At 31.0% G+C, this 135,986-nt stretch overlaps 12 protein-coding genes and 1 pseudogene across 12 annotated transcripts; 8 read left to right on the top strand and 5 right to left on the bottom strand.

Annotated features, from left to right (window-relative positions):
* Positions 1-13,551: 13,551 nt before the first annotated feature.
* On the bottom strand, positions 13,552-14,980 carry LOC112795936 (uncharacterized). The gene is made up of 3 exons (XM_025838154.3): positions 14,037-14,980; positions 13,911-13,955; positions 13,552-13,820 (listed from the first exon to the last, which is right to left on the bottom strand). Exons 1-3 carry the CDS (start codon positions 14,824-14,826, stop codon positions 13,693-13,695), a joined length of 963 nt encoding a protein of 320 aa, XP_025693939.1. The 5' UTR covers positions 14,827-14,980; the 3' UTR covers positions 13,552-13,692.
* A 3,354-nt stretch (positions 14,981-18,334) lies between these two features.
* LOC112794532 (uncharacterized) lies at positions 18,335-21,976 on the bottom strand. The gene is made up of 5 exons (XM_025836527.1): positions 21,938-21,976; positions 19,575-19,698; positions 19,219-19,412; positions 19,077-19,137; positions 18,335-18,966 (listed from the first exon to the last, which is right to left on the bottom strand). The coding sequence occupies exons 1-5, from the start codon at positions 21,974-21,976 to the stop codon at positions 18,335-18,337; spliced, it is 1,050 nt and encodes a 349-aa protein (XP_025692312.1).
* A 1,998-nt stretch (positions 21,977-23,974) lies between these two features.
* Positions 23,975-24,720, top strand: LOC140184019 (secreted RxLR effector protein 161-like). The gene is made up of 2 exons (XM_072234299.1): positions 23,975-24,077; positions 24,221-24,720. Exons 1-2 carry the CDS (start codon positions 23,975-23,977, stop codon positions 24,718-24,720), a joined length of 603 nt encoding a protein of 200 aa, XP_072090400.1.
* A 29,914-nt stretch (positions 24,721-54,634) lies between these two features.
* Positions 54,635-57,377, top strand: LOC112795935 (probable WRKY transcription factor 31). Its single transcript, XM_025838153.3, has 5 exons — positions 54,635-55,296; positions 55,395-55,502; positions 55,590-56,048; positions 56,151-56,264; positions 56,360-57,377. The coding sequence occupies exons 1-5, from the start codon at positions 54,982-54,984 to the stop codon at positions 57,092-57,094; spliced, it is 1,731 nt and encodes a 576-aa protein (XP_025693938.1). The 5' UTR covers positions 54,635-54,981; the 3' UTR covers positions 57,095-57,377.
* A 4,977-nt stretch (positions 57,378-62,354) lies between these two features.
* On the top strand, positions 62,355-66,183 carry LOC112795934 (aspartic proteinase A1). Its single transcript, XM_025838152.3, has 14 exons — positions 62,355-62,493; positions 62,832-63,216; positions 63,306-63,366; positions 63,588-63,682; positions 63,816-63,928; positions 64,018-64,186; positions 64,289-64,328; positions 64,454-64,518; positions 64,629-64,742; positions 64,854-64,918; positions 65,008-65,164; positions 65,254-65,373; positions 65,465-65,553; positions 65,643-66,183. Exons 2-14 carry the CDS (start codon positions 62,839-62,841, stop codon positions 65,725-65,727), a joined length of 1,551 nt encoding a protein of 516 aa, XP_025693937.1. The 5' UTR covers positions 62,355-62,493; positions 62,832-62,838; the 3' UTR covers positions 65,728-66,183.
* Positions 66,184-84,548: 18,365 nt separating this feature from the next.
* Positions 84,549-86,665, top strand: LOC112794530 (mitogen-activated protein kinase kinase kinase 18-like). Its single transcript, XM_025836526.3, has one exon. It carries the CDS (start codon positions 85,229-85,231, stop codon positions 86,663-86,665), a length of 1,437 nt encoding a protein of 478 aa, XP_025692311.1. The 5' UTR covers positions 84,549-85,228.
* Positions 86,666-88,093: 1,428 nt separating this feature from the next.
* Positions 88,094-90,526, bottom strand: LOC112795933 (uncharacterized). Its single transcript, XM_025838151.2, has 2 exons — positions 89,756-90,526; positions 88,094-88,844 (listed from the first exon to the last, which is right to left on the bottom strand). Exons 1-2 carry the CDS (start codon positions 90,045-90,047, stop codon positions 88,486-88,488), a joined length of 651 nt encoding a protein of 216 aa, XP_025693936.1. The 5' UTR covers positions 90,048-90,526; the 3' UTR covers positions 88,094-88,485.
* An 823-nt stretch (positions 90,527-91,349) lies between these two features.
* Positions 91,350-92,369, bottom strand: LOC112795932 (probable F-box protein At4g22030). The gene has a single exon (XM_025838150.2). The coding sequence runs from the start codon at positions 92,367-92,369 to the stop codon at positions 91,350-91,352; it is 1,020 nt and encodes a 339-aa protein (XP_025693935.1).
* Positions 92,370-94,564: 2,195 nt separating this feature from the next.
* LOC112795931 (peroxisomal membrane protein PMP22) lies at positions 94,565-97,263 on the bottom strand. The gene is made up of 7 exons (XM_025838148.3): positions 97,004-97,263; positions 96,690-96,788; positions 95,933-96,034; positions 95,586-95,661; positions 95,220-95,290; positions 94,946-95,031; positions 94,565-94,861 (listed from the first exon to the last, which is right to left on the bottom strand). The coding sequence occupies exons 1-7, from the start codon at positions 97,073-97,075 to the stop codon at positions 94,810-94,812; spliced, it is 558 nt and encodes a 185-aa protein (XP_025693933.1). The 5' UTR covers positions 97,076-97,263; the 3' UTR covers positions 94,565-94,809.
* Positions 97,264-108,366: 11,103 nt separating this feature from the next.
* Positions 108,367-109,929, top strand: LOC112795930 (probable F-box protein At4g22030). The gene has a single exon (XM_025838147.2). The coding sequence runs from the start codon at positions 108,470-108,472 to the stop codon at positions 109,718-109,720; it is 1,251 nt and encodes a 416-aa protein (XP_025693932.1). The 5' UTR covers positions 108,367-108,469; the 3' UTR covers positions 109,721-109,929.
* A 2,848-nt stretch (positions 109,930-112,777) lies between these two features.
* Positions 112,778-114,285, top strand: LOC112794167 (probable F-box protein At4g22030; annotated as a pseudogene).
* Positions 114,286-116,990: 2,705 nt separating this feature from the next.
* LOC112795929 (probable F-box protein At4g22030) lies at positions 116,991-118,643 on the top strand. The gene has a single exon (XM_025838146.3). It carries the CDS (start codon positions 117,052-117,054, stop codon positions 118,390-118,392), a length of 1,341 nt encoding a protein of 446 aa, XP_025693931.1. The 5' UTR covers positions 116,991-117,051; the 3' UTR covers positions 118,393-118,643.
* Positions 118,644-120,062: 1,419 nt separating this feature from the next.
* On the top strand, positions 120,063-121,579 carry LOC112795928 (probable F-box protein At4g22030). The gene has a single exon (XM_025838145.3). It carries the CDS (start codon positions 120,316-120,318, stop codon positions 121,552-121,554), a length of 1,239 nt encoding a protein of 412 aa, XP_025693930.1. The 5' UTR covers positions 120,063-120,315; the 3' UTR covers positions 121,555-121,579.
* Positions 121,580-135,986: the final 14,407 nt, after the last annotated feature.

Below are 135,986 nucleotides of genomic sequence, written 5' to 3'. Positions count from 1 at the left end.
TCGGGCTGCACCACATCATCGTGCCTCCCACTTGTCGCACGCAACACGCCCCTGCGTTTTGAGCTTGCATCCACCATATTGAAATTCTTGAGCCAACAACCTTATATATATATATATATATATATATATATATATGAATGCAAACAATATATTAGTAATTATAAGAGCTTGAAAATTTCCTTATAAACAACATTTAAAATGTGATTTTCAGGTAAATAATTTGTTTCTCAGAGTAACATCTAATACAATAACTACTCATTACTCTTGATAAAATAACATATAGTTGTCTATAAATAAATATAGTTATACATCATATTTTATATTTTAATATTTGTATACAAATTTTTAAGATAATTTAAATCAAAATTAAATTTTTATAATGATCAATTAAATAAACTTAAACCACAATCCAATTATAGTTACTACTTATTTTAGGATATGATGTTTTTAAATAAAATTATAGGTACTATAATAATTGCTATTGCTAACCAGAATTTTATTATTCAAAAGGTTCAAACGCTTTTCATATGGTATAATTTTATTGTAAAATTATTAATTGAATATCTCTTAAATTAACAAAAATCATCTAGTTAAAACTAAAATTGTACTGTAATAATATTTTTAAAGAATATTTTTTAGTATATTAAATTATATATCTAATAAATAAAAAAACTTATTATCTTCAGCTATATCTTAAGTTATTATAAAAAATAATAAAAGAATAATACAAAAATTTATTCTCATATGATGAATCCTTAAATTTCTATCGTTAAACTATATTAATTATATTTAATATTTTAATATATTTTATAGATATAATTTATAAATAATAGTTATATTATAGTATTTTTTATACAAATAATTTTAGTTATGTTTTAATATTTTTATACAAATTATATAAACTTAAAAAGGTGTGGAGTACGAGAAGTATGTCATCTTTTAAATTGTTTTTTTAGGATTTTTTCTAAAACAGAATTTTTCTGTTGTTTAACTCAATGTTTGATTTTTGTTAATTTCTTTTTTATTCTTTTTCTTTAATTCGTCATGAGAGTTCTTTCATGAAACTATCGGAATTTGGGGAGATTCTGATCATTCATAACTTTAAAGGAATGTATCAATCCCAAGATTGTGTTTATATGTGAAACAAAAAATCAATTTCGTGGAAAGTAAGTTGAGATAGATATTGTCATTTTGCGGATTAGAGGATTGTTAGTCCAAGAGGCACAACTGGTGGATTGACTTTAGCATGGAAGGAGGGCACAACAATTGAGATTCTTGCTGAAAAAAAAAAATTCATAGTTGTCAACGTAACTGATCCTGCTTTGAACTGTTCTTGGGAGCTGATTGGGGTACATTTAAATAGCTTGGATGAAATTCGGTCTACCAAATACACAGAACTTTTCTTTTTTGTACAACATTTTCTTGAAAAGATTTTCATTATGGGTAATTTTAATGCTATAGTAAGCCTCGATAAGAAGGAAGGAGGGGGTTAAAATTAGTTTCATCTATTTCTGAATTTGTGAATTTTATTGATGACGGTGGACTGAAGGACTTGGGTATGATCGAGAGAATGTTCACCTGGGAGAAGGACTTGGGCTTGACCGTGCACTTACAAACGGTGAGTGGATGGCTCAAGAGAGGTGGGTAATTATTGCAGAAAATGGTTCAGATCATGCGTCTATCCTCTTTGATACAAATCCGACCATGAAATTTCAGGAGAGGTGGGTAATTATCATTGAATCTTGGAAGGAATGGGTGAATGGCTTAACAATATTTGTTTTGGTTAAAAAATTGAAGCATTGTAGGCACCGTAATGTTCAATGACAGCAATAGAACAAATTTAATTCGAAAAAAGATATTGATAAACTTACATCTTAGCTTGAAATCCTCAAGAAAGGAGGATATTATAGGAGAAGAACGGATTGAAGTCTTGAAAAATAAACTTGAGGATGCTTATTTTAGGGAGAAAAGCTATTGGAAAGAGAAATCTCGTGTAAAATGGCTAAAAAAAAGAATAGAAATATAAGTTTTTTTCACCAATCATTCCAATCCAAAATTCGGAGAAATAAAATTTGGAAACTGAAAAATAATGATGGAAAGTATACTATCACCTATGAGAAAATTGCACAAGTAGCTGAAACATATTTCAAGGATATCTTCACATTGATTGACCAAGCTAATCTGGCATATGCATTCGAAGATTTTGAAACCGAAATTTCAGTAACCATGAACAGAAAATTAATTAGACCGGTCTTTTTTTATAAGGTAAAACGTGCGGTCTTTAGTATTCACCTCCAGAGCGTTCCTGGTAATGATGGATTTACGGCTAAATTCTTTTAATTCTATTGGAGTTTAGTAGGGGAGGATATGTTTCTAAGGTTGTTCGCAGTTTCTTTGTCAGTGGTAGACTACTCAAAAGCTTCAACCATATACAAATCTGTCTCATTCTAAGATTCCTAATGCAAAAGATATGACACAGGTTAGACCCATCTACCTTTCCTCAGTTGTGTATGAGATTATTTCTAAAGTACTAGTTCATCGGCTACAGAAATTTATGACTTTGTTGATCAACCCTAATCAGAGTGCCTTCATTAAGAGTAGATTAATTTCAGATAATGTCCTAATCACTCATGAATGTATGCACTATCTAAAGACAAAAAAAAGGGGTCTATCGACTGAAGTAGCTGTTAAATTGGATATGAGCAAAATCTATAATAAATGCAGAGATCAAAGTAGGACATTCGTGAGTGTGGTATAGCATATTGGAAAAGCGTAAAGTTATTGAAAAGGGACTAGTTTAACGAGTTGGTGACGAATCCAGTATTCAAATCTTCAACAATTCTTTGGATTGCTCTTCTACATCCTTAGCTTGTATTGTCCTTTTATTTGAAATTTTCAATCTGGTATCCATAAATTAAGAATGAATAGGATTAGGACTGAGATATTCTCAATCCGCACGTAAAATAAAATTAAATATATATAAAATCTCAACTCACAAATAAGATTAAGATTAAATTCAAACTCTATCTTATTTTTTTTATTATCACTCCTAAGCAAGAGAAAATGCGGTTTTAAATTACAGCTATACAGAATAGAATCAAATTTCTGCACAAAAATGGATCAAAGTCTCAAAAAAAAAAAATTAAAAAATTAAGAAAAAATCAATAGCATGCCACGCGAGTTTTGTGAAAACTGGATTGTATAATATTAGTATAGATTAGTATAGATAGTATAGATAATGTTGTCTTATATATATAACACACAATAAACATAAACTTATTATAGTCTAGTGGTTAAATTAAAAAAGTGTAGGTAGTACACTAATTATGAAAATATTAGGTTTGACTTCTCCCAGTATCTCTTAGACTTTGAAACATGCAATAGTATAATATATACACAACAATTTCATTTAAAAAAAAAATATTTCGAAAGAAGGTAAGGATAGAAGAGACCTTTTCAGATATATTTTATATATGTGTATATTATAATTATTATTTGTCAATTTTTAATGGCTAATTAACATTTTTCTATTATATATAGAGTTTAAATATTATCCAATTATATATGAAGACTGTTAGAGGGGATAAAAAAGACTATTAAAATTTATTATTTTTGGTCATTAATTAATTATTAATGTTTACAAATATGAAAAAATATATTGTTGTATTATTAAACTAAAAAAATTAAAATAAATTAATTGAATTGATAATTAAATAATGACAAAAAATAATAAATTTTGATAATTTTTAATATTTTTTATTATATATTTATACATTTTGATAATTTTTAAGTATCAAATGTGACAATACATAATTAATTATTTATAAAAAAAAAAATTTACACAAGACAACATAAAAATTAAATTTATATATATTTAATTGACAAAGTGGTATCCTTACTTGTTGCTGGTATCATATATTTGACTCGTTCATGCCTAACACAACTTAATCCAAAACAAATTTGTTACTTGCAGAACATTCTTCAAATTAAATTAAATGGATCCGTAACAAACTATAAAGTCCGATTAGTATACTCTCTTGTTCGTATAACTTCAATTGGCGGCCTACTATAACTGCTTTATTTCACCGAATTAGTTTCCGAAGAAATCAGGCACACGATGAATACGACTTGATCGATTTCTCACTAAGAATTAACACAGTACGTAATTCGATCGACTAAGCTTCAAATTAATGTGTATCATATTCCTTTATAACGTAACTGATAACAAGTTTGTATCAAGTTTGAATTTCTGATGATATTGCCACCAAGCCTAACATTCGAGCTTTGGCGCTGTAAAATTTAGACTCCACCTAGCTAAGTACCTAACTATAGAATTAATTAGCTGGTAATGGCTTCATGCGTGTAATCTTATATATAATAATAAAATAATTATGTAAGAGTAAGACCGAAATTGATGAACCCCGGTTTCCTATAAATACTTCAAATTACACATCCATTCTTCATCACAATCAGATCAAACAAATACAATCACTTCAACAAGCTTTCCTGTCTCAAGAGCAGAAAATGAATAAGTTGTTGAAGACCCTTTTTCTTGTGTCCATGCTAATAATGGCATTGGCAATTACTATGCCAACAAGAGTAGAATCTAATGAGAATGATGAGGAACCAAATTCTCTGAGAGGAACAAGCCGGTTCCTGTCTCAGAGAAGCAGCAAGGCAACTCTGACATGTGACAGAAACCCAAAGGTTTGCTATACCATAAGAGGGAGTGGAGGTCCTAATTGCTGCAACAACAAGTGTGTCAACTTCAACACAGATGAATTGAACTGCGGAAAGTGTGGGAAGAAATGTGGATATTCCAAGATATGCTGTGAAGGTAAGTGCATCAATCCAAAGACTAATGAGAAGCACTGTGGCAAATGCGGCAACAAGTGCAATTCCAAAGGCTCTTGTGTTTATGGCTTGTGCAGCTATGCTTAGAAGTTTACAACAGACTCGGAATAATTAATGGGTGGAAACTCAAGTGCAGTCGATTTCACGTGAAGTTGATACCTGAGAGTCGTTAGATAATTTGATTGATTTGACTAAATTTTCATCAAACGGTTCTCAGATATCAACTTTACGTCGACTTCACCTGAATTTTCTCCTAATTAATGTGTGTGGCGGCAACTTGATCAGTGCTATTGGTGTTGTATAACATTTTATTATTTGCATTATTTGTTATTTCTCTGCTGAATTGGTGTAATTTGAATTGTGTAACATTATTGCAATTCTTTAATTGTACGAAAAATGTAATATCTCCTTTAATTTAATGTTTGTTTGTTGTTAATAAGTACAGCTTGTAATTTGTTTATCAAATAAATGAATGCATCTACTCCATTATTGTTTTTTAATGTAGTTTATTTTGAAATCGTGCATGGAAGTGCATGAGTTTGTGTCTTGGGGACAGAAAGATACATATCAGAGACATGATGGTGGATTTACTTTAAAAAAATTTGTTATTGAGAGCTTTACTTCCTCAATAAACTTTATCTCTTATTAGATGAATTAGAATTACAAATACCTACATTTAAAAAAAAAATAAGTAACAGATAATGATAAAAGAGTAACAAATGAAATTATCCAAAGGATTATTCAATTGTCAATTCAGGAAAATAAGTTAAATAATTGTGGTATTCTCTAAAATAAAATCAACATGTTTCATGTAATTAGTCATATAAAAATATTAATTACGTCAGTATAAATAAAACTTATGTGTTAAAACTCGAACTCATGTACAGATTGAAAATGCGCATAGCATATAGAATAAATATAAAAAAATTAAAAAAGATTTTTTATATAAAATATAATATTTATTCTCTTTATATTTTTATGCATTTTCAATATGCATTAGAATAAGCATCAACAAGTGTTATACGTAGCCTTTCATAAAAGGATCTATCTACACATTTCATCATCATAATATTGTTGGTTGAACATTAAAATATGTAGTACTTTATCTTGTTTCACTTCCATAGAATTTTTTGGTAAAAGTTCTTGGTACACTTTTTGTATAATTCTTGTAACTATCTAGCTATTCTATATAAATAAAAGGGATAAAAGAAATTGAAAGAAATTTAGTGTATAACTTTTTACTTCTAAACTATTTTCTTTTATAATTTTATTATTTTTAAGATTTAAATTTATTATCATTTATTAAAAATACAATACATATATATTATTTTGACTAGTTTTACATATATTTATTATTATTGTTCACATTCAATAATTAAAATAGTAAATTTCGTGTCTATCAATCTATTAGTCTACATAAAGATTATAAGAGAATTCGGCATCCAAATAGTTATACCAAAATGATCCCTCTTCTAATCTTCCCTTAATTGTAAGTTTGTAACCTCCATATACAGATTAAAAAACACTACTTCTTAAATAATATTCCATTATATTATATAATTAATTAGTTTTCACAAATAAAAAAATGCATTAGATAATGCATAAATCAAAGTCCAAAAACTAATCACTACTTAATTAATCCACTAATTCTTATTTATCATTAACAAATGTGATGGAAAAAGTAGATGAGGGACAAATAATTACGTAAGTTTCTATTTGCAATTCATCACTTTTTCATTCTGGTAAATTTCAATTTCATTTTCTTCTATCACTTTCTCTGTTAATTACTTTTTCTTATGTTGAAGAAATAAATAATGGTCCCAGACTTGGATTTAATTGTTGTCAAGAGAGAAAGAAGAAAATTGGAAAAGAATTAATTATTATACTATAATGTGACTAGTGTTAATTCACTTTTTAATTAAGAAATTTGTATAATAATATATAATAATAAATATGAAAATAATATATAATTAAGACGATAAATACTATTATCTTAATGTATAATTAGTCTTGAATTTAAATAAAAAATTTCAAGAATATATTTATATAAATATAAATTAAAAAATAATATTTAACAAACAAAAATTATACAACAAACCCCTTTCAAAAATAATAACATGGTCTAAACTCCAAAATCCAAAGTCCAAAGTCCAAGGTCCAAACTATACTTATTTAATTAGTTATTTGAAGAAACGAAAAACGCACGGTTAAATGGCCCAGTAACAGACTCTGAAGTCAAAATCGTATACCGGTATACTATGCTAGCTGTCTTCAAACAAGTTGGCCAATTTATAACTAACTTTTCTTGAACCAACAATGGTATGTGCGACTGTGCGTCTGTAACGGCTTTTCTGAATTTCATAGAAATCATACCTATCTGAGCTTGAGTTTTTCTTGTGATTAGCATTCGATCTATAGATTTATTAGTTTGTTAAATAATTACCACAACTTGTAATCAATATATTTAATTTGAAGTGTATATTATGTATTCATTTCCTATATATATAGAGTTGTTTCATCACAAATATCTATCTATTTTGGATATATACGTTTCCTCCTCCAATATAATTTCAACGTAACTAACAAGTATGTACGAGATTTGAAGTTCTTATATTGTCAACGAACAAGCCTAATTCGGGTTTTGGCCGTAAATTAAATGCAGACCACCTAAGTATGTACCTAACTAATAAACCGGTATGTAGGATTAAGTAATCAGTTAAGGTCTTCATCCATGTAATCTTATCCTAATTAACAATAATTAAGACCAAACATGCATGATGAATCCCCAAATGACTAATGAGAAGCACTGTGGCAAATGTGGCAACAAGTGCGATTCCAAAAGCTCCTGTGTCTATGGCATGTGCAGCTATGCTTAGTTATTATTCATTTTTATTCTTTGCATTGACTAGTATGATTTAATTTGGTGAAATTATAGTAATAATATTGTAATTTTTTTTTAAAATTTCATTGTACCATAAATAATTAAATACCGATCTCCTCTGTTTGTTGTTAAGTGCAACAGGTAATTGATTGTTTTTCAGATAATATGTACTTCATTATAAATTATTGTTCCAAATTGTAGGAATAAGTTAAAGAGTGTTAAGTTTCACTAATAAAAGAACCATTTATGTATGAGCCCAATAATCCAATTTATGTATGTGAAACAGTTAAGATTCACCAAAAGAAGAGAAGTTAAGAGGGATGGAAAATGGAGAACGAGAAGAGAGAGAAACTGAGCTTGCATTAGAGCCACTAAGAAGAAAGCAACAGAGTTAGAATTCGTGAAATGAGCAAACCAACTGTTTCAGTTAGAATGGATAAATATCTCCAAACTAACTAACCAAACTGATCTCTCAACCGTCCGTAACTAAATACTAACTACCTAACTTGTACATCAAGCTAACAGAAACACCGCAAGATATAACATTATAACTCCAACAATTATGTCAATAAAAAGAAAAATTTTTGTTATACCATCCAAAAGACCAAAACTAACTAACTAGCTAATAACTTATACATCAAGCTACCAGAAACACGGAAAGATAACATTATAAGTCCAACAATTATGTCGATGAAAACAAAAATCTTTATTATACCATCAGGATATAAGTGAAAATTAGAGAAAAAAATTTTGAAATTTAAGTCACTTTTTATTTAGAGGCTACGAAATTCATTCTTTTAAAAACTCGACGAAATAGGTTAATTAGAGATCGACTATTAAATTGGTCTAGATTAGGATAAAAGTTTGTTGACAGTTAACTATTGAAAAACTAAAAAACTAAATGGTTAAGCGATCAGATCAGTATAATTTTTTAGTGATTAACTAATTTAAAATAATAAAATAAAAAAATTATTTTTCATAATAAATTATATATTTTATATATAAATATATTTTTTTATCATTCCAGTTTAATCTCCGATTAATCTTAGTTAAACTTTTAAATATTTGAATCTTTTAACTCTATGGATTCAATTAGTGGTTTGGTTTTTCAAACCTTAGCAAAAATGTACTAGATATTCTTTCATGTTTTTGTTTGTGTAGATTGCATAAGTTAACCACATCTTTTCTCCCATTTTCGTATCTTGAAGTCACAAGAATGAACCTATTTTACCTTTTTTTTGGCTATGAAAATGTGCCAAAATAGATAATCAAAATTTTATTTTGACTCACATAACTACTAAAAACTTTATAAATTTTGTTTTATTTAAATGCACACATATTTTTTTTGTTTAACACTACAAAAATACAACTAAATATAAAAATTGGTAAACTAGTAAATAAATAATTTTTTCAATTGGATAAAAAAAATCACCATACATATGTTTTATTTTTTATTTTTTAATATATATTTTATATTTTAATATGTATTTTATACAAATAATTAATTAATTATTAATTTTTGTATTCATTTGGTACGGGTTGAAAGGAGAATTAGAAACTCGCCGGATCTTTGATAATGACGAAATCGGATCTTTTTAGAGCAGTAAAGACACTTCATGTCTAAATTAAAATAGATCTAACTTCTAAGAAGTGTAATTGAGAGTCAGAAGTATGTAACATACCTAAAAGAGTCCTTAACCTCTTTTATATAATTTATGCTATTATCTTATTTTATTTTTTTGATTAAAATAAAAAATATCTGAGTTTAAATATTGATTAAGAGATTCGGGATTGGCCGGTTTGACCGCAGAAAGACCAAAAAATCGGGTCGCAATTTGGCTGCTTAAGGGACCTAAGGATTAGGTTCGGAACAAAATTTATTTTAGTATAGCAAAACTTGTTCTATCTGATTTTTGGGTTGAGTTCATATACAATGGAGTAGAAAATAAATTTGTGACTTATACATTAGATACAAGTACTAATGGAGTTTGTACTTTGTAGTCGATATTTTATTTATTTTTTCAAAGTCTATAATATTTAATTATATTTATTATAATTTATATCCTAATGTAACTCACATTTATTTTACCTGTTGACCAATATGCATTGAATGGTATTTTCATGTGATGTCTTAGCTATAAGTTATGTACATTGAATGTAACTTTTTCTTAGCATTTGAGGCTCGTGTATTATAATTCGTTAATTTTAAGTTTGCACCATATTTAATGGCCGTTTCATGTGATGTCTTTAAGTTATGTACATTTCCTTTAATCCATCACAGTGTTTTATACTATTTTTTTTATATTTTCTTTCTATAGTATAAATAACATCTTTTTTATTTTCGTTTAATCATTTTTAATACTAAAAATAAAAAATATACATAAACATAATATATATAACATTCTTAATTCTTAGCATACAACCAATTAAAAACATAGAAATACTTTGTTAATTCTTATGCTTTTATTAAATTTTTTACTTCAAAGTTTATAATTGTATTCTTATATTAATGTTTTTAATTAAGTTCTTATTGAAGGATTTTTAAAACAAATTAAAATATTTACTTCAGAATATTTCAAAATACATTATATATATCTTAAATATAAAAATAAATATTTTAATGATATTTCATATTTCATATTTTAAATAAAAGATAATTAGCAAGAATATAGTTAAAACATATTTAGTACAAAACGTTAATTGCAAAATTTTAATTATAAAAATTTAATTAAAAGTTTAATAAAATTATATGAATTAATATAATAATTAATTTGTTGTTTTCTCTTGTCTAGTTTTTAATTTAATTTATTATTTTAAAAAATACCATGCCTTCCTTTACACTATGGATTCATTTGATTCGTAATTAATATTTAGTCTGAAGCTAATGTATGTTTCCTTGTCCAATTTCAACAGATCAATAGATATTTATTGATTTTCCAAAAACAAAAACTTAAATAACTTCCACTACCCTATTGATTTAATCCGTAATTAATAAAAAAAACGGCAGTTTTATATTTATGATAATTAATTAGAGGCCATGACTACTCCATGAAATAAAATTTCTTATAGTAGGTTCAATCTACTATAAATATTTCTAACATCTTTGCTCTTCTCATTAGTTCATTACTCGATTTTCATTTCTCTTCTATATCTATCTATATCGATCTCCTATAACACAAACAAACATAGAGAATAATATGAAGTTATTCAAGATCCTCTTCCTTGTGTCCATTTTAATAATGGCCATGGTCATTAATGTGTCACTAACAGCAGCACATTCTGAAGCACCAATTGAGGCACCAAACCACTCTGAGGAAGCACCAGCCGAAGCACCAGCCGAGGCACCAAACCACTCTGAGAAAGCACCAGCCGAAGCACCAGCCGAGGCACCAAACAGGGAAAAATGTGATGAGAAAAACAAAAACATAGACTTTACAAGTGACAGAAATAATTGTGGGAGGTGTGGACACAAATGCAATCATAAAAAGACATGTTGCGGAGGCAAGTGTGTCAATCTCAAAACTAACGAGAAACACTTTGGAAAATGTTGCACCAAGTGCACCAACAAACAAACATGTCTCAAAGGGACATGCACTAATAGTAAATTCTACTTATAAATTAAGTAGAGATTAGAGAGGTGTTTATCGAAGTAGAGAATAATAGATCAAATAAGAGGTCCTTTAGTTTTGTTTAGAAGGAAAAAGTACTTAGACTTTTTCGTTTTTTTAGTTGTGTTATTTATGTTTACATATTAGAAAAGAGTGTATTATCAACTTTTTGTCGTTCTCCATGAAATAAAAACAATGGAAGAGAACAAAAATTATATAGTTTCTATTATTCTTAGTTGTTGAATCAATATTATTTGACTATTTACCTTCATATTTTGTTAGAAATAATAAATAAAGTTACAAATTTACAATGGAAAAAACTATGTATAAGTTTAAAGTAAAAAAAAAATAATTAACTCTTATCTTATATGTTTATCTAGATATTAAATATTCTCAAACAAAAAATATTTAAAAGATAATAAAAATTAGTGCAACATAGCCAATTTTTTTTATTTTGTGTATTTATTATTGTTGAAATAAATAAATAATTTTAGATATAATAAATATTAAATTAAATAAGATAATTTTATATTATTTTCTTTTTAATATTATTGGTGAAATAAAATAATAAGGATATTCTCCATTCTTGATTTGATAATGTTAAGAATTTAAATTTAGCTTGAATAAAACTTAATAATCAACAAACATGTACAAACAAGAATCTTTCCAAAAAAAACTAGCAACAGATCCAACTAAAACTCAATAATCCAACCTTTGAAACTTAATTATAATACATGGCCAATATTCATCATTTTCAACAAAGAACAAAGAATTTAGCAAAAAGATGTTATAAGACTATTAGTTGAGAGAGTCAAAATAAAAGATTCAACGGCAGACAAAATTCATTATTTTTAGCAAGTATTTTTGAATTCTATAACAATGGTCTCTTAGAAGGATTTATTAGTCATTTATTCGGTAAAAAATATTCTATATAATAAAAACGATCTAAAATACTATAAAGTAGTTGAACAAATATTAAAAGTAAAATGTTACATCTTTGGTTATTGTTGACCTTAATTAATTATATTCCTTTTCCACCCAAAGGTCAGACCGTGAGATAGAATGAAAAGGAGCAGTGGCGTTGTAACGAATTTTTGGTTTATTCCAATAAAACAACATATTTAATTAATTTCCTTGATTAATTATACTAAAAAAAGGAGCAGCCACCTTAATTAATTATGCTTCACTGCATGCAACTAAATATTTTGAGTTTATATTCATTAGAAACTAAAAAACTACATCCTCAACTTGACTTATTAGAGCACATATATAGAATATAATATTATTCCGTTCAATATTTCCTGTTCGATATCTATCAACAAAACACACATTAAAATACGGTTCTCAGTTTACATTATATTATATTATTTTTCCAACTTACTTTATTAACTTGTATTACAAGTAATTAAGAAAGCCTAATTTCGTTACTAACCCATAGAGCATTGAAGTTCATGCCGTGCAGGTCAAATTAGACCATTTTTATCTGAACTTCTCCCTATAAATTGTAGTTGATTTCTCCCTTTTACTTCAGTTAACTAAGAATTGAATTGAACATCAATTATTTCGCATATACAATACGTTATTATGAAGGCCATTCAGATGGTACTCTTCTTGTTATTCATTTTGGCCATGCTAACGGCTTTGGTCATGGCTGAATTAGAACCACAATTTGAATTAGCCTCGTCACTTCGCAGCACCAAAGGGTTCCATCACGGGCACCACGGTGTTGGTGGGGCGATGACTTGCAATAAGTACCCACGAGTTTGTCGTGTGGCCGGGAGCCAAGGGCCGGACTGTTGCCATAAAAAATGTGTGAATGTGTCAACGGACAGAAACAACTGTGGTAGGTGTGGGAAGAAGTGCAAGTACTCCCAGCTTTGTTGCAAAGGAAAGTGTGTGAATCATATGGTGGATAAACACCATTGTGGAATCTGCGGTAACAAGTGCAGCAAAGGGGATTCCTGCGTCTACGGTATCTGCAGCTATGCCTGAATATACTAATACTAACAATGTCATTAATTAGTTTGTTAATTTGTAGGTGATTATTATTTATTATTACTTAAGAAGCAAGTAACTAATAAATTAATGACAATGTCATTAGATCTTGTACTTTATAATTATTATAAGACTCTTACTAGAGATATATTACTGAACAGATATGCTAGTGCTCTGTTTCACAAAATATTTGGAGATATGTAGTATCACAGATTCGCAGCTAATAAAAATAATTTATTCTTTTATACTATAAACTTGACATAATTAAATCACATAGAGATGCCAATACAAAACTAGGAAAATTGGGGAAGCAAACTCTATACCAATAAAAACTATAGATGTGTCGTATGTTTTTTAGAATAGTCGGTTCTCATTTGTTTGAACTCCACATGTTACTGGTGCTGTAGCTCTCAGTTTCTTCAAGTACCAAATACCAGCTCCAATTCCAATTGCTCCTGCCGCAGAAACACCTGTAACTGTCCCTGCATGTCACCCACATTTCAAACATAACCTAATTAATTAACACTAATCTAATGTTTATATATAGTTTATTCTTAACTTATTTCTATTACCTGCAATCACTTGGACCCTCTTATTGTGCTGTGCAATGTTATAATCTGCCACACCCAATTAATAAACTTGTTATTCAAGCAAACTACAAAATTAATAATTACAAACATAACCTTAAAAGAAGCTACCTTTGCAATGGGTTGTGGAGTTTCCCTGCTTGCATAGGCACGTGAAACTCTGAGTGTGAGTATCAAATCCACAAGTTCCACCACCTTTCAATGGATCCTGGCATTGAAGGCAACGCATAGTTACCGGTATATCGAAATCAACCCTGATCCCATACTCAGGAACTTGATCATAAGGTTGAGGAGCACCAACATTCCTCCAATAAATGCTAGCATAACTAGAACAATACTTGAGCATCAACCTCAACGATTCAGTGGCTTTTGGATAGTAAGAACAGCAAGAAGTATGAGTGAGAGCGAAAGAGCACCGTGGTAAGTGCCTGCAGAGGTAGCTGGCACTATCACAAGATGAATCACAGTGTTCAGGAAAGTGCTCACAGAACATAGGCTTTGGTTGAATGATTACATTGTCGTCGCTACAGTTCAAGAATATGTACTCATTCTGTGTTGAAAGCTTCAAGTGTGTGCTTGTGTCCAAACTGAATGGCCTTGTGGCTCGAAAACTCTCACCGTCCTGACAAGTCCACATGAATGGATCAGTGACAACCATGTGTGGATCTGCGTAAGAGAGGTTCCTAACGGGATATGTCCCGGATGGGGTTCTGAGTTGAAGCTTGCCTGAGTCAGAACAGAGAAGGATGTGTCTGTAGTAAGGACTTCCACATCCATCATCAATTCCAAAAGGGTATTGAATTGGAATGTCGCCACAAGAATTTCTGCAGGTACTAGATTGTGATCTTGTGAGGGTGACAAGTGATGAAAGAATAATGACTTGAGTTACCAGTGATATCATTTTAGCCAATAATGGTTTGAAACAACAAAATCGTGATGACGATGAATTTAGAGAAAATAATAATGAAAATGGTACAGATGATTATTATTGGCCAAGTAACTAAGGAGAAGTGTAGAAGAAAGAAGGAATAATAGTTGAAGTGTTACTTGTGTCTGCTTTTGCTTTTGCTATTGTTTATTTATTTATTATTTCCTTTTTGTTTCTTTAATGTGTGCGTTGTTGCGCTTTTGCTTTTCTGCCTTGTGAAGATGGGGACAGAAGAGAGAACCAGTGGAGGAAGTAATCATCACTGTAAGATTCCATTAGCGTTAGACGCAGCGTATAAACATAAAGAATCATGCTGTATTTCGGGCTTCAAGCATAATACAACTATCCCGCTACTAAACGGCTGTTCTAACCAACTGAGCTACGAAAACAAATATTAATATTACCATAACTTACCTATTAATGGACAAAAACTAATTGATCCAAAGCTTAAATTTTATATTTGGTCATGAGGCCGCAATTAAGGAAAGGCTTAATATTACCATAACTTATCTATTAATGGACAAAAACTAATTGATCCAAAGCTTAAATTTTATATTTGGCCATGAGGCCGCAATTAAGGAAAAGCCTAGTGTATGAGAGTGAATGGATCAAACAATTTTGGATTATCACAAGCCCGACTCAGTCTATTAACAAAGATAAGATTCATCAAAGATCAAGGAATGAACTTCATCTTCACCGTGCCAAAAACAAAATTAAACATAGATAGAACACAATTTTTTAGTATTAACAAATAATTTTTATCAGAAATAATTTTGATAGAAGAAAAAAAAATGAAAGAACCAAATAATACTGAGCGAATATTATCATATATTTGTGAAAGAGGAGGTTGAGTATCCTATTCACCACACCTGAAAAACAAAAAAAACACACACACAAACACATTTAAATTGTGAAATTTTTCTTATTGTTTCATTTGTCCTCGTATATAAGTTGCATCTCAAAATATTGTTGGATATAAATTACTGGGTTGAATTTACTTTATGGTTATGGAAATCTATGTCTATACTTTTTTTGTGAGATTTATGTGATAGGAGACTTAATGTTTTTCTGTGTTTTAGTAACATATACAAGACAATGACATTTTCAGTAAACACAAATAATATGACACAAAAAAATAAAAATAATATATATAGTATGACATATATCTCAGAATTATTGGTGTAACTGTTATCTAGATTAATTTTTTTATTAATTTAATGTTGATGATAATTAATTATAGTATGAGTACATAAAGAGTACATAAAATTAATTACTAAATATTTTTTTAATATTTTATTTTCATTCATTTAAAAATTCTAAAATGAGAAAAATTTATTTTTCTTCTTCTCTCAATTTTCACTCTTTTTCTCTCTCTTTTAATTCATCCAACTATTAATATTTTAGTACATTAGATTTTCTTCGGTCATAACTAAATTATTGAATTATTAAATGTTTAAATTAAAATCATTCAAACTTAATTGAGGTAATGATCTAATTGGCAATGCAAACAATGTTAAAACTCTAAGAAAAGACAAAATATTTGGGCGCTGGGGTCTTCTTAATAAGCCACATTCTAAAATGGGTTTGAAAATATACCTTCACAAAGTAAAATTAAAGTCATAAAAGAATTTTATTTATGTTGTCGTGATTTTTTACTTTGTCTGGAAAGATCCTCTCAATTTTAGAAAATATGCTGAAATCTGGGGAGTAGACTTTAAAATTAATGAAAATCTAGCTAGAATAAAGCATAATAGAGATTTTGAATTAATATTATGGGGTCTTAGTATTTTGTTCTGATTGTCCTCTTTTATTAATCTTACCACCGTGTTCTTCCACGCGTTCTATAAATTTATTTCTTCTTCATCAAGTGAAGCTTAGTTCACCAAATATAACAAATATAAGATTTATATATAGTAACTAAGATTCGTGGATATGAACACGTTTTTTGCAAGAGTTAATACGGGACAAATTTAAAGGCATACAATTTACATTAGAGGAGCATGTGGCTTTAAATTGGATATAATAACAATATGCAAAAATAAAAAATATTCTAGATATATATTGATGTGAGATCAAGTTAGATGCAGATACATATTCGTGCACTCCATAATACAAAATCATCAAAACAAGTAACATAAGGTAATACTTGTCCATTAATTATTATTTCACCCTTTATATATGGGAAAAATTTTAACTCGAGAACCAATTTTTTCCAACTAATTATGTCAGATAATTTTTTAAAGTATTTTTTATTTTAAATTTTAAATTCTGAACCTTTCAAAAAATATTAAAAACGATTCTGTAATAAAAAAAAATTATTAATTAATTGATTGTCTTCATATATACTTATTGATATCGATAGCGACCAACAAACATTTCATCATCAAGTTAAATATAAATATAGCAGCCGATATATAAGAATAATATGCCATAGCTGTCTCGCCACTCGAAATTGATGAAATATATTCACATAAATGTGCATGCATGCATCTACCCACTGTAACTACAATCCGAAGGAAACCACCATGTGAATCAATGGAAAATAAATTAAAGCTGTTAACAATTGAAAGCTCCGATCCCTAGGAGGGAAAAATACTACTACTACATACTAAACAAACTACTATACCTAATTTAAAGCCTGAACCTACTTCCTCATAACTAGAAAACCAATGTGAAATTGGTTGGTCATGGACTGATGGACAGCATCATATCATCGGCAAACCTCAAATATCGTCTGATGTCCAAGTCAAATTAGAATATGATACTTAGTATATGTATAGTGTGAAAATTAGTAAAGTTAATTTTAATAAATAAATAAATAAATAAATAATAGTTAAATAAAATAAAAGATAAAAAATAATTTTTATTTATAATTATAGAATTTTAATAATATAACAAAAAAAATGATATATTTTTATTGACAGATGATTCATACTAAAGATATTTATCTATAAATTGAATTTTTTTAATATATTTTAATCAATTGATCTAACAAGAATAATAGTAATATTGACTTACATAGAATAGGGAGGGATCCAAAAATGTTATCATGGGAGGCCAATAATATATAAAATATAAAAAAATATATGCAAATAAATTATAATGTAAGATGTATTATAAAAATATACTGATAGAGAATATATATTTAAAGTACAAAAAAATGTGTACTTTTTACTGACGAAGTGATACACGCGTCGATTCTTCATATCATAAAATTCATCGATAATAAAATATGTGTCAAATTTTTCAGCAATCTTTTTCTCAATATAAATCAAAAGACAATTAGCAAGCAATTCATCTTCCATTTTATTTCTGAGTCTATTTTTCACAAAATTCATAGCTGAAAAAGATCTCTCAGTTGTAGCAGTTGAAACAGAAAGAATTAATACCAAGCGAATCAAACGATCAATCAAATGATATGTTAAAGACTTTCCTGTCTTTGTTAATCCTTGACATAACTCCGAAATTGTGCACAAGTTAGTTAATTCAACATGATTAGGAACATCAAGTTCATAATGTTGAACTTGCATTCTAATGTGAAATTTCTTTTGGTCACTGAAGCTAAGTCACTTGGATAAAACCGTTCTACTAATTCACATACTTTGTTGACATTGAAGAACTTATAATTATTTCTGGGATCTAAAGTTGAACTTAAAATAAGCAATTCCACCATATTATCATTGAATCTTCCATTAAGCTCTTGCAATTGTGTATCAATTACAGCCATAAATAAATTAACACGGTAATGATGCTCCACTAAAATTGGATCAATAATTTTGCGAGTTCGGCCTCTTCTAGGAATATGCAATGCATTCATATCAGGAACTTGAACTTCATGTTTCTCACAAAATAATATAACTTCTTTTATGAAATCCTTCCAACTTGATTCTCTCATTCTTTGGATTAAAGTCTTGGTAGTAGAAACCAAAGTAAAAGCATTCAATATGTCTTGATTTTTTTGTTGCAAAGCATGACAAAGATCATGACTAACTTCCAAAATATTTATCATCAAATGCAAAACAAAGACAAATTCAAATGATGTGATAGCATCATAAGCAGTACTAACATCACCATGAGTGGAGAAATTACCTTTTTCAGTACTTTTTTCAAAAACTTCACAAGTAGCATCAAACATTCATAACAAGCTACGTACATAATTCAAATGAGACCCCATCTAGTATCTTCAACTTTTTGTAAAGTACCAATTTAATTAAGTCCACTACCTGTCACAATTTGACCATTGGCAATTAAGTTTGCAACATTATTTGCTTGAGCAACCTTTAACTGATCATGACGTTTAGGAAAAATAGTCACAACATTCACAATTAGTGTAAGTTTTGAAAAGAATTAATGAACATAACAAACTTCTTTGGCTGCAGAAACAAGTGCTAATTGTAATCGATGAGCAAGACAATGAATGTAATAAGCAAAAGGGCAATCTTTCAAAAATAGAGCTTGCAATCTATTCCATTCACCACGCATATTACTAGCTCTATCGTACCCTTGTCCCCTAAGATTTTGGACATTAAGATTATGACGAGAAAGAATTGATGAAATTTCTGTTTTCAATGTCAAAGAACATGTATCAGAAACATGTATAAGATCAAAAAATCTTTCTTGAACACAACCGTACTTGTCTACAAATCTCAAAATCACAGACATTTTTTCTCGCTTTGACTCATCTCTTGCTTCATAAAAAATTATACAAAATTTAGAATCACCAATTTCTTCTTGAATTGTTGCACGCACTTTTCTAGCAAAGATATGCAATATATCTTTCTGAATATCGGAAAATATATATTGAGCATTTCCAGGAGCATTTTCAAGAGCAACATTGTTAATATTCTGATTACAGGAAGTTAAAAGCTTAATTAACTCAATAAAATTTTCCCTATTCAAAGATCTAGAACTTTCATCATCGCCTTTAAATGCACATGCTTGAAATGCAAGCCATCAAATAGCGTTAATAGATGTCTTTAACCTTAAATGGTTATTTGCAATAGTTTTATCACTATGCCTATCAAGAACTTTGTCTATATGCTTAGATTGAGCCATTAAATCATCACAAGATTTCACACATAAATTATGGGGAGAATTAGGAGTAGAACCCTCGTGAGATACAAATGCACAATTTACCCCATTATTTACTTTCTTCCAATTACTAAATCATGACTCTGAAAATGCATTTTTTCCATCATGGCGACACCATAATGTTTACCAAACAAGTAGCAAGGCAAATAATAAGCAGCATCTTTTTCTGGTGAATATTCTAACTAACTTGAAAATTTCTTAAACCAAGAAGATTGAAAATATCAAAGATGATTGTTATTACCAGAAGCTGAATAGCTAATATTTGTTGGTTGGTATGGCCCAGCTATTATGTATGCTCTACGAATCTTATTACGTTCATTGACATTATACTGTCAAATTGGACGTCGCTTTCGTAGACCCCTTTCTAGTAAAGATATATCAACACCTCTTTCTAATCTTGGTACTTTGGTTTCATATTGATGTGTATTTTGAGTAAGATTAGAGAACTCACTTACTTGAACTTCTTCTGAAATAAGATTAGAGGGTTGACTTGTTTGAACTCCAACATTATCAGTAACTTTTCTCTTAAAAATTGCATCAATTTTACTTTACTTTTTCATCATAAAATGTTCTAGTTTCTTTTTACCTGAAAAAAAAAACTCAAATAATTATATGCTTATATGAATAAATAAAATCTAAGTATTTTTTATTAATTAAATATCAATAATAATAATTTTTCACTAAATCACTATCAATTTTATTAAAAAATAAAATAAAAAAATAAGAGAAGAGAATAAATCTTAAAAATAAAATGAATACCTTGTGTTCTTGCTTTAATTGATATGAATATATGATTGCAAATTTTACTAGACACTTACCATGGGAATGGCAATGACACTATGATAGTGACTTAGTGAGGGCGCCGCGTGACTCGTGAGGAAACAAGAGGATTAGGAAACGTGAAGAAAGAGAATTAGTTTTAGCGATTTAAAAAATTTTAAAAATTTTAAAAATTATTATATTTTATTTAGGTTGGGTTGAGCTTTTGACTACTATTTTTTTTTCAAGCTGGGGGCCAGGCCTCAACTTGCCCCCCATATATCCGTTCCTGACATAGAAAGTATTTTTTTTGGGAGGTTTTCTCCTAGATTACAGAGAGGGGCGTATTCTCCTTTTGTCAAAAGAGAGCGTTATTGTAATCTCCTTGTAATCGAGAAAAGTTATAATTCTCAAAGAATGAATAATGGAAGAAAATATGTCGATAGCAATTTTCTAACATTTTGCAAGCAAGTAGGTATTCAACGACAATTCTTAGTTGCATATACGCCTCAGCAAAATGATATAGCAGAACGAATGAATATGAATCTCCTAGAAAGAGCACAAGCTATGTTGCAAATTATAATTTTAGCCAAGTCTTTTTTGAAAGAAGTCGTTAAAACTACCTGTTATGTGATAAATCAGTATAGTCACCATCAACTGCAATTGGATTGAAGACACCAATGAAAATGTGGTAAGGTAAACCACATAATTATTCTTCTTTATATATATTTGGTTGTCTTGTGTACCTAATGTACAATTCTCAAGAAAGAATAAAATTGGGCCCAAAGTCTAGAAAATATATATATTCTTGGGTTATGCTGATGGAGTTAAGGGAATCGCCTATGAGATCCCACTTTCCACAAGATAGTTGTCAGCAGAGATGTAATATTTGCAGAAGATGGATTCAAAAGAGAACAAGAAAATGACATCACTATTAAAGAAATAACCACCATTCAAATAGATGAGAAATGTAGATAAGGTGATCTTTCTGAAGCAGAACCAGAGCATAAAAAATAAGAAGCAGAGGCCCATGACATAAAAATTCGTCGATCCACTCGACAAAGAAAACACCATCATGACACTCAAATTATATTTTGACAAGCCATGATTCATGTTATCTTTTGACAGAAGATGGAGAGCCAATAACTTTTATGGAAACTATGCATAATCCAGACATTTCTATGTGGATAACAACAATGCAAGAAGAAATTAAGGTATTATATAGAAATCATACCTGGAAACTTGCTGCACTTTCAACAGGTTGAAAATTCATTGGTAACAAATGGGTTTACAAGATCAAACGAGATAGTAATTGAAGCTTCTTGATGGCATAGAGAAGGAAAGTTGAATCTATGGCCTTCTTTAAAACTTGATTAATAAAGCCTCAAACCAAAACTTTTAACATAGCTTCTGTTTGGTCTGCATATATGATTATGCAGGAGATAATTTTGTTTTGTCTCATAAATCGTAAAAATTAAAACAGGATCTGAGCAAAGAAGAAGAAGATGACACAGGCATGTATCCTGATTCAGTTGTCAAATGCAATACAACCTACATGCAGTCTCCACCATAACGTTGGTAGAATTTTCACTATCTTTTCAAGTATTACATACATCAATTTTTGAGGACTCAACATAATCCTATCTGGGATACACAAAGTTCAACATAAACTTGAATTAGCTATGTAACTACCTAGACTTTAGACACTAAGTGCTTACCCAACTTAGCAAGAGATACATCTCAGGTACATGACACAAAATAGAAATACAACAAAAAAAAATTTGAAATCACTCTTGATTTTTCTCTCCAAGTATTTCTGTCAACCTTTTCTCTCAATGGTTTTTTTTTCAATGTCTCTCTTTCTTACCTTTTACCATGGATTGAATCCAAAAAAAAGGTACAACATTGAAATAAAAATACAAACATTAAACCATGAAGAAGATGATGATTCACAGTCTTTACGCTATAAGTTGAACCGAATTCAATTCCCTTTGATGAAGCTCCCTATCTTGGCAGAATGTCTTTTTGATATAGAAACACTGTCCAAAACATTGAACTCTCACGTGAAAGCTCTCAATGAAACTCAGATTCTGATTCTCTCTCGTTATCTTCAAATGAAAAGCATTTTCCCTTTTTTATCTTCCTTGAGCCCATGGCTATAGAATTTCCTTTAGAAAGTCAACTTCTTGATTCTTGAGCTAGCTAAAATCTCTTCTTCTCTTTCTTCAATCAATTCAAAAAGTTAGGGATTTGGAATTAGGGCTCAGCACCATAGCAGACATAGCAGCAACAAGATTTATCGTTTTTAAAGAGCTTAGCAAAATCTAAATCCTTAGATTTATGCTTTACCTCCAAGAAACACTTCCAACCATTGATTCACAGCAGAGAGACTTTGCCACCACTTTCTTTATTTTGCCCGAAATGGTGGTGCAAGGGGAAGGAAAAAATGTGAAGCAAGTTTCATATTAAAGGAAACTAATTACCTTTAACTTCTCTAAACTCTGCTTGGCTTGCTTTTAATTCACTTGATTTAACATTAGCTTCCTTGATTAGATTTTCCTTTCTTCTACTTTGATGTTTGAATTGAAAAGTGAATTTCTCATTCATATCTAACCAACACCCGAAATGAACACACGTTGGACTTAATTTAGCTTTGTTTTACTTTTGCTTGAAGACTAATGGACTGGATTTCTGATTCATTTTCCATTCAGCTGCTTTGGATTATTTGGTTTTATAAGTTTGGGCTGCAACAAACAATTTGGGCCTGCACACTAAATTAACATCATCACACTCACTTGAGTTATTAACCCAAATTCAATATGTTCGCCATCATCAATTTTGTTATTTATTTTTCTAAACTCAAGTGCATAATTGGTTCTTAAAAAATATACTAAAAAAATAAGGTGTTGACTTCAATGAAATATTTTTTTCAGTGGTGAGACTAATTACTTTCAGAATAGTTTTGACTATGTGTGCTGCATTTGATTTACATCTAGAGTAATTAGATGTAAAGATTATTTTTCTTCATGAAGAACTTGAAGAAGAGTTATATATGCTCCAATCAGAAAATTTTTAAGAAAAAGGAAAAAAACTTGGTTTACATGTTAACTAAATCTCTGTACGGTCTAAAGCAGGCGCCAATATGTTGGTACAAGAGATTTGATTCTTTCATTATTAGCCTTAGATCCTACAGACTTACTTCAGATCATTGTACCTACTACAAGAGGTCTAATGATAATAATTTTATTATTCTGCTGTTGTATGTGGATGCATGTTAGTGGTAAGTCCTAACAAAGATCAAATCCAAAAATTGAAGGCACAGTTGGTTAAGGAGTTTGATATGAAAGACGTGGGACCAGTAAATAAGATTTTAGGTATGCAAATCATTCGAGACAAAGGGATAGGAAGATTTAGCTATCACAAAAGAATTATTTGAAGAAGATCTTGCAACGCTTCAACATACAAGAATGTAAGCCAATTTCAATCTCACTTCCTATGAATTTTAAATTATCCTCAGGTATATGCCCTAGTAGTGAAGCAGAGAGGATGAAAATGTCTCAAGTACTGTATGCATCAGTGGTGGAAAGCCTTATGTATGCCATGATCTGTACAAGCACAGATATTGCTCAAACAGTTACGGTAGTGAGTCAATTTATGGTAGATCCAAATAAAGAGCATTGGATTGATATTAAGAGGTTCATGAGATACATCAAAGGGAGCTCGACTATTGCATTATGTTTTGGAGGATCAAAATCCATTGTCAATAGATATGTCGATTCTGACTTTGCAGGTGATATTGATAAACGAAAATCTACTATAAGATATGTGTTCATACTTGTAGGAGGAGCTGTGAGCTGGCTATCAAAGTTACAGACTGTTGTATCTATATCTACTATAGAAGCTGAATATATGGCAGCTACACAAGCATGCAAGGAAGCTATTTGGATCCAAAGGTTAATGGAGAACTCGACCACAAACAACAGAAGATTCTTGTGTATTGTGAAAGTCATAGCGTAACACCCTAACTTTTAGCACCTCATGATCGCACTAAAAGTCTAGGCATTACCTACCTCTAACCCTTTTTAGTTAGTACTATATTTATTTAATACTGAACCTTTGTGAAATACAAATAGATTTTTAATTATAAAAGCGAAAAGTCTTTACTTTAAACCACTTAATCACATAAGTATATTCACATAGCATTATACACATAAACTTATTCAAAAACTTTCAAATACAAGTCCTACACCTTTTAAACCAAAATGACAAATGAAGAGGGAAAATTTTCAACTAAACCAAAAACAGAAAATACAAATACATATAGCTCTGTAGTTTGGTCGCGGCTTCGTGCCAAAACTTCTTGAACCTGACACTGAAAAAGAAAATCTGTAGGGGGTGAGAACATCGTCTTCGCAGGTTTTCAGTAGAAAAGGGAATACCATCAAAGCAAAGAAATACTTTCAAATAGAAAAAATCCCATTATAAAAATAATTTATTTTTAAAATACATTTTGGAAAAGATTTATAAGAAATCTTACTTTAGAAAGGTCGTAAAAAATCTTCTTTAGTTTACAAATCCATAAATTAAATCGTTTAAAAAGAAAAGAGACTAAGGGCATACCTAAGGGGTTCCTACCCAACCAACATACATTGCTCATTTCTATCCATCCAGTATATAAATCTAGAGTATTAGGACAATACCAAGTCCAATCTACCTCAACCTCCATCACCACATCAGGAATAACTCTCAGCATCACCACTGCTAGCATGAGGGATCTCTCAGTTTTCAAACATAGACAATACAATACAAAGCATACAGAAATAAAGAGTACAGATAGAACAATTAGATCAAATAGCAGATAGATACAATAATTCAATTAAGCAAACCAAATGCAAGATGCACACCCAAACAATACACACAAATACAAATGATGCGTGTCTGTCCTATGGCTAACGAGCTCATCTGTTGATTATATAGCCAAACCCGACATGTCTGGTAGCTAACCCTGGCCAGTCCCTGCATGTGCGCATCTCTCAATAGGGATTAATATCTCTTGGAGGAATAATATCTTAAAAGGCCTAAGTGTCTGGCCACATCTTGCGACGGAAAGTTAACATTTGAGAGCAAGCGGGATAAAACCACCATCTTCGCATCTATCCCAGAAGATTAAATACAAACTGGGAGCAAGTGGGATACTGAGCGCCTTGTACATTGTAAGGAATCCTATCTTTTATTCGAGAACAAAACACATTGGAGTAAAATATCACTTTGTTTAGAAAGTAGTAGAAGAAGGGAGTATTGATATCTATGAAGCACTGACACTTTATTGAGTTGCCGTGTCCGCGTGTTGGGCACATTTCGGACACGACACTCACCAACACTTGTCTGACACGCGTGTCTGTTGTGTCCAACTCTGTCTTATAAAAAATAAAAAATTTTTCTCTGGACACACTTGGACACACCTAAATATGATCACGTGTCAACATGTCCAATCTTATTCTTAACATGTATTCTTAAGATAAATTTAGAAATAGCATATATTATTATTTATTAAAAAAATTTAATACTTTATATAATTAAAATAAGACATTAAAAATAATTAAAAAAATTAATTTATGTTTTAAGATCAATAAATTATCATTATGATTTATTTAAAAAATACTTTATATTTTATATGTATGCGTGTTTCCCTATCTTATAAAATTTTATAATTCATATGTCGGCGTGTCCCGGGTCGTGTCAAAGTCCGTGCATCATAGGTTGATATGTATAAGATTCACACTAAAGATAATCTAGCAGATACCATGACAAAATCAATCAACACTTAAAAATTTAAATGGTGTAGATTCTCATATGGCATATTGAATGCATGAGCAACATGAATTTTTTAAAATTTACCAAAATTAGCTTTAAGTAGAAGATTGTGAAAATTAGTAAATCTAATTTTAGAAAATAAATAAATAGTAGTTAAATAAAATGAAAGTTAATAAACAATCATAGTTTATAACCATAAAATTTTAATGGTTGTAAAAGAGAAGAATTATATACCCCTAATTGACGGATGATTCATTTAGAAGTGACTTACCTATAAATTGAGTTTTTCCTTATTTCATTTCAATCAATTCATCCAATAATATATAAATAATAATGATAACATTTTCCCCTTCTTATATCTTGCTACTCCTAGCTCCGATCGTCGCACCATTTGCGGCCATGCGAATGCAGCGTCAAGCTTTACAAATCCCAATACTCAATTTGATAAGGAGGTCACAATTTCATTTTCAATATTCTCCTCCCCAATTTCAAAAATTCAATATTGTGAGGTGTTGAGATCTTTGATTTTGATGTTATAGGATTCGATTAGCTTGAGAAATTAGCGACTTTTTGTTGACTTCATGCACGGTTAAGAAAAGGACCCGTAAACCCTACTAACCTTGTTTATATGTGTTGGGGTATTGAAATTTGGTATATAAATGTGAAATATGTATTAGGTAGTGTATATATGAATTTTTAGAGCATAATTGAGGAGATGCAAGCTTGATTGGGAGCATTGGATGCTGAATTTTGGTGGTGAAGCTTGTGAACTTGCTTAGTTGAGTTGTCTTTGGGCTATACAAGAAAATCAGCCAAGGTATGGTTTTGGTTTCTCGTATGTAATATATAATGTCTTGTAAAAATTTAGGTTAGACGACCACAAAATAAGATGAATCATATGTTGGTGTACCACTGGTAGTTTTGATTATTGAATTATGTGTTGTTTGATCTGGGTATTAGGTACGTTGTTGTTAAGTGGATGTGGTGGATGGTTGATGAAATAATGATTATTATGAATAACAATGATATATTAATGCTTGAGTATAAATGTGGTGTCGAATATGAATGGTGGGAGTTGAAATTTGGTGAAATTGTGTATGGGAGTGTATGATGTAAATATAAAATAATAATATGTGGTTTGGTATGTTTTGGTGTTGATTGAAACTTGGAGTGTTGGTTTGAGTTGGAAAATGTGGTAGAAATAGAGGTTGGTATTTTAGATGAAAAACTTGATTTTAACAAAATTTGACGGTCCATAACTGGAGTCTCAAATTTTGCATTAGAATGAAATTTGTTTCAAGTTAAAGATAGTTTCAAAAGCTTTAAAACGGTATAAATTTTGTGAAAAACAAAATTTTGTAGAGAAAATTATGGACATCAGAAGTCGGAGATGTAAAATATGAAATATGCACTTTACCAGTTTTTAAGAAAAATGAAGGTGGCACATACGCAGGCTTACGGCTGCATACGCGGCCATTCGCTTTTGTTTGGTACCCTTGCGCATGCGAGCAAGTTTTGTGTACGTGACATGGGCCAAATAAGGCACTCGCGTATGCGTGAACACGGCCGCTTACGCGGTCATACGCCTCTATCCAGTGTACTCACGTACGCGGACAAGGGGTGCGTATTCGAGTTGGGAAAAATTCACTCCTACGTACACGGAACATGGTTTGCATACGCGGGACCCTATTTTCATCAAATTAAATTTTTGTATTTTACACATTATTTTAAACCTCTAAACCTCTATTTTTACTCTTTTAAATCCTAATTATTAGTCCTAAATATAGTGAATAGATTAAGCTATGAAAAAGGGTAATTTAGAAAAGAAGTAAGCCTGAAATATGGTGAATTATGTACGAGAAGTGCAGAGATATGATGTATATGTGATGTTTATGGCCATAAAGAATGATTATGAATGAATATGAATGATAATGTGGCATATGCACTTCTTTTATCTGAGCTACGAGTTTTTCTGGGTAAGAGCAGTGGCCTGCCACCACGTGTTCCAAGTTGAGACTCAATACTCTGTTGACACTACATCGCAAGAGGTGACCGGGCACTTTAACACCCCAGGAAGGTCCCCCAATGACATGTCGGGTTGGCTTTATAACCGACAGATGAGACTCATCAGCCATAGGACAGGCACACATCATATACATATGTTTGATTTGCTTGTTTGTGCATTAATTGGGAGTACCTTTGTGAATTAGTATGCCTAATTGCTATACTTGCTACCTGCATTACTTGTACTCTAATTATGTTTGCCATTGTCTGCTTGTTTGTCTGTGTGGTTCCACCGGAGTTGAAGGATTGGAGGAAGGCGGAGGATGGAGGGTTTTAGTTAGGGTTTGCTTAAGTTTAAGAACCTTATAGGATCACCCCGTTTATGGTTTCCATTTTAAATCTTTAAGTTTTATAATCTGAGTGTCGGAGTTCTAGGATTGCCTCTGGTTTTCTCGGGACCTTATATCTTACGTATGCGACACCATTACCATGCTGAGAACCTCTAGTTCTCATTTTATAAAGATATTTGTGTTTTTAGATGCAGGTCGAGAGGCACCCCACTAGGCGACTGGAGTTCTCTGCAGCGAAGTGGGACTTTTGGATATTATATTTTGTTCTATTTAGATATATTCATATGTATAGACTCTCCTTATAAATTTGTTTTACTTTTGCACCTCATAGAGGTTTTATGGAGAAATAAGGTTCGTTTTTGTGTATTTTGGGACTCGGATTTTATATGTATGTATGAAAATATTCTCTGACCAGCCTTAGCTTCGCAGCCTGAGGTCGGGGCTTGAATATTTTGTATCCTTAACTCTTTACTCTTATTATATATATATATATATATATATATATATATATATATATATATATATATATATATATATATATATACTTTCTTCATACGCAAGTAAATGTTGTTTCCGAACGTTGCGCTTTTAATTTCACGATCTTGCTTCAACTATCCTTCAAGACTCCTTGAATATTATATTCTTTCAATTATTACACACACACACACACACACACACACACACACACACACACACACACACACACACACACACACACACACACACACACATATAACTTTAGAGGTCATAATACACCATCTCTGTTTTACGACTTAAGCGTAAAGCTCTGTGTGGTAGGGTGTTACATAAGATACATCAAAGGAACCTCGACTGTTGCATTATGTTTTAGAGGATTAAAATTCATTGTCAATGGATATGTCGATTCAGACATTGCAGGTGATATTGATAAACGAAAATCTACTATAGAATATGTGTTCATACTTGCAGGAGGAGTTGTGAGTTGGCTATCTAAGTTATAGACTGTTGTAGCTCTATCTACTACAGAAGCTGAATATATGGAAGCTACACAAGCACGCAAGGAAGCTATTTGGAGCCAAAGATTAATAGAGGATTCGGCCACAAACAATAGAAGACTCTTGTGTATTGTGACAGTCAGAGTGTAGCACCCTAATTTTTAGCACCTCATGATCGCACTAAAAGTCAAGGTGTTACCTACCTCTGATCTTTTTTATTTAGTACTATATTTATTTAATATTGAGTATTTGTGAAATACAGTCGGATTTTTTAATTATAAAAGCGAAAAGCATTTACTTTAAACCACTTAATCACATAAGTATATTCACATAGTATTATATATATAGACTTATTCAAAAATTCTCAAATACAAGTCCTACCCCTCTGTAAACCAAAATGACAAATGATGAGAAAAAAATCTCAACTAATTCAAAAAAATAGAAAATACAAATACAATACATATAGCTCTGTAGTTCGGTTGTGGTTTCGCGCCAAAGCTTTCTGAACCTAACACTAAAAAAGAAAATCTGTAGGAGGGTGAAAACATCATCCTCGCAGGTTCTCAGTAAGGAAGGAAATACCATCAAAGCAAAGAATATACTTGCAAATAGAAAAAATCTCATTACAAAAATAGTTTCTTTTTAAAATACACTTTGAAAAAGCTTTATAAAAAATCTTACTTCAAAAAGGTCGTAAAGAATCTTTTTTAGTTTACAAATCTATAAAATAAGTCGTTTAAAAAGAGAAGAGACCAAGGGCATGTCTAAGGGCTTCCTACCCAACCAACTTACATCGCTCATTCCTAGCCATCCAATACATAAATCTAGAGTATCAGGGTAATACCAAATCCAATCTACCTCATCATCCATCACCATATCAGGAACAACCCTCAGCATCACCACTGTCAACATGAGAGATCTCTCAGTTTTCAAACATAGACAAAACAATACAAAGCATACACAAATAGAGAGTACAGATAGAGCAATTAGATCAAATAACAGATAGATACAATTATTCAATTAGACAAACCAAATACAAGATACACACCCAAATAATACACACAAATACAAATGATGCATGTCTACCATATGGCTAATAAGCTTATCCGTCGGTTATATAGCCAAACTCGACATGTCTAGTAACTAACCCTGGATAGTCCCTGTGTGCGCGCATCTCTCAAGAGGGATTCATATTTATTGGAGGAATAATATCCAGAAAGGTCTAAGTGTTCGGCCACATCTTGCGATGGAGAGTCAGCATCTGGGAGCAAACGGGATAAAACCACCATCCTTGCATCTACCACTGAAGATCAAATACAAAATGGGAGCAAGTGGGACACAGAGCGCCTTGCACATTACAAGGAATCCTGTCTTTTATTTGAGAACAAAACACATTAGAGTACAATATCACTTTGTTTGAAAAGTAGTAGAAGAAGAGAGTAGTGTTGATATGTAGAAGATTCACACTAAAGATAATCTAGCAGATATCATGACAAAATCGATCAACACTAAAAAAATTTGAATGGTATAAATTTTCATATGGCCTATCGAATACATGAGCATCATGAATTTTTAAAAATTTTACTAAAATTAGCTTTAAGCGAGAGATTGTGAAAATTAGTAAAGTTAATTTTAGAAAATAAATAAATAAATAAATAGTAGCTAAATAAAATGAAAGTTAATAAACAATCCTAGTTTATAACTATAAAATTTTAATGGTTGAAAAAGAGAAGAATTATATACCTCTAATTGATGGATGATTTATATTAAAGAGACTCACTTATAAATTGAATTTTTTCTTGATTCATTTCAATCAATTCATCCAATAATATAAGAATAATAATAATAACACTGAGTTACATAAAGAGTATTTTCTTTGAGAGATTTTCTTCTAGATTACAAAAAGATGTGTATCCTCTTTTTGTTAAAAGAAAGTGTTATTGTAATCTCCTTATAACAAAAAGTAGTTGTAATTTTCAAAAAAAATTAATTATACACATTTTTTATTTTTTATTTATATATTTTGTTGCATCATTTGTCTGGTATTGAACATATAATAATAAAATAAATTTAAATATTAAGAACTATACATAGTTGGTTAATAGCAATAATTTTTAATAATTTCATAGTAAATATTCGATCTTATTTACTAATTTTATGTTTTTTTTTTCCCATGTTACTCTTCCACTCATTCAGAACAGGATAGTGAATTAAATGAAATAAAAACATATGGAAGACATATAGGCCCATATGCATGTTACTAAACACTGACGACAGTATATGATAAACCAAAAAGGGCGTTAACTTAATAATTATGTAAGAAAATTGGACAACATACATTAGTATATATACGTACTTTACTTTATTTATCACCAGTAGGAAAAGTACATATTTACACGTTACTTATATTGCTTGATCAAATAAGAGAAATGGAAATACTTAAATTCAATAATTAGGTGCACCATGAATTGATATAGATTTGAAATATATAAAATATTTGCGGAATTTAAATATAATGACGTCACTTTTCTTATATTCTTCCCCCGCTACTTATTATAAAGAAGAAAACTAGAAAATGGATGACAATGGCACGTAACAGAGTAGAAATGGAACCACAATAAAAGGAGGACAAAACACGCAAAAGAGGACTCAAAACCCTAATTTTTATATCCTTAATTAATATAGACGCTGGTGAGTGGTGAACATCACTGATTTGTCGGTCTTAACTGGGTTTGAAACAAGAGAGAAAAAGGGTTTGAATAAGTTTGAAGTTTGAACCGCTAAAAATTAAACAAGTTAAGGAAAATAGCAAGCAAACAAACTTGAAATAACCTAAGAATATGTGTGAATATTATATATCTTGCAAATTAGCACATAATTAATTAAATAAAAACTTTGGATTAATTAAGTTATTAATTGTGATGATTCCAATGTGAAAAGTATCGGTGAGTTTGCTTAGAAGCGCACGCAACGGGACCTATCAATAATGCCGTTCACCGTATGGCTCTCTAATTTTTCTCTCTTCAATGGCCAAAGGCTTTTAATTTGTGCTTATTTTTTCTACATGCCCTTGCTGGCACAACCTAACCTTACACCATATTTTTCTACGTCATGCAACTAAGCCACGTGGATCGGGATCCAATCGTCAAACATAAATCCCAGTCAACTCTACTCTTTTTCTCCTTTGTTGATTTTTTCTGTCTTTCTTTGAAAGTCTTGGAATGATGGCTTGTAAGTTATATACTATTATTATACTTTTATTCTTTTTATAATCGTATTAGTATTTTATTCTTCTTGTTCTTTATAGTTTATGCCTCCTCATAGTGTCGTCCGTTTATGCAATCTTTTTCAGGGTCTTCATCAATAATTCAACTAAAATGTTAAAAATATCTCCAGTCATTGATCCCGATGATTCTGAAATACGTCCACATCCTCTATCTTCTACTATGTATTCAAGCATGATATAATGCTGATTTAGCGAAGGTGGAATTACTAAATAAATTTAATTTGTGGGTCAGTTTATTTTAGTCAATATAAATTAAAATTTTTAATTTTTAATTTTAATTTTATATTTTAAAATAACAAATATTACTAATTAAAAATGAATTTGTTTATATTTATTCTTTATTAAACACGCAGTTCATTGACTTTTTTCAATGGGTGTCCATAATTCTTGAAAATAAATCTATATATTACCTGCATTTGCTGACCAACGACCAAGAATATATGTATGTCTGACTAATCAGAGAGTAATAAATTTTCTCAATTTTTTTTTCTCCTTCTTCGTTGAAACTATAAAAATTGTCTTCAAGCTTAGTCATCAGCGATGCAATGGTATCTTCCCTTGTGAATATAGATTTAGTCTCTACCAAGTAGGATGTGGTTGATGAGGTCCCTGATCATCAAATTGAAATGCTTTATGTTTCTGAACTTTTGGCCTAACTAGCTAGTGGCTCGTACAATGGTTTAATTTGAGTGTGCACTATATTATTAATTAACGAGCCTCCCAATTAATGTATACCGTTTAGAAAAACGTTTGTTAATAACTAGAAATCAATTCTTATATGCTTCTAGAATATATGAATAGAGAAAAAAAATAGTTTCTGAATCAAATAAAGCATTTTGCTTCACAAATACGAAAGAATAGTATACTTTTAAGTATATTCTAGAGAAGAATAGTACTTTAGTATACTAATTAGAACGGTGTAAAGAATATTTTTATTAACTTTTGTCGTGATATAATTTCTTAAAAAAATTATACTAATAAGAAGAGATAATATAAATAGTTATATTTTTAAGATAATTTTAAATAATATTTTTTTGGATTTATTTAATTTTTTTATAATTTTTTATTCTTTTATTTATCTTATGTATGTTATTTCTTTTTTTCTTTTTGAAATTTAACAAAGATTAAATTATATATTTTTCAGTCATAGAAATTTTGATACGTCATGATATAATCTTTCTCAAAAATTTAAGTTGATAAAAAAAATAATATAAATAATTATATTTCTAACTAGCTTTTTATATGACAATTTTGTTATATCTATTAATAAAGGAGAGAAAAAATATATTTTTTATTTTTAATATTTGTAATTTTTAAATATTTCTAACATTTAATTTTATTTAACTTTTTTTAACATTTTTTATTTATTTAATTTTGTCAATAATATTTTTAATTTATGCAAAACTATTCTTAAAAATTTTTAATTTTGTCCCTAAAATTTTACATAAAATTAATGTTTAAGATAATTTTAATACAAATAAAAAATATTAAAAAAAAAATTAAACAAAATTAAATATTAAAAATATTTTTAAACATCATAAATAATAAGATAAAAATCATACTTTTTTTTCGTAAAGGATAATTGTCAAAAGAAAAAGGTACGTATAGTTGTCCAATATTTTTTTTTCAAATAAAGTTTTATCTTCTCAGAATATTAAATTAAATAGCAAGCATCTTAAAAGCTTAAGATACAAAATATACATAAATTACGTTTAGAAGAGTAAATTTCAATATATTGTTTCCGTATTTTCAAGGTAAAACTACAAAGTGCATAGTAAATTAGTAATATACAGTAGAGTAATACTATATAGCTAAAATATTATTATAGACAATAAATAAAAATATATAATTAATAATATTTATATTGATAAGAGAGTATAAATTATTTTATTAATTTAATTGATATAATTAATTTTTTTATAATTATATTTTTTCATTTAATTATATCAAAAATCAATTTTAAATTTAATGTGAATCCAATCTCAAAAAATTATTTTTTACTATATATTTATAATTCTATATTTTTTTAAATAAAAATTTTAAATTTTGATATTTTTAATCCTAAAAAAACTCAAATCACCTCAATATATTTAACAAAAAATAAAAATATGTCAAATTTGATTGGTCTCTATTTATTAAAATTCAGATACTTTTAAAATTATTAGTTTTTGACTCAAAATAAAATAATAAGTAATAATTTAACACTAATTCATTGATTATAAATATTATGTATTTAAAATTATATATAGATATTATACATATAAAATTATGGATATATATTAAACTAAAAAATTTTAACCATTTTTACTTTACAACTCATATTTTACATATAGACTATTAAAAAATAAAAAATATAATATAAACAAAAATTAAAAAATAAAATTTTAAAAGTAATTATTAACTCATCATATTAAAATTAACAAAAAAACATATATATAAATATTAAATAAAAATATTAAAATAATTAAAATCATGATCTATTAGTGCACATATAAGATAATTTGAAGAATACAATAAGACACATAATTTAAAATTTGGTAATATTAATTATAAAAATTTATTAATTATAGACATTATATGTATGAAATTATATCAAAAATTATGAGTATGAAATTCTTAATGTTATTAATATAAAATTATAGATATTAGGTATATGAATTTATGAATGTTATGAATAAATTTATCAATTGAATAAATTAATTTAAAATTTTAACTATTTTTTCAAATTCAATCATAAAAAAATTTAAAAATATTTATGTTAACTTGATAATTACATATATAATAACTAAAAAATAATATATATATAGATATAATAATTAATAAACATTAATTTAATTTTTAAATATTAGTTATATATAATTATAAATATTATGTGTATAAATTTATGACTGATATAATTACAAACCTACAAATAATATTTCATATCTCATAAGAACTAGTATAATTTTCTTTATCGACGCTTGCTCCTGATTGTGCTTCAATTACACTAAAGTGATTTTTGTTTCTAAATCTATGCGCCCTTTATGTTTCTTCTAGCAATGATAATGAAATGAAGCAAGGCCTTTACGTTTCTTCTACCCCTGCAACGATGATGAAATGAAAATATTATTATTATAGTTTTTTATTATTATTAGTCTTTATTATATTTTTAAATATAAAATTCAAATTGTAAAAACAAACATTAAATAGTAATTCAAAAGATGTTTAATAGTTTAAAATATAATATTATAATTAATATAATTAATATATGAAGCATAGTATATCCACGTTTTAAACATGTAAATTTATTTTAAAATATAATTTTAATACACAGTTAATATAAATAAATTTTATGTACATTTAATTATGTATTATTACATCATTAAATATCTATTATTTACCGTTATGAAATAGAATTAAATTTTACATATAAGTCTAATCAAGTTATTTACACTTATAAGCACACATTTTTTTTCGCTCCCTTCTTCTTTTTCGTTATTTTTCTCTTTTGTTATAGTTCGTCACCAACACCATCTCCTCCTCCTCCTCCTCCTCCTCCTCTTCCTCTTTTTTTTCTTATTGAATTTTTTTCTCCTCCTTCTTTTTCCTCATTTTCCTCCTTCTTTTCCATCGTCTTCATCATCATGATCATCATCGTTATAGTTATCGTCATATTCTTCTTATTCATATCATCGTTATCGTTATCGTTACTATTATTATCGTTATCGTTATCATAGAATTTTTACCATATTGATGATGTTGTTTGATCCAAAATTGATTTGGATGTGTTTTGTTGATAATATCGGTCATTTGTGTGTTATTTTCAAACTGAGTTTGTGTGTCACAATCATTAAATAATTTTAGTACATTTCTGAGTTAACTGAGGTTTGTAGCAAAATTTCAGTGTAAAAACTAAAAAATTTATGTGTTATTGTTAAGAAATTTTGGTGTATTTTTATTCTAATAGGTTCTGCATAATTCAAAACTCTTTCTCTTTCTCCTTCTCATCTTTGTTGCTTCTTTTTCTTCTTCATCATCATCATCTTCTTTTTTTATTCATCTTTTCCTTCTTGTTTTATTCTCTTAATAAGAATAAAAATAAAAAAATCAAACAAAAGAGAAGAAGAAACACATAATGCTGCAAAATTACTAGAAAGAGGAACCTGAGGATGAACTTATATTCATTCAACTAAAAATAAAAAAGAAATAAAAAAGAAGAAAAAATGCATTAAAAAATTTTTTTGTGCATTTGTAGCAAAATTTTGGTGTAAAAACTAAGAAATTTATGTGTTATTATTAAAAAATTTCGGTGTATTTTTATTCTGATAAATTTTGCATAATTCAAAACTCTTCCTCTTCCTTCTCTTCATCTTCTACTGCTTCTTTTTCTTCTTTTTTATTATCATCATCTTTTTTTTCTTATTCATTTTTCCCTTATTGTTTTACTTTCTCAAATTTCTTCTTGTTTTACTCTCTTAACAAGAATAAAAATAAAAAAAAATCAAACAAAGAAAAATAAGAAACACATAATGCTGCAAATTAAAATTACTTGAAAAAGGATTAATCTACATTCATTCAACTAAAAAAAGAAAAAAAAGGAAAAATACATTAAAAAAATATTTTTTTTTGTATTTATAGCAAAATTTTGGTGTAAAAATCAAGAAATTTATGTTATTATTAAGAAATTTCAGTGTATTTTTATTCTGATAAGTTTTGCATAATTTAAAAATCTTCCTCTTTTTTCTTTTCACCTTTTGTTGCTTCTTCTTCTTCATCTTCTTATTTTATTTTTTTTATAATTTTTTTAGAAAAAAATCAAACAAAGAAAAAAAAATATCATGTTACAAAATTAATTGAAAAAGAGGAGAAAACAAATATAGCAATAACAGTAACAGTAAAAAGAACGACGAAGAGGACGAAATATGGGAAGAAAAAGAAAGAACATGAAGAAAAAGAAGGAGAAACGAAAAGAAGGAGGAGGAGGAAAAATGTGGGATACAAATGTTGGAGAAGAAACACGAAAAAGAAGAAGAAAAAACACAAAAAAGAATGACCTAATTTCACGTGTGTTATGTAAGTAGATTTTATTGGGTTAGAATTGATTTATTTAAATTTATTTGTTAAAAAAATTATATGTATAGTAGAAGTGTAGAATTGTATTTAATAACTATATAAAAAAGGTTTATATATATTATCACTACATTTAAAATTAGGTGGCTATTACGATAAAGTTGTCATTTTTATCTTTTTGTAAAGACGTTTTTTATTTTGAGGTTGTTATTGATTTAAAAGCGTATCACTAAAAGTGTTACTTAAAGAGAAAATGTTACCCTTAATCGTTAACTTGGTTATGATACCAATTTTTCAATTTCGACTTTTCTTTTAATTCTTCTTTCGAAATTATTCCTACTAACTCTTCATATTTTGTTTCGAATAAATTTACAATTTGTATAGATTCAATTGGTGGTGCTCTATTCAAGGAATTTTAATAAAAATAATTTGCAACTTCATAATCTGAAGTATTAACTATTTCTACAATTTCTCTTGTATTTGTTATATAATTATTTATTACTAGTCCTTGATGTATATTTATAATTCTGATTTCATATTTATAATTTTTTAATTTTGTTCTAATTTCTATCATAATTATAATATTCTTTTTTACATGGATTATTATATATAAAATCTTTGATCTGTTTGTCTTTTTCTTTAATATAATTTTTTAAATCCTCAATAACTTCTTTTATTTCTACATTTTCTCTTGTTTTTAAATATCTTTTTAATTTTTCAATTTCATTCTCCATCTTTTCTTTCGACAGCTTTAATTCTTTTAAATCGTAATATGATTTTCCATGCATTTATAAATTTCTTAAATTTAATTCCAACTTGTTCATAATTATTCTTATTTCTATCTTTTTTATTATAAGATCATCAATTTCATCCTAAAGATTATTTAGTTCTTTTTTATACTCCTCTATTTTATTTTTTATTTTTTTCGCTCTTTTCTTTTTTTTTATTTTTTGATTTTTCAATCTTTTAATACTTCATAAATTAGGTAATCTTATTATAATTTCCAAAAATAATTTTGTTTAACATTATTTATTTTAGAATTTCTGCAAACTCTATCATCGATTCATGACTATTTTCTAGGGATTCTATTAATTTTTCTAGCTCTTCAACTTCGTTTTTCAGCTTGTTATAGATTATTTTTAGAGCTTCAAATGCTCTTTGATTTATTTCAGAAAATTGCAAATAATTCAAACAACTCTCTCTTTCAAAGAGCTCTTGTTTCTTATCTTGATAAGTTACATATATTTCTTTCTTATCTATTGTCATAATTTATTATTTAGGGTTTCATTTAATTTTTTGACATTTTTTGTCAATTCTTTTATTTCAGAGTTTTTTTCTTTAATTTTTAATTTAGATAAACTTAAAGAACTATTGACTTTGGATTCTCTTATTTGGAAATTTGATAAAAACGATCTTCTTGATTGTTCTTTTAATAATAGAATTGGGTTTTCAATAGCTTTATATTTTGGTATTTCTGTTTTTACAGTTTTCTGAAATAATTCATCGACATAAATTCTTTCTCTATTTTTAAATATTATACTATGATGGCTATTTGTTAAAGTATAATTTATTGCATATGTAATTGAAAATAGTTCATCATCTTGTTCCATTAAACTTTTTCTATAAAATTTATAAGCTAAACTTATAGATCTTTCAAGATTTTCAGTTGATAAAGGTATAGCATATCCAAGATGGGCATTAAATTTAACATTTATATTTGCTAAATTTCCATGAACAATTCCAATTATTTGATTTATTGGGTCATCACTAATTCTTTTGTCACAGATTGCTAAATTTATTGGTGAATTAATTCCTTTCATATATGTAGATTTGATTAAGACTTGTATGGTACTAATATGAATCCATCCAATTTTAGATCTTTTTTGTTGATCCTTAATTTTCTCAATCTGTTTACTCATTTCTTCATCATTTATCAAAGCAATTTCAAGTTTTCCATTAACAGATTTTATTTTTATAGGGTCTTCAAGTTGAATTTTTTCATAGTATATTATATTTTTTCTATTAAAAACTTCTTTTAAAAGACTTTATTTATTAAAATTTTTATTTGATTTGAGATTTAGTTCTATTTTTAGAACAGCCTGTTTTTCATTATCTAATAAAATAGTTAATCTATAATAATCAGATTCTTTCGTTAAATCTATACTTTCTAAATAATTCATAACTAAGAGATTAGGACAAAGTCGTACCTTTCTGGAGAAAAACTTCCTTTATTTCGTATATTTTACATAAGGTGTTTTTATCTCCAAAGGGGAGATTGTAGATATTAACTCCAGATGGGAGTTTAAAACTATTTTTTTCTAAGAGAATTCTTTGTCAGACTACAGAATCGCCTCGGCAGCTTCCTCATTGCTTTCCTAAAATATGAGTACTCTTAGCCTTCTGCCTTCTGTTTTTTTATGCCTTCTACAATTGCCTAAGCAATCTATTTATAATGGTTGGGTCTGATGGACAATTTCCATCCTTATCCTTCTTATGACGTCATTGCTTACGTCATTTTTTACTAACTTGCACCAACTATATTATTGGTGCTTTATGACCTAAGCGCTTACGTCATTATGCAATGATGTTGAGGGATGCTTCAGATGTACTATCCGCCTCTTTTATCATGTGGGTGGATCCTATTTCATTATTGCTTTCTTCAGATATTTTCGAGACGCATAGCTTGCATATGTGGTCTTCTCTATCTTTTATCAAATAGCAGAGATTTCTTCTTATCCCTTTAGGGAGCTTTTCTAGAAGTTCAGATAAATTGTAGAATGCTGATTCAAATTCCACCAAGAGTCTCATTTTTCTTTCTTCAATTTCATTTCTTTTACTGGACACAAGTAGAGTATTTCTACTTTTATAATTAATTCTTGTGCAAAATTCCTTCGTTATTTTTTGAGTTCTTTCAAAAACCCTTGCTAATGTGCTGGCTAGTCTTCCTTCATGACTGTAACTTGTTAAATCTTGAATTTGATCAATTGGTTGAAAATTTCCTAGAAAAATGGACATGAATATTACTTGGTATGCTGGAACCAAGCATTCTTCTTCTTCATTAAAAATAGGTTGACTATTTGTAAATTTTAGGGATACATCCCTTGGATTTACATTGTCAATCATATTTTTAAATCTCTTTACTGCATCAACGAATCCTACAGGAAACTCACTAATAATTTTTAGATCATTAAAAATTAAAATTGTATTAATTAATCTATACTGAAAAAACTGATAAGTGTCAGATGGGAAAGCATCTGGAAAGATAACCAGCTTTGTTAGTTGTTCTTTGGCAATAGGATAATATTCTAAAATTGTCCTTTTTTCTTCAGTCCAATTTAGGATTCTATTAAGGGTTTCTTTGAGACAGACCCTTTTCTTTTCATTGATTTCAACCCTTGTAGGAATGTTTCTTATTATTCTTATTCTCTGGGCTTGAATTGGAGCTTTATCTGCTCTTCTTAGAGTTTGCTCTGGGTGAAGAGCTTCATATTTCTTGAATGATTCATTTGCCTCTTCCAGCGTTAAAAATCCTCCTTTATGAATTATCTTTGATTGGTGTGTGAATGGTGCTGCTTTTTCCCAGGCATCATATACTCCTTTCATGGAGCCATTATAAATTACATAATATTTTTTATCTTGGGTGGATTTTTTAATAATTTCAGCAATTATTTTATTTTCTGAAATTTTTTCTCCTCCTAGTTTGTCCACCATGCTTAACTGGCTGAACTCTGATGGTTTTGCTTGTTGTATTGATTTCATTGCTTCAATGGCCTTTTTGAGGGATTGGATCTATGTCCTTATTTGCTGACAATGCTTGCATTTTTCGAGTTCTTGCCCATATTTTTGAATTTCTTGATCTAATGCGTTGTAGATGAACTCCATTCTCTTGTTAATGTATTTGCAATAATATTTTTGTCACCTTTGATATATTCAATTTTTATTGGATATTGTAACAAAAATAATTGCTATCTTACCAATCGTCCATGATTATAATCAACTTTTAAATTATATCGTATGAAACTTGTTAGGTAACTTGAATCTGTCCTTAATATAAATTTTTTGGGTAGTAAATTAATTTTCTATTTTTTAAGAGTTTTAATTGCTACTAGAGTCTCCTTCTCATGAGTAGTATATCTCTATTCTGTTGGTGTAAATGTCCCTGAAATATACCTGCAAAGTAATTTCTTTGGGGAATATTTAGAATCTAGTGATTCTTTTTCTTGTTCGAAGCTTTTTATAGCTTTCTTAACCTTTAGACATCCTGACCAGGTTATGTTTGAAGCATCTGTTTCTACTATTAAGTAGTCGTTTTCTTCTGGAATATAAAGTTCTGGAAGCTTTTTACATAATTCTTTGACTTTTTGAATTTGCATACTATCTTCTTCTTCCCATTTCCATTCTTTTTTAGTACTTATTTTTGGAAATAAGTTTTTATTGTATTCTGTTATATTCTTTAAAAATTCTTGATCAGAAATATAATTTATGCACCCTAAATATCTTTCTAATTGTTTTCTATCTTCTATTTTATTAGGGAATAAATTTACCTTTTCTAAAACATTTGGTTGAAGTTTTAACTTTTCTTGAGTGGATAGAATTAATCAAAGAAATTATATTTCTTGTTTTGCTATTCTTACTTTCTTTTTGCTAAGAACTAATCATTTTTCTTTACATCTTTCTAATACTATTAATAATTTTTGAAAATGATCTTCTTTATCCTGTTTTGTAAAAATTAATATATCATCAATGTAAGCTAAAACAAATTCATTTAACTCTTTTAGATTTTCTTCTATAAATCTTTGATAGATACCTGGGGCTTATTTTAATCCGAATGATAAAACATTCCATTCATAGAGCAACACACTTGTTGATTCTTTTGTTGGGCAAGTAAAAGCAATTAATTTCTTTGTTTCTTCGTCTAAACGAAGTTGCCAATATCCTAATTTTGCATCGAGAGATAAAAACCAAGTTGCTCCTTTGATTTTTTTTAAAATATAATCTTTTCTTGGAAGTTTATGAGCATCACCAACAGTTGCTTCATTCATCTTCTTATAATTAATTACCATTTTTCGTTTTCCCCTTTTAATTTCATTATTGTTTTCGACATAAAAGGCTGGAGTCGCATGAGGACTTTTACTTAATCTTATAATTCTTTTTTCCAAAAAATCTTTACATTCTAATGAGAACTCCTCTCTATCTCTTACGGAATAAGGAATTTTATTTGGAACATTTATTTTCTTTGTAGGATCTTTTAATTCAATGCTTACTAATTCTTTGTTTGTATTTTTAATATCTAAAGGATTATCAGCGCAAATTTTACCCAAAAGTTATTCTATTTTTTATTTCAAGATTATTTTTTGGAATATTTATCTGAAAATATAAATTTAAATAACATTTTTCTAATATAGAAAATATTTTAAATTTTAAAATCTTATCTATAGTAGTAGTTGGTATTTTTATACATTTTGATTTTTGATTTATTGAAGAATTGTGTGGAGCTTTTAAAACTATATATGTTAGTTCTTGAATAAATGGATGATATAGCTTTAAGAAATTATTTCCTATGATAAAATCCATTCCAGAATCTAACATATATATGGATGGAACAATGAACCTATAATTTTGAATAAATATTTCAACCATTTCTGCTTTTTGGTCAATTTTATGTATTGATTTGTCAGCTATTCTAACTCTTAACGGTTTCTTTAATTTTTTCAATCAAGTTTTATATTTGTACTAGCAAAGCATTGTGTTGCTCCAGTATCTATGAAAGCATTTATAAACTTTTCTGTTATTTTTATAGTAATAAATGTAGCATTATTGCTCAGTCTCTGAATCTGTTTTTGAGACATATTCAAAAATATAGTCTAAATTATCATCTGATTCTTCTGATGGTTCCATGAAACAAGACTTAGCAATTTTTAATTGTTTGGTAAGGTCCTTTTTATCCTTCTATTTTGGACATTCATTTGCATAGTGTCCTTCTTCTTGGCAATACCAACACTTACAATTTTTTTTTTATTAGGGCAATAGTTATTTTTTTGTCTTTTATTTTTATTGTTATTTCTTTTTCTAAAATACCTCTTTTTTTCAGTTTGGATAATATTTTTTTTTATAAATTGATATTTTCTTTTTCTTTGAAAATTTTTATTAAGACTATATTTTTGAGGAATTTTTTTATTATCTTAACAGCAAATTCTAATTATATTTTCAAATCTTTTTTGAGTTGTTTCTTACATACAACGTTTTTTTATTTTCTCTCTTATTGCAGAAGTTACTCCGCCAAAATTATTTTCAATTGTTTCTCTATTTATTTCTCTTATAAATCTTCCCATTATAATAATGTATTCTATATTCACATATATAAGATTCCACATTACATAAATCATATATTTGAATATTAGCTAAATGATTTTTTGCTTCTTGATAGTCTTTATTATAAACTTCTTGTCTATGATCTATAATATTTTTTTCAAAAAATTCTCTATACAGAATCATCATTATATGTAATATCTTATCATAAACTGTTGTTTTTGTTGCTAATTCTTCTATTATTTGGTTTCTATTGATATCATATAATCTCTTACAGTTCTTTTAGTATGAAACCCTATATAATTCCAAATATCTCTTCCAGACAATTCACTAAGTTTTGGATTAGTAAATGCTTCTAATAAGAAGGAACTCAACCAGTTCTCGAAAATTTCTTTTTCATTCTTTTTACAGTCTAAATCAAACATTCTTTCTCTTTCCAGTTTATGGATTTTAGGAACGTATTTTGATGGTATTTTTGTATACTTTGAATTTTTATTCATAAATCTCTTTTTAAAAGCATAATTTTCAAAACTTATTTCCCATTTAAATTGAGATTGATTATCCTTAGATGTTCCAGCTTCATTTTTTACTTGTATTGGAATTGCTGGTTCTTCATCACTTGAATAATCTAGGATGTGTTCTTCATTTTTTATATTTTCAGAATTTACTAGTTCTTCTTCTATTTGAAATTCTTGTTCCATAATATTATTTTCTTGAGCCATTTTTAATTGTTTAAAGAGCATTGTAACTTCTTCTAATTTTTCTTCAATATTCATAATTCTAATGGTGGTTTTACTTTTAGTTCTGTTATGTTGGCTATATTTTGAAATTTTTTTTTGGAATTATTTTTTTAAAAATATTTATTTAATATCTGTTCAATTTTGTTTATAGTATGTTCCTCTTTTTCCTTATTTCTTTGAAATTTTATAGATACTAATATTTCTTCAAACATATCTACTATAGAATTTAATTAGGGGTTAAAAGTATGATAAAGATGTGAGAAATCATTTCTATGATAACATTTTTTAGAAATTCCGTGGAAAATATAAGTTTTTTCAGGTTTTTGAAGTCCTTCAATAAAACTTATAGTAAAATAAAAATTTTGAGAAAAATCATTTTGTATTGATTTTAAGAATTCGGTGTCATTACAATTAACATTAGTTAAAATTATTAGTTTTTGATCTATTAATTTTAACTATTTCTTCTTTTAAATTTTTAAATTTTTTTTTTTATTAAGTGATGCTTTTTTTATAAAACGCTATAATTTTAAGTGTTTTGTAATAAAAAATGTGACTTAAAATGTATGATTTAGATTTTGTCACGTAGACATCTTTAACAAAAATTATTTTTGAGATCTTTATTTTAGTGGTGGCCTTAAAATTAAACTTGTTATCTCAATCTAATTAACCTTTTCTTGTGCATTTGAAAAACGAATTCCTGTACAAGACTGATTCTAGTTTCTACTATTTGCATTGGCAGCCACATGGATCCAATATTCGTGTCCTAATCTTTGGGCGCCGCAGTAATTTCGACGCAGACATTTCTCCTCTCAATTAACCAATCTAAACATATTGATGCACACCCACAGGCTACAGAGAAGAAATTATCCACTGTTTGAATGCCCTAAGATATTTATTCCGAGTCCATGACATGTATGCTTGGCTAATATAATGTGCAAGGAACTTAATCAAATTAAAATCAAACACGTATGAGTTATCACGCTTCGTACTACTTATATTTGTTTTTTATTTTTAAAACCATGTATCATAATATTCTTGCGCACGTACTAAATATAGTCAACGTTCAGCGGAGCGCTTTTAGTAGGGTTACATTCAATGCTGATTAAGTTTTTATTTAGAAAAATATCTAGACAGGGTTGGATTGCGAATTCGATCTACAGATAATAAGATAAAGTGTGGGTAGAATTTTGTATAAATTGGATAGGATATAAATTGAATCTCAATCATATTTAATCAATCTGTATTCTTTATATATATATATATATATATAAATATTTTAAATAGATGTTGAACTAAATTTTTTTTATTAAATATAAAAAATTTAGTAATTAATAATTTAATATATTTTTTTATATAAAAATCAGTTCTATTTTAAATTATTATCAAATTATATAATAATATTATATCTTTTTTTATAACCTGTGGGTAAGATCGAATATTCGCAGATTAATAATAAATAAGGTTAGGGTTTAGATATTCTTAATTCGCCGATAGAATATGATTGAGTTTATATAAAAATCTCACCGCATAGATAGAATTAGGATTGGATCTATATTCTACCATATTTTATCCATTGTATTCCTAATTTGGATGTATTGATTGTTTTTAATTATTAATTTAATTTTTTATCTAATAATTTAATAATATATTTTATTTTATATTTTTAAATATTAATAATTAACTAATGACCAAAATAATAAATTCTGGTGATATTTTAATTTATTTATTTATTTATTACTTAGGCTATTATTGTAATATTAGTTGCATGTGAACGTTTTTGTTTCAAAGAAGAACTCTTCCTAGTCAAGGTAAAAAATGGAAGCTACGGCGGTTCGTGTGGGTTTTTTTCCCCTTTTGTTTGGTAAGGGGCAAGGTGAAACCCTTTTTCCCTCAAACTTAGCATAATTTTCAAAAGGAAGCCATTAAAGGCCTTTTGAAAGAGACTAAAGTTAAAGAAGAACGTCGCACGAATTTGAAATATGGGGTACCACAATGGTTGGAGAGAGAAAAAATAGTGTGGAAAGAACATTATCAATTTATCATTAACAATTGTTTTCTTCTTATATTTACCAACCAGTATGTTCCAATTAATTACTGTTTGCACATGGTTTGGGACACTCAAACCAGTTTGGTAGCTCCGTTTTCTCGTCTTAATAGCTTCCTTTTTGACAATGGTTGGACCGTAATTTCCAATATATATATATATAGGTGAATGCTACCTAACCCCCTCTAAAATAACATGTAAGTTACTCTTCATTATGTGTCACATTGTAATTATATATATATATATATATATATATATATAAGTAGAAAAAATAATTAAATTAATTTTTGAAAGACATTTATTTTTTAAATTGGTCATCGAAATTTTTTTTAATTAAATTTGTCTTTTAAAAATTTTAAATTAGTTATGTTAATTCTTTCGTCACTTTTTTTATTGATAATGTCAAAATTTGCTAACGTGACAGGCCGTTAAGTGACACTCTAACATACATCTAAAGTCTTAATTGATTATTAACATAATAAGTTGATGAAATTAAATCAAATTAAAGTCTACTTGAAGGGAGAACTTGAAGCATTAAAATCTCTTAATTTGGGATTGAGTTTATCTAATTTTATAAACTAATCATGTTAATAGTCAATTAGAACTACTGTGTGTTATGATTAATGTATCACATCAACAAACTCTAACGCCGCTAGCAATGAAAGTGACGAAAAAACTAATATGACTAATTTAAAATTTTAAGAGATGAGTTTGATTAAAAAAAAATTTCGGTGACCAATTTAAAAAAAGAATAATTTTTTAGGGACTAATTTAACCATTTACTTATATAATAAGTAGGTAGTTATAGTTACTTTATGACCAGGATGCTTCTACTTGCATTAGTGTGGGGAAAGCACCTTACTACAATCGAAAAAATTTTTAGTAGTATATGATAATAACATTTATTTATTTTTATTAAATTATTAATTTTAACCCCAAAATAATATTTTATTCCACTTTTGAAATTTGATATTCAATTTGAAAACTTTATATTAAAGATGTATTATGATGAACATTTTTTAAATTTAAATAAGATTAATGTTCTCTTTAGAAATCAATTCGAAAAAATAATATTAATCCATTGATATTTCTTCTTTTAAAGTTAGTTTTAATTTGTTCTGTAATAACTACATTAATTAAAAGAACTTTTTAAATTATGAATATCATCAAGAGTTATTACAAAAAAAAACGCTGAATACCTTCGAATTTCGCATCGGACATTAGCAGCGAGTTTATTAGCGGATTTGACAATAAATTCATTAGATAAAAAAATTATCGTCGGATTTGATTTTCTGACGATAAATTCGCCAGTAATAATTGGAGGAAAAAAAAGAAAAATTGACGCGATTATTACCATCGGATTTACCGATCCAAATTAGCGGAACGCTACGTTTTGGTCATTCGCAAAAACGTTACCGTCGGATTTATCCACCGGTAAATCCGACGGTAATCTTATCCCAAAATTCGAATCGCGAACCTTGTCCCTTCTATCTTCCTCTACCCTTCTCCTTTCTCTCTTTTTCTCCTCCACAAATCAGCTCCCGCAACCCTCTACCAGCGTTAGCCACCACCAACAACGTTCAAAGAGTACGTAGACTCATCGCACCGCGTTGATCGCTCAATCGCCGCCGTTTCGTCGCTCCCGCCACTACTGCCATTGTTGTTGGCACTGCTCCCTGTGTTGTCCGAGCTGCCTCCTTCCTCCCTCTAGGCATGTTGTCATTCTCCTTATTCCTACTATCTTTTTAATTTATTTAAAAAAAACCATAATGCAACCCTACCGGTTGATCATTGTCGCCGCTACTTCGTCTGTGCTGCTACCACGCTAGAAAAGTCTTCTGCATCGCCACTGTCTCCAAATAACTCACCAATTAGTTTTGCATAGTTAAACCCTAAACTCTAATTGATCTAATTTTAATTTATTATGTATTAAAAAATTTACAACTTAGATGTTTGTATTAGAAATTTAACTTTTTTCATATTTAGTTCATGTATTAGTTTAAATTTAGAGTTTTTAATTTTGTTTTGATTTAGAATTTTTTTTATTTTCTATTTTGATAATTCTATGTTTGAAATTTTGTTTATGATTTTGATTTTGAATTTTATTTTGATATTTTTTGTGTTTATTATTCTAATTCCTGTTTATTATTCTAATTTTTGTTTATTATTTTGCAAGTGTAAGATTCTCAACTGCATTGTTCTAATTTCTGTTTTGGTGTTGTTTGAGTTAATTTTTTTTAACTAATTAATTTATTATTGTTAATTGTCTAAATTTATACGAACTTATTTATTTTCTAAGTTAATTTTTGACATATTATTTATTGTTGTTAATTTTTTAAGTTTATTATTATTTGAGTTAATTATTTTCTGAGTTAATTAATATTGTATTTTTTTATTTGTTAGTTTAGAAATTATTAAATTTAAATATTTAAAATTATATATGAATTTTTAAATAAATTTAAAAAAATTAAAATTTAAGTTTACCGCCGATTAAATAAGCCAGTAGTTATTAATTTAATTATTAATTAATAATATATTATTGTCGGATTTATGGGAAAAAATTCAACAGTAAAAATTATCAGCAAAATTTTTTTAACAATAATTAGCGACAGACAAAAAAATCCACCAATAAATATTTACCGGCGAAATTTATTTTATCGGATTTATTCCGACAATAATTCTAACAGTAAATTCAACGATACTTGATATTTTTTTGTACTGGGTTAATTATATAAGATGTGAATTTTTAAATATTCATTTAGCCACATACATGCAAAGAAAGATACGTCGATTATATTATTAAAAGATTATTCAATCTTTTTAAAATATGAAACATAAAAAAAATAAAATTTTAAATTATATGTTATTATTTAAATTAGTATTTTAATATTTTAATTTGATAATTAGACATTTTGAAGATTAATCATATTTTATAATAATAATAATAATAATAATAATAATAATAATAATAATAATAATAATAATAATAATAATAATATATTATTATTATTATTATTATTATTATTATTATTATTATTATAATAATAGTTATGCTACGTGTACATAAAAAATAATCATCCATAAAAATATATATTAAATAAGTTTAATTTTGATGTACTGACAGTGTAAAGTATTTTACACAGTTGTATAATTGCATTCATTTTTTTAGATGATCATTCATACCGTCAATAAAAAATAATTATTTTTATTAATGTGACATTACGTAATTAGATGTACATATAAAATTATTTTATACCATTAAAATTAAATCACATTAAAATACAAAATATATATTAAGAATAAATTAAATAACCCATATATTTATACACAAATACATAATAAATAACTTAATAATTAATTTTTTTATGATTTTTTTTATAAAAATTATTGTGATATTCTATATACTTTATTTTTATTATCAAAATTTTTGGGATCTGTTAATGTGTGTAACTTTGACAAGCACTTAATTAAATAATAATATTAAAATTAAAATAATATTTTTTAATTATTTAAAAATACTTTTTTAATTTTAAAAAAATATTCTCACAACCTTAATAATACTTAATTTTAAAATATTGTCAAAGTTATATATAACTACTATAATCACTCTAATGATCATCATCGTAGACTTCACCAGGTATTAAAAATAAAAAAAACAAAGGCTAAAACGCATCAAATGTAAGTTGATCACTGGGTTAAGCGAAAAGCACACTTATTTAGATAGGAATTAGATCTAGATGGAGGAAAATAATAATTAATACGTTGCATATATATGAATTAATCAACTTGTATACCGTAGATGGTTATGACGATAGTTGAAGAAATTTGACGTGATATGAAATTTTCAGCAATGTAATCGCCTATTGGAACGGCTGTTAAGTCCATTATTTACCCGGTGCCAATCCTCTTTTACTAATTAGAGATATTATATGGTCTTTTTGCCGTCATATTTTAATAATAATAATAATAATTAGCTGTTTTAGTTTTGCGATGTCGTCGTTGCAGAGTAATAGCAGGTATAAATGTAGGGTTTTCAGAAGAAAAAAAAATGTATAATTAATTTTATATAAAATTAATAATTAAAAATTATTAAATAATTTAATATATTTGATTAAATTATTATTTAATAATTATTAATTATTAATTATTAAATTTACATAAAATTAATTATATCTGAGTTTTTATTTCTTAAAAAAATCAATTGATCAAAACTACTCAAGGAATTCTGACACGATTGATCTCAAAATCCCTAAAACCACTAATAATCACAATGTAAATAAAAAAACAAATGTATTCTCATAAAAAATAGAATAAAAATAATTAATATCTATTTTTAGAATATATATTAAAATTATTAATAAAAAATATTATAAAAATATGTAAATTTTAGTTTTTAATTTAATTATTATGTATTTATTAAAATCAAATATTTAAAATATTCTGCTGAAAACAATTTTTATTTTTATTCTTAAAATAGATGTTAACTAAATCCATAGAGCAATCGCATATATAAGAGCTGGCTGAGTGTAGTAGCTACCGATCCCGATCCAAATAATCTTACTTGAACAAATTGCTATGTTTTTATTTTATATGCAAAATTTTGAAAGGAATATACCCTTTTTAATTTTGTTGTGTCAAAGAGGCTAATTTTTTTGTTATAAAGTAGAGAAATAGTGATATATTTTAATATTGTAATTTTTGGTATTTTTAAAATTATGAAAAATATATAAATTGAAGGGTTCAATTTCTGTATTTCAAATTTTTTAATTTTTTAAAATAAATCGGACGGTCTGATTTGTGTACCTCTTATAAATTGGACGGTCTAATTTCTGTACCACTACAAATCATACAGTCCGATTTGTGTAACTCTAGAAATTAGACGGTCCGATTTTTGTACCTCTAATAAATTAGATAATTCAATTTCTATTTCTCTAATTAAACGATTCTATATTTAAATACAACACCCTAACAATTTACATTTTAAAAAAACATCACTACCACTCTAATATTAAAAATAAAAATTTCGTGTCAAGAAACTAAGGCAAACGAAAAATTGGCATATGATTATTCATCATTGTGAGGCTGTGGTAGTTGGCAGAAGACTCTCACAAATTACCCCATAGACCCGTTGGCAAAGACAGCGACCAGTTTTCTGACCAATAATATTTATATAATATTAGAAAGTCATAGAATAATAATGAGAGATTTACGAGTATGCTTTACTATTGGTTCTTTTGAAATAATAGTGATAGAAATTTCATTTTATGTAGTTATTAGTCTAATATATAAGATCATTTTTTATATATATTTAAATAGGTTCTCGAAGAAGTTTGTATCAAACGTTTTCGTCTTCCAAAAATATTATTACATTGAAATCTTTTAATTTTACAAAAATAAAATAAATATTTTTTTAGTCAAATTTATTATTTTTATTTGAATAAATAAATTTTTAAAAATATAATAAAATAATTTATATATTTTATTTTTGTAAAATTTAAGAATATTTATATAATAAAATTTTTTTAAAGACCAAAACATCCAATGTAAAATTTGTTAAAAAATTATTTGGGTATATATACTCATAAATTTATTAGTTTTAGTAAATATTTGATCAATTTAAAATTTTAAATATTAAATATAAATTCTTAATTCAAAATTACAAATCTTAATAGTATAAAAAATGAAATATTTGATCTAAAATATATTAACTAAAATTAACCAAAAATATTGATCTCCTAATAATTTTTTATATACTTGCATAGTTGCATTCATTCATCTATATGAGCAAAAAGTGACTGGTTGATTTTTATATATACTATATTATTTTAAAAGAAATTTGGCCTATTAAATCATACTTAATTAAATATTAATATATATAATAATATATTTCTTGATTGAATGAAACAATTGTTTCTGCTGCCCATATATCCCACAGCTGAATGCAACTTTTTTCATTAAAGGCCATTCATGAACCATACCAGTGATTTAGATACTACTAATAATAAATTAGTAATGTCATGAGATCATAAGAATAATGTGGAAGCAAGGAGTGATTTAAAGGAGAAAATAGCAGTAATAAGAAACTGTGAGCAGGTGAAAGGGTCCCACAAAATAAAGGGTCAAGTCAACAAGGTTCCCGGGAGAAGCGTGGATCTAAATTGAATAGATGAAAAGTAGTGGGGCCCATGCAGAGACTAAGTTACTTGGCCACCCAGTCTTCGGTCATCCCACGCACCACCCACATGATCGTGATCATTCACAAGACACACACACCCATGGCCGTCAAATTCGTTGACTTGTCTTTCTTTTTAGCTTTCTTCTCTTCAGTCTCTCTTCTTTTCTTGACTTTGTATTTTGTGTGTCTTTTAATATTATTTTTTAAAAAAAAGCACAAAATAAAGTTGTATATGCCCATCATATTTTGTAGGACTATGAAACACACTATTTGTAGTAATTCACACTGTTACATGATCCATTGTTTGCTGAATTTTTGTATTATTAAATAATTATAAAAGATCACGTTGTCTAAGAACAAAAATCTAACAATTCTTCAAATAATTTTTAAAATAATTAAGTTACATACATTTAATTTTTAATATGGGGTAGTAGAATAAATTGCAAAATATTAGATCACTTTAATAATACTATGTACAAGTCTAAATTTTATAATTTTTTTATACGTATAAGACATGCAATACTCATTTCTAAAATTAATTTTTAAAATAAATTACATTCGATTAATTTCTAAAATTTATATACTATATGAGTGTCATAATGTATACAACATTAAAAAAGAATATTACTAAAGATAACACAAACATCATTATCTAAACTGCATCTATACTTCTGAGTAAGATATAAATGGATGGTAATTAAAGTGAAGAGAGGAAGGTAATTAAGAGGGGCCGGGGGAGGGTGGGAAAGGGTTCATTTGATCACGTGGATAACTGGATATGGGCGTGTGATACCGGGGGCGGTGGCAGCTGCATATCTTTCTTCCGTTATGAAATGAGTTAAGTTAGTCAAACCCTTTCTTCACGAAACATAGACGAAACATCCCCCACGTCTATGCTTCTCCATCCCTTTTTCTTTTCCTTCAGAAAATAAAAAAGAAAATGGAAAAAAGCACTGTATACTGTATATTGTGGTCATGGTCGGGTGCCCATTTTTATCATTTCATTGCCTTTCCCTCATTGACCGGAAATTCATTGCCTCAAAATGCAATAACCCCTGCTACAATACTGTTTTTATTTCTTATTAATTTTATTTACTAATATTGATTTATATTTGGAAATATAGGGAGATACATTATAATCCCTAGACTTTATTTTATGTATATGATAAATAAATACTAATTAACAATTGCATGGATAGGGTAATACAGTAATGATGGAGAAAAACGGTGGGCGTAATTGTAATTTGAGTAGGTGGATACGGACATTTTCCACGGTGACGCACCATCTGACGCAACATGTTGGGATTGGGAAAAAGATGAATCAAATCCCATAGAAATAGAATTCTGAATTTCTCACTTGGTTTACGCTCCCCAACCCCAACCCCTTACCCTTTTCTTTTATATACCCCATCCCATAGCACTGGGAAAAGACTTCACACACTTTACAAAAATCTTTCTCTCTCTCTCAACTCTCAACTCAACCTTCTCTTTCAATTCTATATCTCTCTGTCTTTCTATTCTTGTTATAATTATATGGACAAGGGATGGGGTCTCACCCTTGAAACTTGTTCCTCTCCAACCATCCCATTCTTTCATTCTTCTTCGGCTGCTGCTTCTTCTTCTTCTTCGTCGCATAAGACTAAGATGTTTCCGCTGTTGGGATTCCCCGTCAACCTTACTCGTCCCGCCGATGATCATAACAACGATGACAGTAACCGCAAGGTGGTTGTTGACTTCTTCTCCGATAACAGGAACAAGGGACAAGAGCAGCAGCATGTTAAGCCCAACATCTCCGTCAAGAAGGAGATTCCTCACCATGATGATATACCTTCGTCCACCAAAGTTTATGTAATTAATTAATTAACATAGTTTTTTCTTTTTTCTCATTTAATTAAGATAATTAATTATGTGGTAATAACAATTGTGTGTTAATTATATGATCTCAGACGGGTTTGCAACTGCTTACTGCCAACACTGGAAGCGATGAATCTACGGTGGATGATGGTGGAGTAGTATCATCAGATGGTGAAGATAAGAAAGCCAAGGCAATTGAGGTACGTACCTGTTGCTACTAATTAGTAATTAGCAAGATAATTGATAATTGTGAATTGAGAATGATATTTGATTATGATGATGATCAGCTAGCGATGTTGCAAGTGGAGCTTGAACGCATGAATGCCGAGAACCATAAGCTGAAAGAGATGCTGAACCACGTGAGCGGTAACTACACGGCCTTGCAAATGCATCTTGTTACATTACTGCAACAGCAGCAACAAGAACAAGTAGATGATGAGGTTGTTGAAGGAAAAGTAGTAGTGGGAGGGGAAGCCAGACAGTTGCTTGATGTAGGAAACGATCAAGCATCAGATTCTTCTTCTGATGAAAGAACACGATCCAGCACACCTCATGCCCAAGTTGGAATCAGGAATAATAGCAATGGAAAGAACGAGAGGGAAGACAGTCCAGATTCACAATCACAAGCTTGGGGTCCCGCTCCCAACAAGCTCCAAAAACCCAACCCCACCATGGACCAATCCTCTTCTGAAGCCACCATGAGAAAAGCCCGTGTCTCAGTCCGTGCTCGCTCAGAAGCTCCCATGGTATCTATCTCTCTCTCTCTCTCTCTCTCTCTTTTCTTCATATGGATCAACCAATTAACTAACTTATCTGACTCAACTTAATTAATCTCTCTATTATTTCAGATCAGTGATGGATGCCAGTGGAGAAAATATGGACAAAAAATGGCAAAGGGAAATCCATGTCCTCGAGCTTATTACAGATGCACTATGGCAGTTGGTTGCCCAGTTCGCAAACAAGTCAGTTCCTAATTAACATAATCAATCCATTAATTACGATTTCATTATTCCCCATAATGTAATTAATAATAATAATAATAATCTTCCCCATATAGGTTCAACGTTGTGCTGAGGACAGAACTATTTTGGTAACTACATATGAAGGAACACACAGCCATCCGCTACCACCGGCAGCCATGGCCATGGCATCAACCACCACAGCAGCTGCCACCATGTTACTATCAGGTTCCATGTCAAGTGCAGATGGAATCATGAACCCAAACCTCCTAGCAAGAGCTATTTTTCCATCGTGCCCTACTTCTTCTACTTCTTCAAGCATGGCAACACTCTCAGCTTCGGCACCATTCCCAACTGTCACATTGGACCTCACACAAAACCCATCATCATCAAATAATACTAATAATACTTCCACTCCTCCAATAAGGCATCATCATCCTCTTAATGCTGTCCCTTTGTTCCAGCTACCCAATTTCCAAGGCCACCCCCAGAACTTTGGGACTCAAGCCCTATATAATCAATCAAAATTCTCCGGTCTTCAATTGTCTCAACAAGTTGCTGCCTCTTCCCAATTGGAAACCCAAGCTTCAAGGCCGCCTTTGCACCACAACCAACCACAGCAACAGCCGCCATCCCTGGCTGATTCCGTCACCGCAGCCATCACCACCGATCCTAACTTCACTGCCGCTATCGCAGCCGCCATCTCCTCCATCATCGGAGGTAACAATAATAATAATCAACCAAACAGCACTGGAGACGGTAACAACAACAACAGCGGCAGCAATCCTAGTATGAGCAACAGGACAACAATTAGCAGCTTTTCGGGGAATTAAATTAAACTAAATCCCTTTGTGTTCTTTGGTTCTTTTTGTTAATTACTGTATAATTTTCTCTTTTTATGTACATGGGGAAAGGGGAAATGAAGTTATAAATTTATGTTCATATACTTTTTTGTCCATGTATTAGGGACGGATTAGCTAGGTGTATCATCATGGGCTGGGGATAAGGAAAAAAAAAAAGCTTCATTCTTTTGTTTTATCTTTCAACTTTGAATAATTTTGTATTATATTCAAAATATTCAGAGTAAATAGACATAAGACTCGAAACAAAAAAAAATATGTATTATCTTTCTTTTATTTACTAGTTTATTTAATTTTTGCTTCGTTAGTGTCATCTTCCTCTAGCTCTTTTCTTATATCGGCCTTGATCCTTGGTGACAAATATGGAAAACAACTTAGATGTGACCAATTGCCTAAACAACAAAAAAGAAAAGGAATTTTCTTTTAAAAAGGGGAGAAGATGGTCAGATACAGCTTGAGCTAGCGAATGAAAAATGCGCGTTTGCAAATAAAATTGGGAATTTTCTAATAATTAGGTCAATTAATACGGCCACTGCTATTTGATATTGACACGTAATTGAGTGGTAGGAAGTAGTAATCCAAAGGTGGACTTAGCGAAGGGTAGGGTAGCTAGGGAGAAGGCTAGCGAGTTTCTTAGCAGCTTCGTGTGTTCTTGGGATACGTACTTGTAGTTTAGTAGTAATTAAGGGAGTGATTAGTACCAATATTAGTTGTATTAATTAAGTTAAGAATAAGGTCAACTTAATTAGGGGGTGGTGGATTTTGATTGGAGAAGGAAGGATACAAAATTTGACTTATGGTGCGGAGAAGGCGTCGCGTTCACGTTAGTGGCCACACTTTTAAAATGAGATTGGACCAATCGTGGGAGGGTATTTAGGAAGACATGTTACCTTGGGGTGCATGCAAAGGGGGTCGCACCGTACCTCATCCACCGTACAAATGGGTCTTCATTGGCGCTTTCTTTTGACTCTATCCAAAACCAATATACAATAGGCCATTGGGCCAAGTGGGAAGGAAACGTTCAATTATTCATGTTCCTTGTGAATAAGGGGGCATAGAAACACACTCATTTTGGACAAGGCATACATGTAACGGATTGGATTTTAGTAAGTTTATGATGAAAATCATACTCAAATTTTTAATCCGATTTTATCCGTCGATTTTCGAATCAAATTGGGTACGTAGTGCCTTAGTGGGATCTATATTATGATTTACTTATTCCGAAGGGAAAAGAAAATACAAGTATTTATGGTGAATCGGCAAATTGTGCTACTATATTTTTTTATTAGATAAATATATCCTTTATCAACAAAAAAGATTGATGTATCTAGATAAATGTTTTGTTCAAATACATCTTTTAATGAACTTAAAAAGTAAATATGTTTTTCGAACCCCGCTTTGTGCATGCAGCAACCCATTGGCCAGCGGCAGACTCTTAAATGGAGCTCAGATCCGCGACGGATTAGTCCTTAACCTGTCGGGTTGGGGGATACCGTTTGGGTAAACAAAAAAAAATAGATATATATTTTTTACTTTACTTACATTAGATACTTAAATTTATTACATTTTAGTGATAAACTCAAAACTATATCAGTGCTCTTGGGCACAAATTAGATACATCCTTGCAATAAAATCATATAGCATCATTACAAGCATGCCCATGCCTTCAAAAATATTTTTTGGCCCCGGTCTATGCCATTTTTGGGGTCATGATCCTGGCCTATGCTTTAATTGTAATATAGTCATCTACTGGGCCAGCCCATATAAAAAGTCCAAAAACGAGGATGCTTTGGGCTTCACAGTCACATCTCAACATGCCTAAACTATTTAACAATGACATAGGTTAGAAAGCCTTTCATAACGTCAAAAAAAAGCCTTTCACTGTACCAAAGAACAAATAGGGCCTATACATGTTTCTCTCCCACCCCAACCCACAAAAAGAAAAACTATAGTTAATTATTATTTAAATGAAATATTTTATCACTATTTTTTAATATCTAATTTCAAACCTGAGGATGACGCAATTTTGTTTCAATTATTACTAATTATAATAGCAAAAATTAAGATTTTACGTAAAATCAAAAGAAAAATAATAAAACATATAGAACATAAAATTATAATACGATTCAAATCGTAAAATTATTTTTTTTGAAGAAATTAATTAACTTATTAAAAAGCGTACAAAAAAATTAAATAATTAAATTGAAAGTTTAGCTACTGCATGTGATAATCATAAATGATTTTGGGGCTCCTACTCATCCAAAATATTATCATACGATGAGAAAACGTGAGTTTGGTGTAAGTGCTACCACATTTGAAGGAAAAAATGGAAAAGGCATTGTAGATAGACATATACTGATTGGGTTTATGTGATTAATTCAATGAAGCTTTTCGGTATATAATGATAAAAATAGGCATCAATATGGTCGAAGACTTATTGAGATACATCTATCCCTTTTTGATGCCCATACGCTTGAGCAAATACTAATAATAATAATAATAATAATAATAATAATAATAATAATAATAATAATATCCACGGTGGTTTTGATTGGATTTTTATGGAAAATAAGGGTGGAATAAAGCATGCCATCAATGCTATGTTTTGTTTGATCATCCATGTTCTATTATATTTAGCGGCAACTACCAAATCATATGTATTGATTGAGTTTGCATTGCTTACTTCAGTTACTTGCACTTGCATAGCACTCCTCACTAGGGCTACCCTCTTTCCTTTTCTATCCAAATCCAGTTTATCTTTACATACATATATATGTTGTGACTTGTGACATTGCCTTTGCTTCTGGACAATGTCTTCCTCCATCCCCCTTCTACACTCCAAGCTTCTTATTTATTTATTTAAAATAATTTGCTTTTGTTTTCCCTTGTTGCCCACTCCTTTTTCTTCAAGCTCCCTTCTACACTTCTACACTTCTACACTTCTACTAGTATATATCCATATGGTTACTAATTACTACATACCCATATAATTTGGAACTTTATAATTTATTCTTATCTTGGTATAATCTTCTAATAAAAGTTATTACCGTCAAAGAAGTATATACTAAAATTCTGGAAAAGAAAAGAACATGATCAGATTCAACACGTTTATATTTTTACAAAGTTTAATTACTTTAATTTGTTAGTCCATATAGTTTTACCAAATTTTTAATCAAATCTTTATAATTTAAAAGTAGTTAAACTTTTATATATTAGATATTTTTTAAATTAGCTCCTTATTAGTATTAGTCATCTTTAAAAAATGCATAATTATATAATATTATATTTGCTTATATAATATTACAAAATTATCCTATATCAAACATAAAAACAAATATGCTAATAATATTTTGTATCGTTTAACAAAGACGTTTAATAGTAGAGACTTAATTAAAAATTTTTTATCTAGCTAATTAGACTAAAGAATAATTATAAACTTTTAAATAAAATAACTTAATTAAAAGTTTGGTGAAATTATAAAACTCAATAAAATAATTAAATATTATTTTAAAAACAAATCAATAATATTTGGTTAACATAAAAAAGTAGCGTGGTGCTTGCATGCATATACTTTTCTTATTAGTTTTATAATATGTTGTTACTTAGCTTGTTAGGACAAAACTTGTAGATAGACTTAATGATTGAACTATTTTTCACTATGATAGTGGTCATAGTATTTAAAGTGTTTATTAATATAACTACAAAATTATCTAAAAAATAACATTAAAACAATATATTATTAATTGAGGATAAAATAATATTTTAACAAAACTTATGCCTTTTGATTATATATAGAGCCCCCTTTTAAATCTACATCACGCTGAATCATGTTTGACATTATCACGCAAATATTTATCCTCCTTTTTTTTCTTCTTATGGAATATTTTTTCATTTATGAATTATCAGTTACTAACATTACTTATCATTATCATCATTAACCATTAATCATCATCATATATAACGTGTATATAGTTAAAGAAATGACGTTGAACATGTCTTTCTCTAATACTATGTTTGTTTGAAGAGAAAATAGAAGAAAAAAAGAGAGAGAAAAGAAAAGAGGAAAAAAAATGATCATTTTTCATTGTTTAGTTAGGAAGAAAAATTGGAGAAAAAAAAAAAGGGGTGAAAAAAAACTGGTAGGACCCACCAATTTTTTTTCTCTCCAATATTAAAAAGAAAAAGAAAGAAAAACTTATTTTCTTTTACAACTTCCAATATTACCCCTTTACTTTTTTCAATGTATTTTATAATACAAGGATAAAGTTGTCTTTTTATAACATTTTTTTCCTTCTTATTTTTCTTTCATCCAAACATATCTAAGAAAAATAAAAATCCACTCAATTTCTTTCCTTTCTATTTCTTTCCTTTCCATTTCTTTCCTTCCAACCAAACATAGCCTAAGTGATTCGATGGGGTGAATGCAAAATTTTAAAATTAAATGCTGAAGTTGGCGTATGTCGTGTCGTGCAGGTGTATTTATGTGAATTTAATAATTAAAAATTATTATATAATAATTTAATATAATATGTTAAATTATTTATATAAAATTAATTATTAAATTAAATATATATAAAATTTGTATTAAAATATAAAATATATTAAAAATAAATAAAATAATGAATATATAATAATTAATTTAATAACTAATTTTTTATATCAACATAATATTTTATATTCGTTTAGATTGGAATAATAAATAAATAAAATAAAAATTAAATTGAGTTGGATTGAATTTGAAATAATAACTCAAAAGGGATTAAATTTATCACATTACATGCTAGTAGATAACTGAGTAACAATATATATAAAAACACGTTACACTACATATGATATGATACCATATTGTCAGTTAACCATATAAATCATACATATGAAAAACAAAACTAAATATATCTAAGTTTCTAAATTAGAACACAAACCCAAAAGATGTCAAATGTTTATACACAATAAAATGAAATAAAAAGTAAAATGGCAAGTACAGAATAGATATAAATCAATAAATAAATAGAAATGGTGAATGGTTATTTACTTAAAAAGGAAAAAAAAAAAGAAGTATGAGGTGTGAAGGAAAGAAAGAAAGGGGGTGGCGAGTAGATTCACATTCGACTTTAAGGGCACGTAAGTCGCAAACGAAATTCAGTTATAGATCCCCAACGCGTCACGCCAAAACTCTACCGTTCCCTTTGCGATCAACGGCCCTGATTCACTCAATAAAGTGTAACGGTTGAGATTATTAGCTGACCTGAGCTGGCCCCACTCCTCACACGAACTGTGCCACCCCAACCTCACTTCCTTTTTCTCTTCTTTAAATACTTCATCCGCTCTTGCTCTTCATTCATTCGTTCATTCCTTTCTTCCTCTCTTCATTGGTACGTAACTCCTTCGTTATTCTCCTTTTTGCGTTCTTACATTATTGCAGTTATATTCATTCTTATCGCTCTGGAATCAATTATGTTGATTTTATATTAACACACATTTGTTAGTTCTGTTTCCCATTGCATGCATCGTTATTATTGTATTTGCTAGTTTTGGGGGTTTATGCTGCTGATTTAATCAATGTTAGTAGTAAATAGCAAACATGCGCGTATGACAATAAGTTAGGAACTCACGACATGCGTTACATTGTTGATAGAGTTATGTATGAATGAATAAATTAATTGTACTATTCCATTGTTGATCGAATTTTCTGAACTTGGATCATGAATAGGGTTGAAATGGGAAACAACTCCAATATGGTTATGCTGGGTTTGGTTCTGTCAACCCTGTTGTTTTCTCTGGTTTCCTCTGCCGCCGGTGGTGAGGGGCTGCATAGGATTGGGCTCAAAAAGTTCAATAAGCTGGATGGCCATGACCGCTTGGCTGCACGCCTTGGCTTCACAGATGTTGAGTCCATCAGGTCCACTATTAAGAAGATGATACTCCAATACTACCTTGGAGCTCCCGGGGACGCCGATATTGTTGCGTTGAAGAATTACTTGGATGCTCAATACTATGGTGAAATAAGCATTGGTACCCCTCCCCAGAAGTTCACTGTTATTTTTGATACTGGTAGCTCTAATATGTGGGTTCCATCATCTAAATGTTACTTCTCGGTGAGGTTTCTTATATGCTTACCATGTTATCTTATCATTGTTTCCCCGTTATTCTGGTTTGTTCATAGACATTTCCAATTATTGTGCAGGTTGCTTGCTACCTACATAACAAGTATAAGTCTAGCGAATCAAGTACATATAAGGAAAATGGTTTGTTACTTTGCTCTGATTGAGATTTGAAGTTTCTTTATGATAAATTCCATGATTTATGTTGCTTCATGATTTTTTTGAGTTGTTTGGGGGCCTTTCTTACTTTGTCTGCACTTTACTTGATCAATACAAACAATTGAACGTTGATGGAGACTGCACATACACTAAGATGGTGTCCTTTCATTTTTCCTTTATAATTTACCTTTCTATATATTATTTAGGGACTTCTGCTGCTATTCAATATGGTACTGGATCAATTTCTGGATTCTTTAGCTATGATGATGTCAAAGTTGGTGTCATAACTGTAAAGAACCAGGTAAAATTGATTGTCAATCCCTTTTTATTTAATCTTTTCCTTCACCTCAAAGGATGAGGGTGTCAGTTAAATTGGCTTCTTTCATAATATATTGATAAATCAATTGACATAAATCATGTTTTGGTCCTATTAGGAATTCATTGAAGCAACTAAAGAGCCTGGAGTTACATTTGTAGCAGCTAAATTTGATGGTTTGGTTGGACTTGGATTCCAAGAGATAGCAGTTGGAAAAGCTGTTCCACTGTGGTATCTGTCCACATCTAAACTTTTAATTGAATATTTTGCTAACATTTTTGTTTAATCTCTGTCATTTATGAGGCACTTTCTTGTCACAGGTACAATATGATTGAGCAGGGTCTTGTTAAGGATCCAGTATTTTCATTTTGGCTCAATCGTAATCCAAATGACGCTCAGGGTGGCGAGATTGTGTTTGGTGGTGTTGATCCTTCTCACTTTAAAGGTGAACATACATATGTGCCAGTGACAAAAAAGGGATATTGGCAGGTTAGTTATTTAAAACATTTGTTTATTATACTTATATGCTGCATATGTTATTTTTCTATTGCTCTTTGTTATATAATTATTTATTGAAAATTTTCTGTACAGTTTGACATGGGAGATGTTCTCATTGGTAGCAAACCCACTGGTATGTATAGACAACAACATATTAGAGCAAAATTCCCGATAATTTTTTTGATAGCTTGAACGTGATAGAATTTTCATGGTTTGTTCATTGGTGCTTACCCTGTCATATTGTTATTTGTTACCCAGGATATTGTGCAAAGGGCTGCTCAGCAATTGCAGACTCGGGGACTTCTTTGTTGGCTGGTCCAACGGTATGATACAACACCTTTTGCTATGATTCCATAAGGAGCAAAGAATAATACATATTTTTTTGCCAAATGAAAAAGCTTCTACAAATTGAAAATTGTTCTTGTTCTTGTAGGCTATAATCACACAAATAAATCAAGCAATTGGAGGATCTGGAGTTGTAAGCCAACAATGCAAATCTGTCGTTGAACACTACGGACAAACAATATTGAACTTACTCTTGGTTGAAGTAAGTTCTTAATTCATTCTTGGTGAATTTGTTTCTCATGGTCATGGCCCATGAATGATTTAGTCGTTTTTAGAATGATTTATTTTTAATGGTTTTCACTTGAACCTGTAGGCAAATCCAAGGAAGATATGCTCTCAAATTGGACTATGCACCTTTGATGGAAGTCATGGTGTTAGGTTAGGAGTGCAAATATGTCAAACCTTTGATTTTTCTTATCTAATTTGAAAGCTTAAATTATTATGTTTAATATCTTACATACTTTCAGTATGGGGATTGAGAGCGTGGTTGACAGGAAAGAAAGAGAATTGTCTGGTGGATACGGGGATGCTACTTGTTCTGCATGTGAGATGGCTGTTGTTTGGATGCAGAACCAACTGAGTCAGAATCAGACACAAGATAAGATCATAGACTATGTCAATCAGGTGAGATAGTCTTTAAATTTTAGCTACTATGTAAATATGCCGCTTTCTCCTCTTCATTCTGGCCTTACTCATGAATGATGATATTGCAGCTTTGTGAGAAATTGCCTAGCCCAATGGGCCAATCATCTGTTGACTGTGAAAAGATCTCTTCAATGCCTGTTGTCTCCTTCACTATTGGTGGAAAAACTTTTGACCTTTCCCCACAGGATGTATAGTGTCCTCAAACCTTGATCATCTGCATTTTCAGTTTTTCACTATTGTTCTGTTTTTCTGAACCACTCTTGCAATTGTTATCTTCAGTACATACTCAAGGTGGGTGAAGGTCCTCAAGCCCAATGCATCAGTGGCTTTACTGCTTTGGATGTTTCTCCTCCACGTGGCCCTCTCTGGTACCACATTGAATTTCTTTTGATTCTGATTCATTTGATTTGATTCCTACGATTGGATTGTTACTTAATGAAATCTCTTGATAATGCAGGATCCTTGGAGATGTCTTCATGGGACGCTATCACACAGTCTTTGATTATGGAAAAAGTAGAGTTGGGTTTGCCCATGCTGCGTAGAGAATCTTCTTGTGTATGTATTGCATAATGGAAATTCATTGGAGGCCATTATTGCTAGTATCTTCTTTTTCGTAATGAACCTAGATTGTACCTTGCATATATATATATAAAAAATATATATTAGTCACACCCCTTTGATTGATTAGGATATAACAGAGAATCCTTGGGGCTGTGACCATAGTTGGCGCACCAGGCTTTTATTTATATGCAATATGATTGCTGGGGTTAAGGATGTAGATATGGCTATTGTGATTCCTTATTTTATTCCTTGTTTTAGTTTCGATCACAATATGCATATGTCATGTGTCAGATGAGATGCTTCAAACTATGCATATGGGAAATGCACGGAGTGTCCATCTAATATGTCAATGAGTGCTTAGATCAATTGTTACGAATAGTTTGTTTTTCTTTTAGGACATCTATCATACATAAATAAGAATCTGGATTTTCATTTTTTATGAGGGTTCCTATGTTACTGGTAGAATGACCCGTATAAAGAACAGTAATTATAAATCTAAGCATTAAAATATATGAAAGAGTATGTTACGAAAAAAAAAAAGTATCTAGTACTATTTGTAGCATTCATATCTTAATATTTAATTATCTAAATATGCTAAAAAAATAATAAGTTCACAAAAAAGAGAAAAATATTAAATAATCAGTAATTTTTTCTCACATTTATTTTGCATTTAGATTAATATTAACTAATTTTTAAATTTTTAACCTAAAATTGTTAGTCTCTTAATATTTTTTAACAAAAAATAAATTCAATTGTGATACATTGTTAATATAAAAGTATAGCAACACATCAGCAAAAATAAATACTTTTTATATTAACAGTATAAATAGTCATCTAAAAAAATTTAAACTCATAATTAGATGATTCTGTAAAATATCAACATCAAAATTAAATTTATAAAAAAAATACATCTATTAAATTAAGAAGTTACCATACCCCTTTATTTTTGGACGAAAGAAGTTATCTTACCTAAGGTCCTACCAAATTTTCAGTCGAATTCAGTAACTTATCTAATATTACAAACTGGCCCAAAAGGATCACTGAAATAAGCCCCATATGTGCAACTAGGAAGGCCCACATCAAATCGATCAGGCTTAAATGTAGACCTCATTGAGTTTCAAACTCAAATCCCTCTATGCTCTTAAAAGTATCAGTACTATTTCCAGGTCCAAGAAAAAAAGGGTATAAGTACTCTGTAACGCTGCTTTTGTTTTCCTAGATGAAGATCTTTGTGGGGCCTCTTTACCCCACCTGGTGAATGTAATTAAACATTGGGCCTATGGTCCCCAGCTTACTAAAAAAAGAAAAAAGAGAAAGAACTATGAACACTTAACGAAGAGCCTTGTTAATCACCTGACTAATAGTTTTGTATCTAACTTGTAGTCAAAAAGAAAAAAAATAAAAAATAAACTATCAAATGTGTTCTCCCTTCATTTTATAAAAGAAGAATAGAAAATTATTGAATTTGCAGGGGAATTTGAATTTCTAATAGATACAAAATAATATGAAATTGAGCATTATCCATAATAATACATTAACTATAACAAAGTTAATATGAAAAAATATCATGTGATTGCTTTATATAATATGATGTGAATTAATTTTTCTTTTTATTTTTTCAATGATGTTTCAATTACAATGCTACAGAAATATATATAATATCATCTATACTATAATTTCAATGAACAAGAATAAAATCATCCTATGAAAACTCCCTACAAATTCTCTCCTATTAAAACTCCTTGCAAACCTTATTTTACTCCCTAAGTTTGCTCTTAGCCTTCTTGTATTCTCACAATTCTCCACCTTGGTCACAATTTGAAAAACTCACTCAAATTTTGAAACGAACAAATTGTAGTAGTCGTATCCGATTGCATCATCTTAACAATGACTGCCTACGTGTCCTTTACCAGGATCAAATGAAACATATTTCTTTTATTTGGCTTGTAATACTTAATATGGAATAATGTTGAGAAAATTCAAGCAATGTTGAAATTTGTTTCTCGACACTACTTTAGTCAATATGTCTGCTGGGTTTTTGTTTGTGTGTACCTTCACGAGAGAAATGTCACATTTCTCTATAACATCACACACAAAGTGATACCTAACATCAATATGCTTGGTACGAGCATGATGAACCTGATTTTTAGCCAAATGAATTGTACTTTGACTATCACAACTAAGATTCACACAATCTTGCTTAAAATCCAAATCATCTAGAAGACCCCTTAACCACAAGCCTCCTTCACTCCTTCTGCTACTACCATGTACTCAGCTTCTGTAATAGATAGTGCCACTGTAACTTGTAACATCAATCGCCAACTAACCAGAGCATCATATATTTTATATACATAACTAGTTGTAGATCATCATCTGTCTAGAGCACCAGCATAATCTGAATTAACAAAATCGCTAATTTGATATGATGATTTGCCATAAACCTGCTAACAAGACTGACTGCCTGTGAAATGTCTGGGCGTGTGCATACCATAGCGTACATTAGGGTGCCTACAACACTTGCGTAAGGTACATTGTCCATGTAAGCGTTATCTTCTGCTGTTGTAGGAGATTGTTTACCTGAGAGCTTGAAATGTGGAGCCAATGGAGTCACCACTGGCTTAGCATTTTTCATCCCAAACCTTTTGATAACCCGTTCAATGTAGCTTTTTGGCTCAGGAACAATTTTCGACTTGATCTATCTCTTCTAATTTCTATGCCTAAAAGTTTCCTCGCAACACCCAAATCTTTTGTTTCAACTCTTCACCAAGTTAAAATTTTAACCTATCTATCTCCACTTTGCTCTTAGAAGCAATGAGCATATCATCCATATACAATAAAAGATAGATATAATCACCTCCAAGAAGCTTACGAATGTATACACAACAATCATAGTTTTGTTGTGTACACAACAATCAATCATAGTTACTTCTAAAAAAACTTTGTTTTAAAATAAAGAAATCAAATCCCTTGTACCACTGCTGAGGAGATTGTTTCAATCCATAAAGTGAAATTTTCAAGCGACAAACCTGACCTTTTTTACCCTCAACCTTGAAATCCTCAACTTGATACATGTAAATTTCTTCTTTTAAATCACTGTGTAAGAACGCTGTCTTCACATCTAATTATTCTAACTCAAAACTGCCCATGAACTACAAGACTTAAAAGCATCTGAATGGAAGTGTGTTTCACCACAAGAGAAAATATCTCATTATAATCAACTCCTTCTTTCTGTGCGAATCCCTTGGCCACTAACTTAGCCTTGAATCTTGTACCATCCGATTTAGTAGGATCTTCTTTTTTTTTATACACCCACTTACAACCAATAGCAGTCTTTCTCATGGGCAATGTGATTACCTCCTATGTCTTGTTTTTATGAAAAGACTGCATCTCTTATTCCATAGCAACCAACCAGCTCTCACTATCGTTATCCTTAATAGCTTGTTTAAAGGTGATTGGCTCATCATCCTCCATCGAGAGTGTATACTCTACCAAATTTAATTGTCCATAATACCTCAGAGGCTTGTCTAACCCAAGCTTTTGTACGAGTTTGTAATTTCTCTTTGGCCTAGTAGATGCCAAAGAATTCTGCTGTTGCTGTTGTAGTATGATGCATGAGAATCTTTTCCATCTTTTCCTAGTGAATTCGCATTCAAATTGTTAAGTTTAATCAAGATTTAAATATCTTTTAGCCACTATGAATGCTACTTTGAGTTGTGTGTAATTCTGTTTATTTCAGGTAGCATTCGGATGGATTTGATGGAGTTTCTGTAGAAGAAGAGGAAGAAAGTAAATGATGTTGTCAACCCTGACCTCCTTACACTCAAACAAGAATAACTTGAGCTATAGAGATCCAATTGACGTGATTCTAGGGTCAATGGAAAGCCAACCTCCAGAGCTTTCCAATGATATATAAGAGTCTGCACCTTTCATATAAAATTACTGCCTTAGTGGCGCCAAACTTAAGAAATCCCAAGTTTGGAGCCATGATCATCACAACGTCTTCCTTGCTTGCTACCTTGGTGAAGCCAAACTTGAGATATCTTAAGTTTGGCGCCAACTAAAGGGGATTTGAAGAACGCATGCTGGCTTACTGAAGCCAAACTTGAGGCGCCAGCAAGGAAAATTGAAGAATGCATCACGGGCTTAATGAAGCCAAACTTGAGAAACCTCAAGTTTGGCGCCAACCAAGAATGATTGAAGAATGCATTATGGATCAATTGAAGCCAAACTTGAGGTTACTCAAGTTTGGCGCCAAATAAAGAAACTCCAAGGATTGTATATGGCCTCAATGAAGCCAAACTTGGAGGATCCAAGTTTGGTGCCACCCTTTGCAAATCAAGTGGTCCCCATTCGTCATTCTAGGCTTGCACGAGATGTATCAAATTAATTTTGATTAAACTTTATTTTATTTTTAAAATAGGAAAAGATATTATTTAGTTTTAGGAAATATAATTTACATTAGTTAGGATTAAATATAAAAGGGAACAGTTTTAGCCCTTCGGGCTCATCTCTTCTCTGATCTCTTACCTCATTCCGCACTTTACAGTTTTTTTTGAATCCTAGTTTTCTCTCGGAACCATGAGCAACTAAACCTCCACTATTAAGGTTAGGAGCTCTATCTATTGTATGGATTGATAATTTTATTTTTCTATTTTAATTCATGTACTGATTTCTATTTCAAGAATTATTTTCGTTCTTTATCTTATGAATTTGGGTGAAACAGAAGTATGACCCTTGTTCTAATTGCGTTCTTGTATAACTTGGAAAAGCTCTTTACTTGAACAATAGCTTGAAAATAATTTCTCCTAAATTTCTAATTATCTGGACTTAACGGGATACGTGACATATAATCCTCTTATATTTGGGTAATTAAGGTTTCTGTGGCATATAAACTAGAATTGAACTTCACCCTCTAATTGGAATTAAGTGACCAAGGAATTGGCGGTTGATGAAGGTTAGAGGATACTAAAAAGGTCTAAAGAATTAGGGTTTAGTCACATATAGTTTGCCATAAATTGAATCTTGTATGATTAAAATAGTTGATAAGAAAAGTCAATCCGAAAGATAGATATCCCTGAAACCTTAACTATTTTCTCCCATATTATTCTCACTAGTTTACTGCTTGCTTTATTGATTCTCTAAATTACTGTTTGATGCATGAAATCCCAAAACATCATTTTCTGTTTGTCTAACTAATTGAATCATTTAATTATTGTTGCTTGATCCATCAATCCTCGTGGGATCGACCCTCACTCACCTGAGGTATTACTTGGTACGACCCGATGCACTTGTGATTTAGTTTGTGGTTATAAATTTCGCACCAAGTTTTTGGCATCGATGCTGAGGATTGACTGTGATTGACAACTACTGGTTGTTTGATTTCTTAGATTAGGCGTTTTTGCTTTAATTTCATTTAACTTATTTTTCTAATATATATATATATATATATATATATATATATATATATATATATATATATATATATTGATTTATTTTATTTAAATTTTTTTCGCTTAATTTCTGAAATTAAGTTTGATGTCTCCTTAGTTGTTTTATTCTTCCTAGTTATTTGACTTATTGAGTTTGAATTTTATACTCCTTTTTGTTTATTAGTTATTTTATTTATTTTTTAATTATTCAGTTTATTTTCTTTTTTTATTTTTTATTTATTTTTGTTTTTTTATATTTTATTTTTTTATTTTTTTATTTTTCTTTATGTTCTTTCTTCTTTACTTGCTTGTTTACCACATGGTGCGTTTAATTCAGTTTGGTATTTTGTGCTAAGAAAAAAATAATGGAGAGAGATCACATGGGTTACTACTCACACCTAAGGAGTGATTCATATTATTATGGATGGAGAAACTACCCGAATTTTGGTTGGCAAAGTCAAAACCAAAGGAATTTCAGTGCTCCATGTTCTAACTATCAAGAACTATCATTTCCATATACATACCAAGAACCATTCTCCTCTTTTTATTCATATCAAGAGCCACCATCTCCTTATTCATATGAAGAATCATCTTCTTTTTACTCATATCAAGAGCCACAATCTCCTTATTCATATCAAGAACGATCAGCTCTTGAACTTCTCATGAAAGAATACATACATGATATAAGGATGAGTGTAAAAAATATTGAGAAATATGTTGAGTTGATTATCAAGCCCCAGGAAGAGGAACAAACAAATTTCTTCCCAAGAGATACAATGCAAGATCCTATAGAAAAAGGTGAGGAAATCAATCAAAGGAGTTCATACTCCAATGAAATAGATAACTCTCCACCCCCACACATGGAAGAAGAGAAAGATACACAAACAAAGAAGGAAGATGCACAAACAAAGGAGGTTGTAAGAGATGAAAACAATTATGGGAATCTACACTCCAATGAAGCAGAGAGTGGCATAGAGGGTGAGTTTATTGAACCACCAATTCAAGAAGTTCTTGATGAAGGGTACACTCCAACCATCACACAACACCCAAATTTTGAAATCAAAGAAGTGAAGGCAATAAAGGAAAGCACAAAAAAGGGGATTGTGACCAAGAAACAAAAGACAATATCCATGCAAAAGAGAAGGTCAACAAAAAGCAATCCAACCTCTATCCCCAACAAGCAAGGTGAATCAAACTAATAACAATAAAATAAAGCTTGTTAGGAGAAATTCAAGTCCAAGGGCACTCATTTTCACCTCTCCCCCCTTGAAGACATTTCTTTTAACCAACTGGAAAAAGAGGAAGAAAATTCAACAATCAAGTGTCAAGCTAGTGACATTAAAAGATTGCTTTCTTAGCTCTTTCATCAAGTTTATTGTCTTTGACATTATAATAAGCCGTGCATCCAAAGACTCTGAGTTTCTCGTAATCTGCATGTTCTCCTTACCACACCTTATAAGGTGTTTCTCCATCTAAAAAAGAATGTGAAGATTGATTCACTATGTAGCACACTGTAGCAACTGACTCAGCCCACCATTCTCTGCCTATCCCAGAATTAGAGTGCATACACCTTGCCTTCTCTCAAGTAGTGTACGATTTAGTCTTTTTGCAACTCCATTCTGTTGTGGTGTGTCTCTAATGCTGTGTTTGTTTCTAAGAAGAAGACAAGACAATGCACTGAGAACAAGACATAAAGGATAGAGACACAAAATTTTGTGTTCTTGTATTCTGTTTGGTGATAAACTAAAACAAATTATGAAAATTCAATTTATTCTCATTTTTTTGTTTACAAAATTTTAGAAGCAAAATATAATAATAAAAAAATATAATTGTAAAAAGTTAACAAGAATAATGAAAAAAAAAAGTTATGTCATTTGTTATTGTCTCTCTGTCCTTCCTGTCAGGATGGACACAAAATACACTAATTCAGTGTCCTTGGACACAATGTCTCTGTCCATGTCTCATCTGTCAAACACAATTTTGTGTCTCCGTGTTCCTAGTTTAGTGTCCTATCCCTGAAAATAAACGCAGCCTAATTGTCCAGTGTCTCACAATCACTTCCTGATCACAAAACTCCTTGAAAGCTCTATCCATATACTCTGCGTCATTATCAAATTGCAGATTTTTTAGCTTCCCACATGTTCTATTTTCAACCATTGCTCTCCACCGCTTAATAGTGTCGAATACCTCATTCTTATGCTTGAGGAAGTAAACCCAAGCATACCTTGAATAATCATTAACAAACGTAACAAAGTACCTAGAACCACCCTTGGAAGTAACTTTAGCCGGACCCCAAATATCAATATGCACGTAGTCTAACAACCCTCTGCTTTTATGTTTGCTTGTAGAAAATTTCACCCTGTGTGCCTTTTCATATACAGAGTGTTCACAAAACTCAATTTGTGGTTTCTTCATATTTTTCAACAAACCTTTTTCACTAAGCAATGAGAGACCCTTTTCCGGCATATGCTCAAGCCACATGTGTCAAATTCTCATGCAGTCTGTTTGGTCTTTACTTCCACTGATTCCAACTGCTAGCTTAACTGTAACAGTTGTACCCAAAAGAGGATAGAGATTACCATGACTAACCCCCTTCATCATTACTAAAGAACCCGAACAACTTTTAAAATCCCATTTTTAGCAACAATTTTTGCAACCACTTTTCTCTAACAAACTTATAGAGATCAGATATTTTCGCAAGTCAGGAATATGCTTCACATTCTTCAATGTTCTTACAACTCCATCATGCATCTTGATTCTTAAAGTACCTACCCCTACAGTTTTGCAAGCATGATTGTTGTCCATCAAAACTGTGCCGCCATTAGTGCTTTGATAGGTAGTAGACCACTTCCTATTTGGACATATATGGTGAGAAGCTCCAGATAGGGGTGTACATGGCCCGACTCGGCTCGAAGATCCGGCCCTATAAACCCTGTAAAATTAGAAAATAATTGGTCAATAAATTAAATTTTAATAAGGAATATTAAAAATGTGAATCTAATATTAAAATAAGATAGAACTCGTTAAAACGAGAATTTCGACACTAATTTTAAAAGATTTGGGCCAAACGAGCCGAATTGGGCAAACTGGACCCATAATGGGCCCAAGGCCCAACTCACTCAGCCCAAACATACTTAAGGAAGCTCTCCTTCCTTCCTCCTTCAGCATGCACGCTGAAAACAATTAGAAAGAAGGGAAGAACACTCTCAATAACCATACCCTCACTCAAATCTTTGATTCCACCTAACCTTTGACTCTACAAAGCCCGGTACCTTTCAAGGTGAGGAAAATATAATCTCATCTCCTATTCTCTCTTCTTTAGTTTGGTAATACTAGGGTTTTGGGTGTTAAGATTTTGGTTAAATTGATGTTATAGAATCAAATTGAGTTGAGGAATGAGTGGACTTTGGTTCGATTGAGGCACATACAAGGTAAGGTTCATAAACCCTAGCCAATTTCGGTTATAGTATGTTAAATGTGAATTTTGAGTATGTATGGTGATGTATGTGAAATTAGGTGTATAAGTGTGTATGTTGGAGCTTGAATTGTGGGCATTTGGAGGCCTGGTGGTGATTGGAACTAAGACTTTGGTTGGTTTCTCAAGCTTAAGGGGCTGTGTGTGCGCGAATTGAGTGGCTGCCTTGGACCAAACATGGTGATCGGCCAAGGTATAGTTTAGGTTTCGCGCATTTAATATGTAATGCCCTGTGAAAACTTAGGCTAGATGACTATAGAATAAGCTGGAATGTTTGTTTACGCTAATGATAGTGGCTTTGATGAAAATTGATCAATTGTGATGACTTATTATGGATAATTGTATGTTGTTGAACGTTTGATGTTGGGTTATTGAGAGAAGAAAGTGAATTAAATTGTGAAGGTTGATTGCTGGAGTTGAAGCGTGATATTTATAAAGAAGTTTGACTTGATTAAGAAGGTTGAGGTAATGGTTAGAATTATGGATAATGGGTAATTGTTAGATGTAATTTCTGATTGAAGGTGATGAGTTAATAAGATTGTTGTTGTTGCTGAAATTCTGTTGATTGGTTGGTTTATTATTGTTAAAAGAAGCAGAATTTTAATGCTTTGAAGTGAGCTTGTATGATATAAATCATGGTGATTTCTGATAGGTACATGGAACTGAAGTTTTGGGATAGGGTTGTGATATAATTTAAGTAGATAAGGTGATGAATAAGAAGAATGGTGGATTAGTATAAGTTGGAAACCTAGAGGACTAAATTTGGTTAGTGAAATTGAGAAGTCTTGCTGCATACATTTCTAAACTGTTTGAACAACAACTTAAAATGAAAACTGGGAATAATATGGGCATGATTTTCAAACCAACCCATTTTCCTAACAAATTAATATAAGTCAATATTACCCCATAAAAATTTCATGGAATTTGGCCAAGTGGTTTGGAAGATATGATTTTTTGAAGCTTAGTGGTTGCTGCAAAATTTTCTGATTTTCTGGTTCTGCAGTACCAACTTCCAGACACTATAACTTTTGATTTAAATGGAATTTTGAGTTGCTTCTAAATGAATTTTGAATATCTATGAGTCTACTTTAATTGAGTACCAATTTCATGTCCATAGCTACTTTGTAGAGTTAGTTATGTCTCTTGGAACTTGGGCTGTTCGCATAAAATTTAGAACCAATTACTAGAAATAGGGCAGCAATTCCAATTGATATTTAATTAACCAAACGAAGTGCTATGAACCTGAAACTTGTTTTTCCTGAAACTTAGGGGTGTAAAGTGTATCCTCAAAAAAATTTAGGAGTAACTGATTAGAATTGAATTTATTATAGATTTTACAAAAACAGAGCTACTTGCTGTATTTTTTTTAATCTTCTTAAGTGCAGCAGCAAATTTTTATTGAATTTGTTATCAAATTCAATTCTAATCCAAAGGTGGTAAAACTTTGATTTAGATCCAAAGGGTATGTCCAAATTTGACTGTATGCATGAACGTAGGTAAGAAAGTGTGTAACTAATAGTTGGAGAAGATAGTATTTGATTTGATAAGATGAAGGAAGAGAGTAATGTAAGAAATTGAGACTTGATGATATTAATTAGTCAAGAATAATAAAAATGTATGATCAATGAGTTGAGTGAAGTAGAGAATGATGAGATTGAGGCATGAATTAATATCGAGAATGAAAATGATAATTATGAGAAATTATTGAATATATTGAGTTTGGGGCATTACCCCCATGTGAGCCGGGATTTTTTCCCACAGTTACTATTAAGCTTGGGGTGTTGTTTCCCCCATGTCAGCCTGGGATTCGTCCCAGGGATAACATTCAGCTCGGGGTATAGCCTTTCCCATGTCAGCTTGAGGCGTTGTCTCTTCTCCCCATGTCAGCTTGGGATTCGTCCCATGGATATTATTGAGCTTGGGGCATTCTTTCCCTATGCCAGCTTGGAGATTTTTTCCATGGTGTATTTTTGAGCTTGAGAACATGTCGGGATGACTACGTAACCGACAGTTGATATCAACAGTTATAGGACATGCATGCATCATGTGCATATTGTTTAAATTGCTTGCTTGTGAATTACTTGGGATTGCCTAATTGATTATAACATGCTAATTGTCATAATTGATATCTGTATTATCTGCATTCTACATGTGCTTGTTTTATCTGCTTATTTGTCTTTGTAATTACCGGAGATGGAGAAAAGGCGGAGAGATCGGGAATTTTAGTTAAGTTTCAGTTAGATTTAAGAAATTGACTTAGTTTAGAAAGCCTTAGAGAACCACCCTGATTTAAGGTTTCTATTTAGTTCTTTAAGTTTTATAATATGAGTGTCGGCGTTCTAGGACTACCTCTGGTATTCTCAAGACCTTATATATTATATGTGTGACACCTTTACCATGCTGAGAACCTCCGATTCTCATCCCATACTGTGTTGTTGTTTTCAGATGCAGGTCGAGAGGCTCCTCGCTAGGTGTCTGGATTCCTGAAGCAGAGTAGTTCATGGGATATTTTGGTTTGACAACTTATGTATATATGTACTTAGTTACTTAGCTTTCTCTCCAAGAAACTTGATTATATTGTTCCTCATAGAGGTTACAGAAGAGTTCAGACTTTATTTCTGTATTTTGGGTATTTTGGGATACTTGTATATATATATAAATATTCTCCGGCCAGTCTTAGTTTCGCAGGCTGAGTCAAGAGCTAGTTCACTGTATTCTTGACTCTCTTTCTTCTGCTTATTTATATCTACAACCTTTAGGTTTCTTAATACGCAAGTAATTCCGTTTTCCTTTTTATTTTGCAACTTTTGTTTTACCCGTTTTTTCAAAACTCCTAGTTAAGTATCTTTTTTCCTATTATTATATATATTTTTATGATTAAAGGTCGTAATACCCTGCTATCACAGTCTTATGACTTAAGCATAAGATTAAGTAAGGTAGGGTATTATAGGCCCGGCCTCGAATATTTTAGGGCTAATTTGGTGTGATTTTACCAGGTCTTGAGCCGGATAAGGATCTAAAAAACAGACCCGGTCATTATTTTGGGTCGGATCCGACCCATATCTCGAGTCACCCAAACCCGAGCCGGTGGCCCGGTCATCATACATAATTAATATTTTGTGTTATTAGTGATGAATGATGGCTATTCTTATGTGGAATTTAAGTATTGTAAATCTTAATATTTTGTATTATTAGTCATTATAAGACTATAAGTTAATGTTTTATGTTTAAAATGCATAAGACTTTAGACTAATGCATAATATTGTGTTATTTTTATTGATTTAAATATTGGTGTTATTAGACAATATTAGTATATATTGATTGTAGTTATACTTTAATTTTAGAGAAGAGTTGGTTCTTGTTATATTTTTCTAAGTGAATTTTACTATGTCAAATAATGGATTGAGTCTTGAAAATTTGGATATTTTTACATGCTAGTTTACAAGAAGATATCAATGTAATGTAATGTTTACGGCTCGGTTTTTACCCAGTATAATCGTGGCCCAAAAGTGTTTAGGTTTTATCGGGTCTAGGGTCAGGTTCGGATCGAGTCTGGGTCACATCAAATCTGGTTTCACCCGACTCATGAACACCCATAACTCCAAAATCAAGCATCAACTTACCGAATATCTCGTAAGAATCATCTATTACATAATAACAATCTTCATCACCATTTGAGACGTAACTTGCTTCTTGTTTTCTTTTGAGTTGTCATTGTTCTGTTTCTTGGAATTTATCTTCGATTTGGATAATTTGCTTTAAAATGTTCAGACTCGCCACATTTAAAGTATGTTCTCTTCACGCAAGGTCTAGATTTTAGCCTAAACTTTCTATGCTTACCTTTTCCTCTTTCATTACTCCTCCTTCTAACGGCAAAACTCCTCCTTCTAACGGCAAACAATCCTTGTACTTGATTATTATACTCTCTTTCATTTGAAGAGGACATTACATTCGTAGCAACCTTACGTAGATCATCCATGGTCAGAGTGTCACGTACTAGCAGCAAAGTCTGCACCAAATTTTTATAGGACTTCGGTAATGAAAGTAATAATATGAGTGCCTGATCCTCATCTTTAATCTTCACATCTATATCCTTTAAGTTTGATATAATCCTATTAAACTTATTGATATATTCTCGAATTGAGGTGCCTTCCTCTGATCCATCTTGCATGTATACAATTTGGATTTTAAGTAGATCCCGTTAGTTTGAGTCTTTGTCATGAAATTACTCTCTAACTTTAACCAGACGCCTGCTACAGTTGCTTCTTCATTCACTAAGAAAGCAATATCCCTCTCAAGGCATAAGATTATCGCAGCTCGCGCTTCAAGATCTAATTCTTCCCAATCCCCATCCTTCATATCCTCTGACTTTTTCTCTTTTTCCGCCAATGCCTTGTGCAATTTCTGCGATATAAACAAAATTTTCATTTGCATCTTCCAACAGGAAAAATCATTTTTTTTCATTAAACTTCTCAATTTTATATTTGCCTAATTTGACATTTCCATTAGTAGAAGTCATTGTATTCAAACTTGAATTTTACCACTCAAATAATAAATAATATAATATTGACTCTTGATGCACTACCCAAAGTAATATAAAATTGAACACTACCCACAATAATGCACTAACTATAACAAAGTCAATATAAGAAAATATGATGTGATTATTTTATATAATATGATGTGAATTAATTTTCTTTCTTATTTTTTTGATGATGTTTCAATTACAATACTACAGAAATATATATAGTATCATATATGTTATAATTTCAATGAATAAAAATAAAATTCTCCTATAAAAATTTCTTATAAATTCTCTCTTATTAAAACTCCTTACAAATTTTATTTTATTTTCTAAATTTGTTCTTAGCCTTCCTGTATTCTTACAAAAAAAATTAACGAAAAAACTGTTAGTTATTTAATTTTTCTTTAATAAATATGCAATGAGTATAATTGGGTCTAGTGTAACGAACAGAAAATAATATTTATTTCTAAGAAAAAATAGTACAAATAGAAGATAAATATTGATATAAAGATGATTGAACTGTTGTATCTATTTTGCACCTAATTTAATTGCTGGGTTTAAGGAGCGTAGAAGTTCTCACATATACCCCTTCATCACATGCCTATAAACTTACGTAGTGTTAGGATTTGGTTGAATTAGTCCCACATTGTTCAGGATAGCAAATGGAGTGGGTGGCGTAGACTATAAATACGAGGCTAAGTTCTCCATTTGTTTTTGCACCAGTCGGAAACACTTTAAGCTTGTATCTGATTTTTCTTTTCCTCTATACTCTTTGATTAGAGAGTGTTGTGAGGTGTAGTTAGATATTTGCTTTGAGAAAGTGTGGGTGTACTGGGGTGCCGGTGTTAGAGAGAAAGAAGTCTATGTGTTGTAACAATTTTCACATAGTGATATTCTCTGGTTGTCATTTGACAATGGCCGTGGTTTTTTCTCCAATAATTGGAGTTTCCACGTTAAATTCTTGTGTTGTGATTGTGTCTATTTTATTTCTCTGTCAAAGGTATTTTCTCAAGGGGGAATAGTGTATTATTCCCAACAAGTGGTATCAGAGTTTCAGTTCGGTGGGATTTATTCTTAGTATGCTCTGTGGTTGCAGCCTAGTCTGACCTTCCACATCAGAAAAGAATTTTGTCCTGTGGCTTGAGGTTGATCTTTGGTTGCTGTTGTTGTTGCTGGAAGGCAGTGTGACACTATGAGAGTGCAGTTTGGAAAGGTTCTGGCTAAGGAAAGACCTGGTATTTAAGTGTGTCCATTGTGACCCACCTCTCTTTCCTGGAGACCTTCCTAGTACACGATCTACAGTTGAGTTATACTATTCCAGTATACGGTTGCAACAATGTCAGGATATTCAAGTGCTGTGAAGCTTGAAATAGAGAAATTTGATGGAAGAATCAATTTTGGCTTGTGGCAAATACAAGTCAAGGATGTGTTGATACAATCAGGTTTGCACAAGGCGTTGAAGACAAGAAGTATCCTCATGGTATTGCCGCACTGCCATGGATAAGGATAAGTTATGGCAATCGGGTCCACAATTGCACACGGGCATTAGTTGGCGTTGAGATGCAAGGTGTGTGGCGGAGTTAGGTCGATGACTGAAGAACTTCCAGGAAAAGCCAATTTGGAAGTTGCACCATGAATTTTCAGCAAGGTTTCAATCTGTACCAAGGCAAAATGCTTGGAGTGGTCTAATTCCAAGTGAGTATACTTTCATGGTGGAGTATGATAGTTCTCTGAACTATGATTGTCGGTATAGACAATAACAGCAAAGAATTTTCGGTGTTGACAATGGAAGCTGAAGATGTGTGACTATTTCAATCAAGGTGGAGATTGTTAGGATTTGGTTGAATTAGTCCCACATTACTTAGGATAGCAAATGGAGTGGGTGGCCTAGGCTATAAATATGAGGCTAAGTTCTCCATTTGTTTTTGCACCAGTCGGAAACACTTTAAGCTTGTATCTGATTTTTCTTTTCCTCTATACTCTTTGATTAGAGAGTGTTGTGAGGTGTAGTTAAATATTTGCTTTGAGAGAGTGTGGGTGTACTGGGGTGCCGGTGTTAGAGAGAAAGAAGTCTATGTGTTGTAACAATTTTCACATAGTGATATTCTCTGGTTGTCATTTGACAACGGCCGTGGTTTTTTTCTCCGGTAATTGGAGTTTCCACGTTAAATTCTCGTGTTGTGATTGTGTCTATTTTATTTCTCTGTCAAAGGTATTTTCTCAAGAGAGAATGGTGTATTATTCCCAACACATAGGATTGAAGCAACCTTGTGTTTGAATCCTTGTATTAAACTACTATTTCACTTTAACCTATGACAACAATAAAAAAATCTTGCAACTCACATTTAATTTTCTTTTGTTATCATATAAACTAGCCTTGACATAATTTTGTTCATCGTCTTCTTCAAGAATTTAAAGTAAGCATGTCTGTTGGGCTTAATACTATTCTGCTAAGACAACTTGCATTGATATTTTTCAACTTGTTCATTATCTCTTCTTCTCGAAAATTATCACTTGGAGTGACATTATTGATTGATGATGACTCATTAGCAGTTTTAAAGATGATGTTATCACTAAGCTCTTTTAATAAAACTCCTTCAGAAAATATCTCTTAAAACATATCATCAGGTAGAAAAAGTGTTGCATACAGTGGACATAACTGAAAAAATTTAGTAATACACTGTGGAATATAGGAGTCACTACCATCTAATAATGAATATTGATTATCTTCAAATAATTTTTCACTAACAGGTGGGATATTTAACTCAACTTCTTCTAATGAAAACATTTCACAAAATTCTTCGTATGACTTAGGAAGTAGTGGGAAATCATTTTCAGTATCTTCTTGATTCCCCATGCATTCCATTATTAAGAAAAAAATATAGCAAATTATGAGACATTTAATGTATTGTTAAAGAAAGAGGCAGAAAAAGAAAAGAAGACAAATAATTGTAAACTATGAAAGTAAAATTAAATATATACAGAGTATTGACTTATGAAAGATAAAAATAAATAAAGATAAAATAAAATAATAAAAGATAAAATTATAACGAAATATATTTATTTTGTTGGATTAAATTTATAACTCACACAATTTTTTTATTGTTATATATAAACTAAAGTAAAATAGTAGTTTAATACCCTATTCATTGGTCTTAGATAACTTGCTTCGTACAGCTTCTATTATCAGTATATAACTCCACCTCTAAATTGAGTATGTATTAAATCATTACAAAATTGTATTTACAAATAACGATACCTTAATTTGTGAGTAGAAGCAAATTATGACATGTCAGAGTTTTGGAGGTTGAGGAACATGCCGGCGGGTTGGAAAAATCTTAAAATATAATCACCTAGTTAGATCTAATTTGAGCCATATAATAGTGACGATAAGGTGACACGTATTGAATTGAGCTAGCATGTCACCAGCCACAACAAATTTATAGTTAAATTTGGGTCAATGTATCTGGCCAATGGCTATTCAGGTGTTTAGGTAGTGATGAGTAGAAGCCAGGTTTCCATTCTGGAAAAACTAAAAAAGAAATGTGAACGCTTTTTAATCAAATCTTAATTAAGAAAAAAAAGGGGGATTATGAAATGTGCACCGTACAGCATGCCGCAGCGTGATCCCCTGATCCAATGCATGCATCAAAGATGATTGGCTGGCGGCATGTGACTAATGCAATCTTCAATCATTGGCTTGCTTCAATTTCAAGCATCCAAACACGCCCTTAAGCGTGTTACCGTCACTAATACGCACGCAAAGCGTCAACGCCTACGTCCACACTTCCTCACCCTACTTTCAACACTTACACTTCACTCCAACATTTGTTTTCACTTTCTTTAATTTCTTATTCTTTTCCTCGTTTTAATTTATAAACTCGTTTGAAATAATATATATTATATATATTTTTTATAATTCAGATCAACTATTAAAATAAATAGAATATCGGTATTCTTAATACACTTAAAATTCTTTTATATATATAAAAAAATTTAAAGTATATTAAAAATACCAGTATTTCAGTTGTTTTAACTGTTAATTTTAATTAATATATATTATATATATTTTTTTTAGTTCAGATCAACCATTAAAATAACTTGGAACACCAGTATTCTTAATACACTTGAAACTCTTCGTATGTATATAATATAGTTAGCTAACAATTTCACAAGTCACAACGTGAATGGACAGCCTGGTTGGCATTTAATTTTGGATCTTGATAGATAATGATTCTCTAAAGTGTGAGATGTAGGAGCATTATTCTTTTTTTAAAGAGTGTAACATTGTAATATTTAAAGGTTGATGGAAAAGTTAATGACACAGATTATATGATTGATTAAGCTTGGGGTTCTTAAATTAAATCTTACATTATTAGTTTTTCTCATAAATGATTTAAATGTGACACGTTATCCTCTAAAATACACAAGTATAATACATGATGCACTTTTTATAGACTTTAGAAAAGCCAAATTCTTTTCCTTTCATCATGTGTGGTGATCGATGCTGCTTATGCTTATTAGTGAAACGAGTTAGTTGGCTTTTTTCGTTCCTTCCTTTAACCATATGTTATGTTATGTTATATGTATTCCAACTGTACTTTCAATCTGTGCAAAGTGCAATAATCCAACGTTGTTGCCCATACTTTTGAGGCCTTCGCCGTTTAATATTTCAATATTTATTCACCTTTACAGTCATCGTGACTCATCATAGATAAATCCCAAGCTACGAATGGTTCTTTCTTTAAAATAAAAATAATAATAATAATAATAATAATAAAGCCTTTCGCTGTTGCCTTTCTTTAATTTTGTTTTGCTTCGCATACAATCTACCTAATCTCGGAGATGAACTGGAAGTTCCTTTTTTATAAAATAAAAAATACCATTTCGTCCATTATTCCACTTTGACTTTAAAAATCAACTACGGCGTACGTAGATTAACTGAATTAATTATGCGGGAAGTAAAGCGGATAAGACTACAGGCTACAAATAATATTATATTAATATACATGATAATATATAGTGATTAGATAATATAACATATGCAAAATGTTTTACACTGTATAAAACTAATAAATTCCTCAAGAATTGACTTTCACCAAAACAGATACATACAATGCATGCAGATTATTATATCGAATTCACTGAATCGAAACAGTTATTTTCATCTTGTTCTTTTCATTTGGAGATTATTATATTGAGACGGTTTTCTATCTTTTCCAAACAGAATGTGCTACCTACCTGTTTGGCAAAATCCCTGTAATTTTCACATTATTATCTAGGCTACCTAATAATAATAATAATGCATATACTATTATAGCATAAAGTTCCTAACCTATTGTGGTGGTGTGGGCTCATGAAAGGTACTAACATATAGTTTACAATATAGTTAACAAAATTAATGGAACAAAAAAAAAGAAAATACCATGGAATATGCCAGTGAAGATTATATCCATAAACACTCATGATTCATGAATCACGCGCGCACACAGTAATAACGTTCACCGGTTAATATTTCAGCATGCACCGAACCGCAATCTTAGCGTAGTATAACCACGTGCCACCATGTGAACACAATTCACTATCTCATGATTATTTTGAAAAATCCTTGTTTAGAAGATAAATAATTTTTCTTCATCCAAGTCTAAAACTAGCCAGGTGTACAGTACTAGCACTAACCATAACTAGCACTAGCGAACAGTGAACACACATAACATGGCCGGCCAACAACAAAAGGAGAGGCTTGGACACGTGGATCGCTCCCATCATCTCATGACAAGAACCTTGTGATAGATGAATGAGACGGCCGCCGTCCATTGTACACAAGCAAAAAAAAAGTGCACATTTTTAAATGAAAGAGCAGCTTTCCATATCACCAATCATAACTCGGTTAACCCCTCACACTAAGCCAACCAAACCAAACCAAACCAAACCAAATTGTATCTTATATAAATATATAATAATTTCCATAAACTGTAAGAAACTTAGCTTGCTCCCAATTCCCAACAATAACATTCCATTCCATACACTCTCTTCTCTCTTACCTCTGATCCATGGACTACTACTGGACTAGAGGTCACACCCTCGGCCGGGGATCCACAGCCACCGTCTACACCGCTGAATTTCATGGGTTTGGTGAACTCTTTGCCGTGAAGTCAGCGGAGGTACACCGGTCTGAGGAGCTGCGGAAGGAACAGGGTCTTCTTTCATCGCTCAATTGTCCTCAGATTGTCAAGTACAAAGGGTACGATGTTACGTACGAGGATGGTCGGTACTTTTACAACCTCTTCTTGGAATACGCGCCAAGGGGGACCCTGCTTGACGTAATTGCCCATTACAATCACGGCGGTGCCACCATGGAACACTCATTGGCAAGTGTCTACACGCGCCAGATTCTGTTGGGACTCAACTATCTTCATTCCAATGGGATAGTACATTGCGATGTAAAAGGGCAGAACGTTCTCATCACCCAACATGGCGCCAAAATCGCCGACTTTGGTTGTGCCCGCAAAGTTGGCTCCGGCGCCGGCGGACGAGGAGGGGTTATCGCTGGAACGCCGGCGTTCATGGCGCCGGAGGTGGCGCGTGGGGATGAACAGGGATTCCCAGCTGACGTGTGGGCCCTGGGATGCACCATTCTTGAGATGGTTACCGGGAAACCGCCGTGGAAAGACGTTTCCGGCGACCCTGTTTCGGTGCTTTATCGGGTTGGATTCTCCGGCGAGGCGCCAGAGATTCCGGAATCTGTGTCGGAGGAAGTTAAGGACTTCTTGGGGAAGTGCTTGAGGAGTGAAGCGAGTAAGAGATGGACGGTGAAGGAGCTTCTGGGACACGCGTTCGTTGCGGAATCGCGTTTTGTGGGAATAGAATGTGATGAGCATGATTTGGACACACCCACAAGTGTTTTGGAACCACAAGGCCTTTGGAACTGGGACACCAATCAGGACTCGCCACGTGGCATCTCTTCAATGAATTCTCCTAGTGCTAGGGACAGAGTTCTTGGGTTGTGTGGTGATGATGAGCCTAACTGGGATCTTAATAATGCTGATGATGATAAGTGGATCACTGTGAGAAGTAATGAGGACTACTCTCCCGTTGGGATAGCTCAGGATTTTTGTTCAGACAATGTTAGGATCCTTAGAGAGGATGATGAGAATGTTTTGGTGAATTTTTATGAACCACCACAGGATGTAGTAGTAATTTGCAATGTAATTCATGAATTGAGTAGATGGAATGATGTAGTAGTTGTTGTTGGTGATTCTTACCTTTGCAGAATCATTGATTGTAAGTGTTGCATTAGAGATTCAGTGTTTTTAGGGTGTTGTTCATCATGTTCATCTCTAAACATTTATTATTATTGTTGTAAGAAGAAAGAAATTTATGTTACGCATGGTCTCCTCTTTAATTCCACTTTGGATGATATGGCTACTTTACAATTTAAATTTCCTATTCTACTTCAATGGAATAATAACGTGTTCCCAATAATGTGAGGCTAAATTTAATGCTATCCATATAGCAAAGGCTGGCTCCTACTTTAACCAGCTAACATGTTAACCTATACTTTATTATATTATACTGTAACGAAACATAATGCAGATCACAATGCAACATGTTTTTAAACAGTAAATTTCTTACTTTTTTAATATGGTATATCTGGTTTTGTTATTGATGGTGATTGGATAGTGACACCGTCCAAATTGATACTTACTGAATGCACATCAGCATGGTTAATTTATCTTGGAGACTTTTAGTGGCGCCAACTTTTTAATGTAAAATAAAAAACATCACTATGGTTATCTTAATTAACCAATACCTTAATTCATATAACTGATTTGGCCTGGGCAAGTTGCAAATGAGAACACATTTTGGGCTCTTAAATGAGCTGAGAGGTCGCAGATGCCACTTTATCCTCAACAGCACTAAGTAACCGCCCCTCCTTCCCTTTGTTATCTAACATCTTTATTAATTACATATTCTTTCATTATTATAATTATATTATATCAGCTAGCCTCTATTATTAGTTCCAAGGGGACCACAATTACAAACTATACGATAAGGGTAACAGTAATGGCACAAATCATAAGTTTGGGTCTTTTCAAATATAAAATGGTACCGAAAAAGGCCAAAACAAAAGAGTCAAATTAAAATAAGTGTTTTTGTAATTCGAACCAGGCTGCAGCAGGATGGTGGTTGGGTTGTCTATCTTTTCATCTATGATAACATGACCTAATTCTAAAGAGTTACCAATTATTCCTTTTTGGACTGAACCATACATAACCAAGAATCTTATTTTACATCATAAATAAATAAATTGACAACTATTATCTATTTACCAGCTCAGCCTAAAACTCTGTTATCTTAACATAATTTGTCCAAATTGGCATATGTAAGAATGCTTTTTTTTTCCTAGTATCTTCAAATCTGATAAATCAAGGACTAATTTATTATAGATTTAAGTTCTATTTAAAGGTCTGCTATTAGCTAATAAGTTACTGTATGCACAAGAAGGAATTCGAATTCCCAATATTTAAGCAGACGAGTGAGTTGACCACTTGATCAACTTAAATTGGTTATATATTAGAATGCTTTGTAATGTAGTACCTGTCAAGTTACGTTTAGTTTTTAACTGAAATCTGAGTGTCATTCATCATATTAAAAAAATGCAGGCTGAGAAGAGCAATGCAACAAATAGCAATTGCATTGTACCAATGCCAACTTAAGCAAAATAAAAAAATGAATACAGCAAATAGTATTGTACCAATGCCAACTTAGGCCTAATAAATTAAAATAAAAAGGAGGTAAAAGGCTAAAAGACAATAAAAGTTTCTTAATCTTCTTGGACATAAGAACTATTTTAGGTAAGATTAACTAACATAAATATGACCAAAAATGAAAAAAAAAAAGTTTAACACAAGAAATGACCAGACAAGAAATATTCTACGGCCAAGCAAGGCGTCATCTGAATAGGACCAATGTTAATATCAAGCAACAATAAATGCCAACAGAAAAAAACATAAAACAGCACCAGGCACTTTCTTGGCCACATCCTTCAAAGTTTGTCAAATCTTAAGTAGTGAAACATATAAGTTACATATGTGCAGGGAATCAGAACTATATTTCTGTAGTCACTTTTCAAAATTTTCACATTTTTTGTCAGCAGAAAATTGATATCAAAATCACAACCTTCAAGTGAAAATCCTAATTCTTATGGATCATGTGATAAACCTGTTATCAGCAAACTTCCATGAAATCCTGGAAACTAAATCATCCACACACCTGCAATCTTTTCTGACATACTCTTGTTGGTACCTTAACGTGACAACCTTCCATTGACCGATTGTAATTGACTGCGGAGTTCCTGGTTTTCTTCCAGTAAGCGGCCATACTCAAGCAAGAAGCCCTCAGATTGTTTTCTTAAAGCAGATACATTGGCTTCTGCAACATCTACATCTTCAGTTTTTGACCGCAGTTCAGATTCAAGCTGGTGGACTTCTTTTCTCAATCTGGCTGCTTCTTCTTCTATGGCTTTGTTTTCTTCTGAATTCAAAACTTTTGCTTCTTCTGCACGTGCTTGTTTCTTGGCAGCTTCCATGCCCTTCCTTCGAAGACGGAGTTCTCTTATGTAATGGTGTAATCTGTCTACCATAAGTGCAAGAAAAAGTACAGCACCTGCACATAATTGACAAAAGATGATTGATTCTAAATACCCATAGTGTTCTACTAGTCTCAAATCTCAATATTTTCAGAATATTAAGGGAACAGAATGAGTGTTCTGAAACTCAAAACAGTGTCATTCAGGTAGGATTATAACTGTGATTCCATTCCAAAGTCCTTTTTCTTATGATGCGATTTAGGATATTGGATGGCATCAACATTATTGGGAAGACAATAAGGAAGTTCATATGGAATATAATATATAGAGTAAACAATCAAATTGGTCCTTAACGAATTTTAGATCGAACACTTTGCTCCCAAGGAATTTCAGATCTGACAGAAGTAATTCTCAAAGACTTCTAGGGAATCAAAATTTGTTGGGGAGCAAAGTGTCTGATCTATAATTACTTGAAGACCAAATTGGTGTTTATTCTAATATATATTATGTATTTTACCTTAGGAAGGTGCTTTAGCAGGAATCCAAAAGTTTTTATTAGAACAGAACAATAATTTTAGATTGTTTGATTTTGCTCGAGTACTATTAATCAGTAAAAACCATATAATTTGATTATTATGGAATATTTAATCAACCCATTTTGATGGCTCATATTTAGAATCTGCTTAAGAAGTTCACACAACTCAAGTTGATTCAACATTCGACATTCATCTACTAAGGAAAGAAAAACCAGTACCAAACTGTAATATAGACATTTCTAGAATGACCCAAACCAAAAAACAGTGAAACAGTAACTCCAATGCAATCATGAAAAATGCTGAATAAATCTGAGACACAACCATGAATATACAAAGTCTCACATTGTATTATACATCCTCAATAGCTCAAAATAGCAATGTAACAAATCAGTTCACACCATAACAAAAACTACAACTCATTCAACTAATGAAAGGAAAGGAATTGTACATACCCATTAGTGTCGATTCAAGAAGGTGCTTGGCCATTAGAACCTGATCGGTTGGGTTGAGAGAACCACCAGCAGCATCCTCGATCCCACGCTTCTGAATCTGGAGCATGGTGTACACAGTGGAGAAGAGCACCACAAAGATGGTACCTGCAACACTCTTAACCATAAGTGGTCCTCTACCCCTCTTCAACCGATCCAATCCCATTATCACAAGCTTCCTCAATGGGGTCTTGAACAGCAACACCACTATCATCGCTGCCTCCATGAACACCACTAGAAACAGCAACTGAATCATCTTCCCACAGCAACAATGAGCAGCGCAACAATGTCAAGAGCTTAAATTTCGGATCTTTGATCGATGGGGTATGACCGTATGAGTGAGTGTGGCAATTTCACAAACAGTTGGATGACAGAGACACAATTCTTATGGGCCCACTGGGAGGTTGTGCATCACTGTCATCAATCTCAAATGGTCATTGATACCAGTCAGTCAGATTCAATTAAAATTTTAAAAATAATAAAAAAAAATTGGAGCTTTTGGTTGGAATGTGAAGAAAAAAAGGAAAAGGAAAAGGCAATGGAAGGCAAGAAGAATAGTTTGTGGTTACATTACACCACTCTTGTTTTTATTAACGAGAAAATGTCGTTTGTGTAAATCAGATCTATGTGAGCACCGCCCTATTAGTGTTAATCATATTCTAATCCGCAATTAAATGAGTTCTGAACTTAATAAGATTATTCTCTCTTATTTTTGCTTCTTTTGTAGGTTTAGTTGACTAGAAATTGTAAGGTTATGTTTTTAACTAGACCAAAAGGCACTAGATGGAAGCAGAATAAACTAGTAATAATGGATAATGAAAGTCACATAATTAAAGAATCCGTCTGCAAATTATGCTTTTGTTTAATGCAGCCTGCATTAGTCTATTATTACTTTTTACTACCAACCGTTTACGTTAGACAAGGACTGAGTAACTAGAAGTGTAAAATTTGAATACTTTTAATGTTTGGTTTTGCAATTTTCGGTAATTTCGTTGGGATGAATATCCCACCTAGAGGCTGAGCCACTCAGAATTTGACACGTGAAAGGGACTCCTAACAACAGTAATGAAGTTGGGGGTTTACAAAAATCAGGTAAAGAGAAAGCTGCAGCATTGTTACATACTTATATCAATTTGTTTACCGATTGTTGCTAATCCACATAATTAGCTTCTTATGGATCATGGATATGGATGTCAAAACAAATAAAATTCCCATTTCATTTCAAGTCTCCAAACCTGTTCTCACTTGTTCTGTTCTGTTGTTCAATTGTAACTATTAGTGACCAAAATTAGTTAGCATCCTTTTTCCTGTTTGGCCTTTTGGCTTTTCTATTTGTTTTTGGTCTTCTTATAAGTTAATAACAAAATAATAAGGATAAAATTAATTAAGTCAAGCGCTTTACATATAAAAGAGTGAATGAATAGTACAACTTGACCCCTAAACTATGCAATGCATAAGGACAATGCAGATCAGAACCAGCTTGATGAATAATTTGAGCAGATAAGCTAAAGTCTCAAATTATCATTTACAAAGAATCTTAATAACATTTTTGGTATGCCTAGAAAAGCTTGCTAGCAAAATCGTTTTGAGTAGAAGATGAAAATTGCCTTAGTTCTTCAAGACTTTTACCAAGCTGTAGGGCAACTTTGATCTCAAACAATTCTCCATTTTCCCTTCTGTGAAGATCTTTTTCCCTTAAATTCTGCTGAATAGACTCCTCCATGAGCTTAAAGAACCCAATAAGAGACCTATATAACTCAAACACCATGCCAACTTGGCCACCATGCTCAACTGTGTTAACAACACAAGCCAAAGCCCCACCAACAACACCAAACATCACAGGCCATGAACCATTCACACATCCCAAACAAGCAGAACCAATTGCTGCAAGACCAGTGAGTAATGGCCCTGAAACTGCCAACACCTTGTTTAGATTCAAAGCCTTTCTACTTAGCCTCGTGTACTCAGCCATGTCCTTCTTCCTCACAGCTTTCACAATTGCTTTCATTTCCCCTTCCAACCTTGAATCCCATCCATTATTGCTGTTGTTTTTGTTGTCCCCTACTTCTTTCCAATGATGTTTCTTCTTCCTTTGAGGCCACCACACTGCTGGTTCAATTTTGTGAGGGAATTTGTCAAGCATGGTGCCTAAAAGAGGAAGAGGGTAAGCCTTGTCCAATGCCAAAACTCTTTCCATCGCTTCAGTTACCTCGAATTCATTGGCGTTACGGAGAGAAACCTTTGTTCTTAGCTCTCCATTAAGCTGCTTGAACAACCTAGCAGCATTTCTCTGTTCCTCAGCAAGCTGTGATGGCTGGAATTTGTTCATGACAGCAAGTATTCCAGTTGCAGCCATGAAAAGGATTGTTGATGAAACCTTAAGTGCCATAAGAGGTGCTCCACTTGAAGTAGTACTAGTAGCTGCAAGAGCAAGCATGGTTGAAGCAGAAAGAGTGATCATGTTAACTGATGTTAGAAGAAGGTGGTTCCAGTTGTCGCGTTGCGCTGCCACGTTCTTGTGCATCTCCAATCTATCTGATACAATCTCCATAATCAAATGAAGCTTAACCATCTCCATGGAATTTTGAGCAAGTGTTGTTGAATTGTTAGAATAATTATTATTGTTTGGTGTAGTGTTTTGTGGTGGTGGTGGTGGTAGATGAAGTGAAGTTATTTAGATAATCTAAATCTGCTGCCAAACTTGATGGGGTGGTGGTGATTTTGGTCACATGGATCTTAGGCACATTCATTGTAGCAGCAATCGATCTTGTACTCAAACACCAGAATGAAGAAACTCTGCTATGAATTACACAGGTTGCCATGTGCTATTACCCTCTCTTTGTTTATGAAGGCCTTTGATTTTATATGCTAATGCTTAAGCACATGCATATATTTATATACAAGAGGATCCAGCAATGAGATTTTATTGTTTTAGGTAATGCAAAATATGGTTGAGTTGTGTGAAATGTGAATTGATTTATGTCTTCTTGCTTTGGCTATATCTACATTGAGTATTCTTCCTCCTATGCTGACTTTCAACTTTCGACAGACATAACGAGTAAACTCTGCAGGCTAACTATAAACATGTTAATAAAATAAGACCTTAAGTCCATAACTTCAACAATTAAAATTAAAAAATTTAATTATTTACTCGTGTATGTTCTTATCAACTAATATATATTGTGTCAAATATTGTGTTGTAGCTCATATAATGCATGTCCCTGCCTTATTTTGCAAACATTTTGACATTATAATAACTCATAATACAAAGTTCTTTTTTTACGATTTATTGTGTTCATTTGCTTACTTACTGTTTAGTGTCTTCATATTCTTTTTAAATAATTGTGTTCAGATTTGTTGAAATAGTCGTGTAAAATTGATGGATAATCCTAAGTTCCTAAGTCCAATTTTCCATCCTCTAAAAGAAAGCAATGACCCTTATTTTGTGGGTGACATACACTTATTAATAATGGGAATGGATTTAACAATTGAGGGAATAAAATATGATTTTTTTATCATAAATTTTATAAATGAGATAAAAAAAACATAAAAAAAAATTAAAAAATTAAAAATCATACTTTATTTTCTTAATTATTAAAAAAATTGAGAGGATTCACTTTCACTAGTAATAACAAGGAAAACCGATTCTGAAACTATAAACATGAATTGAGGAGCCATTTGGCGTAACCTTTAAATATAGCAAGTGCCTTCTCTTCTTCTCATTTCTCAAGTCTCTCAATAACATAAATTTTTGGCATTATTGGCACTTCAATTTACACTTCATGACCATGCATGTCTCACTTCTTCATATCATATTTTCTCAAGAGATGCTAAAAACTTCATTATTATAATTCACATATGCTGTTCGCGTGTGAACCTCCGAAACTATATTTTATTATGTGAAAAAAACTATTGCTAGGATGTTTGTAAACAATATTATATGTCTAGCAAATATTATTATTTTTTATCAGTATTTGATTAACAATAATTTATACACATATTTATAAAAATTTTATACATAAAAAATATATAATTTATATATATATATAACCAAAATTTGTATATATAAATTAATATAATTTATATCTATATTTTTTAAAATTTACACATATAAATTAATAAAAATTATTTATTATGCTAATCAAATAATAACTAAAAATACTAGAAATTACATGAAGTTTCTCGGATGTTTGTTATAGACTATGAAGTACGGACAATTCGCTAAGTTGTCGTGTCCACGTGTCGGAGATATTTCGGACACGAAAAATAAAAAAATTTTCTTCGGATATATTTGGACACACCTAAATATCATCACGTATCAACATATCCAGTCTTATTCTTAAAATATATTCTTAAAATAAATTTAGATCTAATATATATTATTATTTATTATAACAAAAAATATTTTAAATACTTGATATAATTAAAATAAGACATTATAAATAATTAAAAAATTAATTTATATTTTAATATCAGTAAAATATCAAAATATCATTACAATTTATCTAAAAGATATTTTATATTTTATATGTATACGTGTCCCTATGTCTTATAAGATTTTAAAATTTGTGTGTCAACGTGTCGTGTCAGAATCTGTGTGTCATAGGTTACAGGACATCATCATGACTGTCTTTTTTATTATTATCTAAATCTATTATTTGTCATTACGGTTTAAGCGTTTCAATATTTTTTCTTACTAAAAGTGACTCGAAATTTTGGCAATTAAAATACGAGGATAAAATTAACAAATTCTATGGACTCCACCACCAGCAATTAACAAACCAAACATACTCCCAAAATAGGCTTTACCCTTTAGTTTTAATTCAGACATACTGATTTTTTTAGATATCAATTTGTCTCAAGCAAACACTTATATTCTGAGAGGGAAAGGGTATGCCTTATGAAATTCCAATAGTTCAAAATAAATCAGAAGCATACAGCACTGGGAGCAGTTAGATATAGACCCTCATAACATATTATATTATCTATTACTTGGAAGAGGTTTTACTATAATCACTTTAGGCTTTAATCAATACCATGGACCGTGCTCTTAGGTTCAAGAATATTCCCCTGAAATGAAAAATATACACAATTACCAAATGATGATGAAAGACAAGGAGAGTCAAAGAAAGAAAGAAAAAAAGAAACATGTACCAGCAAAATGCAACTAAGCTGTGGAAAACAACACGGAAATGAAGAGGCATGAATTTGTGATTTATGAACCCCACAGCAGGAAAGAACTGCACCCCAAATCCATTAGAGGCTCTCAAGTTGGTGATCAATGACAATAATAATAATAATCTTTTTTTGACAGAAATACTTGCATGCTCTTAGCTGTCACCATTTATTTTCATCTATAATGTTTTTACCATTTACTCAATTTTTGGAGTGATCTTAAATGCTATTTGAAGTTGTAATTGAAGATTACCGTCCATGATGTGTACTGCACTGATGGATAGTCCTTCTTAACCTTAGCTTTCACATGCACCCATGGTCGACCTGCGTTCAACGGCGTATGGCAGTTTAGACATCATTTTGTGGATTCACTTGGTATGGAGTCATTCTCTCATTATTTTTTAGGATAACTCCTATAAGTTTGTTCTTCTTCTTTATTTTTTTGGAGTAAATAGTTGACCAGGAATATAATTGCATTAGGTGGACTATTTAGTGTGTTGACATGAATGAGAATTATCTTATTTGTTCACATTTTTTCCACTTGTATCTAACCAAGTGTAAATCCATGTTAACTTTGCTAAAAAGATGCAAGTTAATTAGGTATATAGAAAGGGCTAACCTTCAATAACTAATCCATAATAAATCAAGAAAAGCAAATTGTTCAGAGGAGAAGATGTCAACTGTTCAATCAAAACCTGAAAAGCCAAAAATAATTGAAAAAGGATAAACAACTTATTACCCTGTCTCTTTTATAGAAGTGGATTTGGAATATCCAAGAATCAGATATTAAAACCAAATAGAAATAGATATAGAAATAAATCCTTGTGGAAATATATTAGGACAGATATGGTTAAAGAATTGAAATTCATTTACAAAAAATTGTATAGGATTTGTGGTAATCTTATTTTTCAATTTTCAGTTCTGCAGTTAGAATAATGTTTCTAACACAAGTTTTTGCAGCTTCACCTTCTTGGCTGCGGTTGTTGAGTCCCTCTTCCCTTTGAAAAATTTATCCAGTATAATATGAAAGAAATGTCCAAAGGGTCCAAGATAAGCAGCTCCAAAAAACTGCATGCAATAAACGATTTATGTTATTCCTAATGTAAACATGGAATGGCATTGAAAACAAATATTTTAGACATAACTTGTATCTAAATTTATTGGCCAAAATGATGTGACATTATGCATATAACAAGTTGACCATGAATAATTAATAAGCGGTAAAAGATCAGCAGCTATTATTTTACTCCTTTTTTTTATTCTTGTTAGGTATTTCCAGCACCCAAAGTGTAATTCTGATCATTGCACAAAGTAGTTTGAGCTCATTGGTATATTGCAGCTCATCAAAATAGTGATATTAATGAGAAGCAAATGTTAATCTTTCTAATGAAATTTATGGAGATTTTAGAGAAAAAAAAGGGGGCCGTTTCAACATCTTAACAAGCTGCTTTTCAACATATAGGTTTAAATTTTCCTTCAATGTTTCCCTTCCACATCACTGCTAGTTATTTAGAACATTGCTGATTGAATAAACCTTCAGCTTATTCCTTGAAATTATAAATGCAGATCATTAGAATGGCTACTTGGAAAATATCTCGTTAAGATCCTAATATTTTACCCTTATTAGTCAATTAATCTTGACATCACAGTCTTATTGACCAAACTAAAACTAAATTATCTGGAATTAGAGGCAGTAGAAAAGTAAGAAGGAAAAGGAGCTGACCACTTTGAGAAGAATCCGTTTGAATTGAAGTTTTTGTATTCCAGTAAGCTTCTGAGACACTATGTCACTGATAGCAGACAACACCCCTGCTGTGATAACCTGAATTAGTCACAATCGAAGTTAATAAACCCATCAACACTCTCTTACCTGAATGGTTCAAAGTTTAAAACTTAAAAGGTAGCTCTTTTAGGACTACCGAAAACAGAGGGTCGACGAAAATGGATGCAAGAAGGAAAATTGCTGAAGTGAGAGGTAAGTTTATAAAAAAAAATGCAGAAAAGAAAAACAAAGTAAATGAAGAAGAAGAAGAAGACCTTGGTTCTCAAAGGGTGTTGCTGGAGCTGTTTCAAGTAATTGTTGAGTCCGTTCTTGGCTAAAGATCCCATCTTTGGCTTCAAACACAAGTGGGTTTTGTTTGACTTAGGAACAGAGTGTGTTCGTGCTCGTCTTAAATCTTAATAATGGAAGGTTTGTGACTTTGTGGTTTATGCAGCACATGCGTAATAAGAATGAGTGATCAAAATATCTCCCCCAAATGGGAGGAATTGAAACCAATTTCCTAACTAACCAGCTTATTCCTCCACTTAACTAAATGTTTAAAATTTAAATTTTATTTTATATATGTAATAATTTATTAATTAATAATAAATTTTTAAATAAAATTTATAATTTATAATTTTTTTAAAAAAAATCAATTTGATTTTTAAAGTTATATTTAAATTTTAATTTAATTTTTAAAATTTTAATTATCTTAATTTAGTCTCTAAATTTTTTAAATTTAATCACATTAATTTTTGTGGTAGTTTCTGTTGTAGAATTAATTAAAAAATTTAAAGACTAAATTAAAATAATTAAAATTTTAAAGATTAAATTAAAATTTGAGTGTAATTTTAGAAGCCAAATTTAATATTTACTTTCATTTTTCGAAAATACCATAAAAAAATGAGGAATAGGAGTTAGGACACTAATCATTAATCAATGTTGGTGCTAGGCCACATCAACCATTTTTATTTTGTTGATATCAACGCCATTTTTTCCAAATTTTTTTGGTGACTTGACAGTTTTTAGTTTAACAATTAACAACTATGACGGATTCCTCAATCACATTTTGGATCTTATATGTATATCATGACTATTTCATATCACTTTTGCTTTTATTTTGTTCAGCTTCTTTTTTTTTTCACTTGTTCATCCTGCTTCCTGAATTTAAACTTCTGAAATCTCAAGGTATTTTCACATAATTTGCCTCAACTCAACTCTATGTAGTTTAATTTTATATTTTTATAACCAGGAATGAAAAAATGTCAAACAATCTAGCAAGAACTTACAGACTAATAATTTGTATTTGACTTGACTTGACAGAAAATAAATTCAGGCCAAAATTATTTTAAAACTTAAAATTTTTTAATAAATTAGTCTCAAATTTATGAAATAGTCTATTTAATTTATGAGATCCGTCTAAATCTATTAAGATATATAAATATATAATTATATTAAAAAATATAATGATTAGAATTTAAATTTATATCATTTATTTTATTTAAAGATTTTTATCTATTAGATATTTATCTCTTTAATTAAATACATACACTTCTTTTAAATATATTTAATATCTTTTATTTTACTTATTTATTTATTATTTATTTTACTATTTATTTTTTTTAAAAAATGTTAAAAAATTAACAAATTTTATGATTTGTAATAATTAATTAATTATTATTAAAAATTTTATTAGTATAAAATTATATCTAAAAATATAAAATTATTTATTTTTGTTTTGTTAATTAAGTGTGAATCTAATTTTAATAAAAAAATATTTTTTTTAAATTATCAAATCTCTTAAGTCTTAACAAGCTTTAAGTGAGGTCAGACTTATCATCACGCAAGACCTAATACTTAATAAATAGCCTACAACAAATAAGTCCAAACTAATCTTATCACAGACATGGCTAACATAGCCTAACGTGAATACGTGATTTATTTCTACCCTTACTCGTGAGTCATCACAACTCTAAAATTGTCTAGTCTCAATATAAATTTTACTTTATTAAAATTTTAACTGGCTTTTTTTCTTTAGATGATAATATTTTGAGATTTTTATTTATAATATATTTTAAAAGTAAGGTATTTTTACAATTATTTTTAAATATTTAATTTTATTCTATTACTTAATAAATTTTTTTAGAAGGCATATATAATCGTGTTCTTTTTTTTATTATTTTTTATTTTTTTATTTAAATTTATTTTTCCTTATATTTTTCTCTTTTTTTTTTCTATCATTATCGTTATTTATCTATTTATAATATGTAAAAGCACGAAAAAAAATAGTGTTATATTAAAAAATTAACATTGTAAATATTGTCACCTCATCTTATTATGGGGAAGTTGATATATTGTATTTTCTTGGTTCCTCTTTTTTTTTTTCATTTATCTTGAATCTACGTAATGATATACTAAGATTATTTTTCTTTTATTTATCCTTCCATCAGATGATTAAATGATACTAGATTATAAGAGAAAAATTAACATTAATAATATTTTTAAAATTATTTGAAACGTTAATTTGGGTCTGAATGTAGAATTTAGACTCTTTATAGAGTAGTATCTGAATTATTCTAATGTTGAGGAGCTGTTGTTCAAATTTTTTATGAAAAAGTGGGGGTTGATACCTGTAAAAGATTCTAATACTTAAGTTAATAAGAGTTTTAGGCATATTTTTAATAGATTAGAAAGAGTATATACATGAGAAGTCTCAGTATATTTATACTAGTGTTAATCAAAAAATAATTTCAAAAGGATAAGCTAATTCGAAATGTTGGAGAGATGTTAGGAAGGGAGTAGAAATCGAAAAGACACACGTGCAAGCGTTAAATGGAAGTTATCTGACGCGTACTCGATTTCGATACCTTAACAAATCGGGAAAGTAATTCGAATAGAGAATCGAATGGTATTTTCGAGTGGAGAATCGAGCGGTTACACAAAGAAAGAAGTAGATGCCGAAAAGACGCACGTGCAGGCATTAATTGGAAGTTATTTGACATGGACTCGATTTAGATACCCTGTTAAATCGAACAAGCACTCGAATGAAGAATCGAACAATTGTTCGAATTGAGAATCGAGCGGTTATACAATTAGAGAAGTCGAAGGTTTTCTCTGAGTGAGGAATTTATGGGTAACATCCATGAGTAAAAGAGCGGGAACAGTTACCTAAGAATTTCATACAAGGCAGCGTCGTGTAATTAATGATCGGTTACAGATATGGGTTATAAATATTAGTAAGTTTTAGAAAGTAGGGGTTGGAACTTTTCTTCAGAAATAAACTCAAGTACACTCACATCTCCAGTGAAATTCTGAGTCTGCATTCGAGTTCGATTTCTGTAGGGTTCCTTCCATTATCTTTAATTTTTCATTTACAATTTCTATAAACTTTACTTTTTTTGTCAGATTTACATTCAAAGTTTTCTTTACTTATTTGTCCAACTTATGTTTCAGTATCTTTAAGTTTTCTGTCAAAAGCCATTTGATCAAATTGAAGGCAATTTAATCGCTTTCTTTATAATTCAGCACAAGTCATTTCGATTTCAGTCAGTTTACTTTTCAAATCTTTTCTTTTACCCTTCTTTTATCCTTTTTGCACTTTACGAACTTATTTCCTATTTTAATATTCGTCAAATTCGAGAACTTTTGATGCACTTATAGAACTGGTACCTGCAAAAGAGGAGTAGATTTCGCTCCCAGACTATTAGAATCGAACCACCATCGATTTGCTAAAAATCGACAAAACAAGTAGAACTGTTAACTACTTTTGTTAGAGTAGTTTCATTTTTATTAGTGGATATTCGTTTTCTTTATCTTGAAAATTTTTTAGGATCTATCTTTTAAGAAAATAGAGATAGTAGAAGAGATTCGGAGGATAGTTATTTGTAAGCACTTATCCGATCTTTTTCACTGTATCTGACCTTTTAAAAGAAGTTGATGATGAAGCCATTTTTTTAAGTGAGTCTTTCTTTTTTATTGAGTCTGATTTTATGTTTTATATCAGAATATGAACAAATAATATTTATTAAAAGTTAATATAAAAGATAATTATTTCAAATAAGTTTTAAAAAATCTCGTTGAGATTTTATGTATATTAATTTATTCTTTTAATAAAAAATTATTTTTTTTGTTGAATTCCAAACTCAATTTTATAATAAAAATATGAAAAAATAAAAATATTATAAATTATTAAATTGACTCATACCTAATAATTTTAAATGATATTTAGGAAGCCTTAACTCATAATTGTTATCCCCACATGTAACACCTCTTCACGGCACCAATTCCTAATTTGTTATAATTTTTCTTTATTGGTTTGGACGACGTAATAATTTTCGCTGATGTCTTCATAAATTGTCCAGATTATGATATTTTTGTGGTCCGTCGCAAGTTTGTAACTTGTTAAGTTTCTTTGTATTAGTTTTTTTTTTAATAGAAAATAGGGTATTAACTATTAAGTCTAGAAAAAAAAAGAAAACTAAACAAAAATTATCTTAAACAATATAATTCTAATGAAATATGCATGAAAACTTAAAAAAATATATGAGAGAATAAAAAAAATCTCAGTTAAAGTTTATGACTTTGTTTTGTCAATCTATTGATATAAGCATTCGTTTTGTCGAAATTTATGATGAATGTTTTAATTATTTAGTCTGCTACAATATTTTTTAATAGTCAAAATTAATACTCTTGTAAAATGTAATTTAATAGTTTTTTAAATACAGAGACTATTTTAAAATTCATTTTCATATAAATATTCATGTATCTAAGATTTAGAGTTAGGTCCAAATTCAAATTCAATAGAATATTCTAAAATTCTACTAGAATTACTCTAAAGCTACCTAGATTTGCATGGTAACAAACTAAAAGCTTGCCTTCATAATCTCTTAATATACCACTGTAAGTCGCTTAACCGTTCTTTGTAATAGAGTCATCGAAATTCAGTTTAATGAAAGGAGGGTTTGAAGAGATCCAACAGACTTGTTTTTTAACAAAATACCCAATTCTTTTCCTTATCCGAACTATCTCCTCATGCGCTGAGTTATACTACTCTTTAACTAAGTGTATCGCCAAATCATGAATCTTACATTCATTTATTGTATTATCTCTCTAAAAAATATACTTGTTACGATGAGACTAAAGAGAACATAGAGTGCAAATAAACAACAAGGGCCAATGAATGCATTGGTAATGGGATTGAGATGACAATTTCTTTAACAACCAGAAAAAAAGAGTTGATTAAAGAATATACCAGAGCTCAATGAAGCATCCATGTTCTTTCATGTATTATTTGTGACTCTAAAAAAGAACCACAAATCAGATACGTATCCTCTTCGATCATATGCCTACAAACTCCAACCTCATTATTTGTTAAAAGGGCTTCATTAGCAACTAGTAAAAAAAGTGCTTAACTTTTGAGAAATTTCAACTTTTCAAATTCTCAAAATAAATCAACCTTAGGATTCTCAAGGACATTTAAGTAAAAAGAACACACTAATTTGATGCTAAAATTACCATTGAAGTTAAAAAATCATGCTACTTGATAATCCCTCAAATTTACTTCTAGAACCTTTAAGGATGAGAAAAGAGGTAGAATCGTATAATTCGGTGAATTCAAAAACCAAATCTAATTTTTTATTAACAAAAAACTTAATGCTGGTTAATTAATCAAATTAGTTTTAAAAACCGATTTTTAATCGGATATAAAAATAAAAATCAATTTTAAAAAATAACTGGTTTTTGAAAAAATAAAACCAGTTTAGAAAACGGTTTCTTTAAAGTTTTTTAAATTGAATTTATAATCTAAAAAATTGAAATTAATATTTTTTAAATTTGGTTTTGATTTTGGTTAATTGGTTAAAAATTAGTTTTCTAAATTTGATTTTGGTTAACTACTTTTTAAAAATATGGATATAATTTTTAAAATTATTTTATTAAATTGGTTAACCAAAATGTAGTTATAGTTTTTTAACGGTTAATCACATTTTGATTTTTTTAATGTACTCTTAAAAATTGAGACCCAATCCTCTCTTAAAACCTCTTTAATTTTGCTTAAATCTCAATTATCATTTACTACATATTCATTGGCCATATTGTTTAGCATATCCTCTAATATATCTAATTAAGCAAAGTCTTTAAATTTATTCACGTCCAAGATCCAATGACCTTTCTAAAATCGAATGATATTACCATCACCGGTCCGCTATACCAAATTTCTTTTAAATATGGGTCATACTTAAACGAAACCTTTCTAAACATTCGAACAAGATTAGAACTTCTTAGTTTGATGATGGGCATAGTATTCTTCTCACATTTATATTTCCTTCTAATTACCTTGACCCAAAGAGTATCTCTATTTTACACCAAATTTCATGCTAATTTCATAAGATTAGCATTATTTACTATTCTGGCTGGTCTGAAACTCGAGTCATCGAATTTTTTTGGCAAACATATTTTCTCCAAACTAACTAAATGAACCTTGTTACCCATTTTATTGTTGTTTCATACGAAATTTCTGCAAACTTCATCAATCTTATCATACACTCAGTGACAGTTTCATTATTTGTATGAGATAGAAAGAGATATTTGCTAAAATTGATTAGGCCAAAGTGACCATGTCCTCGAGAGAAAGGTTTTGCGTCTTCTAAGTGCTGAGTTGAGATGTCATTTTATCAAAGATAAAATAATAAGTTGAAATTTTATTTTATTTTGTGATATATATTTTATCTTTAAAATTAATTTTTTTATGCTATCTCTTAATTTGACAAATCAATGATTAATCTATTACAAATTTAAACTCTATTTAAATGTTTATTGACAAATAAATTAATGTATATATAAAATGAATAAATTGACTACTCTCCTAATACAAATTGGATAAATTAAAAAGACTGAAAACATACTTTTTTTCGAACTGGCAGGATCGGATAAACTGACCCAAACTAAGACTCTAGCCCAGAGCTAAACAAAACAGATATTTATAAGGTAAAATGATTTTCCCAAAGAAAGGTCGTGATCCAGTTACAACTGCTGGATCATCAAATAGTTAAAACTAAAAAGCCCAAGCAAGGAATCCCCTTCTTCAAACACGAAAAAAACAAGGAAATCCTAATCCTTGTATTTCATTTCGGTTGGCTAAGATTCTTGCATATATAGTCTTGTACTCAAGTTAAACCTCAAAATGGTCCCTGAGATTTACGATTTGCACCAATTTAATCCCTGACTTACCAATTGCATCGTTTATGTCTCCGACTTTGTTAAAATTGCACCAGGGTCATCCCTCCCCACATCTCCGGGAAAATCAACTGTCGTCGGCAGTGACATGGCGCTGAGATGCCACGCTGGCATAGATAACGGCTAACTGAGGTGGTAATTGCAACTGTTTGACCCAATGTAGTCACTGTACCTGGTTTTAACCCTAATTTCTACCATGACATCGTTATCCCTAGCGTAGATAACGTTCTTCTCCTGATTCGTTGTTGTTACTCGTGGAACTGAAACGAAAACCATGACTGGGTGTGCGAGCCAAGGTCAAGGAAGCTCTCCATCAAAGTCTCCATCTGCATTATGCAAAAAACCAAATTGAGGAATCAAACAACCAGATTCATACATGCAAAAACAAACATTGACATTCAACCACTTATAAAACACCAGAAACACTCATCAACCAACCCAACTAAGATTGCATTCAAAACAGAGCATGAAAAAAATTTCTCCACTACCCACATAAACCCTAACAGATAATGAAAAACTTTAAACTTTCATGAATCAAAATCAAATTCTCAACAAACACAGACATTGATGCATATCTTTTTGTTGAAAAGCATTATTTTTTGTGAGTTCAGACGTACCTTAGTGTCCTCACGATGAACTCCTTCTCCTTCCGTCAGCGACAACGATTGCACAACACTATCACAGTGGCAGCGAACTCCACGGAACCAAACGTTTTCAACCTTCAAATCCTAAACAATGGCCAGAAGCCCAGAACTCAGGAATTCACGGTGCGTTGTTTTGGTTTTCAGAAGACGAAGAGGAAGATGAAGTGATCACATACCCTAGGTTATTTGGGTTTTGTTTCTAAACATAAAAAATGACGCCGTTCCATTCATCTATATTTTTAGCGCTAAAATTGACACTCCAGCGTGGCACCCAGCATGGCATCTCAGTGCCATGTCACTGTCGGTGGTAGTTAATTTGCCCGAAATGTGGAGAGGGACGACCCTGGTGTAATTTTAACAAAGTTGAGGATATAAACAGTACAATTGGTAAGTCAGGAACTAAATTGGTGTAAATTGTGAATCTTAGGGACCACTTTTTGAATTTAACTCCTTGTACTCTTGTTCTTGATAAAAAGTTGATCAAATTACGTTGGAATTAACATACAAAGTGTAGTTTGGTAGAAAAAATTCATATAATTCTATTAAATAATACTAAGAAATTCATGTAGTTGGAGTCAATGAACTCTATGTCAAATGACACAATTTTTTCATACTCATATAAAAATCACAGATTTAAATTTTACTCTTAATTAAAAAAAATAATGTAGTTGGAAAGTGCCTAAGAGTAAAACCTTTTTTATGATTCTACTTATCAAGAGTAAGTTTTTTAATAGGAGCAGTTTTTAGAGAGTTTAATGATAAAGAGCACAACAATAATTTAGAAGGGGCAATAATACATTTGGATGTTTCATCCTTTAATTTTTATTTAATAAAATTCAATAATTTATAACAATGTCGCATCCAACAAAGTCAAAGGGATTGGAGCTCATGTTAGATCATTTTTTTTTAAATATCACCTCAATTTAAGAATAATTCGCGTAAATACAGTATTTAATAAGAATATATTCTTTCTCATTAACCGACATCATCCCTACGTAGGAGGTCGTTCGTTCTGATGTCATTGGTCCAGTTGAATGCATATTAATGTGTTCTTTCTTAGTGCCACGAACAAAATAAAACCGAATATGCATCTCCTTAATTTTATGTATTATTTTTTATATAATTTTTAATATTTTTATTTTAGTATTAAATATAATTAATAAGAAATAAGAAATAAGAAATTTATTTTTTATATCATGAAATAAATTTACAACAGAATATAAACAAATAATAATAATAAATAAAATATCGAATTCAACCTTATGCGTGACTGCTAATAATAATAATAAATTAATAAATGGGAGAGTCAAAGATGAACGAATCAACAGAAAGATTACACCAAGAGACAAATTAATACAAAAACCTCGCAGATTAAAATTGGTGGCTAAAGAGTGAACACTTTAGGCACTTATTAGAGAAGTAGCGCAGCTATATAGGCCAATATATTTTTATATTTTGACCCAATAAACAAGCCTAATAAATAAAAAGGTTCACTAAAAAAGATAATCTCTCTATACATATTCGAATTTTTTAAAGAGATTGGATATCGACAAAAAAATCCAGTCCTATCTATCCAAAATAAGTAATTATTTTCGTATATTTCGTTTGCAATTTCTATCTTCACTAAAAAAGTAGAACAAAAAAAATTCTCAAGATAAAAAAACGGTTATTCATCAGAAAATATATAAAGTTATTTTAACAAAAGTAGTTATCGACTCTGTTATAAATATATTGACACTCCTTAGATATACATAGTCACGTTCTAATCTATTAATTAAAAACCTACTTAAAATTCTTGTTAACTTAAACGTCGGAGTCTCTTGCAGATACCACCTCCTCACGAGAAACTCAAATAGGCGGCACCTTGGCATCAATCAGTCGGACACTGCCGTACAAAGGGACCTAGACCTCACACGTTTAAGCTCAAATCAACATTTCAGATAACACTCGGAACAATATATATATATATATCCTAATTAATATTCACTTGTTTTTTGGATAAAATATATATTTTTTTAAAATTTGTTAAAATTTTTAAAAATATTTCTAAATTTTATATTGTTTTAATTTTATCTTAAAATTTTGTATTTGCATCAAATTTATTCATAATGACTAATTTTTTAAAAAAATTATTACCAATTTAAGAATACTTCACAAAAACAACATTTAATATAAGCAAATTAAACATATTTATCATGTATTATTATTGGATTAATTTTAAATATTTTTAAAATTTAGTTGTTAGTAGTATATTTAATACAAATAAAAAATTTATGAAATAAAATTAAAATAAAATAAAATTTAAAGATATTTTTAAAATTTTTAATAAATTCTAAAGACAAAAAAATATATTTTATTTTTTTTTACAGTATTTCTCACTTTAATAAATTAAAAATTAATTTGTCATGGATTTAAATTGGTAGAATTTATTATCGGTCAAAATTTAATTAATATTCACGTGTTATCTGAGGTTAAAATGTTAAAATTGACATGTTTATTTATTGGCCACAAATCTTGTAGTTAGATACGGTGTCTCGTGTGCGTATGCTATATACAGTAAACGTAAAATAAAATAGAAAGTTAAAAAGTAAAAAGTAAAAACTATTGAAATGTAAAAAAAAAAAAAAAAAAAACCAAGTGTTGGGGGACAGAGAAAGTATATATGAAATATGAACATCAGAATATGTAATAGAAAAAAAATTACAATTTTTATTAATTTCTAATATTATCTATTAATATAATATTTAAATATATTTCATGTTAATTTATGCTAATTTAATTTAATTTAATATTAAATAAAATTAACATAAATATTTATTTAATATATGATCTATTATTTATGTGATTTTTCTCGGATACTCTCACTTTCTATTTTTTTTGGTCCTGAAATTTGGATTAATTGTATTTTTTTTACTGTTGGACTAAAATCTTGTCTTTGAAAAAAACTTAATATTAAATACAATTAAATATTATATATTTTTAACAAATAGCATATTGATACACATTCAATTCAAAAGAAAAAATATAGATAGACAATAAAAATATTAAATAATATGAATAATAAATATATTGAATGTTCATTTTACTAAGTAGACGAATAATTATTCTAATATTAAATTTTAAGTAGATAATTTAAAAGTGTGTATTTTAATTCAATTAATAATTATTTATATTATTTAAAAAATTATTTAACCTAACCCAATTCAAATATTTTTGAATAAATTCTAATAATTGGTATTATATATGCAAGGAGGCAGCAGCTGACAATGCAGGTTGGCAATTTGTGTTAATTGGGTATATATGATCCATATATCTAAGGACCGATAGATAGATGGATCAAAAATATTATTTACATATTAAAATTAGTTATTAATATTTATATATATATATATATAATTTAATTTATTTTTAATTTATATTTATATTAATAATTAATTTTAATACTTAATTTTAGTATATACTTATTAGAATTGTAGATACATCAGTCTTATCCTGACTTGGTATATAGGTAGCGCAGAGTCCATAGATTGAATAGAAATAATCCAAGTAGGACGAAGCTTGGTGGCTTTACCATTTCACCGCTTGAATTCAATCAATATGCATAGAGAATTAGAGATAGTTATGTTATTAGACTAAGACCATGCCAATGAATATAGAAAGGGCAGGGTCAAAGAGAATGCCCAGTCTCCATTGACTTCTTCCCATCTTGTGTGCCATCATCTATATATATATATCCACACATCTCCCCCCCTTCCCTCACCTAATTCACAATTCTTTCTCACATCTCATCTCATCTCATCGCATCAATTCTCATTTCATCTACAAATTACTCAATAAATCATTAAATTGTAATTATTGTCTATCATGGCTTCCTTATTACAAAACTACTCATCATCATCATTAACCCTAATTTCTTCTTCTATAAAGAGGAGTAGGACTACCACTGTCAACGCCGCAATCCATGTCCCTAAGCTTCCAATCTTCCCTTCTTCCCTTCCAAAAACAAATCTGCTACATCACACACTTATAAAAGAATCCACAACTACTCAGTTTACGGAAAAGAAGAGAGTCCTCGACTGTAATGATAATAATAATAACAAGGTCGTTGTTGAACTCTATGCAATCTTGGAGGCTGTAGCTGACAGAATCGAAATGCATCAAAACATTGGGGATCAACGTGACAACTGGAACACTCTTCTCTTGAACTCAATTAACATGATCACTCTCACCGCCACAACCATGGCTGCAGTTGCTGCCACAACTGGTCCGCTTCTGGCTTTGAAACTATCTTCGGCCCTACTGTTTTCCGCCGCCACGGGGATGCTGCTCATCATGAACAAGATCCAGCCCTCTCAACTCACCGAGGAACAGCGTAATGCAACTCGATACTTGAAGCAGCTTCAGTCCGAAATTCAGACAACACTTGCTCTTGGAAATGCCACTGAGGAATACGTGAAGAGTGCAACAGAGAAGGTTTTGGCACTTGACAAAGCTTTCCCACTTCCATTGTTGGGAGCCATGCTTGAAAAATTCCCTTCTAAGTTTGAACCCGCAGTTTGGTGGCCTTCCACTCAGTTCCAAACGAAGAGTAGTAACAAAAAATCACAAAACAATAACAAGAAAATGAATGGATGGAGTGAAGAGCTAGAAGTGGAACTTAGAGAGATTGTTGAAGTTGTAAAGAGAAAAGACAGCGAGGACTATGAGAGGCTTGGGAACATTGCATTGAAGATGAATAAAGCTTTGGCCATTGCTGGTCCTTTGCTCACCGGCATTGCTGCAGCTGGATCTGCATTTCTTGGAAATGGAAATTCATGGGCTACAATGGTGCCTCTCGTGGCTGGTTCTTTGGCTGCCGCAATCAACACATTCGAGCATGGAGGCCAAGTTGGTATGGTGTTTGAAATGTACAGAAACTCTGCTGGCTTCTTCAAGCAGTTAGAAACCTCCATTGAATCAACTTTGGAAGAGAGTGATTTGGAAAGAAGAGAAAACGGGAATCTGTTTGAAATGAAGGTGGCAATGAAATTGGGAAGAAGCGTATCACAGTTGAGGGAACTTGCCTCAAAATCTGCTTCCTCTTGTGTTGATGAATTCGCCAGCAAGCTCTTCTAGGATCAACATACACATTATGATGACACATTCTTTTGTTCTTTCATTTATGTAATTAATTAGAGTACATACACTGACTTAGCTAAGAAAAATGTGTATATGAGTACATAGACAATTAAATCTTCTGCACATATATTTTGTAACTTCTCATTCAATCAAAGAATGAGTTCCAAGATTCTTTTATTTAACAAATTGATATGTTTTCATCCGAATCTCTTGTTGCTACATAGTTATATATCTTCATTTTTTATCTCATATACGTGCAGTGCATCAAATTGAGTTAGTTAATTTCTGATTTTTCATAATTATTATTAACTAGTGCTATGTACAAAATCATATGCATCTAAATTGAAGTCTGTCTTTTCTTATGAAGAACCGAAGTGCTAATTAAACTTGAGAAATAATTAAGTTATTGATTTGTCTAAAAAGGCAAACTATATCTTATAAGGTTAACAAAAATGGTGTATGTTCGATCTTGAGGTATCTAATAATAAGATTGGTTTTAACTTTTAAGAGTATTAAGAGTAAAAGAAATAATTTGGAGCTAGTCGTCCTATATAGTATGTAGTTTAGGGGATCGAAGTAGTACACTTTTGCTTCTTTCTTTTCATTAGTGTGTTTTTGTTTCTTCCCTTAACAAAATTCAATTCTTATAAAAATTTTAGGTAGCCAACGTTTTTTCCCCTTATTTTTATATTATATTTGAACCAACACTAATTTATATTCTGTCTTTTTTTACAGTAAAAATGTTGGCCTCTAACATTCTCCTAATTTTTATATTATTGTTTTTCAACTAATAAATACATCCCTTTGTAGCTAGCTAGCTATGAGTTTAGTGTTTCGTGGATCTTAAAAGTTAGAATCTCGCTAAAGAGTCAATGGAGTATTTGTACAATGTGTATAATGAGCTATTTATTTGACTAAATATGAGTTAAAAAATAAATATTTAAGATAAAATATTACTAATTAATTTCTCAAACACAATAACCTATACTATCTAGAATAACCATTCGAATACTAAAAATAATAAATATCTAATATTTTACTAAATCAAACATTCTTAAATTTTTATTGTACACATTATACAAATACTCTATTAATTCTCCATATTTCCTCTAAAAGTTAAGGAGAGATGAAAGATAGAAAACATAGCAAAAACCCATAAATTATTAAAGAATGCTTAGCTTTTAATCAAATATTTGTTCTTTATGCAAGGTCCTAGATTTATGTTTCTCAAAATAGTAATTAATGAGTAGATAATGACAGGTGTGGCTGCAGTTCAACCAATCCGAAAGGTGGGGCTCCTTTTTTATACTTATTTGACTTTTTGTTTGTCATACATCGAATTCTTTATGGAGATCATGTGACCCTAATAATTCATTCTTTTATGAGAGTTGTATATGGTTGATCACATCGCATCAAAGCCTTTCCGATATGATAAAGCATGATATAACAGTAATTTAAAATATTAAAGAACTTATATAATTATTTGGAAAATGATATACATATATATGGGTGAGATGTTAGTATGATCTATACTCTGATGATTATAGTAGCTATAATTTTAAAAAAGTAGTGCTAAAATTAAAATAATATTTTTTATTATTTAATAATATTTCTTAAAAGATATTATTAAAATATAAAAAAATATAATTTAAACTTTAACAATATTTATATAATTATAGTATATATATATATATATATATATGTTTGTGTGTGTGTGTGTTTTTTTTCTCTTCTATGTTATGAATGTCAAACTCACGAAATATTCAATTACATCATTATAGAATAAACATTAATTCAAAATAAAGACTCGTTTCAAACTCTCTTTAATTGAACTACTCATCCTAGACCTGTAAAAGTCAAATCATTTTTACAACAAATAGTTTAATATATGCGTTGTTAATTAATATTTATTATATTTATATCCATGATTTTATCTCAAATGGAAAATCATCAGTTTTATATCGTAACGATAGTAATTAAGTACTACATACATAATAAATGTTGTCATATACTCTGTTGAATATATACAGTGATACGAACCACTCACATAAAGATATTTAAAATATTTTTTTAAAGATATTTTTTTAATAATTAAAATTCAATTTATATAATCGATTAAATTATATTATTTTTGTCAAAATTAGACGAAATATATCGGTTTGACCGAAAAATTGATAAACCAAATCTCGAACTAATTTAAATTAATATTTTTTATAAAAATGACTATAATATTTCTATTATAAAAAATGACTTAAAATATTTTGATTATATATTTTAAAAATTCTAAATCCTAATCTTTTTCTTCTCTCTATGCCATCATTAAAATAGAATTTAAAATTTTTAAAATTAATATATATAATAAAAATATTATAGTCATTTTTTTTAATAAGAGTATTATAACCATTTATTATAAAAAAGAATATTAATTTAGATTGATTCAAGATTTGATTTATCGATTTTTTGGTCAAATTAGTTTGTTTGGTTTAATTTTGATAAAAATAATACAGTTTGACCGATTATATAAATTAAATTTTAATTATTAAAAAATATCTTAAAAAAAAAACATTTTAAACGTCTTTATGTGAGTGAGTCCCATTATTAGGGAGAAGTAAGATATTTCAATAAAATGAAAGAAATTTGTTTTTGTATATTAAATACATGTGGATTTTCTTATTTGACAAGATTTCACATATATAATTTTAATTTTAAAAGGGTAGTAGGTCAAAAACGATAACAAGCATATCGTTTTATATTGAAGAAGTAAGAGTTACGGAGGGATGAAGAAAATGAATAGCCTTTGTTATACGCTAAAAAGCAGTCATGATGCGCAGCTGAGCTCTAATTAGCTTTTTGGTTCTATGTCCTCTTAGGTGTAAGACCCCCAACCATGCCAATGTTGATTGTTGAACAGCGACCTTTTCAATTTCTGATTGTATACTAGTCAACACCATAATTTTCCATATTTTCATTTTGACCCCTTCCCCTCTCTTCACTAACATACATTATAAATACTCATCTTATCTTATAATTTCCCCTAACATACATTCATATTCATTCAAGCAATTAACACAAGCTAAGCTTCATTAAGTTACATACATATACATATACAATCATATTGTCTAGCTATCTCAATTCTCATGGCTTCTTGTGCTTATTATTCCGTACAAGCAACGTCAGCTCTGCTCTCTTATCATTCATCAAAGAGATCTGTCAACGCTGCAATCAATGTCCCCAAGATTCCTAGAATCGATTTCAAATCATCAGTGCCTAAGATACCCTCCAAACCTAAGCTTGAGGATTTCAGGTTCATAGACACTGCTACTCCTTTGTTAGACAAGAATCTGAACAATCAAGTGCAACATTCTAATAATAATAACAAGGTTCTTGTTGAACTCTATGCAATCTTGGAGGCTGTAGCTGACAGAATCGAAATGCATCAAAACATTGGGGACCAACGTGACAACTGGAACACTCTTCTCTTGAATTCAATCAACATGATCACTCTCGCCGCAACCACCATGGCTGCTGTTGCCGCCGCAACTGGGCCAACTCTGGCTTTGAAACTATCTTCTGCTCTACTGTTCTCCGCCGCCACGGGGATGCTGCTCATCATGAACAAGATCCAGCCCTCTCAACTCACCGAGGAACAGCGTAATGCAACTCGATACTTCAAGCAGCTTCAGTCCGAAATTCAGACAACACTTGCTCTTGGAAATGCCACTGAGGAAGACGTGAAGAATGCAACAGAGAAGGTTTTGGCACTTGATAAAGCTTTCCCACTTCCATTGTTGGGAGCCATGCTTGAAAAGTTCCCTTCTAAATTTGAACCTGCTGTTTGGTGGCCTTCCACTACTCAGTCCCAAAAGAAGGGGAAAATGAACAATGGATGGAGTGAAGAATTAGAAGTGGAACTTAGAGAGATCGTTGAAGTAGTGAAGAGAAAAGACAGCGAGGACTATGAGAGACTTGGGAACATAGCATTGAAGACGAATAAGGCTTTGGCCATTGCTGGCCCTTTGCTCACCGGCATTGCTGCAGCTGGATCTGCATTTCTTGGCAATGGTAATTCATGGGCTACAATGGTGCCTCTCATGGCTGGTTCTTTAGCTGCTGCAATCAACACATTCGAGCATGGAGGTCAAGTTGGTATGGTCTTCGAAATGTATAGAAACTCTGCTGGCTTCTTCAAGCAGTTAGAAACCTCCATTGAATCAACTTTGGAAGAGAGTGATGTGGAGAAAAGAGAAAACGGAGAATTGTTTGAAATGAAGGTGGCAATGAAATTGGGAAGAAGCGTATCACAGCTGAGGCAACTTGCCTCAAAATCTGCTTCCTGTCGAATGGAGGGAATCACGGTTGATGAATTCGCCAGCAAGTTATTCTGAGAGAGGCTATTAACATCATTAATTCATTCATTCATTATTAGTTTAACTTTCTTAAAAGTGTATATGCGACTGTAGCATGTAATTAATCATATTCTTTCATTCATTGTATTGTGTAACAATTATACACATGGTATATATGCATATTTTGGATCAACTTATACATTCATTTCTCTTCAATCTTCATGCATGAAAAATAGGATTATAGAATTATACCGTGGTCTTTTCTTTTTAATTTATACAGATGTTATAAGATTCTTAGTTTTACTTTTTGTTACAAGTTGCAGTTTGTTTCTTAAATATATATTTCAACTTTTATATAAAACAAATGTAGTGCAAAATTTAACGATACATGTATATATTTTTTTATCAATTGTTATATGTACATATTATGTAATATACATATATATTATATACGAAAAATGCTATAATGTAAACAAAATTTATTATTTTTAATTAATAATTGGTTAATATTTTAAATATTAAATACTAAATTTTAAATGTTAAATTTTAAATTCTAAATTCTAATAATATGAAAATAAGATATTAGTCCCTTAATATTTTTTCTCTCGTAGAAAAATGTTGCATGACTAACAAATTTTATTATATGTTTAGCCAACATTTAACTGTAAGTTCTAATTAAATTTTTACCTTAAATTATAAACTATAAATTCTAATAGTATAAAAATAAATGTTAGTACTCTAGAAAATTTATTTTTAGCAATCATTTATTTTATTTTTAGCGATAATAAAAATAGTCACTAATAAATTTATTGACAATTATATATTAACCATTTTATATTTTATTATTAAATAATTTTAGCTGCAATCATCCAATTGCTAGAAAATATTTTTTTAATAGTTGTAAAAAGTATATAATTATCACTATAAGATATAATAATAATAATGAAAAATATATACTTACCCCAAAAATATAAATTAAATAAGATATATAATGATTATTATGTTATTAACTTATTATTGTTACTAAAAATTCTGTCACTAAAAATAACTTTTATTGACTAAATATTAACTAATATTAATAAAAAAAATATTGGTATCTAATATTTTTGGTAAAAATAAAGTAAATGTTCTTCCTTACTTTTTTCCGAGAATCAACTACTACATGCATAACCATTTAAAAAAGAAAATTGCAATTAAGAATAAAAATTAAGAAAGTTTTGTGAGCTAACATATACAACGAATATTATATTTAATATAAAAAATTCAAAATTTTTAAAAACAAAAATATTTAAAATTTAATTAAAAATATCTAAAATTTAAACTGAACAAATTCATTTTTAGTGAATTTTTTATTCAACTTATTTGGTAGGATTGAAATTGGCTTAGTTCTCTAAAGTATAATATGTATTTTGTCAACCAATAATAAATATATGTTGATAGATAGAGTATATAATATACTAGTATCACAGAAGTTAAAACAGCCTTTGACTACAGTGGATGCACATTCTTGCTTCTTTAGCATATATATTTTGGGAAGATGAATTTTCTCTCTGAAAAAAAAAAGTCTTTCGCAATTTATAAAACTACAAATTCTCTAAATGCACACTATTTCAAATATTAATGTCAAATTATATTCTTATTTTTTCACTATATATAAACAACCTTAATTTCAAAGAATACATCTTTTAAATTAAAAGTCATCTTCAAACATGTTTACCAGAAGTTTTCTTTATCTTCGATAGAATTTTTATTATTATTTAATTAATTTTACTGACCAATAGAATTTATATTATTGACCAATTTGATTTAAATAAGTCAATAAGAAACAAAAGAAATATACAACTGACATTGCCACATAAAAAGATATGAAAAAAGAAGTAAAACTATTTTTTAACACATTTTCAATTATATATATTAATATTCATATCTGCTCAACATAACCATTATTATATAATCCAATATTATTAAATTTATGCCCTTGTATATGTCTCATATAAAGAGAAATGTACCCAAATAAATCTCATATCCTAAAAGATCGAGAAAATGTCCTTGTTATAAAACGCGTACATTAATCCAATGGGTATGTAACGTATAATTTAGTCTCTAAATTTATGTAATTAAGTGAAGGAAGATAGATACTCTTATAAAAGTCTTTTGATAAAGATACTTAGGTGTCGTATTATTATTAAACATATTAATAAATTAATTATTTTTAAATTTTTTAATAAATTAGAATAAAATTAATTTTGTTATAACAATAACAATAAATTCAATTGTTATCAGGTCTGGTCAAACCAACCAATTTATATAATTCACTGGATTATGGTTTTTTTTTAAAACAAAAATTAAGAATATATTTATCTTTTTATCAAAATGAAAATTTACATATGATTTGATTTAAATTGCATAAATCAATCAAATCAAATCGAATCTAACAATTATAATGCGGACAATTGAGTTTATTATTGTTACTATAATAAACCGATTTTATTCTAATTTATTAAAAAATAAATTATTAATCGATTTAATAAAAATATCTAATAATATCATGATATATATAAACATTTCAAAAAAATATTTTTAGTGTTTTTATTGAAGTGGTGTCCTTAGCCTAAAAGTGCATGCTGAATGCATTTCAGTGCTAAGTTTCTCACAATTACGTCAGCATGCAAGCATGGCGACTAAGCTTCATACTATGGTCACAATATTTTAATTTGAACAATGAACAGGACCGACTTGGTCATCAAGAATAATAATTCAATAAGATGACATAATTGTATATGTTATATGGTATAAAATGGACCCAATCCAATGGTCAATTTTTTCTGTATCTATCTAGCACTTTCTCTTATCTTGTACTTTATTTCGTTATATATTATTATAAATACACATACGATATGAACCAACCTTGTTCTCAATATCTGCATTCAAATCAATACTACTTTTCCTCCTTAAAGAAAACAAACACTTGCAATTACAATAATGTCTTCCTTACAATTAGCTTCATCGTGTTATTGCTCTAATATTAAATCTAAACATTCATCAACACTGTCTTTGAAGAGAGTCAACTGCGCTATCAATGTTCCAAAAGCATCAACGAGAAAGCTTATTGTTGATCAAGGGTTGCACAAATTCAAAGAAACAACAGCACCATTATTTGAGAAGAAGAATAATGACAACATCATCAAAATACTACATGATAATGAAGATGATGATGATGCATATCATCGTAAATCTACTACTACTACTACAGATTCTTCTGAGGCCACAAACACCACAATAAGAATTCATGAACTCTATGCAGTGTTAGAGGCAGTATCGGACAGAATTGAAATGCACAACAACATGAAAGAGCAACGTGACAATTGGAACACTCTCCTCTTAAACTCCATCAACATGATAACACTCACTGCCTCAACCATGGCTGGTGTTGCTGCCACCACTCACGATGGTTCTTCTGTTGCCCTCAAGCTATCTTCTGCTCTCTTGTTCACCGCCGCCACGGGGATGTTGCTTGTCATGAACAAGATCCAACCCTCACAACTCGCCGAGGAACAAAGGAACGCCACCAGACTGTTCAAACAACTCCATAGCCAAATCCAAGCCACAATAATAGCCCTAGTTAACAACAACAATATTAATATTTCCATTGAAGAAGCAGTGAAGGGTGCAATTGAGAAGGTTTTGGCACTTGACAAAGCTTACCCTCTTCCATTGTTAGGTGCAATGCTTGAAAAGTTCCCATCAAAGTTTGAACCAGCTAGGTGGTGGCCTAACCCTAACAACAACAATAATAATAATTCTCAAGACAAGAATAATAATGGTTGGAACATAGAACTGGAAAGGGAAATGAGGGAGGTGATGGAAGTGGTAAAGAGAAACGACAAAGAGGAGTATGAGAGGCTAGGGAACTTGGCTTTGAAGATGAACAAGGGATTAGCTATTTCAGGACCTTTGTTAACTGGAATTGCAGCACTTGGATGTGTTGCTTTTGTTGGAGGAGATAACAATGGTGGTATGGTTGGTGTTGTTGCTGGGGCTATGGCTGCTGTGGTGAATGCAATTGAGCATGGAGGACAAGTAGGGATGGTGTTTGAGATGTACAGAAACTGTGGAGGGTTTTTCCAGCAATTGGAAGAGAGAGTTGAAGCCACACTTGAAGAGAATGATTTGAATAAAAGAGAGAATGGTGAGTTGTTTGAGATGAATATGGCTTTGCAATTGGGAAGAAGTGTGTCACAGCTGAGACAACTTGCATCAAAATCTTATTCCTCTCGTCTACACGCAACTCAGATTGATGAATTCGCCAGCAAACTCTTCTAATTAATTACTTCATTTGCATATATTTAATTTGTTATTTTTTTACTAATTCTTTTGTTGGTGTATTTAATAAAGGAGATGTACATACGTATATATACATTAGATGCAGTATGTAAAAATCCAAGCAAACAAAAAACAAGTTCAACTTATAGGAAAGTGTTGTACAATCCTTGCCATATACCTGTTTCAAGCCAGCATTCTCGTCTTCATTATTTATTTGACAAACTAGTCCGTTATATATATCTTCGATTTTATAGTCTGTTGTACTTACATATATAAGATAATATATTTAATTTTATTTTATCAATTGATGATTGTTACGATGGATGGGCTGGATTCGTTGGGTTGACCAATCGTTGGAGAAGAGAGCCTTTGCCTAAGTTCGCGCCAAGGAGTGTCCGTCTGACTTGTGTGTATGAAGGGATGGGAGTGGTATCTGCAAAGACACTCTGATGCCTAAGTCAGCAAAGGGATTAAGCAGGTTTTGAGAGTATTGAAATTTAGAAATACTTGATGGATGTTAGTGTATTTATAGTGGTGAACCAATAATCACCGTTGAAATAGTACCATTTTTTAAACAGGATAACCGTCCCTTTATTTTATGAAAGTTGAGATATGACTCTTGGAAGTGAGTTTAGAGATTTTAGAAACAGTTATTTATTTGAATAAGTATTATCTACCAGTTAACTTTCGATCCCGACTTTCTTAAGATGAGGTCTATATTGAATCCGACCTCTTCTGAGGAGGTCGGTTATATGGAGAGACCAATCTATGGATTTGACCTTTTTTATCTTATTTGGACTTGGATGATAGCATTGAGTCCGGATATGAACAATTTAAATTTAGATGGTAACATTGAGTCCGGATATAAACAATGATAATAACCAATATTTCTGTGTGTGGATACATTTCATAGTTATTTTATATGTCAAATGAAGCAATTGACAATAATACAATGATATGTTACTAAAAATTATTTCAAATATACATCTAAATTTTCCCTTAATTATTGAGTTTTAAAAATAAACTTATAAACACTTATTTATTACTGTACCCAATGTTAATCATGCAATGATATTTTAATAAAAATTATTTCAATGTTTATTAGTGAATATTGAAAGTGCTCTCTCTATAATAGATTAATAGTGTAACAGAATTGTATGCATATAACCACTTAAAAATTTTAACTTATGTATATATCAAAACATTTAAGTAAATATAAAAAATTTAAAAAATTTAATTTATGTATACAATAATGGACTATGCTACGTATATTAAAAATAGTCATCGAAATCAACTATCAGTATAAAATATATATTGAAATATAAATACACATTAAAAATAAATTAAATCATATATATATTTATACACAAATATATTAATAACTAATTTTAATATAATAATTTATTAATTAATAATAAATTTTTAAATAAAACTATTATCATCTAACGCACATAGAAATAGATCCTCTCCAATTCTTTTAACACTTAACAAAATATAGTGTGATCTCTCATTTTTAATTTTATAAGTAAAATAAAAAATAAATAAATAAAAAAATAAATAATTAGATTAAACATTAGACACTATTTAATTTTTTTTACTAAAAAGCCAAAGCAGATTAATCCTAGCCTAGAAAACATTGAGAAAAAAAATGGTAAGATGGGTGACTGTTTCAGGATGAGTTGATATTATATTTGACTTTTCTATGGTTTGAGGATGTCAGTAACCTTGGAAAACAAGCAAAAACTTGAATAATACAAATTCAAAGGGGCCAAAATTAAAGTCAACAGTCACCAGCCGAGTCAACAGTATCCTTACCTCTGACCCATTCTAATCTTCGCTCACACATTACGCACTATATATTATTACAAATTTTCTACAGCAAGACCACCATTATTCAAACACAACAATAACTAACAACAAACAATGGCTTCTTTACAGATCATCCCATCATCATCATCAGTGTTTTGTTCTTCTTCACAGAGAATCAAATCCTCCATCCAATTCCCAAAGCTCCCTAATAGAGTTCCTCCTTCTTATAATTATGTACCAAGCAGAAAGCTATTTGAGGAGCTCAACGGTTTCCGTTTCACAACCCCACCAACCTTTCAACAAGATTCTTCTTCTTCTTCTTCTTCGTCATCGTCATCATCCAACACAACTCAACAACTCTATGCAATTCTAGAGGCTGTAGCTGACAGGGTTGAACTGCACCACAACGTCGCCGACCAGCGTAACAACTGGAACACCCTCCTCTTGAACAACATCAACATGCTCACCCTCACTGCCACCGCCATGGCCGCCATGGCTGCCGCCACACCACTCTTGGAACTCAAGATATCCTCCACGCTCTTGTTCTCCGCCGCCACGGGAATGATGCTGGTGGTAAACAAGATCCAACCCTCCCAGCTGGCGGAGGAACAAAGAAACGCCACGAGGCTCTTCAAGCAGCTCCAGTCTCAAATCGAAACCACAATAGCACTTGGAAACGCTAACCAGGAAGATGTGAAGAAGGCAATGGAGAAGGTTCTGGCACTTGACAAAGCCTACCCTCTTCCATTATTGGGTGTTATGATCGAAAAATTCCCTTCCAAATTTGAACCTGCAGTTTGGTGGCCGCAACAACAACCATTATCACCATCTTCAAAGCGAAGAAGTGGAAGAAGAAATGGGTGGAACGAAGGGCTAGAAAGGGAACTGAAGGACGTGTTGGAAGTGGTGAAGAGAAAAGACATGGAAGACTATGACAGGCTTGGGAACATGGTTTTGAAGATCCACAAGAGCCTTGCAATTGCAGGGCCATTACTGAGTGGAATTGCGGCGGTTGGTTCTATGTTTGTGAGTGAAGGGTCGTCGTGGGCTGCCATGGTTACGGTTATGGCTGGGGCTTTGGCAACTGCGGTGAATGCGTTGGAGCATGGTGGACAAGTGGGGATGGTGTCTGAGATGTACAGAAACACTGGTGGATTCTTCATGCTTCTAGAAGATTCGATTGAAGAGGAGGTTGAGGAAGAAAGAGAGAATGGGGAGTTGTTTGAGATGAAAGTGGCTTTGAAGCTTGGAAGAAGCGTTTCACAGTTAAGACAACTTGCAAAAAAATCAGCTTATTCTCGTGTTGAGGGGACTCCCACTAATAATGATGAATTCGCTAGCAAGATCTTCTAATAATAAAATTAATTCATCTAACAAATCTTTAAGTTCATTCATTCTTCATTACTAATTAGATTACTACTAATCATCCTCATCACTTCCAACTCAGTATGATGTTATTAATTAAGCGTAAGTGTGCCTAGAGTAGAGCTCGTCTACTCGATCGGTCCGATCCAAAGCAATTTTCACCAAGTTTGATAGAATCAAACCGAATTTAATCGATTTAATTACATACACACTTTGTATATGTAGCCAGACAGGTTAATAATATGTTTATCGATACAAACCGGTCCGGTGAGAGGGTTTCGTGTTTGGAAAACTTGTCCTGTTCGAGCTTTAGACTGAAATTTATATTATCATATTAAGTATACAGCAAAATTAATTATTAATATAAATATATATTAAAAATAAATTAATTAATATATATTTATATATATATATATATAAATATAATAATTGATTTTAAAGGTTTTTTAAATAAATAAAAAAATTTATATTTATCACTTTATATTAAAATAAATACAAATATGTCTTTTTTATGTAGTATATTTCAATTTCAAATGCATTCAATAATTTATTTTTTGCTTATTTAATTTTTCTGGCATAAATGGTAAAATTGAGTGTCTGCAAAATGATAAAAATTTATATTTTGGTGTAAACTGATAAATATAGTTTTTTTTTTATTTACTGAAAAATATTTTCTAACTTTTAATATATAATTAATATTTTTAAAAAATTATTTATTTGTTTTGACTTTAAGAAAATAAAAAGACTTTGACCGTTTATGATTGTAGTTTCGTTGTCATTGTCTTTGTATTATCCAAGTCCAGCCGCGTGTAGACTTTTCAAATTGCAAATTTGTTTATATGCTTTACAAAGAATAATATACTAAAAGATATTCTAAAGTAAAGAGGTTAATAAAATATTATTTTAGCTATTTTTGAATTTATAATTTTTATTATTTATGAATTTTATTATTTTTATTATAAAAAATATTAAAATATTATTTTATTAATTTTTTCAGTTTAAAAGAATATATTACTATATAAATAATGAAGATAACTATTCAAATGAAAATCAAAATCAAAATCGAAAACTTTTTTTATTATTAAAATCATCCTTAACATTATAAAATGTTATAAAATTATCTTTTTGTTCATAAATAATTTTACTTTTAAACAAAAATAAAAAAACTATCCCTATCCTCGCCACTAATCTCCATCATCGTCACCATTTCTACACATCTCTAATCTTCCTCCCTTTTTTTTATTGTCATCACCACTTTCATCGCAGCACATCTTCTTTCTCTCTATTTCTAATTCATCATTCGAAATCACTACCATCCACCCACTACCCTTTATCTTTTTTTTTTCACCTGAACTATTTTTTTCTGCAACAATTCAACAACAACAATCACAATAAATCTACAGAAATTTTAAATTAAGGTAATTTTTCAACAGCCACTCCCAAATCCGACATATCACATAAAACTTCACTTTAACATTCTAAAATAATCAAATTTTAATAGAGTGAATTGAAGAAATCCAAGTTTAAAAACAAAAAATATCACACCTCAACTAATGTGGAGGACAAAATTGAAAGGCATCAATTGGAGAGGAAATTGATTATCAAGAACATAGACTTAGTGTAGGTCTTGTATCAAGAAAACTCAATCCTAGCCTTCACGAAATGATTGAAATTCAAATCAAACTTCCCTATGGACACAAAAACGGATCCTCCACACATGCGTCGCTGTAGGTTGATTCCAACACCAATTTCTCAAGAATAGGAACTAGCAAAAAAATCACTATATACTCATGGCATCCAAACAAAATCCTATTCCCAATGTGTAGCACCTTCAACAAAAGGAGGGACACAACAAAAGGAGCTCCGAGCTCCGTCGACTAAGTGTCGCACGTTCTTCGGGCCTCTTCGCTGGCGACAACGACAACGACCCCAATGAACAGAATTTCGAACACCTCGTTATTCTGTGCAATCCAAGTGCCCGACTTTGACCTATTGCCATCCCCCTTATAAAGCAACTGTTGACGTCTTCTCGCCATAGAAGGCCGCCCTCTTCTCCATCGTCGCCTCCCTCTTCTTCCTTTCCTTTTCTTTTTTTTCCTTTTTTTGTTCCTTTTTTCATTTCAGTTTGTCTGTTTTAGGGACAGTGGGAAGGAGTGGGGGTAATACGTGAGTAGGACGGACTGGGATAATTAGTAATAATAGAAAAAGGGTATTTGTGTCATTTAAAAAATTATCATATTCAAAAGGACGATTTTATAACGTTTTGTAACGTTGAGGATGATTTTAACAACAAAAAAAGATCGGAGACGATTTTAATTTTGGTCTCAGACCTTAGGGACGAAAAAAATACTTAACCCTAAAATTATCTTTTTATGAAGATATTTTACCTAAAAGTGTGATTTATTTATTTAGTCATAATTTAAATAAAAATAACATTTTTATAACATTAAAATTTAATTATACAATCTATTATTTAAGAGTTAAAAAAATATTTTTATATAAAAATAATTATAAAATCTTTATTATGATATTTACCAATCATAAAATTTTGTATATATATATATATAAAAGGAGAGAGAATAAAAATAAGGCTGATGTTAAATTTTTAGTATGGTTTGATTTAGAAGGAATCCATAATATAAGCTTTATTTCTTAAGAAAATAAACTAATAAAACAAGAAATAATAAAAATATTCGACTATGTTACATATCCGATTAAATTTTTAAAATGGTTTTCAAAATTTGTATTGTACATTAATTTGATTTTTAAAATTTTAATTGTATGAATTTAGGCTCCCAAATTAAATTTTAAACTACATACATGATTTTGGCCCAATTTGAGACGTGAATCAATAATTGAAAAGCTGAAGTGGTATAGTTAGTGCCACGTGGCACAATATAATGGTTGTTGATGTGAAATTTCTTAATTAATCTAATCTGTAACACCTCTAATTATCCTAAGCCTTATCTCTAGCCGTAAAGTAAAGGTTAATCAAGAGTTACGACAATAATATATATATATATATATATATATATATATATATATATATATATATATATATATATATATATTCTAGAAGTCTGATGAAGGATTAAGCTCAAAGACAAGATTACAAAAGTGCGAAACGTTTACACGAAGCTAAAGTGCAAGACACAAGATATAGATGCAAGAGAGTAAAACATATATAGATATAATATTATAATAGATCATAGGGAACTAGCCGCAGCTTGCGGAGTTTAAGCCGAGTAGTTATAAATAGTTAAATACAGAGTTTTGAAATTAAAACAGCTTATATTACCTATCTCTCAAGTAAGCCTCTAAGGCCATAAAAATAAAATACAAAGAGATGTGAGAGTAACTATAATAATGTAAATTAGAAATAAATCAAGGAGGAACCATACGCTTTGTCACCATATCCGCAATCTCACCGAAGTAGATTACGACCTACATATGAAAAACAACAAAGTATGGAATGAGAACCGGAGGTTCTCAGTATGGTAACAGTGCCCACTGATGTAAGATGTAAGGTTTCGGGATGCCGAAGGCAATCCTAGAACTTCACATCACATACTGATATTCAAGTTTAGAACAAAATAAATAAATATATAAAGAACTTAAACCATAAACCAGGGTTGTCTAAACCTAGGGGAATTCTAACTAATACTGTTCGATCACACCGCTGTATCCCACAACCGTCGCCAACCTAACCTCCATGCGATTCTATCGCCACTGCCTGCCTAACCTCCTCAGCACCAGACAATCACAATATAAAGGCAAGCAAGTAAAATACAAGTAGAAGCATATAGAGCAAGTAGTTCCAGTAAGCAAATAGGCATGTTATTCATTTAGGCATACAATTACAAGTCGGCAAAGCATACAAACAGATAGAAAATGCACATGATGAATGTCTATCCTATTGGTTCGTGATATCACTTGTCGGTCCATAAATGCCAACCTGACACATCCTTTCGGATGTCGCTTTTCTACCGCATCCACGAATATAGTGTCGGACACACTCTATTGACCCACGGATATAGTGCCGGGCACACTTGCATGCATAACCCAAGGATATAGTGCCTGGCACACTCTTGCAGCAGAAAAGATTATCAATCATAATTCAATCCTAGAGACATAATACCCTGCACACTATCATACTTAACCCAAGGATATAGTGTCTGGCAAACTCTCATTATTCAACAAGATCATCATTCCTCTTTGAGTCTTTAACTCATCGTAACCATCATCAATTCATCACTTCCATTCCGAGCTCATTAGTTCATCAATTTCCCAATTCATTGTCAACAATCACCATATGCACCACTCTTCCTTCCCTCTCAACTAACTCATCCACAATACACCAGAAACCTAAACTTCCGTTTGCTAACTTTTTAAAGAAAAACCCAACTTAAACCCTAGGACCTTTCCCATATTTCAATGCTCGAAAATAAGTCCAAGAGTCCTAAAATGGTGTTATAGAAGCTTACAACCTTGTTGGGAAGGTAAAATAGTTAAAAACAAAGTTTAAATTTATGAAAGAGTGCATGTGCATCCGCACAGGGGTGTGCGTGCACACACCCAGGAAGATTTTGAAAGTGTGCGTACGCACAGGTACTAAAATTTAAAAAATTTGTTCACTCGCACAAGCTGTACGAGTGCCCCTAACAGACGTCCCTTCCCGACTTGTGCGTGCGCACAAGGCTGTGCGTCCGCACAGGTCGTAATTCTTCATTGATGTGCGCACGCACAACCTATGCTAGCGCTGCTACCAGAGCCCTTTCTCCTGCCTGTGCGTCCGCACATAATAACATTTTCGCAGGGTTGTGCTTGAGCACAAGACTGTGCGTGCGCACATATCAGAAATTCTGAAATTCTGCAACTTTGCAGAATTTCAGATTTTCAACACCAACTTTGAATGATGATAACTTCCTCTACAAAATTCCAGATTTTGCAAACTTTATATCAAATTGAAGGGTTTTCAATAATCTTCAAATATAAACCAAATTCAACAAATTTTAAAAATCGAGACAAAAGTTATAATCAGACAAAGTTCACTAAAAATCTATTTTTACCCAAAAACCACATAACCTCAATTTTAACCAAACCTCAATCCAATACCAATCAATCACATTTCAACCATACAAAAAATAACCCAAAATTCATACTAATACTTTTTCAACCTTTTTCTCAATCTCACAAACCTCTATACCATTCAAAAACTCTAAATCCAACCTAATTCACATTTTCCAAATTTTCATTAACCTTATTAACGTCAGCATGACTTCTCACCATTTCTATCATTATTCAGCTATACCACACCCAACATTTAATATCTCAAATTATCAACCACTTCAACACTCATCAATCCAAACATCAAATATAAAATACTATAATCAATCTTCCACCAACACCTTTACCAATCATCATTCTTTCACTATCAATCTTCATCAACAACCTCATTCGTGTTTTATCCCAATAATCAACAATATACATTCATTCAAATTTTAATATACCTCGTACCTCAATATCATTATTTAATAACATTTACAAAATCAATTCATCAAGCATCATCAACCAACCAACATCAACAACCACTATAACTCCTCATCAATTTCAACAATTTATCACCAAATAATAAGTCAATAACTAACATTAACCAACATCATAATACATCATTAGTACCAATAATCCTTAACAATCACCATCATCATACATATACCACAACCACATATCCAATTCAATCCTATCCTATGGGCCACTAGCCTAAGTGTCCAGAAACATTACATATTACATAAAAGAAACTAAAACCATACCTTGGCCGATTTCTAATATGCTCCAACACCAAACTTGATTCCAATCAAACTTCCATCAAGCTCCAAACCATCAAAGCCATACTAAAAGCCACCACCAACTCCAAAAACAAGCTTCATACATACAACATAACCATACATCAACAACTAAAGCTCATACTATACCAAACCACAAGGATAAAGAGGTTCCTTACCTTATCCAACGAGATTAGGGATAAACTTCATCAATTATCCGCTACTAGAGATCACCTAAACAACCAAAACCACAAAATCTACTCAAAACCATAACCTCAAAAACGCAGAAATCTAGGGCACGAAATTGGAAAATGAGACGCGATTTCTTACCAGGTTTGCTTAGATAAAAACGTAGAGCTCGACAAGAGCTTCGTGTGGCCGCACACGACTCGTCAATCATAACTTCGGATCAAAAGTTATGGCTTTCGGAAGTAGAGGATGAATAGTGTCATCCCTCTCCTCCTCTCCTCTCTAAAAAACTGCGGCCCTCTCTCTCTTAGGGCTGGAAAATGAGCTCAAAGCTCATTAAATGAGTTTATATAGGTTGGGTCTTGGGCCCGATTTGGGCCCGGTCCAACCCGTTAGCGTTTTTGGTCCATTTGACCCACTTTGGGTCAAAACCTTTAATATTAGTGTCCGATTTTAAATTCTAAATTATTTTTGTCTTTTTAAAACAATAAATCATTTTTCAAAATATTATTTTCCAAAATATGCGGTACTGGACAAACTAGAGCCGGTATTGCCAGCTTAGGTGACAGTACGCATTTTTACAAAAACTCTTCGAAAGAAATATATTTTCCAACTCAGAAAAATTCACTGAAATCAAATTTCACATTTATATTTTCAAATTAAAACTTCCAAAAATTTTGAATCTATTCCAAACACTAAAATTATTTTATTAAAACGGTTTTACGTAAAAATGCAGGTAGTTACACAATCCCTGGTCTCTAACTATAAATTCTAAATCTTCTTCTTCAAGTATTTCTGATCCACTTTTTCATCCTCTTTTTCTGATAATCTAATTTCCCATTCTTGTTTCTTTCAAAATTTTCACTATCATAAAACATTATATTCAATAATAGTTCCATTCACAACATAAAAAAAATACTTACCCCATATAAAATTAAAAGATAAACAAAATACAAATGTAACCATAAAGCAACATCTCCGTTCTATTCAACAAAAACAGAGCATCAACCTTTATTCTAACAAATGAACAACATAAATTCTAACAAGATAACATTTTCACATAAATTCGAATGAATACAAACGAAAAGATCTACAGAGGTAACATATCAAACAAAAAATGAACAAAGAAGCCAAAAAAAATAGTGAAGGTGCTTCTCACCCTTTACTTCAGTAGCTCTCGATGGTCACTGTCTTCAAGAGTCGTAGGAAGAAACGGAAGAAATCAGACGACGTTAAATAACCCTAAACTACCGTCATTATATGTTTTAATGGAGGAGACGAAACATTGATGTTAGTGAGAAAAAAGGAAGAAGACGTTGTAAGTGATCACCCTTCTTATCAAGCAATCTTTTCATTCCTTTGTATAGTAAAACGGTGACGTTTTACTTTCAAAACGTGCCAAGGATCAAAATGGCATCGTTCCATTCATCCCATGTAGTATTGGCTGTGCCATGTCAGTTTTTCAACTGCTAACTCACGCCTAAAATTGGGTCAGGAACCTGTATGTAGTCTAGAATTCAATTTGAAAATTCAAATTAGGGTAATTAAAATTTTAAAAATTAAATTAGTGTACTGTACAAATTTCAGGGACTATTTTAGAAATTTAGTCCTATATGTAGACTAAAATAAGTTACTAGTATAAAATACATGTTTGAATATAAACACACATTCAAAATCTTGTGGTGTAGGTTGTTCAACGGTATCAGGAATTGGGTTTGGCCCATCATCTACCACTTCAACTTCCTCAGGTAAATTAACAGTATGATCCCAATAAATATGTCATATTTTCCCATTTTCAATAGCAAATTCATATATTCGAACTACATCACTGTCAAGACTAATTAAATGCAAACCTTTGCATATTTCATTCTCAACCCAGTAAAAATCCTTGAAACATACCCCAAATCCTTAAATAACCTCACCATGTAAAATGTATTCAGAGTTTCGGCATCCATCACCATAGGAATCACAGCAACCACCCCTCCAACATATTTCAGAACTCCATTCATGTTTCTCTCAAATCGTAATGATACACAAAAATTATATGATTTATCATCTGTTTATCGAAAAATCCTCAATCAAACTATAGAATAACCAAATTGATGCATTTTCATATCATAACACAAGTACATATGAACACTACTTAGATTAGACAATAAAGAATTATTTGGCGACCTATTTTGTACATTTGATTCAATGTAACAACAAACACATATTCAAGGGAAGGAAGCATTACCTTTGGTCGCGTCTAATGCTGAACTCTCATCCTTCGCCTACGCCTGCGTGTGGACTTCGACGCTTCTTGCTCTATTACGTTTGCATTCAGAATATGATGAAAGCAACGAACTGCAACAAACTTAATTGCGAAGTGTTCAAAATTTACTCTCATTCTTTACTCTCTGCTACGTCATATTTTCATTCAACACTGACTTATGAGAACGAAGAGAATGAAGAGATATAGCTTATAAAACTTTCTTTTTTTCCTAATTTAACAAATTTAATAATGTAATAATTTTATTTTTCACTATGTCATCCAAAATGGTCACCACACAGTAACGTGTCATCTGGTCTTTATTACTGTCAAAAAAATTATTCAGGCGACGAAAGATTAGAAATGACAATAAAATTTCATATTAGTTGTACAAATGATCCATTAAAAAATTAGAATGTACATTTATTCACTATATAAAAATTCATGTGTATTTTTGTCGATTTTTTCTTATAAGTACTAATAGAAAAAAAAGGAAAAAGGACAAATTAGTCCCTGAACTTTTAAATCGTGGACATATTCGTCAATCACGATCTAAAAATACAAAAACGCTACTCACTATTCAAATGTGTGACGGATAGATTCTTCGGTGCAAAATGCCCTCCCAGACGTAACGGAAAGGGGTGATGTGTCGCTGAGTTGGCGTGTGTTGGACCTATGTGTCAACACGATACCGTTGAGGAAGCTTCGTGTGGCCGTTATGGAAAAAGGCTTGGAAAAATAGGTCCTTATGAGGTAAAACGGCAACGTTTTGAGAACATTGAGTTTCAACACAATTCCAAAGAAGCCCATATGAATCACACACAATTCCAAAGAAGCCCTAACGCACATATGTATGATCTTTTCCCTCCAAAAAAAATGATTGATCTTCTTCCCTTCGTCGTTTTCGTCTAACGTTGCATCGGTGAAGCTTCGTTGGTGGAGGTTTGGTTGGCATCTATACCGGTAAGTACCCTTGTTATGACACTGAATGGGACCGTTACTTTCGAACGTTATCTGCTATGCTTGTCGTGGGTTGGGGTTTAGGTGTAATGTAGTGTTGAGAGGGACATGGGTTGTGTGGGATTTAGGAGAAAGGTAGTTGTGTATTTGCTAATGCTTAGTGCTAATCGTTGAGTCAAACAATGCTGCAGATGGTAGATATATTCGTGATTCCTGTTTTTCATCACGGGGGCTACTTTCAAAGGGCCCCGAATGGTGAATTAGTTTACCTGGATGGTAAGGTTGAGAGGTTCTCACCGATGGACCTGGATTTTGTAAATTTTGGTGACTTGAAAACACTATTCAAAGGACTGGGATATCAATCATACAAGGAGGCCTACTGGTATGATCCAAAGAGCAAGAATATAGAGTCAGGGCTGCATGTTCTGAGAGGAGATGCAGGCATCAACCAGATGCGCCAGGCAAAGATGAGAAACAAAGATACTGATGAGTTCTACATATTTTTTGATCATCTTATTGATGACCCGAAGCCTGTAGATTGTGCTGGTAAGGAAAACGATGAGGTAGAGGAAGATGGTGTTCGTGTCAAGGTGGATGAATTGGATCAGTCGTCGACGGAGCACGATAGTTACGATAGCACAGAGGATGAGGCGTATGCACCTCCACCTCCCGATAAAGAAAGTAACAGTGAGAGTGGAGAAGATGTTGTCAATGGGTCTGTGTCTGGCAGATGGAAAAGGAAACAAGTGCCTCATTCCCCTAAGAGAACCCCTCAGCCAAGTAAGCAACCCAAGAAGCAAGCTCGACGCGTGTCTCAGAGAACAAGGTCTGCTGCAAGAAAGAAAGGGCCTGCCCATGAGCCTGAGGCAGGTGGGCCTGGTGGACAGCCCAGTGGATCTAGGCCTGCAGGGGAGCCCAATAGGGCCAGAGGACCAAGGCCAGCACTGGTAGACTACATGAGTGATATAGACACGGATGGTGATGATATTATATGGGAGTATGAATCCGAGGAGCTGCATACACCCATTTCTTCTGAGGATGAGGGAAACAAACATCAGTGGCCTGAGTTCAATGACCAATATAGTTTCGAAAAGGGAAGATTTGTGCTTGGAACAAGGTTTGTAACAATTGAAATGTTCAAAGAGGTTGTAAAGGATACCTTCATTGCTGAAGGTCGGGAGTTGGTTTGGATCAAGAATGATAGGGAAAGAGTAAGGGTTGGGTGCAAGGACGAAGAGTGTTGTTGGATTGCGCACTTGTCATACAACCGTCAGTTACAATGCTTCCAAGTCAAGACTTATAGAAACGAGCACACTTGTGCAAGGGACCTTGGAAGCAATGCCGCTGATCAACACTGGATCAGTAAAAAAGTGGAGAAGAGGATGTCAACGCACCTGCATATGACAACTCATGAAGCTATTAATTTTCTAAGAGAGGACTTTGACCTTACTGCACACCCAAAGATGGTGTATAGAGCTGTGAAGGAGGCAAGGGAGAGGATGATGGATAACGAAAAGGAACAGTATGGAAAATTGAGGGATTACTTATTAGAGATACATAGAAGTAACCCGGGGTCTTCTGCATTGCTAGACCTGATTCCTCAGCCTCAAGCACCCCCTATGTTTGACAAGTTGTACGTTTGTTTTGAGGCCTGTAAGCAGGGATTCAAGAGTGGCTACAGACCATTGATCCACCTAGACGGAGCATTTCTTAAAACATACCATGGGGGACAACTACTTTCTGCTATTGCACATGATGCAAACAACCAGTTTTACGTGGTTGCATATGCAGTTGCGAGATCCAAAAATAAAGAATCATGGAAGTGGTTCCTAACATTATTACAGGAGGATATTGGTGATGTTGGCAACCACGGTTGGAATTTTATGTCAGATCAACAAAAAGTTAGTTTCTTTTTTGTCATTCCCAGTTTCTTGCCTGAGTCATTGGTTTATATATTTTTGTAAACATGGCTTGATGCCTTCATTGTTGTTAGGGACTGCTACCTGCACTGAAAGAGGTAATGCCTAGTGCACATGTTAGAAACTGTGTGATGCATATGTGGAAGAATTTCATAAACCGATTCAAGGATCTGTACATAAGAGAAATAGTGTGGAACTGTGCAAGATGCACCACCATATCTGAATTCAAGACAACCATGGAGAGACTGAAAGAAGTGAACAAGGATGCTTGGGCCTACCTTATGAAATTTGATCCTTCTACCTGGGTTAGAGCATACTTTAGCCATGGTCCCAAGGTCGACAACCTAACAAACAACATGTGCGAGTCATTTAACGCAAAGGTGGTTAAGTACAGATGTAAGCCCATACTCACAATGTGCGAGGAATTACGGTGCTATGTGATGTGGCAAATGGTTCAACACAAGAAACTTTTGGGGACTCATGAAGGAAAACTGGCACCAGTGCAAGAGAAAAGGCTACAGAGGCTTATCAAACCAAGCAACAAATGGACAGCGGAGTGGATTGGTGACTACGAGCGCAAACGGTTTGAAGTCACTTACAAGGGATCCAAAGTTGATGTGGATCTGATCAAACACAGCTGCTCGTGTAACAAATGGCAACTCACTGGTCAGTCAGGTTCATGAATTTCATTTTTAACATGATGTGCATTTTCTTAGTTTAAGCATGATGTGAATCAAAGTTGCTGTGAATTTCAATTTTAATCATAGCTGATGTTAACCATTCCGTGAGATTAACCATGCTGTGAAACATAGTTGTTGTGAATCATAGTTGATGTGAATTTCAATTATAATGTTTATGTGAATTTTTTGGGATTAACTATGCTGTCAATTTGGACATACTTGATGTGAAACTGAGATATATGCTGTGAATCTGCTGATATTAACCATACTGTGAATTTCGAGATATTAGCTATGCTATGAATTTCTATTAATTCTTGATAATTTAATCATGTTTATGCCATTCTGCTGTTTTGAAACTGCTGTCCTGCCGTGAAGGGATGCCGTGCATTCATGCCATAGCAGCAATAGAAAAATGGCATGATAATCCCGATGATTATGTCCATCCATGGCTATGTATGGAGTCCATTAGAAAGACATACGAGCACTTCATCCAGCCAGTAACTAGTGAGGAATACTAAGCCTGCTCCACCTGTGTTAAAAAGGCCAGTTGGACGTCCCAAGGTGCATAACAGACAGAAAGATTCAGCTGAGGCTGTTATTGATGGTGACAAGTTGAAAAGGAGTTTCTATGCCACATGTAGCAAGTGTGGTGAGAGGGGACACAACTACAAGACGTGCAAAGGGGCCCCATCCAACCCAAACTGGAAGCCAAAGACGAAAAAACCAAAGACAAAGCAGAAGGACTCTCAATCACTATTGGTTCTGCCTTTGTCCCAGTCAGCCCCCGAGGATGAGGTAGTCCTGACTTACTCAGGGATGTATTTGTCCCCCCGATAATAAACTCAGGGATTTAAGTGTCCATTATAGTTTTATTTAAGGTGTTATATGTCTATATTTTATTGTTTCATGGTTTTATATGTCTTATTATATAATGTGCTTCATTGGGAGTGTTTACACTAAGTGGATACATCTTATGAAATGCCTCATCTCAGAGTGTGGAACAGAGTCCCCCTGCTGCTATGGACCCTCCTCATGTTGAACAAAATTCTGCTAATCATTCAGTTGCTAATGAGGTATGGATTTTGGTGGCATTTCATTGTTGTTGATTGCTGGTTTCATTGCATTCACACTTGTCTCGACTTTCATGCAGGGTAATTCGAATGCAAACGCTGCAACGATCCCTAAGCAAGAATCTGAACCCTCAATAGCAACGGGTGCAACACGTCCAATGCCTCCGAAAGCACCATTCAGGACCCCAGCCCAGTCTTCATCTTGCCCTGCACGAAGGCCATTTAGGCCTAAGCAAACAGTTAGGAGGAAGCCTTTGACAAATAAACCCTCAAAGTCGGTGCCACCTCCGCAGAGTGAACATCATCTCCTTTCTCCACAACAACCAACTACATCAAGAGCATCTCTGCAGACTTTGGCAGCAGCAGGCAAAGCAACCGAACGACTGTTTAAATTCATCCCCACTCCAGGACTAAACAAGCTAACTAGTTAATGCTACATGTTTAGACTTTAGTCATGACATCAACATCTTTTTGGGAAACACTGTTGTTTTACAAAGCAACTCTTTTTGAAAACAATGTGATTATGTATAGCTTGCAGGCTTAACTTGTGCCTTACTTAGGCAGTAGACATGTTATTGACTTCTTTTGTAATACATTAACAACTCTTTGCTGAGATTAATTTATGCTTTACATATATAATTATATCTGTAAATAATTATGCCATTAACTTGCTTAGGGCAATCACTTTGCTTAATATATCATAATTTAGCTTACAACATTTTTGTTCAAACAGCATTACAACAAAATGGAAATTCGTCCCATACTACATTACATCATTTTTTTCTACCTACTTTTCAGCCAAGTTTGGCAATAACAGAAGCAAAAATTACAGAAACCAATGCAAGAATAACCAAATACAGATTAACATTCTTCTTCCTCTCTAGATGCAACACCTTCTTCTCCAAATCAACCAGTTTCTGTTCCACTACCTTCTTCCCCAGATACACCTTCAGATCATCAACCTCGTTCTCTATAACAAACTTTTCAAGGACTCTTATTGTTGAAACATGGTCATCTAGCCATAAGAAGAACTTGCAGTGACTGGAATTTTTCAGCTGCATGTTCATCATTCCAAAACAAACAAAACATAACTAACTCCCGTATAATCAAACTGACCAAATAAAATCACCAACATACCTTAAAGAATGGACATCCAAAGAACAATCTATTGGGGTTCGTCATCGTCCTCGATTTATACAATATGGCGTACACCCCGCATTTGCACGTCGGAGCAATCTCGTCCTTCTCCTCTGCAGCTTCCACGCATTTCACGGTTGGCGGTAGTGGAACGCGTCGTGTGCTGGATGAAGCTCCGTCGCTACCCATTTAAGACTACACAACACCACCACCCACAAACACTCACAAAAGTTAACAACGGTAATGGTGAACGACTTCCATTTGAACAAATAGGGCAAACATAAAAACGACGGCGTCTTTCCATCCAGGGACCAATTTGTCCTTAACCTCAATCCACCTTTATTACATGTGCACCGTAACGGTGGTCTAGGTCCAACACACGCCAACTCAGC

The sequence above is a fragment of the Arachis hypogaea genome, chromosome 4, assembly GCF_003086295.3.
Source record: "Arachis hypogaea cultivar Tifrunner chromosome 4, arahy.Tifrunner.gnm2.J5K5, whole genome shotgun sequence".
Taxonomy (NCBI): domain Eukaryota; kingdom Viridiplantae; phylum Streptophyta; class Magnoliopsida; order Fabales; family Fabaceae; genus Arachis; species Arachis hypogaea.
Note: the sequence above shows the minus strand (reverse complement) of the source record. Positions and strands in the feature narration are given on the sequence as shown.

Coding starts and splice junctions, on each gene's coding strand:
- LOC112795936 (XM_025838154.3), bottom strand. CDS start 14,826: ATGATATCACTGGTAACTCAAGTCATTATTCTTTCATCACTTGTCACC. Junction 13,956..14,036: donor CTCCACAACCCATTGCAAAG/GTAGCTTCTTTT, acceptor TGGGTGTGGCAG/ATTATAACATTGCACAGCAC. Junction 13,821..13,910: donor GAGGGTCCAAGTGATTGCAG/GTAATAGAAATA, acceptor GGTGACATGCAG/GGACAGTTACAGGTGTTTCT.
- LOC112794532 (XM_025836527.1), bottom strand. CDS start 21,976: ATGAATTTTCAACCTGTTGAAAGTGCAGCAAGTTTCCAG. Junction 19,413..19,574: donor AACAATTCAAGAAGAAATTG/GTGATTCTAAAT, acceptor CATTGAAAACAG/AAATTTCATCAATTCTTTCT. Junction 18,967..19,076: donor CAATGGTCAAATTGTGACAG/GTAGTGGACTTA, acceptor CTACTTGTGAAG/TTTTTGAAAAAAGTACTGAA.
- LOC140184019 (XM_072234299.1), top strand. CDS start 23,975: ATGTTAGTGGTAAGTCCTAACAAAGATCAAATCCAAAAATTGAAGGCA. Junction 24,078..24,220: donor ACCAGTAAATAAGATTTTAG/GTATGCAAATCA, acceptor AATTATCCTCAG/GTATATGCCCTAGTAGTGAA.
- LOC112795935 (XM_025838153.3), top strand. CDS start 54,982: ATGGACAAGGGATGGGGTCTCACCCTTGAAACTTGTTCCTCTCCAACC. Junction 55,297..55,394: donor CTTCGTCCACCAAAGTTTAT/GTAATTAATTAA, acceptor ATATGATCTCAG/ACGGGTTTGCAACTGCTTAC. Junction 56,049..56,150: donor CTCGCTCAGAAGCTCCCATG/GTATCTATCTCT, acceptor CTATTATTTCAG/ATCAGTGATGGATGCCAGTG.
- LOC112795934 (XM_025838152.3), top strand. CDS start 62,839: ATGGGAAACAACTCCAATATGGTTATGCTGGGTTTGGTTCTGTCAACC. Junction 64,743..64,853: donor TGAACTTACTCTTGGTTGAA/GTAAGTTCTTAA, acceptor TTGAACCTGTAG/GCAAATCCAAGGAAGATATG. Junction 65,165..65,253: donor TCATAGACTATGTCAATCAG/GTGAGATAGTCT, acceptor ATGATATTGCAG/CTTTGTGAGAAATTGCCTAG.
- LOC112794530 (XM_025836526.3), top strand. CDS start 85,229: ATGGACTACTACTGGACTAGAGGTCACACCCTCGGCCGGGGATCCACA.
- LOC112795933 (XM_025838151.2), bottom strand. CDS start 90,047: ATGATTCAGTTGCTGTTTCTAGTGGTGTTCATGGAGGCAGCGATGATA. Junction 88,845..89,755: donor TCTTGAATCGACACTAATGG/GTATGTACAATT, acceptor AATTATGTGCAG/GTGCTGTACTTTTTCTTGCA.
- LOC112795932 (XM_025838150.2), bottom strand. CDS start 92,369: ATGGAGATGGTTAAGCTTCATTTGATTATGGAGATTGTATCAGATAGA.
- LOC112795931 (XM_025838148.3), bottom strand. CDS start 97,075: ATGGGATCTTTAGCCAAGAACGGACTCAACAATTACTTGAAACAGCTC. Junction 96,789..97,003: donor AACACCCTTTGAGAACCAAG/GTCTTCTTCTTC, acceptor TGACTAATTCAG/GTTATCACAGCAGGGGTGTT. Junction 96,035..96,689: donor AACGGATTCTTCTCAAAGTG/GTCAGCTCCTTT, acceptor TATTGCATGCAG/TTTTTTGGAGCTGCTTATCT.
- LOC112795930 (XM_025838147.2), top strand. CDS start 108,470: ATGGCTTCCTTATTACAAAACTACTCATCATCATCATTAACCCTAATT.
- LOC112795929 (XM_025838146.3), top strand. CDS start 117,052: ATGTCTTCCTTACAATTAGCTTCATCGTGTTATTGCTCTAATATTAAA.
- LOC112795928 (XM_025838145.3), top strand. CDS start 120,316: ATGGCTTCTTTACAGATCATCCCATCATCATCATCAGTGTTTTGTTCT.